The sequence below is a fragment of the Heptranchias perlo genome, chromosome 20 (assembly GCF_035084215.1).
Source record: "Heptranchias perlo isolate sHepPer1 chromosome 20, sHepPer1.hap1, whole genome shotgun sequence".
Lineage (NCBI taxonomy): Eukaryota > Metazoa > Chordata > Chondrichthyes > Hexanchiformes > Hexanchidae > Heptranchias > Heptranchias perlo.
Genome location: NC_090344.1, coordinates 23,351,511 through 23,495,689, shown reverse-complemented (window position 1 = coordinate 23,495,689; position 144,179 = coordinate 23,351,511). Strand labels below are relative to the sequence as shown.

The 144,179-nt window shown below is 44.3% G+C and overlaps 3 protein-coding genes and 5 non-coding genes across 10 annotated transcripts; 4 read left to right on the top strand and 4 right to left on the bottom strand.

The window, feature by feature from the left end:
* The first annotated feature begins 3,455 nt into the window (after window positions 1-3,455).
* Window positions 3,456-3,529, top strand: trnat-cgu (transfer RNA threonine (anticodon CGU)). The gene has a single exon. It is a non-coding gene; the product is annotated as a tRNA-Thr (tRNA).
* A 4,115-nt stretch (window positions 3,530-7,644) lies between these two features.
* Window positions 7,645-7,726, bottom strand: trnas-uga (transfer RNA serine (anticodon UGA)). Its single transcript has one exon. It is a non-coding gene; the product is annotated as a tRNA-Ser (tRNA).
* Window positions 7,727-13,851: 6,125 nt separating this feature from the next.
* trnan-guu (transfer RNA asparagine (anticodon GUU)) lies at window positions 13,852-13,925 on the top strand. The gene has a single exon. It is a non-coding gene; the product is annotated as a tRNA-Asn (tRNA).
* A 10,802-nt stretch (window positions 13,926-24,727) lies between these two features.
* Window positions 24,728-28,103, bottom strand: LOC137335979 (zona pellucida sperm-binding protein 4-like). The gene is made up of 9 exons (XM_068001483.1): window positions 27,870-28,103; window positions 27,112-27,290; window positions 26,945-27,042; window positions 26,736-26,869; window positions 26,468-26,657; window positions 26,113-26,260; window positions 25,886-25,958; window positions 24,986-25,099; window positions 24,728-24,911 (listed from the first exon to the last, which is right to left on the bottom strand). Exons 1-9 carry the CDS (start codon window positions 28,090-28,092, stop codon window positions 24,748-24,750), a joined length of 1,323 nt encoding a protein of 440 aa, XP_067857584.1. The 5' UTR covers window positions 28,093-28,103; the 3' UTR covers window positions 24,728-24,747.
* A 9,218-nt stretch (window positions 28,104-37,321) lies between these two features.
* On the top strand, window positions 37,322-37,395 carry trnat-ugu (transfer RNA threonine (anticodon UGU)). The gene has a single exon. It is a non-coding gene; the product is annotated as a tRNA-Thr (tRNA).
* A 24,553-nt stretch (window positions 37,396-61,948) lies between these two features.
* On the bottom strand, window positions 61,949-66,756 carry LOC137336088 (probable G-protein coupled receptor 139). Its single transcript, XM_068001578.1, has 4 exons — window positions 66,615-66,756; window positions 65,146-65,266; window positions 63,819-63,941; window positions 61,949-62,124 (listed from the first exon to the last, which is right to left on the bottom strand). Exons 1-3 carry the CDS (start codon window positions 66,682-66,684, stop codon window positions 63,860-63,862), a joined length of 273 nt encoding a protein of 90 aa, XP_067857679.1. The 5' UTR covers window positions 66,685-66,756; the 3' UTR covers window positions 61,949-62,124; window positions 63,819-63,859.
* A 5,284-nt stretch (window positions 66,757-72,040) lies between these two features.
* On the top strand, window positions 72,041-119,419 carry LOC137336087 (uncharacterized). 3 transcript variants are annotated; one of them, XM_068001577.1, is made up of 12 exons: window positions 72,041-72,219; window positions 91,171-91,282; window positions 96,508-96,601; window positions 98,474-98,528; window positions 103,676-103,816; window positions 106,738-106,898; window positions 109,201-109,299; window positions 111,365-111,510; window positions 114,698-114,881; window positions 115,426-115,538; window positions 118,636-118,720; window positions 118,949-119,419. In XM_068001577.1, the coding sequence occupies exons 1-12, from the start codon at window positions 72,105-72,107 to the stop codon at window positions 119,003-119,005; spliced, it is 1,362 nt and encodes a 453-aa protein (XP_067857678.1). In that variant the 5' UTR covers window positions 72,041-72,104; the 3' UTR covers window positions 119,006-119,419. The 3 variants fall into 3 exon arrangements, with proteins under 3 accessions (XP_067857678.1, XP_067857677.1, XP_067857676.1); XM_068001576.1 differs by having other exon boundaries at window positions 109,150-109,299; window positions 114,710-114,881; XM_068001575.1 differs by having other exon boundaries at window positions 109,150-109,299.
* A 15,488-nt stretch (window positions 119,420-134,907) lies between these two features.
* Window positions 134,908-134,980, bottom strand: trnaa-agc (transfer RNA alanine (anticodon AGC)). Its single transcript has one exon. It is a non-coding gene; the product is annotated as a tRNA-Ala (tRNA).
* Window positions 134,981-144,179: the final 9,199 nt, after the last annotated feature.

Genomic DNA, 144,179 nt, shown 5'->3' with positions numbered 1-144,179 from the left:
TTTTTTCTGCACCCCCTCGAAGGCCTTCACATCTTTCCTGAAGTGCGGTGTCCAGAACCCCACACAAAATTTCAGTTGTGTTCGAACCAGTGTGTTATAAAGTTTCATCCTGACTTCTATACTTTTGTACTCGATCCATCTATTTCTGAAGCCCAGGATCCTTTATGCTTTTTAACCACTTTCTCAACCTGCCCTGCAACATTCAACGATTTGTACACATAAACCCCTCTTTGTTCCTCTACCGCTTTTACATTTGTGCCCTGGAGTTTATTTTGCCTCTCCTCGTTGTTCCGACCGAAATGTATCACTTCGCATTATTTTTGCGTTAAATTTCATCTGCCCCGTCTCCGCCCATGCCACCAGCCTGTCTATATCCTTTGAAGTCTATTACTATCCTTATCACTGTTTACTACCCTTCCAAGTTTTGTTTCATCTGCAAATTTTGAAATTGTGCTCTGTGCACTCAAGTCCAAGTCATTAATATATATCAAGAAAAGCAGTGGTCCCAGCACTGATCCCTGGGGAACGCCACTGGACACCTCTCGCCAGTTCGAAAAACAACAGTTCACCAGTAATCTGATTCCTGCTGTTCGTCAATTCTGCATTTATGTTGCTTCTGCCCCGTTTATTCCATGGGCCGCAATCTTGATGAGAAGCCCACCATGCGGCACTTTAGCAAACACCTTTTGAAAGTCCTTATACACCACATCAACTGAATTGCCCTCATCTATCCTCTCTGTTACCTCATCAAAAAACTCTAACAGGTCAGTTAAGCACGATTTGCCTTTAACAAATCCGTGCTGCCTTTCCCTAATCAATCCACCCTCGTCCAAGTGACTGTTAATTCTGTCCCGGGTTATCGTTTCTAAACGTTTCTCCATCACTGACTGGCCGATATTTGCTGGGTTTAATCCTACACCCTTTTTTGGACAAGGGTGTAACCTTTGCAATTTTCCAGTCCTCTGGCATCACCCAAATATCTAAGGATGTTGGTAGATTATGGCCAGTACCTCTGCAATATGAAACCCTTACTTCCCTCAGCAACCTAGCATGCATCCCATCCGGACCTGGTGGCTTATCTACTTTAAGTACAGCCAGCCGTTCAAGTGCCTCTTCTTTATCATCCAGTATCTCAACGATAACTTCCTTTGCTGAGACTCTGTCTTCTTGGTAAAGACAGATGCAAAGTACTCATTTGGTACCAAGGCCATCCCCTCTGCCTCCATAAGTAGATCTCCTTTATCGTGCCTAATCGGCCTCACCCCTCCTCTGACTACCCGTTTACTGTTTGCATGCCTGTCGAAGTCTTTTGGATTCCCTTTTATGTTGGCCGTCATTCAATAGTCATATTTCTCTTTGCCTCTCATTTCCTTTTTCACTTCCCCTCTGAACTCCCTAAATTCGGCCTGGTGAATTAACGCATAAAAAAGTTAGCATTTCTTTCAGCCGGAAACAGAAAGTTACTGGTTGATCCATGGCGATTTGAACAAGTATTCGTCTTTTTTAGAGAGTTGAATGAGTTTTGCGAAATTAATACAGTGAACTAATACAGTAAAGTTGAATTCCTGATCGGGAACCGCCTCAGACGGCGCATTACTGCACACCCCTAGGAAAACAAGATACTATCGAAACTTTGAGAACACATCGCAGGTCCCACTACAAAGTCAGAGCTTGCCAGCTGTTCCGAAATTTGGAGCCTGGACAGGGAGTTAAACGCTGGACCTTCAGCTCACTGCCCACTTTAAAAGTCTGATACTCTACCGACTGAGCTACCCAGGCTCGATGCGACATAAGCTCCCATCGTACATATTCATGGGAGATCTCTGAATTATCCCTGCAGCCGTCGAACGAGCGTGAGGTCCGTTTGATAAAATTCTCAGCAACGTGTTGAGGAGAATCCTTGTTTCTGTTGAACAAGAGGTAAGAAACATGAACAGTGAACTCGTGAGTTTACAATTCTTCTTGTTTGTGCCAAATGTCTTGTCATTCGTTAGCAGCAATTAAAATGACACTTTACCCACCCGGCTCAAAAGCTGAACTTGTCCCACACGGGAGTTGGAAAAGGCCTCCCGACCTTTCAGCGTATTAACATCTGTGAGCTGAATAATTTCACCCGTGACAAAGTGACACCAGGCAGCATATTTCTCTTCCAAATTTTCCCAACACGAAACTTCCAACCGATGAATATCGGCTTAAAGGAAAGAAGAATTGTTTGTTTGGTTCTTTAGATTTAAAGATCTTGTACCGGCCCCTTTGCCATATGAGCTGCCGCCAAAAGTCCCCCCTCCCCTTATGAACAAGTAAACTGGCACTTGCTATTGCAAGACGGTCGGCCAGAGGAACCCAAGTGCTCACATGGGAAAACTAAGAATTCGATTGTTGACCTCCATACGTTTGTCCCACAAGAGCGTATTGTAAAAACGACTGGTTGTTAACAAGATGCTTTATGGAAGATACCATTTGTACCTTGAACTCCGATCAAAATGTTCGGAGTAAAAGGTTTGATTGTTTTAGAAGACGCTCGAACTCACAACCTGGTCATTTCTGGAGCCCATACTGCTATAAATAAGTAACGCACGCTTAACAATTGTGCAACACGAGACCAGCGAACAAACGACAGCATCAGCGCTCCCGCCAAACAGCTTTGTTTGCGGTCTCTGAATTATCACTTCGAGATCTTTCTCAAACAGAAGCCTCCAATCAAGATGCTCTTCGTTAAATATCAATTCCTAAATCAAGAGAGTTTTGATCGATCATGACTAAAGCATGTACAATTTCCTCACCTGTTCCTTTAATCCCCTGGGGTGGAAACCATCAGGTCCTGGAGATTTGTCTATCTTTAGCCTAATTATTTTCTCCATTGCCATCATTTTATTGATACGAATCCCCTTGATTTATTAACAGTTTTCCTCGTGTCTCTGCTATGTTAGCCTCATCGTTTTCTGTGATGACCGATGCAAAGTAAAAATTTAGCAACTCTGCCATTTCCTGATTTTCAATTACAATATCACCACCATCTGTCTTTCAGTGGCCCACACTACTCTAAGCCTCCCTTCTTTCTCTTAATATACTTGTAAAAACCTTGAGAGTTGTCCTCATTTTCCCTCACAAGTTTTTCTCCTGTTCCTTTTTTGCTCCTCTCACGATTTTTTAGTTTCATCACCACAATAAACAACACTGCGCTGTAAAGTTCGGCTCAATAGTTCTCCAATGTCAGAGCGAGAATTGTCTGAAGCTCTGATTTATTTAATGTCACAAATACAATCACACATAATCATCCATGTATCAACGCACTGAAGGATACAAATATAAACACAGCGAGAAATGCAGTCAGTGTCGGGATGCACAGGGAAACGGACAAGCGAAATGGACAGAGACAAAACGGCCTGAACCCCCAACAGTGAAGTGTCGCTGATAGATATTAGTGAGGAGGTGGGGGCTGCATGTCATCAATTGGCGCTGTGGCTTAGTTGGTTAAAGCATCTGTCTCGTAAACAGGACATCCTGGGTCCAACTCCCAGCAGTGCCTTGTGCAGCTTATTATTTTACCTAATTGATGGAATAAAGCGACAAAATAACAATGTGGTGTTCGTATTTGTTCAGGTTTCAGGACGAAACGGATAACAGAATGACTGGTCAAAAACGCTCTTTCATTCCACAGACAGACCTCTCAGAGAATGTGTCTGTAACACGTTAATTTAAGGACACGTTCTTGTTTCTAGGCTCGTTGGGATCGGGGTATAATTCACGATTTGAGGTTCAAAGCCGGAAGACATCCTAATTTGGACCAAGACTTGTGATCTTGACCTGCGGGACAAACGTTTGCAAAGAGGAAAAGGAAGTCCTCAAATCGCTCGATCTGAATCTCCAGGCCCAGATGAAATATATCCCAGGATGTGAACAGAAGCAAGGAAGGAAATAGCGGAGGCTCTGGCCATTATTTTCCAATCCACCCTGGCAAAAGACGTCGTGCAGGAGGATTTGAGGATTGCTAAAGTTGTACCATTGTTTAAAAAGGGAGAAAGGGAAAGATCGAGTAAATACAGGCCAGTCAGCATAAACTCGATGGGGAGGATGAATCGTCATTTCGAAAGGCACGGATTAATCAAGGACAGTCAGCGTGGATTTGTTAAGGGATGGTCGTTTGAATTGAATTATTTGAGGAGGTATCAAGGAGGATCGATGAGGGTATCGCGATTGATGTAGTCCACATGGATTTTAACGAGGCTTTTGACAAAGTCCTACAGGGCAGATTTGTCAAAAATGTAAAAGCCCATTGGATCCAAGGGACATTGGCAAGTTGAATCCAAAATTGGCTGAGTAGCAGGAAGCAAGCGGTTGTGGTCGACGGGTGCTTTTGTGACTGGAAGGCTGTTTCGAGTGGGGTTCCATGCGGCTTCGTACTAGGTCCCTGCTTTTCATGGTACAGATCATCGATTTAGACTTAAATGTAGGGGGCATGATGAAGAAATTTGCAGATGATACAAAGTGGAAAGAAAAGTGGCAAATGCAATTCAATCTGAAGAAGTGTGAGGTAATGCATTTAGTGGGGGGGGGGCAAAAAGGCAAGGGAGTATATAATAAATATTGCAATTAATTTGCCATTTACACGCCCATTCTGCAAATTTACTAATGTCTTCCTTTATTATTCGCATTTTCCTTTGTATTAACTACAGCTCGCAATTAGGTATCGTCCCTAAATTTTGAAATTGTACTTCCGATTCCCGTGTCCAAATCATGAATGTAAATTTTGAACAAAAGTGGTCCCAGCACCGATAAATTGTGAACAACAGTGGTCCCACCACTGATAAAGTGTTAACAACAGTGGTCCCAGCACCGATAAATTGTGAACAGCAGTGATCCCAGCACCGATAAATTGTGAACAGCAGTGGTCCCAGCACCGATAAATTGTGAACAACTGTCGTCCCAGGAATTTTGATCTTGAACTGCAGTTGAAACTTTTGCACAAAAGAAAATAAAGTCCCCAAATCGTCCCACGTGAATCTCAAATGCTTTGGGAAGAACTTCAATAGAAACAATCAGGACTTTAAAGGCACCTCAACGACCTGAACTTTCGTTGAATGAATTGTGTTAGCCATTGCATTCGACCGTGAAATCGCTCTTGACTTTCATCTCACTGAAGCAGAGTGTGGCCGCTTTGCATCTGTGATCATGTCGGTGGCGTGTTTAGCTTTGATATTGATCGCTTCCAATTTGTAAAATTTCATCAATCGTCAGGAAAAAGAAACGGAGAATCGAAATGTCCCTCTAAGTGATGAACTGAAGGGATTGGTGATCCAAGCAGATCTGGAAAATGCGTGGTGCAATCGGTCAGGAGTTCCAAATCCACCCTCCAGCCACTCGGCAATTATATTGAATGAACTTTACTCTGGCCCAGTGTCGCCGCACTGAAATCGAGTATTTCTCCGGCATGTTTTTCTTCATAGTTGCTGGTTTAAGAGTGAAGACTGGCTGGTTGGATTTTCACTCCTACAAGCTTTAATCATTCATTTTTCACTGACTGTAGACAGTTGTTATATTGGTCGCTGCAATCTCAAAGTTTAGCCCAGTGAATTATTGGTTTAGCAAGTGATCTCTTCACCTGTTCTCGGCGGTGTTATCCGTTAGCGTGAAAGTTTGATGGTTCGAGCCCTTATTATATTTTTCCTCAGGATTCATCGCCTCAAAGTTCCAGGGTTTCAACGCATGTTTTGGAATCAAGAAAATGTACCGGAATCATTGCCAGCTGAGCAGGGCTGATATTCCACCATTTACCCTGCGGTCGGGAATCAGGCACATGAATCATATAAAGGAATGGAACATTGGCTTCACGGTAATTACAATTCTCCTTGACAGACAAACCCCGAAAGGCCCGAAGGGAGGCCGCATTCGCAGCAGGAGAGCTGGTTCGCTGTGACATGGAGATTTCTGTAGTGAGCGAGACCAGACTGTTTCTATGTTCAGAGAATAAATTTCACACCCTTTATTTTGGAAAAGCAAAACGGTGGGGATTTTTGTCATCGCACGATGCCTTTCGTGTTGTATCAGATGTTCCTCGTTGCGTTACTTTCATCTTGATCGGAGAACCAGTTCGGGCGCTCCTGTGATAAACAGCGACAATTGCCAGTTAATGTTAAATTTAACAACGACTCCACTGCGTTTTTAATCCCACTCTTAAGATGCAGTCTATAAAATGAAAAAAAATCATCACATTCAAAGCATAAAAATCTTATTAAAGTTTTGACTGTGTCTCGGTAACCACGTCAACATCGCCATCAGTCTGAAATAGAAAGTTATCGATTGATTCATGGTGATTAAAACAGGGATTTAACTACGAACAGGATTTAATTAGCTTCATGTAATTAATTTAATAAGTTCATAACTCTTTTTAAAGTTAATTCCCTGACTGGGAATCGAACCTCGCGGCGGTGAGAGTACCGAATTCTCACCACCAGGCCATTGAGGAGTTCCCAAGATTGCGCACGAGACAAAGTGGAACTGATGACATTATTTTTTCTTTCGCTCTTTCATGATTCATTCAGCTCTGTGTTTATTCTCAGGCCTCTTATCTCTCCTTCTTTTCAGCTTCTGACCGCGGATATTCCTGTGGCGAAATATCAATAATATAGAACATCTCACAGCCCCGGTATATTTGCTGTTTCTCTGTGCAGTTCTGTGCAAAATCAAACGGCACGCAAATACCGACAGTGCCTCTCTCTCACTCCCCACAGAAGCAGCAGGAGATGCCACTTTAAACTGCCAGTTGCTTCAAACGATTCATGATGGACCTGCGTGGCCTTGCAGCTTTCCCAGGAGCTGCATTCAGTGCGTGAATTTTGGAAATGGAAACATGTCCATTAGCAGCTTGTGGGAGTATTTTGCCTCACTTTCTATTTCATGTACATGCCTACTTGCACTTGGTGATGTCATTGCCTGAACATCACCTCTGTCGCGATATTATTTCGAACAGAAAATGCCATTTTGTGCAAGCAGTTTGTCTGGCAGGAAAATGACCTGAATTACAAAGGGGCAAGTGGGAAAGGCTGCGTTGCTCTGCTTGTTCGCAGCAAAGAATTTTCCGCGTTTCCTTGGGGTTTAGTGTTTAGGATTCGGCGCTTTCATCACCACGGCAAAGGTTCGATTGTCGGTCTCAACATACGCAGATTATACACTCTACCATAAGTGTACTGTACTCAAATTGCTGATTTTTTCATTGTGAGGGGAAGAAACATAAATGTGTGGACATTAATTACGAATTCATCAGCTGGGTTGCACCTTTTCTTTTCCTACCGTCTCAGTCTTTCCATCTTTACCCTTCTCTGCTGGTGTTGCAGGTTCCATCATTCTTCGCTGTTCACGATGCCTGAGAAGTCCATCAGGAGAAAACAGGCTTAGTCAAGAGACAGAGACAGGGAGAGATTAAAACACAGAAATAAATTGTATAAATGTCAAGTTCTGCGAACGAGCAGAATTTAGAATGGAGCTTGGGAGAGATTCCTTCACGTGTCTTGCAATTTTGCAAGAGATCATTGGGCTCCGAGTTAAAAGCGTCGTTGGCGATGGAGCACCTCTCTGAGGGAGCGAACAAGGTCCGTTCGTTCAAGTTCATGTTAATTTGAACACTGAACAAACTTTAAAAAGTAGCGCTGCGAACAGGATTCGAACCTGTGCAGGAAAACCCCATTGGATTTCAAGTCCAACGCCTTAACCACTCGGCCATCGCAGCTGCCAACATCGATGATGCACAGCTATAAATCAGAATGCGTCGGGTTATCACACGAGAGCTGTGACACTTTGTTCTCTCAGACAGGTTTCCAACTGGAAACTTGCAGCTTGTTGATGTGCTGACTTTGCTGTCTCGGTGATAGAATTCTCATTTATCACGTGAGAAACCGGGGTTCGATTTCCGGTTCGTTTTGGATTATTTTCATTCTCCATTCATAAGATCGCGTGAATTGTGCGACATTCGCCCCCAGCTTCAATCTGCGCACCATTTCGAGACATTTTCCATTCTCCACGTGTGTTGCGTCGAAGCTGGGTTGGAAAATCACATTGCAAGTCCTACTTCTTAATCATTGGGTCATCGCAGCTGCAAGCGACAAATCCGACACGGCTGCAGAAGAGAACGAAGAAGGTTGTGACAGGAGAACTCTGAGACTGTATGTTCTTTTCGACAGGTTTCGAACTGAACACATGCCGCCGGATGCTCTGCGGACTTTGTGATTTCAGTGATAAAATTCTTGCTTTCTGCGCGGGAGGCGCGGGTTCGATCACCACCCAATAGAGGAGCATTTTTCATTCTCCATTCATGAGTTCACGTGAATTGGGATACATTTACATTCAGCTTCAATTTGAACACCATCTTGTGATATTTTCCTTTCTCCATGTGTGTTGTCGTCGACAGAACCTCTGCATTCTGTCCTCCATGCACTGGAATTAAGACAATCCTGCCGACTACACAGCTGACAAGACGTGAGAAGCCAATTAGTGATTTTGAACTAAAAATGGTAACACCGCAGGGCTCGTCCGGGATCTCTCACATAACAATCAGCAAATCCCCAAAGCTAGATATCATACCCGAAGACCAACGAGCCACTGATAACAGAGGGGTGCAACCAATGCAGAATTCTGTGCCACCCACAGCCGATCGGCCACCATTCTCTGCATCCTATCACTTTTTCTATTCCGATGTACGGCAATGTGAAGACGTACATTAACTATTTCATATCAACAATATTAGCCTCTCTTTACCACATTCGTTTCGCATGTGCGAGTTGTATTATCAAGTGAGACTTTGCAGAATTAATTGCTCTAAAGCTACATTGTTGTCTGTCTCGGCATCCGCAGGTAATCCACTCTCCCACAAGTATAACAGTGACTACACTTGAAAAATACTTCATTGGCTGTAAAGCGCTTTGGGAAGCCTTGAGCTCGTGAAAAGCGCTTTATAAATACAAGACTTTGTTTTTATACTGGGCTAAAAGTACTGATGTTTTCACTATGAGGACGAAGAGACATCAATATATGGACATTGGCTACGAATTCATCATCTGGGTTGGTCCTTTACTTTTCCGACCGTCTCAGTCTTTCGATCTTTACCGTTCTCTGCTGGTGTCGCAGGTTCGATGAGCTTTGGCCGTTCAACGAAGCCTGAGAAGTCCATCAGGGGAAAATACAGAGGGACAGAGACAGGGAGAGATAGAGAGATCTAAGTATAGAAAAAAAGCTTGATTATCAATTAGCAGAATTTGAAATGAAGCTTGAGAGAGATGGAATCATACATTCATAGAATCGTTCCTGCACAGAAGGAGGCCATTCGGCCAATTGAGCCTTCCCCGGCTCTCTTTAAGAGCAATCCAGTTCGTCCCATTCCCCCGTTCTTTCCCTGGAGACCCGCTAATATTTTTCCTTCAAATACTTATCCAATTCCTTTTAGAGAGTCACGATTAAATCTGCTTCCACCACCCTTTCAGGCGATGCATTCCAGATTATAACTACTCGCTGATTTAAAACGTTTTTCCTTATATCGCCTTTGGTTCTTTTGTCAACCACCGTAAATCTGTGCCCTCTCGTTCTCGACCATTCCGCCAACGGGAGCAGTTTCTCTTTATTTACTTTATCTAAACCCGTCATGATTTTGAACACTTCTATCAAATCTCCTCTCAACCTTCCTGCCCTAAGGAGAATAAGCCCAGCTTCTCCAGTCGATAAACGTAACTGAAGTCCTTCATCCCTGAAACCATTCCAGTAAATCTTTTCTGCGCCACCTCTAAGGCCTTCACATCCTTCCAAAAGTGCGGTGCCCAGAATTGGACACAATTCTCCAGTTGTGGATTATTGTCAAGTTCCCTTCAAGCACCTTGAAGTTTTGCAAGAGACCATTGGGCTCCCAATTAGAAGGTCTGCCGCGGTCGAGGATCTCTCTGAGGGAAGGAAATGCGGCCCGTTATCTCCAGTTCATATTTATTTGAGCATTGAACAAAACTGTAAAAAATGGCGCCGTGAGCAGGAATCCAATGATTCACCGAAAGACCCTTTCGAGTTTTAGATGTAACGGCTTAACCACTCGGCCATCACAAGCAGTGAGTGCTCGTAATGCAGGGCTGTAAATCAGAATGCGCAAGGTACTCAGAGGAGATTTGTGAAATTATATGTTGTTTCAAACAGGTTTCCAACTGGACACAGAGAGCCCGATACCATGCAAACGTTGCTGTTTCACTGGTAGAATTTGCACTTACCACGCGAGGGAACAGGGTTCATATTCCCGACCAATTAAGTCGCATTTTTATTCTGCACCTCTGAGATCGCCTGAATTGGGATAAATTCACCTTCAGTTTCAATCTGCACACCGCCGTGAGGCATTTTACTCTCTCCGTGTGTGTTGCGTCGACAAACCGGCTGCATTCCGGCCTCTGGACCTCAAACATGCTCGAGAATTAAATCAATCCTGCTTTCTGCAACGCTGAAAAGATGTGAGAAAGAAATGAGTGAATCTTCACTGGAAATAGTGAAACAGGAGAGTTCTGGGATTTGAACTGGGGACCTCTCACATATCAAACATTGAAACGCCCAAAATGAAAACCATAATCCGAGAACAAGGAGCCGTCAGTAACACAACCGGACAACCAGTTAAAATTTCCCTGCTCCCCACAACCGATCGCCCATTCATTCAGACCGCTTCTGTCCATCGAATCATAGAATGGTTACAGCACAGAAGGAGGCTGTTCGGCTCATCGAGCCCGTGGCGGCTTTGTCGAGGAGCAATCCAATTAGTCCCATTCCCCTGCCCTTTCCCGGTGCTCTGTATTTTTCCCCTTCAAATTCCTTTTTAAAGTCACGATTGAATCTGCTTCCACCATCCTTTCAAGCAGCGAATTCCAGATCAGAACTACTCGCTGCGCAATTAAGTTTTTCCTCATATCGCCTTTGGTTCTTTTGCAATCACCTCAAATTTGTGACCTCTGGTTTCCGACCATTTCGACAATTAAAACACCTTCTCTTTATTAACTTTAAACCTTTCATGACTTTGAACACTTCTATCAAATCTCCTCTGAACCTTCTCTGCTCTAAGGGGAACAACCCATCACCCGGCAAATACGGTCAATTAGCTTCAATTAATTTATATTATCATTAAACAGACCTTTAAAGACATGCCTTGTTTTGTGGAAGTGTGAGCTGGTGGTTTAAATCGCTGGTTTCAATGTATGGGGAGTTTCTCGATTCGAATTTTACCACTGACAGAATTTCTGCCAATGTTTATTTTGACCTGTTCACAGAAAACCCGATTGCAGTGCGATGGAGCAGAGGATGTGAAAGAAGCTGAAAGTGAAAGTGCAGATATTAGTTTCATCACGGGGACAGGACACGTTTCCACAGGTAAGGATCTCTCACCTTAAGATTCTTTCCAGCAGAGTGGGACAGGTGATCAGAGTTACCGGGCTCTAACGGCGCAATCGGTCCTTATATGAGTTCCAGGCTCGATAAATGCCGGGGTTGTTAATTCGAGTCTCACCGAGATCAAGCAATCCTTTTGTTTGTGAACATTTCGACCGCAGTTGAAGGTAGAATTGATGTTTTCGAAAATGCATCTACTTATCTGAATTGCCATGTGGTTCCTCTGGACCACGCTGTTGAAATATCAGAAGAGATGTTGAGTATTACTTGTTTACAGGAGGGAGGCTGCGGTTTTGTAGACACAAACAATGATTTTGATCCATCTCCACACTGTGGGATTCAACTGGAGCTTTAAACCAGCGCCTCCGACCGCTCAGCCAGGATACTTTCCATCCTACACTTCAGGAATTAGTTTTACAGGAATAGAATTACTGCAAGCAAGAATTCTACCCCTCAAGCACCAATGCTGCCACGGCAGCAGGATGCATGTGTCCAGTTAGAAACCTGTCTGAAGGAACATGCAGACTGACAGAGCCGGAAGTCCAGCAGATTGACTTTCGGTCTGAGCAGGTGTTGAGTCTCCTTCTTGAGAGTGTTTCGCCAATCCAGCTCAGAATGGTTTAAGAATCATGAATTCGGGTGTGACTGGAGCCACTTGTGTAAGATGAAGTGTCGGGGACAGTTTCACATCCTTGACGGACATTAATGATCCTGTTGCGGTTTTGCTGCAAAATTTCACTTCCCAGCTCCCGAACTAAAATCCAACGCCGTTGCAACTCGAATCCACAACCTTTGAATGGCTTATCAAACAAAACAAGTAGAAGTCCAACACACTCGCCATTGCGTCACAGGGTCAGTTGCCAAAAAAACCCGAATAAAAAGAAAGACGTGTTTCTCCGGTCCAGGGGCAAAGTGACAATGGATGTTATTCAAAAAACTGTCCCCTCGAATCTGTCTTTATATTTTTTTTGTATAGCTTCGATTTTAAAAGTTATAAAAAGCCGAAATAAATTATAAGAATCGAATCCGTGATTAAGGCGTTACAATACACTCTAATCAACAGTTAACCGGCCGTACTGACTGTCCATTAGACATTTTAATTAATTTCTGTACTGTACGCTAGTTGGTAGCGCTTTCTGTACTTGGACCCCGAAATCTCTCTGCTCCTCCACAGTTCCTAGTTTCTCACCATTTAGAAAACATTCTGATTTATCTTTCTTAGATTTAAATCGGATGATCTCGCTCACCCCCCATTGAACTATATTTGCCGCAGTTTTGCCCACTCACTGAATCTATCAATTCCCACTTTTCAACTTCCTGCTTCAATCTTCATGACTTATTGCGTCACCAGAAGGCTGCGTGTTCAAATCACGGGGTAACCGTTACTTTTCGAGCTAATCAGATTCTGGATCCTTCCGGGATGAATATTGTATCTGCTTTTTCTCAATAAACAGAACCTTGCTCCAAAGTCTGCTTCCCTGGTTCTCAAATTTCAGGAAGGCGTCTCATTCCGCCCTCGACTTTTGATTTTGACCTGCGGTTGAAACTTTTGCAAAGATGGAAAATAAGTCCCCAAATCGCTCCACGTGAATCTTAAACGCTTTGGGAAGAAGTTCAGTGCAAACAGTTCGGAATTTAAAGGCACCTCAATGACCTGCACTTTCTTGGAATGAGTTTTGTTCGCCATTGCATTGGACCCTGAAATCGCTCCCGGCTTTCATCTCACTGAAGTGAAGAGTGTGACCGCGTTACATCTGTCAGAGTGCAAGTGACGAGTTTGGGGTCGGTATGGGTCGTTTCCAACTTTTGAAATCTCACCAAGCAGCAGAGAAAAAGAATCTTGGAATCAAATTGTCCCTGTCAGTGATGAATTGAAGTGAATATCGCTCCAAGCAGATCTGGACAACTCGCAGTGCAGCCGCACAGGAGTTCCAAATCCACCTTCTCGCCACTCGGCAATCGCATGAACTGAACTTTACTGTGACCCAGTGTCACCGCGCTGAAATCGAGTATGTCTCGGCCACAGTTTTTCTGAACATCATGGTTACTGCTTTAAGAGTGAAAACTGCCGTCCGCTTCACTGTAAGTGCAAGAGACATCTTTGTAAACACCGAGTCGTGTCACAGACTCGGTGTCACAGACCTGCTCGTCGGACCTGCTCATTTCATCTCATCTCATTTTCAGCAAACCTGAATATTACTGGAATAGAGAATGGCGAATCACAGCTCGAGAAATCAATCCTCTCGACCACGAGGGGACGGAGTCTTCCAACACACAGGTGTTTAATGACAAGGTGAGTTTAATGTTCAGGAATAATAGAGCACAGATTTTCGGTCGTGCAAACTTCACACACTTTATTTTGAAAAAGTAAACTGATAGCAGAGAGAATTTATTTTGATCGCTGCAACCTGAATTTTTAGTTCGTTGAATCAGTAGTTCCAACAGCAAATGTGTGCTGTCTCTGTGGCGCAATCGGTTAGCGCGTTCGGCTGTTGACCGAAAGGTTGGTGGTTCGAGCCCACCCAGAGACGGTCGGGAAACTTTGATCTTCATGGTCTCGCATTTCCTGGTTCTGATGTTTGTTTTGGCTGCAAAACAAATGCCCGCTTTCGATGGCCAGCTGAGCACGGCCGATCTTCCATCATTTCACCTGTGATTGGCTTCGCCGAAATCTGAATTCTTCTTGACAGACAAGGTCTGACATCGATATTTCTGCAGTGACCGACACCAGACTGTTTCCACAATGAATGTCACTCCCTTTTATTTTGGAAACGCAAAATTGTATTCACATTCCGAACGGTTTCAGTTGATTTGTGAGAGATCATGAAAGGATCCTGCAGCGCTGCCTTGGATAATAACCACAGTTCGAAGCCGCATTTCAGTCGCGGCAACAAATCCTCACATCCGAGTATCTGCACCCTCAAATCGGAGCATCTGCACCTTTGCAGCAGAGTATCTGCACCCTCACACTGGAGTATCTGCACCGTTGCACCGGAGTATCTGCGCCCTTACAACCATTAACTCATCAACTGTCCCCAATCATCTTTATCAGAGTCAGGAACCCTAAACAAAACCCAACAGTGAAGAAATTGGCTTCATGTTTCTTCACTAATGTACGGACACATTTTTATTAACGGAACTTTGAAGGAGATTTGGGGATAGTGGCCGCTGATACTCAGAAACTACTGCTTGTTTTTTTTGTTCAGCGGGCTCGTTGGTCCAGGGGTATGATTCTCGCTTCGGGTTTGTTGTTTGAAATATGTGAGAGATCCCGGACAAACCCTCATTTTTTTCCACCCCGACTTTTGATCTTGACCTGCTGTTCAAACTGGCAGGGTGTTTGTCGGTATCTCAATAATCTCGCGTCCTCTGAATGCATTCTGCTTGCAATTGCAATTGACCTTGAAACCGCTCTCGGATTTCATCTCACTGAAGCAAAATGTGGCCCCTTTTTGTTTCAGCGTGGAAGTGACGAGGTTGTGGTTGATAACCGCGGGCACACCTGTCCGGACATTGGTATTCAGAATGTACAAAATGCTGTCTCAAATATTCTGTTGTCATCCAGGGAGCTCTAGTTTTGCATGCCCAACCTTTCCCCTAGTAAGAATGTGTCCAGTCTGTACCCGAACTATCTCCTCACTCAAAGCCTCCCATTGCTCATTTACTGTTTTACCTGCCGATCTTTGATTCCAATCCACCTGGACCCGATCACTTTTCAACTCGCTGAAATTCGCTCTTCCCAGTTCAGTATTTTCATGCTTGATATTTCCTTGCATTTTCCATAACTATACTAAACCTGCTGCAAATGCTCCCCCACTGAATCATGCTCCACTTGCCCCACTTCTTTCCCCTAAATAAATCCAGCACTGCTTCCTTCCTCGTTGGGCTGAAAACATGCAGATTAAGAAAGTTCTCTTGGACACATTTCAGGAATTGCTCGCCCTCTTTGACTTTTGCACTGCTCTTTTCCAGTCTATATTCGGATAAATGAAGTTCCCTTTTATCAATGCTCTAAAATTATTGCATCTTTCTGCAATTTGCTGCCAATTTGCTCCTCCATCTCCTTCCCACCAGTTGGCCCCCTATAGTTTGCATCCAGCAGCGTAATAGCTCCTCAATTGTTCCTTAATTCTAAACAAATAGATTCTGCCTTTGAACCCTTAAGCATGGCGACCCTTTCTACCGCTGTAACAGTATTTTTGATCAATCGTGCCTGGCCCACCCCCCAACTTTTATTCCCTGCCTTTCCTGAATACGTTGTAGCCAGGAATATGTAAGTGGCCACTCCTCCGCTTATTTGAGCCAGGTCTCCATTATTGACACTATAACATAATCCCATGTTACCACTTGTGTCTGCAGCTCACCAACCTTATTTACCAAGTATGTTAAACACAACATCAGGGCATAAGGGTAGGACAAGTTCTAATGCCCAATTAAATGTTCTATACACTAATGTCCGTAGCATAAGAAATAAAACAAGGGAATTAGAAGCGTAAATTGAGCTTATAGTGCATGACTTAGTGCTCATCACTGAGACCTGGCTACAAACTGGGCATGACTGGGAGATAAATATTTCAAGTTATAAGACGTTTAGAAAGGATAGGGACATTGGAAAAGGCGGTGGAGTAGCGATATTGAGGAGGGATACTATTACTGCATGAGAAAGAAGAAATATCAGTAAAGGTGAGCATGCAGTAGAAAGGCTTTGCGTGGAAATGAGTAACAGAATAGAATGCAAGACTTTGGTGGGAGTTGTTCATAGACTTCCGGACAGCAGTGAAAAAGTAACAGGATACACAGAAGCGGACAGGATGTTAGGGGTCTGGAACTCACTGTCTGAAAGGGTGGTCGAAGCAGAAAACCTCAACTCATTTAGAAAGTACTTAGATGTGCATTTGAAGTGCCGTAACCTACAGGGCTATGACCAAGTGTTGGAAAGTGCGATTAAGTTGGATAGCTCTTTTTCGGCCGTCATAGACACGATAGGCCGAATGGCTTCCTTCTGTTCTGTAACTTTCTATGATTCTATGTGTGTGAAGGGATTCGTTCAGTCATCACACGTGCTGAGACACCAGCGAGTTCACAAGTGACTGCAGGGGTTGGATTCTGCTTTTAATCCCATCCAGGACTGAACCATATTCATTCTGACATTTGGGGTTTGTTTCTGCTGATGTTAATAACCGCTATAACTGGGCTGGAGTTTAAGATTCTGGATATGTTAAATAAATCAGCTATGTTTTAAACACCTTGTTGTAGATTTTGGTCTTTCCCACCTGAGTGTTTAGCATCACCTGACTGGAGCTCAGAAAGCACAATCTGCGGGGAGGATCGTCCGGTGGGAACAGAACTTCAGCCTGGACACAGTCCTTCACGGCCACAGTGAGAGGGGCAAACGGCACTTTGGTCTTTCCCGTCGCTCTTCACTGACAGCAAAGTCACCGTGCGGCGTCCAGTCTAATAATGACTGTGGTAATTATTCTATGTTTGTTTGACAGTCCTGAGTCTACCATTTAAAGCAGGCGTTAACTGATTTAAAGTAAACCCGCTGAAAAGAAATGGGTTATCAGTTGTGATATCCGTGAAGCCAATGTTCCATTCCTTTATATGATTGATGTGCCTGATTTCCGACCGCAGTTTAAGTGGTGGAATATCAGCACTGCTCAGCCGGCTATGATCACGATACATTTTCTTGCAAACCAAACACAGATTGAAACCCTGGAACTTTGAGGCGATGAATCCTTAGAGAAAAAATAAATAAGGGTTCGAACCATCAAACTTTCTCGCTAAATGAGAGCACCACCGAAACATACAAAGAGGTCACCTGCTAAACCAGCAATTCACTGAGCGAAACTATGAGATTGCAGCCACCATTATAACAGTTGTCTACTGTCAGTTTACTTCTCCAAAATGACTGGATTTTTACTCCTGCAAGCTTCAACCAACGAGCTGGTCTTCACTCCGGAAACAGCAACTGTGAAGTTCAGAGAAACGTGTTCGATTTCAGCGCGGTGACACAAGACCAGTGTAAAGCTCAGTTAATGAGATCGCCGAGTGGCGAGAGGGTGGATTTGGAATGCCTGAGCGCCTGCACTGCGCACTTTTCAGATCTGCTTGGAGCACCAATCCCTTCAATTCATCACTTACAGGGACAGGTCGATTCTCTGTTTCTTTTCCTTGAGGCTTGGTGAAATTTTAAAAATTGATAGAGACCAATGTTAAAGCGAACCTCGTCAGTGACATGCTCACAGATACAAAGCGGCCAGACTCTGCTTCAGTGAGATGAAAGCCCAGAGCGGTTTCAAGGTCGAATGCAATTGCAAGCAAAGCTCGTTCAATGAAAGTGGAAGTCATTGAGGTGCCTTTAACGTCCTGATTGTTTGAAATGAACTTCTTCTGAAAGCGTTTGAGATTGAGGTGGAGTGATTTGGGGATTTCTTTTCTTTTCCCTATTTGCAAAAGTCTGAACCGCCACTAAAGATAAAAAGTCAAGGGCTAAATTGGGGATTCTACGGGATATGGACCTCGAATCGAGAATTATACCCCGACCTCAACGAGCCCAGAAACAAGAACGTGTCCTTACATTAACGTGTTACGCTCACATTCTCTGAGGGGTCTGTCTGCAAAATAAAAGGGCATTTTGAAGAGATATTCTGAGCAGTTCCGTATTGGACCCCGAACAAAGTACAAACACCGCACGATGCTGGCTCTGCTGCACAGGAGGGCAGGAAAAAGAGTGGCAGAGCTATAGTGATAGGGGACTCGATTGTAAGGGGAATAGACAGGCGTTTCTGCGGACGCAACCGAGACTCCAGGATGGTATGTTGCCTCCCTGGTGCAAGGGTCAAGGATGTCTCGGAGCGGCTGCAGGACATTCTGGAGGGGGAGGGTGAACAGCCAGTTGTCGTGGTGCATATAGGCACCAACGATATAGGTAAAAAACAGGATGAGGTCCTACAAGCTGAATTTAGGGAGTTAGGAGTTAAACTAAAGAGTAGGACCTCAAAGGTAGTAATCTCAGGATTGCTACCAGTGCCACGGGCTAGTCAGAGTAGGAATGACAGGATAGCTAAGATGAATACGTGGCTTGAGAGATGGTGCAAGAGGGAGGGATTCAAATTCCTGGGCCATTGGAACCGGTTCTGGGGGAGGTGGGACCAGTACAAATTGGACGGTCTGCATCTGGGCAGGACTGGAACCAATGTCCTAGGGGGAGTGTTTGCTAGTGCTGTTGGGGAGGGTTTAAACTAATGTGGCAGGGGGATGGGAACCGATGCAGGAAGTCAGTGGGAAATAAAGTGGTGACAGAAACAAAAGGCAGTAAGGGAGAGTGTACAGAACATGACCGGACAGATGGTCTGAGAAAGCAGGGCAAAGACCAAGGGAAGACTAGATTAAACTGCATTTATTTCAATGCAAGAAGTCTGATGGGCAAGGCAGATGAACTCAGGGCATGGATGGGTACATGGGACTGGGATGTTATAGCTATTACTGAAACATGGCTAAGGGAGGGGCAGGACTGGCAGCTCAATGTTCCAGGGTACAGATGCTATAGGAAAGATAGAGCAGGAGGTAAGAGAGGAGGGGGAGTTGCGTTCTTGATTAGGGAGAACATCACGGCAGTAGTGAGAGGGGATATATCCGAGGGTTCGCCCACTGAGTCCATATGGGTAGAACTGAAAAATAAGAAGGGAGAGATCACTGATAGGATTGTACTACAGACCCCCAAAGAGTCAACGGGAAATTGAGGAGCAAATATGTAAGGAGATTACAGACAGCTGCAAGAAAAATAGGGTGGTAATAGTAGGGGACTTTAACTTTCCCAACATTGACTGGGACAGCCATAGCATTAGGGGCTTGGATGGAGAGAAATTTGTTGAGTGTATTCAGGAGGAATTTCTCATTCAGTATGTGGATGGCCCGACTAGAGAGGGGGCAAAACTTGACCTCCTCTTGGGAAATAAGGAAGGGCAGGTGACAGAAGTGTTAGTGAGGGATCACTTTGGGACCAGTGATCATAATTCCATTAGTTTTAAGATAGCTATGGAGAAGGATAGGTCTGGCCCAAAAGTTAAAATTCTAAATTGGGGAAAGGCCAATTTTGATGGTATTAGACAGGAACTTTCAGAAGTTGATTGGGAGAGTCTGTTGGCAGGCAAAGGGACGTCTGGTAAGTGGGAGGCTTTCAAAAGTGTGTTAACCAGGGTTCAGTGTAAGCACATTCCTTATAAAGTGAAGGGCAAGGCTGGTAGAAGTAGGGAACCTTGGATGACTCGGGAGATTGAGGCACTAGTCAAAAATAAGAAGGAGGCATATGACATGCATAGGCAGCTGGGATCAAGTGGATCCCTTGAAGAGTATAGAGATTGCCGGAGTAGAGTTAAGAGAGAAATCAGGAGGGCAAAAAGGGGATATGAGGTTGCTTTGGCAGATCAGGCAAAGGTGAATCCAAAGAGCTTCTACAAATACATAAAGGGCAAAAGGGTAACTAGGGAGAGAGTAGGGCGTCTTAAGGATCAACAAGGTCATCTATGTGCGGAACCACAAGAGATGGGTGAGATCCTGAATGAATATTTCACATCGGTATTTACGGTTGAGAAAGGCATGGATGTTAGGGAACTTGGGGAAATAAATAGTGATGTCTTGAGGAGTGTACATATTACAGAGAGGGAGGTGCTGGAAGTCTTAACGCGCATCAAGGTAGATAAATCTCCGGGACCTGATGAAATGTATCCCAGGACGTTATGGGAGGTTAGGGAGGAAATTGCGGGTCCCCTAGCAGAGATATTTGAATCATCCACCGCTACAGGTGAGGTGCCTGAAGATTGGAGGGTAGCAAATGTTGTGCCTTTGTTTAAGAAGGGCGGCAGGGAAAAGCCTGGGAACTACAGACCAGTGAGCCTGACATCTGTAGTGGGTAAGTTGTTAGAGGGTATTCTGAGGGACAGAATCTACAGGCATTTGGAGAGGCAGGGACTAATTAGGAACAGTCAGCATGGTTTTGTGAGAGGAAAATCATGTCTCACGAATTTGATTGAGTTTTTTGAAGGGGTAACCAAGAAGATAGATGAGGGCTGTGCAGTAGACGTGGTCTACATGGACTTCAGCAAAGCATTTGACAAGGTACCGCATGGTAGGTTGTTACATAAGGTTAAATCTCATGGGATCCAAAGTGAGGTAGCCAATTGGATACAAAATTGGCTTGACGACAGAAGACAGAGGGTGGTTGTCGAGGGTTGTTTTTCAAACTGGATGCCTGTGTCCAGCGGTGTGCCTCAGGGATCGGTGCTGGGTCCGCTGTTATTTGTTATTTATATTAATGATTTGGATGAGAATTTAGGAGGCATGGTTAGTAAGTTTGCAGATGACACCAAGATTGGTGGCATTGTGGACAGTGAAGAAGGTTATCTAGGATTGCAACGGGATCTTGATAAATTGGGCCAGTGGGCCGATGAATGGCAGATGGAGTTTAATTTAGATAAATGTGAGGTGATGCATTTTGGTAGATCGAATCGGGCCAGGACCTACTCCGTTAATGGTAGGGCGTTGGGGAGAGTTATAGGACAAAGAGATCTAGGAGTACAGATTCATAGCTCCTTGAAAGTGGAGTCACAGGTGGATAGGGTGGTGAAGAAGGCATTCAGCATGCTTGGTTTCATTGGTCAGAACATTGAATGCAGGAGTTGGGATGTCTTGTTGAAGTTGTACAGGACATTGGTGAAGCCACACTTGGAGTACTGTGTACAGTTCTGGTCACCCTATTATAGAAAGGATATTATTAAACTAGAAAGAGTGCAGAAAAGATTTACTAGGATGCTACCGGGACTTGATGGTTTGACTTACAGGGAGAGGTTAGACAGACTGGGACTTTATTCCCTGGAGAGTAGGAGATTAAGGGGTGATCTTATAGAAGTCTATAAAATAATGAGGGGCACAGATAAGGTCGATAGTCAAAATCTTTTCCCAAAGGTAGGGGAGTCTATAACGAGGGGGCACAGATTTAAGGTGAGAGGGGAGAGATACAAAAGGATCCAGAGGGGCAATTTTTTCACTCAAAGGGTGGTGAGTGTCTGGAACGAGCTGCCAGAGGCAGTAGTAGAGGCGGGTATAATTTTGTCTTTTAAAAAGCATTTGGACAGTTACATGGGGAAGATGGGTATCGAGGGATATGGGCCAAGTGCAGGCAATTGGGACTAGCTTAGTGGTATAAACTGGGCGACATGGACATGTTGGGCCGAAGGGCCTGTTTCCATGTTGTAACTTCTATGATTCTATGATTCTATGATTCATACGTCAGTCCTGCCATCCTCGGAACAAGTCTGCAAAACCTTCGTTGCACTCCCTCCATGGCAATGACATCTTTCCTCAGATAAGGAGACCAAAACTGCACACAATACTCCAGATGGCGTCTCACCAAGGCCCCGTACAACTGCAGTAAGACATTCCCTGTTCCTGTACTCAAATCCTCTTGCATTGAACGCCAACATACCATTCGCCTTCCTAACTGCTTGCTGCATCTGAATGCTCGCTTTCAGCGACTGGTGTACAAGGACACCCAGGTCTCGTTGCACCTCCCCATTTTCCCAATCTATCACCATTCAGATAATAAACTGCCTTTCTGTTTTGACAAAAAAAGTAGATAACCTCACATTTATCCACGTTATACTGCATCTGCCATGTTCTTGCCCACTCACCCAACTTGTCGAAATCACATTGGACCCTCTTTGCATCCTCCTCACAGCTCGCATTCCACCCCAGCTTTGCGTCGTCTGCAAACTTGGAAATGTTACATTCCGTTCCGTTCCCTCATCCAAATCATTGACATATATTGTGAATAGCTGGTGTCCCAAGCACTGATCCCTGCCGTTCCCCATTAGTCACTGCCTGCCACCCGGGAAAAGACCAGTTTATTCCCACTCTTTCCAGTCTGTCAACCAATTCTCAATCCAGGCCAGTCTATTCCCCGAATCCCATGTGCTTTAATTTTGCACACTGTCCTCTTCTGTGGGACCATATCAAAGGCCTTCTGAAAATCCATGTATACCACATCCACTGGTTCTCACCTATCTAATCTACTAGTTACATCCTCAAAAAACTCCAGTAGATTTGTTAAGCATGATTTCCCTTTCATAAACCTATGCTGACTTTATCAAATCCCATTAATGCCTTCTAATTGTTCTGTTATCACATCTTTTAAAATAGACTCGAGCATTTTCCCCACTACTGATGTGAGGCTAACTGGTCTTTAATTCCCTGTTTTTTCTCCCCCTCCTTTTTTTAAAAAAAAAGTGCGGTTACATTTGCAACCCTCCAATCTGTAGGAATTGTGCCAGAGTATAGAATTTTGGAAGATGATCACCAATGCATGCACTCTTTCCAGGGCCACTTCGTTTGGTACTCTGGGATGTAGATTATCAGGCCCTGGGGATTTGTCAGCCTTCAACTCCATTAATTTCCCAAGCATTTTTTCTTTAAAAGTAATACTGGTTTCCTTCAGTAGAAACTTGGTTCCTCACATTTCTGGAAGGTTGTTTGTGTCCTACTTTGAGAACAGAACCAAAGTATGTTTTTAATTGTCTTCACTAATCTTTTTCTCTTGACATTTAGAGAAACTTTTACAGTCAGTTTTTATGTTCCTGCTTGTTTACTCTCATACTCTAATTTTTTCCCTCTCAGTCAATCTCTGTCCTCCTTTGCTGAATTTTAAACTGCTTCCAATCCTCAGGCTTGTTGCTTTTTCTAGCAATTTTATATGTCTCCTCTTTGGATAAATACTATCCCTAATTTCTTTTGTAAGCCACCATTCCTGTTTTATTTTTGTGCCAGAAAGGAATCAATAATTGTTGTAATTCCTGCATATGTTCATTAAATATTAGCCATTGCGTATCCACCGTCATCCCTTTGTGAAGTTCCCCAATCCATCCTAGCCAACTCACACTTTCATAATTTCCTTCATTTAGATTCAGGACCCCAGTTTCGGATTCAACTACTTCACTCTCCATCTGAAATATCGAATTCTAGCATGTTATGGTCGCTCTTCTCTAAGGGAGCCCTCAAAAGATTGTTAATCAATCCTTTCTCATCGCACAATACCCAATCTCGGATCGCCTGTTCTCTAGTTGGTTCCTCAAAGTATTGGTCTAGAAATCAATCATGTGCACTCCAGGAATTCCTTCCCCACAGTATTATTGCTAATTTGGTTTGACCAAACTACATGTTAAATTCAGTCAGTGTGATTACAGTTGTACCCTACTTGCATGCGTCTCCTATTTCCTGTTTAATGCCGTCTCCTACATCACTACTGTTTGGGGGGCAATAGACAACCCCCACCGTTTTCTGCCCCTTGGTATTTTAGCTCCACCCATACAGATTCCACATCGTGATTTTCTGAGCCAATATCCTTCCTCACTATTGCGTTGATTTCATCCTTTACTAACAACGCTACCTCACATCATTTCACTTTTTGCCTGTCCTTCCTAAATATTGACTACCCCTGGATGTTCAGTTCCTATCCTTGGTCACCCTGCAGCCATGTCTCCATAATCGTAACTTTTTCATACCCATTAATCTCTGTGCTGTTAATTCATCGACCTGATTGCAAATGCTCCACACATTAAGACAATGCCTTCAGACTGGTCTTGAAGATTGCTAGTTATCCAGTATTTTTTTTGTACTATGGCCCTATTTGTTTTTTGCTCTTGTTTTCTACGCCTGCCACTATTGCTTCCTCGCTTTGTCTTGTTTCTATCCTTGTTTTTTCCCTCCTGTCTCCCTGCTCAGGTTCCCATCCCCCTGCCATTCCAGTTTAAACCTTCCCCAACAGCACGAGCAAACTCCCCTGCGAGGACATCAGTCCTGGTCCGGCTCCGGTGTAACCCGTCCCACTTGTACAGGTCCCACCTTCTGCAGAACGGTCCCAATGTCCCATGAATTTAAATCCCTCCCTCCGACACCATCCCTGCAGCCACACATTCATCTGGTCTATTCTCCTGTTCCGATAGCTGGAGAGACCAGCAGCCAGTGGTCATGCGAGGAGAGCCCAACACTCGCCAGGCTTGGCAAATTGGTCAATCGATGCAGTCAGGGAAGAGCCAATTCCGGAGACATGTGCCCAGGACCAGTGTTAGAGGCAAGTGAACCAGTCATTCCTGACCGACACTATTTTGCTACAAACCCACCACAGCTTTGCCCTGGATCTCAATGCGAATCGTTGGGGGCTGGAATTGTTTGCTGCAGCCGTGGGATGCTGCAAAAACAATTATCAAACCAGGTACCAAATTAACTCACTGCAAACAGTACAATCCAGCGAGCATTTGAAAGATAACGAGACCAGCAATCGTCTATAACAGGAGTTTATTATCCAACAGACATCGACAGTTCCATAGAGCTGCATTCGGAGCCCACCCTGCGGCCCTGCTCCATTTTCCACATAGCAGCAGTCCCGACCAACAGGGCCACGGAGAGCAGCGCTACCCCAACCGCTAATCCAGGAACAAGGGAGGTGGAACCAACAGCAGTATCTGTGGGGAGAAGCCAGGGTTAGATGGGCACCAGTTACTCCATCACGAGAGACAGGTGGAAGCTCCCTGTTTACCTTTCTCATCCTGGTGGATCCGAGCAGCCAATCTCTCCTCACCTTCCAGGAAAAGGATGGGTCCATCAGCGGTCACCAAGGCCCCAGACCGGTTATCGGCGCTTCTTCGCCTCTCTGGGGGCGAAGGAGAACAAGAGACAAGAGTTGATGGTGAATAATTAAATCTTCAGGTGTCTGCAAATCCTGAATCAGATGGCCTCATGCAAAAAACATCAGGTCCCTGGGTACCGGACAGAGTTTGGAGTTCCGACTATAATTTCAACTGGTTCTCACCAAACCGATTCTCAGAAGGACGCACCAACTGAGCAGAGTTTGCAATTGCTGCTGCAACAATGGCCAGTCTGGTCTCCTGTGAAGGAGACACTGTTTGATGCATTACTTTGACCCGCAGTTTCATGAGACCTTCAAATTGGCCAGGTGTCCGGCCCCGGGACATCCTTTCAGTTGCACCCTGAATTCCCGGTGTCAGAAAGAGGACAATTAGATGCTGGTTAAATGTTCTCCAATGCCAAGGGTGGACTACTCCGAACCGGATACGGAACACACCCGTGCGAACCATTGGAGGATTCTGCTCTTCAGCGGTCGGCAAGTAGGGCAGCTCAGCATCCGGGCAATTAGCAAGGAACCAGAAATACTTCATTCATCCCATTTCAAGGATCAGAGCGTCCTTCACAATTACTGACCTGGTGCAAGATGTGCTCAGACCCGCTGCCCTAGATTGCCATTCTAAATGGAAACCTGCACCGAATGCAACTGGGAAAGTTCCCAGAACCGCCAGATTCAGGACACTCCTCCTGTGCCCAGTGTTCGGCCTCTTGCTGAGGGAGCCCCGTGTTCAGATGTCCCACACCCACCCCTCCCCATCAGGGTTTAGTTTCTAGTTAGATTACAGGTACTTACTGGGGCTGCAGGGAGCCGTGCAGTTCTCTCGAGTGGAAGGGTAGCAAACCTCAGCACTGCAGTGGAAATAAACCTGCAAAGCGACAGTGCAGTATGGTCAATCCCACAGCTCCCAGTCCGGAGATTAATGCTTCTACAGTCAACCGACCAACAGGGGCCTGCTCACTTAACACCCAGGGAACAAGTGATACCAAGTGACCGGGAAAGAAGCACTGAAGGAAACTCACCTCCCCGGACAGAGCCCGGCCCGAAACTCGGTCCCAGAAAGCGAACGTGCTGACTACAAAACGATTATGGTGAGTTGGGAACCGCAAATGGGAATCAGCGTTTACCGGAAGGAGGCGGGTTTTGTAGTTATCACCAGCAAAGGGGCACCTGGAACAGAGACAGAGAGTGAGTCACACGATTATAGGTTTACATGAAACCAATTATACCAGCGTCTGGAACAAAATATCAACTTCGAAGGAATATTTCCCCAATCACTAACCCGGACTGAAGTAACGATTTCTGTATTAATCCCCGCCCATGTCGCCCCCTCCCCAATCCCCACACTGCCACAAGCTCCCTCACTCGCTCCCTCACCTCTCCACCAGGAGGTCCCATCGGATCCCCGAATACGGCTCGGGGGTGGGGGTCGCCCAGCAGTCATTGAGCACCAGCACAAGGGACGGATCGTTCCGGTTCAGGACACGAACCTCCACAAACACGGGGTCCCGGAGCACACTCAGGATCGGGTAGTCACTGGCCACATACCAGCTCCGGTAGCCACCATCTGGAAAGAGAAAGATGAAGGGCGGGCACTATGGAGAGAGCCTGAAGTTGGACACTACTATCAGCGAGCACTCGTTACCTCTCGCTATTCTCAGCTCCAGAAGCAGGATCCCGGCCTCAGTGGCAGGCAGTGGTGGAGAAAGGGTGTAAACTCTGGGCTTCACCTGCAGATCAGACTCCTGGCTTCCCTTGTAACTGCACTGGACATGGAGCCTGCAAGAGAACGGACGCGGCTGGAGAATTCAGCTCCTCACTGTCTCTACCCGCTGAATGTGCTCCTATTCTCACCTGAACGGGCTGTCCCGAGTCACCGATCCCAAAGCGCCATCCAAGAACTCAAACTCACCCAACACATCCGTTTCATACAGGATGTTCACCCCGTCCAGCTGCAAGAGACAGAAGACCATCAGTCCCGAACTGAGCCATCGATGGGACTCCCAGCCCGCAATACCTACCCGCTGAGTAGCGCCACATTCAGTGACTGCGAACTGAAAGAGCACAGTGTCTGCAGAGGCCACGGTCGGACTGCACTCAGCTCCGTCTGCATCCTTCAGATGGAGGGTTGTTAGGTTTACAGGAGGCAGCGTCAAATCCTTGGAGATCGCGATCAGGACCCGCCCATCCTTGGTGCAGACTGCAAGAGAGGCAATGAAAGGCGGTTAGTTGCCCCACGGGGTGGGTCAAGGGAAACGTTACCGAGATGGGGACAAACCCCACCCATGTTTAAATTTCTATCCCACCCCATTATCTGTCTAATGGAAACCAGTGGACGAACTACAGCTCATCACCGCGCTGCTTGGAATTAAATTGCCCGCATCTCCGATAGAAATCAAATATCAAATCCAAATGGTCAGTGGCAGCAGGGGCCGGAGCTCGTTCACTCTGCCCTTCCACAGTGTGACTCCCAAGTCATCGAGCAACAGTAGAATGATTCGAACTCCAGATACTGGGTCAAAGGGCGATTAACTATTGCCCTTTCTATATCTGATTAACAGCCACCCCCCAATCCCACCATCAAATCTACTCTGCGGGATTGGAAGCTCCCAATCCCACCACCGGTTCTGCTCTCCAGACTGGAAACGTTTGAATTTCGAACTGGCGTTGTAGGACAAGGAGAGAGATGAAACTGTCCAGGGAAACCGCGTGCAGCTGGATTGCGGGTGACACAGGAAAGTCCTGGCCCAGAACAGAGACGGACCAAGAATACACCCACCTGGCAAATTGTCCAGTGAATAGAAACACGGCGGCGCATCTCGATTCCCCGCATCGAAGCAGCAGCCTCTCTGCAAACACTCACTAGCTTTCATGCCCGGAAATCCGCAGTCTTTGCGGTTTTTAGGAGACAACCAACATTTATCGGCGGGGGAAAGAAGAGAGGGCGGCTGAGCTGAACAGATTACAACAAATAACAAAACAAGACTCCCCAACCCCTCCATTATAACAAGCGAACTCTCCTAAGTAAGTGATAAGGGAAAGCCGACTTCCCCTTTTTATAGCAGCGCTGTTTAACCCGCAGTAACGGAATGTCCCAATCAGCCTGAGGCAGAGTCCGTGGCCCACGAGCTCCCGAACATCAACCCGCATTCGCACGGCTCACACGGATGGGCCTGTTTTTAATGGCAGAATAAAGGTGAGACTGGGTCCAACGACAACTTTATTTCTTCATCACAACCAAACTGGAACCAAATCGCATTATTTGTTTTTTTTTTGCTTTTTCTTTTTTTTTTAGAACCAACGTCACCTTTAATAGTTTATTAAAAATAGGCCCCATCTCCGTGTGACCGGTGGGAATGCGGGTTTTTTTTAATACTAATTAATAAACAGAGTGAAATCAATATGTTATTGTCCAGATACGGTACGGTAGCAGAGTGGTGATGTTACTGAAATAGTAATCCAGCAGGCCTGGCTGAATAATTCTCCAAATCATAAGTTCAAATCCCGCCACGGCAGCTGAGGAATTTAATTTCAATTAATTAAATAAAATCTGGAATTAAAATACTGGTATCAGTAATGGGTTGCTATGAAACTACCGGATTGTCGTGAAAACACATCTGCTTCACGAATATCCTTCAAAGAAGGAAACCTGCCGTCCTGACCCGGTCTGGCCGATATGTGACTCCAGACCCACAGCAATGTGGTTGATTCTTAATTGCCCTCTGAAATGGCCGAGCAAGCAACTCAGCTGTGTAAATCCAGCTGAAAAAAAATTCATAATAAGAATTAAACCGGACGGACCACTCGGCACGGGACACGACAAAGGTCAAAACAAGCCCAGCAACCCCGCAAAGCCCTCCTCACTAACATCTGGAGACTTGTGCCAAAATTGGGGGAGCTGTCCCACAGACGAGTCAAGCAAGAGCCTGACACAGCCATGCTCACAGAATCATGCTTTTCAGCCAACGTCCCAGATTCTTCCATCACCATCCCTGGGTATGTCCTGTCCCACCGGCAGGACAGATCCGACCAGAGGTGGCGGTACAGTGATATACAGTCAGGAGGGAGTGGCCCTGGGTAGTCCTCAACATTGACTCTGGACCCCATGAAAACTCATGGCATTTGGTCAAACATGGGCAAGGAAACCTCCTGCTGATTACCAGCTACCGTCCTCCCTCAGCTGATGATATCAGTTATCCTCCATGTTGAGCACCACTTGGAGGAAGCAATTAGGGGAGCAGGGGCACAGGTTGTACTTTGGGTGAGAGACTTCAATGTCCACTACTGACCGAGCTGGTCGAGTCCTGAAGAATACAGCTGCGAGAGTGGGCCTGCATTAGGTGTTGAGCGAACCAACACGATGGAAAAACTTACTTGACCTCGTCCTCACCAATCTACCTGTCGCAAATGCATCTGTTCCATGACACCACTGCACAGTCGTCATGGTGACGAAGTCCCGTCTTCGCACTGAGGATACCATCCAACGTGTTGTGTGACACGACCATTGTGCTAAATGGGATAGATGCAGAACAGATCCAGCAGCTCAAAACTGGGCATCCATGAGTTGCTGTGGGCCATCAGCAGCAGCACAATCTGTAATCTCATGGATCGGCATATCCCTCACTCTACCATTACCAACAAGCCAGTGGATCAACCCTGGTTCAATGAGGAGTGTAGAAGAGCATGCCAGGAGCAACACCAGGCGTCCAAATAATGAGGTTTCAACCTGGTGAAGCGACAACTCAGGGCTACATGCAAGCGAAACAGCGGAAGCAACATGCTATAGAAAGAGCTAAGCGATTACACAAACAACGGATCAGATCAAAGCTCTGCAGTCCTGCCACATCCAGTCGTGAATGGTGGTGGATAATTAAACAAGTAATGGGAGGAGGAGGCTCTGTAAACCTCCCCATCCTCAATGATGGCAGACCCCAGCACGTGAGTGCAAAAGACAAGGCTGAAGCGTTTGCAACCATCTTCGGCCAGAAGTGCCGTGTGGATGATCCATCTGGGCCTCCTTCCGATATCTCCAAAATCACAGAAGCCAATCTTCAGCCAGCTCGATTCACTCCACGTGATATCAAGGAACGGCTGGAGTGCACTGGATACAGCAAAGGCGATGGGCCCGGACAACATCCCGGCTGTCGTGCTGATGTCTTGTGCTCCAGAACTAACCGCCCCTCTCGCCAAGCTGTTCCAGTACAGCTACAACACTGGCATCTACCCGACAATGTGGAAAATTGCCCAGGTATGTCCTGTCCAAAAAAGCAGGACAAATCCAATCCGGCCAATTAGAGCCCCATTAGTCTACTCTCGATCATCAGCAAAGTGATGGAAGGTGTCGTCGACAATGCTATTAAGCGGCACTTACTCACCAATAAACTGCTCACCGATGCTCGTTTGGGTTCCGCCAGGACCACTCAGCTCCAGACCTCATTCCAGCCTTGGTCCAAACATGGACAAAAGAGCTGAATTCCAGAGGTGAGGCGAGAGGTACAGACCCTTGATATCAAGGCAGCATTTGACCGAGTGTGGCACCAAGGAACCCTAGTAAAATTGAAGTCAATGGGAATCAGGGGAAAACTCTCGAGTGGCTGGATTTATACCAAGCACAAAGGAAGATGGGAGTGGTTGTTGGAGGTCAATCATCTCACCCCCAAGGCATTGTTGCAGGAGTTCTTCAGGGCAGTGCATTAGGCCCAACCATCTTCAGCTGCTTCATCAATGACCTTCCTTCCATCATAAGGTCAGAAATGGTGACGTTCGCTGATGATTGCACAGTGTTCAGTTCCATTCGCAATCCCTCAAATAATGAAGCAGTCCGAGCCCGCATTCAGCAAGACCTCGACAACATCCAGGCTTGGGCTGATAAGTTCCAAGTAACATTGGCGCCAGACAAGTGCCAGGCAATGACCATCTCCAACAAGAGAGAGTCGAACCACCTCCCCTTGACATTAAACGGCATTAACATCGCCGAATCCCCCATCATCAACATCCTGGGTTCACCATTGATCAGAAACATAACTGGACCATCCATATAAATAGTGCGGCTACAAGAGCAGGTCAGAGGCTGAGTATTCTGCGGCGAGCGACTCACCTCCTGACTCCCAAAGCCTTTCCCCATATACAAGGCACAAGTCAGGAGTGTGATGGAATACTGTCCATTGGCCTGCATGAGTGGAGCTCCAACAACACTCAAGAAGCTCGACACCATCCAGGACAAAGACGCCCGCTTAATTGGCACCCATCCACCACCCTAAACATTCACTCCCTTCACCACCGACCCACAGTGGCTGCAGTGTGTACAATCTTTGGGATGCACTGCAGCAATTCGCCAAGGCTTCTTCGACAGCACCTCCCAAACCTACGACCTTTTCCTCCAAGAATGACAATGGCAGCAGGCTCATGGGAACAATACCACCTGCACGTTCCCCTCCAAGTCACACACCATCCCGACTTCGAAATATATCGCCGTTCCTTCATCACTGCTGGGTGAAAATACTGGAACTCCCTGCCTAACAGCACTGTGGGAGAACCTTCACCACACGGACTGCAGCGGTTCAAGAAAGCGGCTCACCACCACCACTCAAGGGTGATTAGGGATGGGCAATAAATGCTGGCCTCGCCAGCGACGCCCACATCCCATGAACGAATATATATAAAAAAAACTTAAATACTGTGGCTACAATAGCAGGTCAGAGGCTGGGCATTCTACGGCGAGTGACTCTGCTCATGACTCTCCAAAATCTTTCTACCATCTACAGGTCACAAGTCAGGAGTGTGATGGAATAGCCTCCACATGCCTGGACGAATGCATCTTCAACAACAATCAAGAAGCTAGGCACCATCCAGGACAAAGCAGCCCGATTAATTGGCACCCTATCCACCATCTTTAACATTCACTCCCTCCAGCGCACCGTGGCTGCAGTGTGTACCATCTACAAGATGCACTGTAGCAATGCAATTCGCCAAGGCTTCTTCGACAGCACCACCCAAACCCGCGACCTCTACTAGCTAGAAGGACAAGAGCAGCAGGCGCATGGGAACAACACCACCTGCACGTTCCCCTCCAAGTCACACACCATGCTCACTTGGCGCTGGGTCAAAATCCTAGAACTACCTGCCTAACTGCACTGTGGGAGAACCTTCACCACACGGACTTCAGCGGTTCATGAAGACGGCTCACCGTCACCTTCTCAAGGCCAATTAGGGATACACAATAAATGCTGGCATTGCCAGCGACGGTCACTTCCCATGAAATCACAGATTTCGGAGAAAGGTTGCAGCACGGAAGGAGGCCATTCGGCTCTATATAACAGCAATCCAGATCGTCCCACTCCCCCACCGTTTCCCCGTAGCTGTGCAATTCTTTTCCTTTCAAGTAATTATCCAGTTCCTTTTTGAAGGCAATGTTTGAATCTGCCTCCACCACCCCCTCGGGCAGTGCATTCCAGGTCCTAACCATTCGCTGTGTAAATAACTTTTTTCTCATGTCACCTTTGGTTCTTTTGCCAGTCACCTGAAATCTATGTCCTCTGTTTCTTGACCCTTCTGCCAATGAGAACAGTTTCTCTCCATCTATTCTGTCGAGACCCATCATCATTTTGAATACCTTAATTAATTCTACTCGCAACCGTCTCTGTTCCAAGGAGAACAACGCAACTTCTCCAGTCTATCCAAGTAACTAAAGTCTCTCATCCCTGGAATCATTCCAGTAATTCTTTTCTGCACCCTCTCGAAGGCCTTCACATTTTTCCGAAAGTGCGGTGCACAGAACTGGACACAATACTCCAGTTGTGGCCAAACCAGTGTTTGATAATGGTTCATCATAACGTCCATGCTTTTTTACTCTATGCCTCTATTTCTAAAGCCCAGGATCCCGTATGATTTTTAACGGCTTTCTCAACCTGCTCTGCCACCTTCAAAGAAGTGTGCACATAAACCCCCAGAACTCTCTGAACCTGTGCCCCTTTTAGATTTGTGCCCTCTAGTTTATATTGCCTCTCCTCGTTCTTCCTACCGAAATGTATCACTATGCATGTTTCTGCGTTAAATTTCATCTGCCATGTGTCCGCCATGCAGCCAGTCTGTCTATCGCCTCTTGAGGTGTATCGCTATCCTTCACAGTGTTTACCGCCATTCCAAATTTTGTGTCATCTGCAAATTTTGAAGTTGTGCCCAGTACACCCAAGTCCAAGTCATTAATATATATCAAGAAAAGCAGTGGTCCCATCACTAACCCCTGGGGAACAACACTGTACACCTCCCTCCAGTCCACAAAACAACCGCTCACCACTACTTTCTGTTTCCTGTCCCTTAGCCAATTCTGTATCCATGTTTCTATTGCCCCTTTTATCCATGGGCCGCAATCTTACTGTTAAGCCTACAGTGGGGCACTTTATTAAATGCCTTTTCAAAGTCCATATACACCGTATCAACTGCATTGCCTTCACCGACCCTCTCTGTTATCTCATCAAAATATTCCATCAGGTTAGTTAAACTCGTTTTGCCTTTAACTAATCCGTGCCGGCTTTCCCTAATCAATCCACACTCGTCCAAGTGATTGTGAATTCTGTCCCGGATTATGTTTTCAAAAAGTTTCCCCAACACTGATGTTACCTGACTGGCCTCTTGTTGCTGGGTTCACCCTTGCACTCTTTCTTGAACAAGGGTGTAACATTTGCAATTCTCCGCTCCTCTGCACCACTGCCGTATCTTTGGATATTTGGATGATTATGGCCAGTACCTCTGCAATTTCCCCTCTTACTTATATCAGCAACCTAAGATGCATCCCATCCGGATCGGGTGACTTATCCACTTTAAGTGCAGATAGCCTTTCAAGTACCTCTTTTTTAATCAATGTTTCGCCCATCTGGTATCTCAGCTATATCTTCCTATACTGTAACTCTGGCAGCATCTTCATCTTTGGTAAAGACAAATGCAAAGTATTCATTTAGTCCCTGAGCCACCCACTCTGCCTCCATGAGTAGATCTCCTTTATGGTCACTAATCAGAGTAGGGCTCTTACGACCCGTTTAATGTTTACATGCCTGTGGAAGACTTTTGGATTCCCTTTTATGTTGGCCTCCAGTCTATTCTTGTACTCTCTCTTTGACCCTCTTATTTCCTCTTTCACATCCCCTCTGAACTTTCTACATTCTGCCTGGTGAATGAAAACATGAAAAAAAAAGTTAGGATTTCCGTCAGCCTGAAACAAATAGTTATTAGTTGATTAATGGCGATTTGAACAACTATTCGTCTTTTTTCAGAGTTTAATGAGTATTGCGAAATTAATACAGTAAACTATTTTGTAGAAGTTAATCCCCTGAACGGGACAGGGAGCCGTCTCCCACACTGAGAGCATTTGCAGACGGCAGCTATCATCTGAGGGTTTCCTATAAGATTGTGTGTAACAGCGTTTCTGTAGTGTCGTGGTTATCACGTTCGCCGAACACGCGAAAGGTCCCCGGTTCGAAACCAGGCAGAAACATTTTGAAAACGTTACCCACTAAAATTCAATTCGTGTGAAAAAAGCAAGAATTCAGTCTGTGGTCAAATGTGAATAAAATACCACACCTCACAGAACAGGTATATTTTCCATTCTCTGTATAGTTCAAAACAAACTCAAACACTACACATATACAGACAGTGTTTAACACTCACTCACGTTTCCTGCACTGACGGTGCAGAAAGCCCCTCTCAAAGCTGCACATTGCGAATAATTTCAGCTGATTTGTGAGAGATCATTGAAGGCTCCTGAAGTGCAGCTTCGGTTAATAACCACAGTTAAAGACAGCATTGCGGCCGCGGCAACAAACATCAGTTTTTCGATGTTTGATGTTCCCCAGCTCCCGGATTGATTGAGGCCACGACAGAAACAACATTAAGCCCCTCTTTCGGCCCCGCTCTCTCCAATCACACGTTGCTGGCGGGAAGCTGCAATTTCCGCTACAGACAGCGCATTACTGCCCATCCCTGGGAAAGAAGACACCACCGAAGCTTTGACAACACATCACAGGCATCGTCTGTCCCGGAGCTGTTGCTCCGCAACAAAGGCAGAACTTACCAGCTGTTTCAAAATTTATAGCTTGAACACTGGACTCTGATATCACTACCCGCTTTAAAAGTTTAATGCTTTAACGACTGAGCTACCCAGGCTCGCTCGTCGTTAAGTTCCCATCTTAAATATTCATAAGAGGACTCTGAATCATCCCTCGAAGACGTCGAACGGGGGTGAGGGTCCCTGTTATAAAATTCTCAGTCACGTGTTGAGGGGTATCCTTGATTTTATTGAACATTATCTAAGAAACATGGACAGTGAACTCGTGAGTTTAAAATCCTTCGTGTTTGTGCCAAATGTCTTGTCAGTCGTTAGCTCCAATTAAAATAACGCTTTACCCAGTGGCCCAAAAGCTAAACTTGTCCCACACGGGAGCTGGAATAAACCTCTCGACCTTTCAGCGTATTAACATCTGTAAGCTGAATAGTTTCAACCGTTACACAGTGACACCAGGCAGCAGATTTCCCTTCCAAATTTTCCTCACACGAAACTTCCAATCGACGAATATCCACTCAACGAAAAGAAGATTTGTGTGTTTGGTTCTTTAGATTTAAGGACCTCGTCTAGGCCGCTTTGCTTTCTCAGCTGTCGCTAATCGCCCCCTCTTCCCTTATAAACAAGTAAACTCGCACCTGCTAATGCAAGACGGTCGGCCAGAGGAACTCAAGTACCCACAAGTGCCTACATCGGAACACTAAGAAGTAGATGTCTTATGGAACATGCCAGTTGCACCTTGAACTCCGGTCAAATGCTCGGATTGGAAGGTTTGTCTATCCAAGGTGCGACTCGAATTCATAACCTGGGTATTTCTAGAACCCTCTAATTACCGCAGGCTGACCGATTGCACCACAACCTTATACACCCAGAAACGCTACTCACTGTGCTATCTAATTTGATGCTAGCGACAAACGTGGCGATACGGCTTCCTATTCCTTCACCTACGTTATTTATACATATAGTCAAAAGCTAATGCCCCAGCACTGATCACATCCTGCCAATTTGAGTACATACCTTATTATTCTGGCTCTCTGTCTTCCACCTTCTAACCAACTCCGAACCCATTTCATTAGGTTGCCTTAAATTCTACGCACTCTCATTGTTGTTCACAGCTTCTTATGTGGTACCTTATCGAATGCATCTGGAAGTGAATATTATATAACACCCAAGGAAACTCCATTATCTACCACGTTAGTTACACCTTCAAAAAGTTCAACTAGTTTTGTTAGACTTGACTTACCCTTTACAAATCCATGCTGGCTCTCGCTGATGACTTCATATTTATCCAAGTGTTCAGTCATTATTTCCCTAATAACAGATACTGGTAACTCCCCCACAACAGACTTCAGACTAATGGGTCTTTAATTTCTAACTTTATCTCTCCTACCCATCCTAAATAATGGAGTGAGAGTGACAATGTTTCAATCAAAGGAACAATTCCTGAATCAAGAGGCTTTTGAACGATCATGACTAAAACATGTACAATTTCCTCGCCTATTCCTCTTCGTCCCCTGGGATGGTAACCATCAGGTCCTGGAGATTTGTCTATCTTTCGTCTCATTATTTTCTCCATTACCATTATTTTACTTATACGAATCCCCTTGATTTATTTTCAGTTTTCCTCGTGTCTCTGGTATGTTAGCTCCATCCATTTCTGTGAAGACCGATGAAAAGTAAATATTTAGCAACTCTGGCATTTCCTGATTTTCAATTACAATATCACCTCCATCTGTCTTTAAGGGGCCCACATTACTCTTAGTCACCCTTCTTTCTCTTAATATACGTGTAAAAACCTTGATTGTTGTCAATATTTTCCCTCACAAGTTTATCTCCTTTTCCCTTTTTGGACCTCTTCCGATTTTTTTAGTTTCGGCACCATAATAAACAACACTTCGCTGTAAAGTTTGGGTCAATAGTTGTCCAATGTCAGAGCGAGAATTGTCTGAACCCCTAATTTATTTAATGTAACAAACACAAGCACACATAATCATCCGTGTATCAACGCACTGAGGGATACACAAAGTTGAACAGAGAGAAATGCAGGCGAAATTGGGATGCACAGGTAAACGGACAAGCGAAAAAGACAAAGATGAAACGGTCTGAACCCCAAACAAACAGTAACGTGTCGCTGATAGATATTAGTGAGAGGAGGTGGGCCAGCAGTGGTATCAAGTGGCGCTGTGGCTTAGTTGGTTAAAGCATTTGTCTTGTAAATAGGAGATTCTGGGTTCAACTCCCAGCAGTGCCTTCCGTAATTTATTCTTTTCACCTAATTTGTGGAATTAAACGACAAAATAAGAGTGTGGAATTTGTATTTGTTCAAGTTTCAGGAGGAAACGGATATCAGAATGACTGATCAAAAACACCCTTTCATTGCACTGACAGACCTCTCATAGAATGTGTCCGTAACACGTTAATTTATTTGTTTTTGGGCTCGTTGGGGTTGTGGTATAATTCACGATTTGAGGTTTAAACCTGGAAGTGGTCCTAATTTTGACCGAGACTTGTGATCTTGACCTGCGGTGCAAACTTTTGCAAACAGAAAATAGAAAGTACCCAAATCATTCCGCCTGAATCCACAGGCCCGGATGAAATATATCCCAGGTTGTTAATAGAAGCAAGAAAGGAAATAACGGATGCTCTGACCATCATTTTCCAATCATCTCTGGTTGCAGGTGTGATGCCGGAGGATTGGAGGACTGCTAAAGATGTACCGTTGTTTAAAAAGGGAGAAAGGGGTAGATCGAGTAATTACTGGCCAGTCAGAATAACCTCGGTCAGGCTGAAGGTATTCCATTAAATCTACACTGTACTTCCTCCACAGCCAATACTGGGAGGAGGGGACTCTTGACTGACAAGCCTCAGCTACATCAGGAGGGGGAAACTGACCTTCGGTCTCTAATATTCCTGGGATGTGCTACTTTTGAACAACAAGGTGAGTGTCTCTATACCTTTAGACTCGCTGTCTCACTGCACATGTATTGAAAGTGTATCGTAGGACTGTGTGTGAATGACTCTGTACCTTTAAACTCTTTGTCTCTCTGCACAGGTATTGAAAGTGTATCGTAGGACGGTGTGTGAGTGCCTCTATACCTTTAAACTCGCTGTCTCACTGCACAGGTATTGAAAGTGTATCGTAGGACGGTGTGTGAGTGTCTCTATACCTTGAAACTCGCTGTCTCACTGCACAGGTATTGAAAGTGTATCGTAGGACGGTGTGTGAGTGTCTCTATACCTTGAAACTCGCTGTCTCACTGCACAGGTATTGAAAGTGTATCGTAGGACGGTGTGTGAGTGTCTCCATACCTTTAAACTCGCTGTCTCACTGCACATGTATTGAAAGTGTATCGTAGGACGGTGTGTGAGTGTCTCGAAACCTTGAAACTCGCTGTCTCACTGCACAGGTATTGAAAGTCTATTATAGGACGGTGTGAGTGTCTTTATACCTTTAAATTCTCTGTTTCACTGCACAGCATTGACAGTATATTGTAGGATGTTGTGAATGGGACGAGGGTCAGTGGGGCGAAGTGCAGCCGATTGGGAGCAGCGCCCGTTTGCCGGGTGAGTATTGCACGGTTGTCTTTCTCTCTCCCCTCTTTCTTTCTTTCTTTCATCGCCTTCTATCCCATCCTTTCTTTCACTCTCTTTTCATTCCTCTTAATTCGTTCTTTTTCTTTCTGCCTCCAACACCTTTGTCTGTATCCTGTCTTTGTTCTCTCATGTGTCTCTGCTGAAAGATCCAAAATTCAGACCCGCCGCTTCTTCCAGATTTTTTTCCTTCCACAATCATGGTCCATTTCATTGAGACTTTACTGCGGCCTTACCGACTCTAACACTCACTTTCACATTCTTATGTCTTTAAGTTTGCTCCACATCGACCGCTGTTTCTTGGGTGCACATGTCCCGTTCGCACCAATGTTCATTTGTGCCTTGAAACATTCCCACCTGCGAGACTGCTCCAGAGACAAGAACGAAGAAAGCAGGGCTGGCAATCGGAAGGACAGAGGCATACTTCTCGTGAAATTTCCATGGGGTATCTTGTGACACGGGGGATGTTAACTGAAGAACTGGGTTTTGTTTCCATGGTCGTTGGCGCTTTTCCCCGAGTAGTTGATGTGTGGGAGAGACGGGCTGCGCGACATAGCTGCGAATGACGGCTGAAATGTGCACTTTTGGCAATCTGGGCGGTGCAGGAAGATCGGGAATGTTCCACTTGATTTTAACAGGTCTGTGGAAATGTATGATTGAAAAGGAATGAGTAGAAATGCAAAGAGCGGCAGTGGCGAAAAAGTGTGGATTACAGGAGGTTGGCCGTGAGCGAAAGGTCCTTTGAATGTCCGGCGCGGAGGGGATTTTGTTCCGAAACGGCAGACTTTAAAGCGTGCGGGGAAAGTGAAGTGCGAGCTGCGTCCTTGAGTCAAATTGGGTGTTTTCAGGAAAACAGCCATTGTGAAATCACAAAAATGAAAACAGAAAATGCTGGAAACACTCAGCAGGTCAGACAGCACCTGTGGAGAAAGAACCAGAGGTAACGTTTCAGCTCTATGACATCTTTCATCCGAAATGAATCGACTGCCATGTGGGAGAGCAGCTTAGTTTTCGAAAATGTTGGATTTTCATCTCTGCATTATATTGGTTCAAATCCCACCGCTGTAAGAATTAATGGCGCTGCTTATTTTGGCCTCATCACCAAAAACCCTTCTTTCTTCAGAAGTGCCTTTCCGCATTGCTGGCTTACATCTGTTTGCTCAAATCAGCAAAGTCTTGATTACCACCCAAACTGTTTCTTGCACGGAGGTTTTGGGAGTGTAAGGTGTGATCTCGGTGAAGTATCAATCAAAGTGCACAATGGCCCCCTGGTAAAGCGGGTATCTCTTATGGTGAGCATAAGATAAAAAATATGTACCATAATTATGTATTTCTTCTTTGCCTCATACTCGGATTTATTATCAGGGAAAGTACATGAGCTGGTCGATATACGTCACGCTCCTGTCGCTTTGCATCGCCTCCCACAAATAGAACAGAATCATATAAAGGTTACAGCAAGGAAAGAGGCCAATCAGCACATCGAGTCTGTGCCGGCTCTCTGCAAGAGCAATCCATCTAGACCCATTCCTGCGCCCATTCCATGCAGCCCTGCATTTATTTTCGTTTCAAGTAGTTATCCACTTCCCTGTTGAAGCCCATGATTGAATCTGCCTCCACCACCCCCTCGGGCGGTGCATTCCACATCCCAACCTCTCGCTGTGTAAAAAAGTTTTTCCTCATGTCACCGTATAATTTTTTTTGCCAAGCACCTTAAAAATCTTTGTCCTCTGGTCCTTGACCCTTCCACCAATGGAAACAGTTTCTCTCTATGTGCTCTGTCTAGACCATTCATGATTTCGATCACCTCTATCTAATCTCCTCGCAACCGTTTCTGTTTCAAAAAGAACAGACCGAGCTTCTCCATTCTATCCATGTAACTAAAGCCCCTCATCCCTGGAATCTTTCCAGTAAATCTCTTCTGTGAGTGATTCGGCATCACCATCGCCGAATCCCCCACCATCAACATCCTGGGTGTCACCATTCACCAGAAACTTAACTGGACCAGCCATATAAATATTAAGGATACAAGAGCAGGTCAGAGGCTGGATATTCTCCGGCGAGTGACTCACCTCCTGACTCCCCCAAGGCCTTTCCACCATCGACAAGGCACAAGTCAGGAGTGTGATGGAATACTCTCCACTTGCCTGGATGAGTTCAGCTCCAACAATACTCAAGAAGCTCAACACCATCCAGGACAAAGCAGCCCGCTTGATTGGCACCCCATCCACCACCCTAAACATTCACTCCCTTCACCACCGGCGCACAGTGGCTGCAGTGTGCACCATCCATAGGATGCACTGCAGCACCTCCCAAACCCGCGACCTCTACCACCTTGAAAGACAAGGGCAGCAGGCACATGGGAACAACACCACCTGTACGTCCACCTCCAAGTCACACACCATTCCGACTTGGAAATATATCCCCGTTCCTTCATTGTCGCTGGGTCAAAATCCTGGAGTTCCCTACCTAACAGCACTGTAGGAGAACCGTCACCACACGGACTGCAGCGGTTGAAGAAGGCGGCTCACCGCCACCTTCTCAAGGGCAATTAGGGATGGGCATTAAATGATGGCCTTGCCAGCGACGCCCACATCCCATGGACGAATAAACAAACAAACCATTTGGATCGGTTCACTAATTGGGAATCGGATTTAACTGCTGTGGTTCGGCACACGGTTCCACACTGCTGAACTCCCTGCCCCTTCCATCAGCACTCGCTTTCTTTCACACACCCACTGGATTTCAGCATGTTGCTGTTCCATCTAAAATTCATCAACGGCCTCTCCGCCAAAATATCGAGTGAATCGTTTTGCTTGGTATCCTGGCAATTCTCCACGCTCTCCATTACAGTCTTAGGTCCTTCTAACATCGCTGCATCCAGTGGCAAAAGCTGTTCTTCCACCGAAGTTTGCTTTCAGCAGCTGACTGGACATTTTCAACATTCTCGATTTAGGTGCGTGGGCAGGTCATATTGTACGGTCAGACTTTCTTGTCCTCGGAGTCCAGGGCTTTACATTCAAAAAAGAAAATAAAAGCGCTTTTATTCTGATTCAGCTCAGACGAAAGGTCATCGACCTGAAACATTAACTCTGTTTCAATATCTGAAGATTCTGCCTGACCTGCTGAGGATTTCCAGCATTTACTATTATTGTTTCAGATTGGCAACATAGCCAATATTTTCATTTTGAATAAAAGGGTTTTCCATTAGTTGCTTATGTGACGAAGTGGTCGAGAGTTTAAGGCGATGGATTATTAATGTATTGTGCTTTACACGCGTGGCTTCGGATCCCATCTTCGTCTATTTTTGTGTTCAATTCTTGTTTCTCTCATTCAGTCCATCCAGAAGTTGTGGTTGTCAGTCCCATGCTACTCGAAACGGCAGAGAGAGGTTTTTGGGTTGTTTGCTGGAATCAGCAACAGTTCCTTCCACGAAGGTGTTGAGATTGTCAGATCACGAAGTATCAAAGTGTACAGTGGTTTCTTTGTAAAAAGAGTCTATCTTATGGTCAACGTAAGAGAAACTTATCGGTCATAATTATGATTTATGTCCGGATCATTCCGTGTCTGTGTCTGTTTAAAAGGGATGTGCTGTAAGTCCCGGATCATTCCGTGTCTGTGTCTGTTTAAAAGGGATGTGCTGTAAGTCCCGGATCATTCCGTGTCTGCCTGTTTAAAAGGGATGTGCTGTAAGTCCCGGATCATTCCGTGTCTGTGTCTGTTTAAAGGGGATGTGCTGTAAGTCCCGGATCATTCCGTGTCTGTGTCTGTTCAAAAGGGATGTGCTGTAAGTCCCGGATCATTCCGTGTCTGTGTCTGTTCAAAAGGGATGTGCTGTAAGTCCGGGATCATTCCGTGTCTGTGTCTGTTTAAAAGGGATGTGCTGTAAGTCCCGGATCATTCCGTGTCTGTCTGTTTAAAAGGGATGTGCTGTAAGACCCGGATCATTTCGTGCCTGTGTCACCCGATTTTCTCGATACCTTTTTCCTTCTGAACTGAAATGACCATCCTCTCTCGCGAAGAAGGTTCACCGCCTGCTTCGGGCAACTGGTCGGAAAAATAACAAAAACTGATGAGACCAAGTTCATTCTGCTGGGCTTCCATTCCAATCTCCGCACTCTATCCCCCATTCAGACCCACCCCCGCCTGGACATTATAATCTGCGATATCCATAAGGGAATGGAGAAGCCGAATATCACAGTTATAACTTTCTTGTTTCGTCAACACTGAATAGATTCAATTGCAATGATTCAGAAGATAATCATAGAATCATAGAATCTTACCGCACAGAAGGAGGCCATTCGGCCGTCGTACCTGTGCTGGCTCTTTCGAATCCCTGTCCAAATTGGACCCACACCCCAGATTTTTCCCCATAACCCTGCAAATTAGTCCTCTTCAAGTACATGTCCAATTGCTTTTTGAATGATCCTGTGGAATCTGCTTCCACCACCGTTTCAGGAAGTGCGTTCCTGATCTTAACAAAACCTCTGTGTGAAAAAAATTCTCCTCAATTCCCCTCTCGTTCTTTTAGCAATTATTTTAAATCTATGACCTCTGGTTACCGACCAACTTACCAGAGAAAACAGTTTCTCCCTACTTGCTCTTTCAAAACCCCTCATTATTTTGAATACCTCTATTAGGTCTGCAGTTAACCATCTCTGCTGTCAGGAGAATAATCCCAGCTTCTCCAATCTCTCCACAAAACTGAAGTCCTCATCCCTGGTATCATCCAGGTCAACCTTCTCTGAATCCCGTTCTATGCCTCTCCATCCTTCCTAAGGTGTACTGCCCAGAACTGTATACAAGATACTCCAGCTGACACCTAACCAGTGATTTGTAAAGGTTTAGTGTGACTTCATTGCTTTTGTATTCGATGCCCCTATTTACGAAACCAATTATCCAATACGCTTTCTTAACCACTCTATCAACTTGCACTGTTTTGCGTATATGCACCCCCCACACACAGCCTCAACCCCACCCCCCACCTCCCCCAGCTCCCCCAGGTCCCTCTGCTCTTGCAAACCCCCATTAATTGTTCCATTTGGATTATACTGCCTCCCCATGTCCTTCTCCCAAATGTGCGTCACTTCACACTGATCTGCATTAAATTTGTCACGTGACTGCCCATTTCACCAGTCTGTCCATGTCCTCCAGAAATCTGCCACTACCTTCCTCGCTATTTGCTACGTTGTCAAGTTTTGTATCATCCGCAAACCTCGAAATTGTATCCCTATTCCCACATCCAAGTCATTTTTATATAACAAGAAAAGCAATAGTCTTAAAGCTACCCCTGGGCGATTCAACTGCATATTTCTCACCAGTCAGAAAAAACATCCCTTCACTGCTACTCTCTGCCTCCTATCCCTTAGCCAATTACGTGCCCACGTTACCAGCGTTCATTTAATCTCACGTGCTTCTAGTTTTCGAATTAGTCTGTAACGTGTTAATTTCTAAAATGTGTCCTGAAAATTGCTGTAACCCCATAATTTTATTCTTAAGCAATGAGAATGCACATATTTAGACCGAGTGCTAGATCGGGTTCATTTCCATTACCCAGAGGTGACAGGACCCAAGGAGGGGAAATCCCATCTAGGTTTATAATTTCCGACAACGGTGACGGACGACAGCAAAGCTCATTCCGTCGAAATCCAACAATTGGACTGAAGGCCCGACAGTCTTGTCCCTTCCCGGGTTTCCAGACCTGGTCCTTCAAGGAAGCCTGATAAGTCCATCAGAGGAAACACAGAGAGAGAAGAAATCCAGACAGAGATAGAGAGATACATGCAAAGAAGAAAATAGTACAAACCTCCAAATTCTGTGATTAAGCAGAATTTAAGGTGCAGCTGAAAGGAAATTCCGCCTCATGTCGTGAAATCCTACAGGTTAACATTGGGCTGGATTATCCCTTAAGCTCCGAGAGAAGTAAACACTGCCTGGTAACAACAGTTCTTATTTATTTGAACATTTCACAATAGCGGTGTGAGCTGATTTCGAACACCCAGTGAATTTCAAAACCATGCTTGACCCACTCGTTCGGTAACCCACAGGTACTATACGGCTGGAGTGCAGACTGCGTAGCGTTAGCACAGTAAGTCTCTCGGACTACATGCTCTAGACATGTATCCACCGCTACACATGCAGCATGTGGCGGTATGTGCATTGGTGGTTCAATGGTAGAATCCTCGCCTACTGGCGGGAAACCAGGGGATTGATTCCAGATCAATGCAGCATCCTTTACCTTTTGTATTCTGTACCTATGAGATTGCCTGAATTGGGATAAATTCATGTGCCGGGTTCAATCTGTAAAACTTCTTGAAAGATTATCTTAATTTCGTCTCCGTTTGCTGCGTGAAAAAACCCTCTGCATTCTGTCCTCTGGTGCTCAAACATGCTCTGCCGGAGAGAAGTCAAACTTGTCTTCTGCACCGCCGAAGCCAATAGTAGATTTTTGACTAAAAATGGGGAGACAACGGGGCTCATCCGGGATTTGAACCAGTGAAATTCCCTGAGCGAGAATCAGATCCAAAGACCAACTGGCAACAGAGCCGTGCAGCCAATGTAAAATTTCGCTGCCACGCAGCCGATCCGCCATCCTTTCAGAACACCATGTCCATCCAATCTCGCTTGCTTGTCCGATGTATGAGGTGGAGCAATATCAGGTTCTACACTAATTATTTCATATCAACAATATTAATTTCTCTTTATCAAATTTTGAATGTACGACTTGTAACACTTTGCAGGATGAATTGCTCTGAAACGACATTGTCGTCGGTCTCAGCATCGTCATGGTTTACAATCTACCATAAGTACACTTTAGTCAAATTAGTGCTTTCATTCACTATGAGAGTGAAGTGGAGTAAATGGACATATGAAAATTTTAGGAGTGCTAGCATTGGTGGTTCAGGGGTAGAATGCTGCCATGCGTGTGATTTGGTTTTGATTCCTGTCCAAAGCAAGATCGTTTTGCATTCTGCACCAATAAGCAACTTAAGAACTGGAGAAGGCCATTTATCCCGTCGAGACTTTTCCGCAATTCAATGAGATCATGGCTCATCTGTGACCTAACTCCAAATAACCGCCTGAGGCCCTTGTCCCTTAATACCTTTGTTTAATAAAAAACTATCAATCTCAGGTTTAAGATTAACAATCAACTGCCGTTTGCGGAAGAGAGTTCCAAACTTCAATCTCCCTTTGCTTGTCGAAGTGTTTCCTGACTTCACTACTGAATGTCTTGACTCTAATGTCTAGGCTATGTCCCCTAGTCCTAGACACCCCAACGAGCGGGAATAGTTTATCTCTGCCTGCCCCTTAATACCTTGAAAACTTCGATCAAATTAGCCCTTTATCCGCTAAATTCCAGTGAATATAACGGTAATTTGTGTAATCTCTCGTCGTAATTTAAACCTTGGAGTCCAGGTATCATTCTAATAAATTTAAACTGCACTCCCTCCACGGCCAATGTATCCTTCCTAAGGTGCTGTGCCCAGAACTGAACACAGTACTTCAGGTGTAGTCTAACCAGAGCTTTGTATAGTTGTAGCTTAAATCTATCCCCTGGTATTCTAGTCCTCTAGATAGAAAGGCCAGCATTCCATTAACCATTTTGATTATTTTCTGTACCTGTCCATGACATTTTAATGATTTATGTACATGGACCCCTAAGTCCCTTTGGAACACCACAGTTTCGTGCTTTTCACCATTTAGAACATATTCTGATCCATCCTTTTAGGTCCAAAGTTGATGGCCTAACATTTGTTTAAATTGAAATCCATTTGCCACAGTTTTGCCCATTCATTGATTATATTAATGTCTCACTGTAATTTTGCGCTTCCATCTACACTGCTTGCAATGCTGCCCATCCTGCTGTCACGGGCGAACTTGGATATGTCGCTCTCTATCCCATCATCTAATATCAATGAGACCTCCTGGATTGGGGCAAATTCACATTCAACTTCAATCTCCTCATCATCTTGAAGGATTTGATTTATTTCACGTGTGTTGCTCCTTGGAAACTTCCGCACTCTGTCCTCTGGAGATCAAACATGCTCTGGAGATAATGTAATTCTACCAGCAGCAACACCGAAATGATGTCAGAAGCCAATTGGTGACTTTTCACGAAAAGCAGTAAGACAGCAGGGCTCATCGGGGATTGGAATCCTGGGCCTCTCGCATATTAATCAATGCAGCCCTCGAAGCGAGAATCATACCCCGAGACCGTGTCAATGGTGGTGGCCGCAGTGGAAATACCATATCAAGGCCCACCTTATTAATTGCCTCCCTGTGCACAATACAATCCTCCCTTCCGAAAGAAGCGGGCCTTGCTTCTGACCGAACTCCCTAAGTGACCTTGGGAACGATTGCAAATTGACTACACAGGCGAGCAGCCTCAGATGGCAAAGGCAAATAAATACCCTTTAGTAATTGTTGGTTCCGACACGACGTGGGTCCATGCTATTCTTTCTCGTCCCTGCACTGCTTTGGCGACTGTGAAAATACTTTTAGAGCCTGCAGAACTAACCTGCAAACTGTGAACTGCGATACTAGAGAGAAGGCAAGCTAAGTGCCCCAGTCTTCTGGAAGGACCTGTGAACGGACTTGTCGTGATACTTGATATAGTGAATTTCAATTCCCAGTTCTAGTTACTCTGTTAAGTTTGTCTTATGTATCTGTGACTTCCGATTTATGCAATCAAGCGTATGTAGACTTTTAACATGTAATGTTAGAGAAATGCTACACGATTATACGAAGCACAATTCGGGACGATGTTCAGATTGATTAATATAGAGACGATGTGGGAACATGAAGAAGTAGTGCACAAAAACTAAAGGGATCGCTTAGAGGAATAAAGAGGCAGACAGGGGATGGTATGTCAGAAAAAGGAGAGTCCATGGTTTGAATACAAGATCTGACATAAGGGTTGGGGATGAACTTAATATGGTAATCATTCAGAACAACAAAGTTTACAACGAACAGCTGATCACAAAAGCAATCACTTATAATATGTGTGGAGGATATGCGCTGAAACAGCTTCAAAAGTAGTTAACTTCCATTGAAAACAAGGGGATCCCAAATTTTATATTACATAGGCAACTGAAAATTTGGAAATCAGGTGGGAATATGGATTGGTATAAGGTGCGAAGATTTGGATCGGTGTATTACACCAGGAAGCCTGCAAGCAGAGAGGCATTATTTGGGGACCGATTCTTGTGATAGTGGTAATACCATTGCTCGTTCCCTTCACAGAAGAAGACGCAAAAAGCTTATCAGAAATAGTGGGGAACCAGGGGGCTAATGAGAGTGAGGAACCTGAAGTAATTATTATCAGTAGAGAAAAAATATTTGAGAAACTAATGGGACTAAAAAACAAGAAAGCTCCTGGACCTGATGGCTTACATTCGAGGGTTCTAAAAGAGGTGGCTGCAGAGATAGTGGATTAATTGGTTATGATCTTCCAAAATTCCCTAGATTCTAGAACGGTCCCAATGGATTGGAAGGCAGCAAATGGAACCCCGCTCTTCAAGAAAGGAGGGAGAGAGATAACAGGGAGATATAGACCAGTTAGCCTGACACCAGTCGTCGGGAAAATGCTGGAATCCATTATTAAGGAAGTGGTAATGGGCACTTAGAATATCATAATATGATCAAGCAAAGTCAACATGGTTTTATGAATGGGAAATCATGATTGACAAATTTATGATCGTTTTTTGAGGACATAAATAGCAGGCAGTTAAAGGGGAACCAGTGGGTGCAGTATATTTGGATTTTCAAAAGGCTAATGGGCTTCGTGGTAACACATTAGCATGGATAGAGGACTGGTTAACGGACAAATAGCGGAGTCGCGATAAACGGGTCATTTTCATGTTGGCAGGTTATAACTGGTGGGGTACCATAAGGATCGGTGCTTGGGCCTCAGCTGTTTACAATCTATATTAACGACTTGGAAGAAGGGGCCGACTGTAATGTATCCAAGTTTGATGATGATACAAAGCTAATTGGGAAAGTAAGTTTTGAGGAGGACACAAAGAGGTTACAAAGGGATATAGACAGGTTAAGTGAGTGGGCAAGAAGTTGGCAGATGGAGTGTAATTTGGCAGGAAGAATAGAAAACCAGAACATTTTTTAAATGCTGAGAAACTATTAGATGTTGGTGTCCAGAGAGATTTGGGTGTCTTGGTACAAGAAACACAAAAAAAATTAGCATGCAGGTACGGCAAGCATTTAAGAACGCAAATAACACGTTGGCCTTTATTGCAAGGGGGTCGGACTGCAAGAGTAAGGAAATATTACTATAATTGTACAGGGCTTTGGTGAGATCTCACCTGGAGTATCGTGTACAGTTTTGGTCTCCTTATCGAAGGAAAGATATACTTGCCTTAGAGGTGGTGCAACGAAGGTACACTAGATTAATTCCTGGGATGAGATGGTTTCAATAAAATCACCACCTGCGACTTGTGGGGTACCGCAGGAATCAGTGCTTGGGCCCCAACTATTCAAAATGTATATCAATGATTTGGATTAGCGAACCAAATATAATATTTCCAAGTTTGTTGACCACACAAAAATAGGTGGGATCGTAAGTTGTGAGGAGGATACAAAAAGGCTTCAAGGTGATTTAGACAAGTTGAATGAGTGGGCAAATACATGCAGATGCAGGATAATGTGGATAAATGTGAAGTTATGCACTTCGGAAGGAAAAACAGAAAGGCAGAATATTATTTAAATGGTGATAGATTGGGAAATGTTGATGTACAAAGGGTCCTGGGTGTCCTTGTACACCAGTCACTGAAAGCAAACATGCAGGTGCAGCAAGCGGTTAGGAAGGCAAATGGTATATTGGCCATAATTGCAAGAGGATTTGAGTATAGGAGCAAGGATGTCTTACAGCAGTTATACAGGGCCTTGGTGAGACCACACCTGGAATATTGTGTGCAGTTTTGGTCTCCTTAACTAAGAAAGAATATACTTGCCATAGAGGGAGTGCAGCGAACGTTCACCAGACTGATGCGTGGGATGGCAGGATTGTCTATGAGGAGAGATTGGGTGGACTCGGCCTGTATTCACTCGAGTTTAGAAGAATGAGAGGGAATCTCATTTAATGGTATCAAATTCTGAAAGGGCTAGACAGACTGGATGCAGGGAGGATGCTTCCCCTGTTTGGGAGGCCCGGAACGAGGCGTCACAGTCTCACGACACGGGGTAGGACATTTAGGACTGAGATGAGTTGAAATTTCTTCACTCAGGGGGTGGTGAACCTGTGGAATTCTCTACCACAGAGGGCTGCGGAGGCCAATCACTGAACATATTTAAGAGGGAGTTAGATAGATTTTTAGATACAAAAGGCATCAAGGGGTATGGGGAGAGCGCGAGAATATGGTATTGAGAAAGAGGATCAGCCATGATCATATTGAATGGCGGAGTAGGCTCGAAGGGCCGAATGGCCTACTCCTGCTCCTATTTTCTATGTTTCTATGTTCTGAGAGGGCTTGACAGGGTAGAGGCTGAGAGGTGGTTTCACCTGGCCGGGGAGTCTAGAACTAGGGGGCATAGTCTCAGGAAAAGGGACCGGCCATTTGAGACTGAAATGAGTGCTGGGACTGCTCGTATTGCCCATATGTAGAAATGCACAGTGGGTGGTGCTCCACAGTGCTGAATGTTGGGACTGCTCGTATTGCCCATATGTAGAAATTTACGGTTCGTGGTGTTCCACAGTGTTGTGCGCTGGAACTGCTCATAATGCCCATATGCAGAATGACCTGGTTGTCTGAATCGAGGGAGCAATATTACAATTTGCTGATGACACCAAATTGGACAATAAGTAAAATTGTTCTGAGAAATGTGAAAAACTGTTGGCAGAAGTAGATAGTCAGGTAGGATGGGTAGGGAGGTGGCAGATGCAGTTTAATGTGGAAAAATGTTATATTTCGGCAATTTGAGGACGGGAAGCATGGTTCAAGGGAGGTCCAAGATTTCCTTGTCGAGCACGAAGGAGCACTTTTGCTCCTCTTGGCCCACATAGAAACCAAAACAAACATTAACAAACTTACCTTGGGCCTCTTGGAGCCCTTGATCCAGCTGCCAGACGTTTGGCTTTGAAGAGAATCTTCCAATACTCCTCCATTTAGGCATTGGGTTAAAATTGCAGAACGGGCACCGATGACGTCATCAGAGCCTGTTCCGCATGTTTAAGTTGATCCCACTGGTTTGGAAAGGTTGTCCTTAAAATTTCAGGCAGTCAGATCGGGGCAGGAAAGGAGTCGGCAAGTCCCCCACTCGACTTAACTGCCCCCTGTCTGGTTTCCGCCAGGTGGGTGGGGAGTTATAATCGAGGTCCATGTTTCTCCAATTTAATTATTACGTGGTTCTGCGACGTTTTTATATTCGTTCATGGGATGTGGGCGTCGCTGGCAAGGCCAGCATTTATTACCGGTCCCTAATTACCCTTGAGAAGTTGGTGGTGAGCCGTCTTCTTGAACAGCTGCAGCCACGGTGCGCCGGTGGTTAATGGAATGAATGTTTCGGGTGGTGGATGTGGTACAAATCAACCCGCCTGCTTTCTCCTGGATGGTGCCGAGCTTCGAGTGTTGTTGGAGCTGCACTCATGAAAGCAAGTGGAGAGTATTCCATCACACTCCAGAATTGTGCCTTTTAGATGTTGTAAAGACTTTGGGGAGTCAGGAAGTGAGTCCCTCGCCGCAGAATACCGAGCCTCTGGCCTGCTCTTGTAACCACAGTATTTATGTGGCTGGTCCAGTTCAGTTTCTTGCCAATGGTGACCCCCAGGATGTTGATGGTGGGGGATTCGGTGATGGTAATGCCGCTGAATGTCAAGGGGAGGTGGTTAGACTCTCTCTTGTTGGAGATTTTCATTGCCTGGCACTTGATTGCCGTGAAAGATACTTGTCACTTATCATCCTAAGCCTGGATGTTGTCCTGATCTTACTGCATGCGGGCATCGACTGCTTCATTATCTGAGGGGTTGCGAATGGAACTGAACGCTGTGCAGTCATCAGCGAACATCCCCATTTCTGACCTTATGATGGAGTGAAGGTCATTGATGAAGTAGCTGAAGTTGGTTGGGCCTAGGACACTGCCCTGAGGAACTCCTGCAGCGGCATCCTGGGCTGAGTTGATTGGCCTCCAAAAACTACTACCATCTTCCTTTGCGATAGGTATGGCTCCACTGGAGGGTTTTCCCCCTGATTCCAATCAACTTCAATTTTACTGGGGCTCCTTGGTGCCACACTCGATCAAATGCTGCCTTGATGTCAAGGGCAGTCACTCTCACCTCATCTCTGGAATTCAGCTCTTTTGTCCACTTTTGGACCAAGGCTGTAATGAGGTCTGGAGGCGAGTGGTCCTGGCGGAACCCAAATTGAGCATCAGTGATTCGGATATTGGTGAGTAAGTGCCGCCTGATAGCACTGTCGACGAGACCTTCCATCACTGTGCTGATGATTGAGAGTAGATTGATGGTGTGGTAATTGGCCGGATTGGATTTGTCCTGTTTTTTGTGGACAGGACATACCTGGGCAATTTTCCACATTGTCGGGTAGATGCCAGTGTTGTAGCTGTACTGGAACAGCTTGGCTAAAGGCCCGGCTAGTTCTTTAGCACAAGTCTTCAGCACTGCAGCCGGGATTTTGTCGGGGCCTATAGCCTTTGCTGTATCCAGTGCATTCAGCCGTTTCTTGATATCACGTCGAGTGAATCGAATTGGCTGAAGACTGGTTCTGTGATGTTGGGGATGTCGGGAGGAGGCCGAGATGTATCAACTCGGCACTTCTGGCTGAAGATGGTTGCAAACGCTTCAGCCTTGTCTTTTTCACTCACATTTTGGACTCTGCTATCATCGAGGATGGGGATGTTCATGGAGCCTCCTCCTCCAGTTAGTTGTTTAATTGTCCACCACCATTCACGACTGGATGTGGCAGGACTGCAGAGCTTGATCTGATCCGTTGGTTGTGGAATCGCTTAGCTCTGTCCATGGCATGTTGCTTCCGCTCTTCAGCATGCATGTAGTCCTGTATTATAGCTTCACCAGGTTGGCACCTCATTTTTAGATATGCTTGATGCTGCTCCTGGCATGCTCTTCTGCAATCCTTATTGAACGAGGGTTGATCCCCTGTCTTGTTGGTAATGGTAGAGTGAGGGATATGCCGGGCCTTGAGGTTACAGATTGTGCTGGAATACAATTCTGCTGCTGCTGATGGTCCACAGCAGTTTTGAGCTGCTGGATATGTTCTGAATCTATCCCATTTAGCACGGTGGTGGTGCCACAAAACACGTTGGATGGTATGCTCAGTGTGAAGACGGGATTTCGTCTCCACAAGGACTGTGTGATGGTCACTTCGACAAATACTGTCTTGAAGAGATGCATTTATGACAGGTATATTTGTGAGGACGAGGGCAAATAGGTTTTCCCTCTTGTTGGTTGGCTCACCACTTGCCACATGGCCCAGTCTGTCAGCTGTGTCTTTCAGGACTCGGCCAGCTCGCTCAGTAGTGATGTTACCGAGCCACTCTTGGTTATGGACATTGAAGTCCCCCACCCAGAGTACATTCTGTGCCCTTGCTACCCTCAGTGTTTACCAACATGGAGCTGGTCTGATCCATGAGCTGAGGGAGGGCGGTAGGTGGCAATCAGCAGGAGGTTTCCTTGCCCATATTTGACCTGATGTCATGAAATTTCATGGGGTCGGGCGTCAATGTTGAGGACTCCCAGTGTCACTCCCTCCTGACTGTATATCACTGTACCGGCACCTCTGGTGGGTCTGTGCTGCCGGTGGGACAGGACATACCCTGGGATCGTGATGGAACAGTCTGGGACGGAGGCTGAAAAGTATGATTCTGTGAGTATGGCTATGTCAGGCTGTTGCTTGACTAATCTGTGGGCAGCTCTGCCAATTTTGCACAAGTCCCCAGATGTCAGTGAGGAGGAATTTGCAGGGTTGACTGGGCTTGGTTGGTCTTTGTCGTGTGCGGTGGTCCATCTGGTTTTATTCTTATGGTGATTCTCTGTACGGAGATTGTACAACTGAGTGGCTGGCTTGGCCATTTCAGAGGGCGATTAAGAATCAATCACATTGCTGTGGGTCTGGAATCACATATTGACCAGGCCGGGTAAGGACGGCAGTTTTCCTTCCCTAAAGGACATTAGTGAACCAGATTGGTTTTTAACACGCATCTGGTAGGTTCATAGCCCCCATTACTGATACTACTTTTTTAATGCTGGATTTTATTTAATTAATGGAATTTAAATTCCCCACCTGCCGTGGCAGGATTTGAACTCATAATTCACGGATTATTAGTCTGGGCTTCTGGATTGCTTGTGCCAGGAACATAACCATTATTTTACCATACCCGGATAGTTGAAGTCCCCAGTTATCGCTACTCTATGGCTTTTGCAGCTTTCTGCCATTTCCCTACAAATTTGCTCCTCTATATCCTTCCCACTAGTTGGTGGCCTGTAGAATACACCCAGTAGTGTAATGGCACCTCTTTTATTTCTTAACTCTAAACAAATAAATTCGATCTTTGACCCCTACATGACATCCTCTTTCTCTGGTACTGCAATATTCTCCTTTTATTTCCTTTTTCCATTCCGTTCTGAACTTTCGATATTCGGCCTGGTAGTCCAAAAGTCTTCTATAATGTGATACTTCCTATCCACCATATATAGGCCCTTTATAATTTAGTGCACCACAATTAAATCACCACTCAGCCTCCTCTGTTCCAAAGAAAACAAACCCAGCCTATCCAATCTTTCCTCATAGTTAAAATTCTCCAGTGCTGGGAGCGTCGTCGTAATCCTCCCTGTACCCTCTCTAGTGCAATTAGATCTTTCCTGTAATTTGGCGACCAGAACTGTACGCAGTACTCAAGCTGTGGCCTAACTAGTGTTTTATACAGTTCTTGCATAACCTCCCGACTCTTATATTCCATCCCTGGCTAAAAAAAGGAATATGTGAGTGAAGGAGGGAGGGACAGAGAGTGAGAAATTGTGTACGTGTCCATTTCCTTCTCTGTTTCCTTTCATATCTTTCTTAAAATTTTAAATACAGGGATCAGGAAAAGTTCCATATTATTTTAGGGAAATTTTTTCCTTATTCGTTCATGGGATATGGGCGTCACTGGCGAGGCTGGCATGTATTGCCCATCCCTAATTGCCCTTGAGAAGGTGGTGGTGAGCCGCCTTCTTGAACCGCTGCAGTCCGTGTGGTGACGGTTCTCTCACAGTGCTGTTCGGAAGGGAGTTCCATGATTTTGACCCAGCGACGATGAAGGAACGGCGATATATTTCCAAGTCGGTATGGTGTGTGACTTGGAGTGGAACGCGCAGGTGGTGTTGTTGCCATGTGCCTGCTGCTCTTGTCCTTCTTAGTGGTAGAGGTCGCGGGTTTAGGAGGTGCTGTCGAAGAAGCCTTGGCGAGTTACTGCAGTGCATCCCGTGGATGGTACACACTGCAGCCACAGTGCGCAGGTGGTGAAGGGAGCGAATGTTTAGCGTGGTGGATGGGGTGCCAATCAAGCGGGCTGCTTTGTCCTGGATAGTGTCGAGCTTCTTGAGTGTTGTTGGAGCTGCACTCATCCAAGCAAGTGGAGAGTATTCCATCACACTCCTGACTTGTGCCTTGTAGATGGTGAAAAGACTTTGGGGAGTCAGGAGGTGAGTCACTCGCCACACAATACCCAGCCTCTGACCTGCCCCTGTAGCCACAGTATTTATATGGCTGGTCCAGTTAAGTTTCTGGTCAATGGTGACCCTCAGGATGTTGATGGTGGGGGATTCAGCGATGGTAATGCCGTTGAATGTCAAGGGGAGGTGGTTAGACTCTCTCTTGTTGGAGATGGTCATTGCCTGGCACTTGTCCGGCACGAATGTTACTTGCCATTTATGAGCCCAAGCTTGGATGTTGTCCAGGTCTTGCTGCATGTGGGCTCGGATTGCTTCATTACTTGAGGGGTTGCGAATGGAACTGAACACTGTGCAATTATCAACGAACATCCCCATTTCTGACCTTATGATGGAGGGAAGGTCACTGATGTAGCAGCTGAAGATGGTTGGGCCTCGGAAACTGCCCTGAGGAACTCCTGCAGCAATGTCCTCGGGCTGAGATGATTGGCCTCCAAAAACCACGGCCATCTTCCTTTGCGCTTGGTATGACTCCAGCCACTGGAGAGTTTTCCCCCTGATTCCCATTGACTTTAATTTTACGAGGGCTCCTTGATGCCACACTCGGTCAAATGCTGCCTTGATATCAAGGGCAGTCACTCTCACCTCACCTCCGGAATTCAGCTCCTTTGTCCATGTTTGGACCAGGGCTGTAATGAGGTCTGGAGCCGAGTGGTCCTGGCGGAACCCAAACTGAGCATCGGTGAGCAGGTTATTGGTGAGTAATTGCCGCTTGACAGCACAAATATAAACCTAATTGTAAAAAGGTCGAATTGAAGCTGATAAATGCGGATTTCCCACCAGTAAATGCCCGAGCAGACGCGCGAGGTGCTTATCTGGTTGATAAAGCGGAAGAGAGGCGGGCAGTCGGAGAGAACCTCAACCACCACGGACCCCCCATATCCTGTCGATGGGGTTTTTGACCCACGAGGATCTCCTCCGATCTGCTCCATGTACCGGGTGTCCCAGGATCAGTAGTGTTGGGCTGAAGTGGAGCCAAGAATGTAGGAGCAGTCCCTTAAAATAACAGAATTGGGGCTGAAAACCTCTCACACTTCAGATATCTGTGATACACGGGTTCCTCCTGGCCGTAGAACTGACCGACGGGACGGTATCAATGAACTGACTCGAAACAGAAAATGGTCCAAGCAGCGCTCTCTACCCCAGTTCCTCACTGGGGTAGGGGAGGGTCCCAGGATACAGAACCGGCATAAGCAGATAGGAGGCGCATGTTCTGCAGCACTCGGTCGCATTTGGGTCTGATAGGCAATATACGAGCAGCAGAAGAGGGAGATATTTGGGCTGTGGGGGCACTTTTTGTGAGATTGCAGGGTCAAAGTGCCTGTGCAGGGTCATAAGAACATAAGAACATAAGAAATAGGAGCAGGAGTAGGCCAATCGGCCCCTCGAGCCTGCTCCGCCATTCAAGAAGATCATGGCTGATCTGGTCCTAACCTCAAATCTAAAATCATGTCCAATTTCCTGCCCGCTCCCCGTAACCCCTAATTCCCTTTACTTCTAGGAAACTTTCTATTTCTGTTTCAAATTTATTTAATGATGTCGCTTCCACAGCTTCCTGGGGCAGCAAATTCCGCAGACCTACTACCCTCTGAGTGAAGAAGTTTCTCCTCATCTCAGTTTCGAAAGAGCAGCCTTATTCTAAGATTATGCCCCCTCGTTCTAGTTTCACCCATCCTTGGGAACATCCTTACCGCATCCACCCGATCAAGCCCCTTCACAATCTTATATGTTTCAATAAGATCGCCTCTCATTCTTCTGAACTCCAATGAGTAGAGTCCCAATCTACTCAACCTCTCCTCATATGTCCGTCAGGGTGGGGAATCGTGGGTAAAGGAAGATGTTAGGCATTTGAGGTGAACTTTGTGGTGGAACTCTCTCCCCTTTGAGTCACGAGGCCAAGTGTTCAAGCCCCATTCCAAGGACCGAACACACAATCCTGGCTGGAACTCCAGTGGCGCGCTCTTCGGGGTGTCGTTTCTTCGGATGCAAAGTTGTACCGAGCCCAGTGGCACTGTTGCAAGAAGAGTAAGTCAGTTGTCGTTAGCAATGCTGGCATGTGATGCGGTAGCCAAGGGGTAAACCTTCTCAACCGAAAAGCTCGGGTTTGACCCCTTTATGGAACAACTTTACGAGCGCAAATCTTAAATGAAATGATTTTCCCGAAGCAACTTAAGAGCGCGTGTCCTTGTCTCTTGACGTTTCAGTTGCAATATCAAAATTCCCGTACAAACTTAGAATATATAACAATTCTGCAGGCCGTTTTCCCCGGGGTAGCAATTCCTTCATTTTGTGGTTTTGAAACAAGACAGAGGCACAAATCTATTCAGAACTGTTTAGAAGAATGAGAGGTGATCTCATTGAAACGTATAAAATTCTTAGAGAGCTTAACAGGGTTAATGCTGAGAGGCTGCTTCCCTCTGGCTGAAGAGTCCAGAACCAGGGGTCATAGTCTCAGGATAGGAGATCGGCTATTTAGGACCGAAATTAGGAGGAATTTCTTCACTCAGTGGGTTGTGAATCTTTGGAATTCTTTACTCCAGAGGACTATGGATGCTGAGTCGTTGAGTATATTCAAGACTGAGATCGATAGATTTTTGGACACTATGCGAATGAAGGGATATGGGGATCGGGCAGGAGAGTGGACTTGAGGTTTAAGATCAGCCATAAACTTATTGAATGGCGGAGCAGGCTCGAGGGGCCGTATGGTCTACTCCTGCTCCTTTTCCTTGTGTTCTTATGCTCTTATGACATTCTGACTCGCAAATGTGCTGGTATTAGAGAGATAGAGACAGTGTGTGTCTTAAGTTCACTCGGAGACCACGTGTCTCTTGATCCTCAACCTATAGTCTCATCTCCTGCATCGGCGTCACGGAAAGAGGGGTCAAAGGACCCAGACTTTGCAACAGACAAACGAGACTGAAACAGATGGATACAGAGGCAGGCAGAGATAGTGGCAGACACAATGACAGAGGCAGAGTACGTTAAAATCAGCGATTGATTTACCTAAATAGTGATAATTTGCAAACCCTTGGCATTGCCAGTTCATTGACATCACTCCATCCTTTTATATATCTCCGTCAATTGACATTCTCCATCCGTTGCTGTTTCTGAAACTGGTGTTTGCAATCCCTGATTTTCCTAATCCATATATCTGTCCCAGTTAATTGATTTTCCCAATCCATTGATATATCCCAGTCCACTGATTTGCCCAAACCATTGATATATCCCAGTCCACTGAGTTTCCCAAACCATTGATATATCCCAGTCCATTGAGTTTCCAAATCTTTTAATATTAACTGACCATTAGCTTTCCCAAACTACTGCCATGTCCTAATCCACTGACTCTCCCAATGCATTGAACTTTCCAAAGGACTTTGATAAGATATCTCGTAGTAGACTCGTGACTCACGTCATGTGGAGTCACAGGGCAAGTAATAGCATGGATAGCAAACTGGCTACAAAACAGAAAGCAGAGTAGGGGTTAAAGGTCGTTACTCAAACTGGCGGAAGATGGAAAATGATGTTCCACAAGGATCCGTACTTGGACCACTGTTGTTCACCATTTACACAAATTATTTGGGCTCGACAATCAGAAGTACAATATCAAAAGTTGTGGCTGACACCAAATTGTAGGATAATTAATACTAAGGAAGACTGCCATAAAATACAAGAAGACGTTAACAAACTTGCAGAATGGTAATGAAAATGGACAATGAATTTCAACATAAATAAGTGCGAGTTGTTGTATTTTGGTAGGAGGAATAAGGAGGACACCTACTCCTAAATAGAAATGACGATAAACTTGTATAGAACATTGGTTAGACCATACTTAGAATACTGCGCAGAGTTCTGATCTCCATGTTACAAAAATGATGTAGAGACACTGGATAAGGTGCTAAAAATATTTAGGTGGATGCTACCAGAAATGAGAGGATATAACTATCAGGAAAGACTGAACAGGCTGAGGCGCTTTACACTGGAAAAGAGAAGGCTGAGGGGTGACCTAATAGAGGTCTTTAAAATCATGAAGGGGTTCGATCGGGTAATCAAAAAGTAAATCTTTCCGATTAGTGGGCATCCAAAACTAGGGGCCATAAATATAAGATAGTCACTAATAAATACAACATGGAATTCAGGAGGAACTTCTTCAGAAGTCTGAATATGGAACGTTCCACCACATGGCGTAGTTCAGGCGAATAGCATAGATACATTTGAGGAGAAGCTGGAAAGTAAGGTCAATTCAGATATTAACATTGAAGAATGATGGACAGCTGGTGTGAGACATCTGGAGAATCATGTCCAGAGTCACGAAGGGTGCATGGAAGCAGCGCAGTAGCCAATCAGGGAAGCCGAAGTTTTATGAAACAAAGAGCGCGGGTTCAACTCCTCGTAGTCCCTCTGTTAGCCTTGAATATTTAAGGCGATGATCACACTTCACCCCCTCTGAGGCCAATGTATCCTTTCTGAGTGCAATGCCCAAAACCGAATGAAGTACTCCTGATGGGGTCTGACCCAGGCTTTGTATAACTGAAGCATAACTGCTTCCCATTGTATTCCAGACCGCTTGAGATAAAGGCCAACTTTCCATTAGCTTATCTGAATGGGCCACAAGCAAGTTACTCAACAAACATTAAATCGAATGGGATCCTGCAGCATTGCATTTATTTTTAGTGACTTGTAGTGAAGTAGAGTGGGTTAGTGAGTGAGATTTCCATGTTGAGATTTCACCAACAGGACAAGTCTGTTTTTTATGATATACAGGTCTAAGCTAGTGACTGAAAGTTTCTGAATTAAAATGTTATCCAAAACACTGAAACTATTGAATTGTAGCTGGCCTTAGCACCAGCAGTTTAATTCCCCTTTTCGTGTTAACAATCCTCTAACCAACATACAGAGACCCCAGGAACAGCCAGGACCTGAGTGTGTGCGAGACAGGACGGTTACTCCACCAGAAAATGTACAAAATGACAAGCTGTTTCATCTTATCTTGAACAGTGGAACCAGGGGACACGGTCTGGGCTTGAAGGGGTTAAATTAAAAACTAATCTGCAGAAATACTATTTCAGTGAACGAGTGATCGGTCTATGGAACAGGCTCCTTTCCCAATCAGTGTAATTAAAATTAGAGGATATGGGAATTTAGATAGGCACAGTAACTGCTTAATTAGAAATCGAGGACGGAGTAAATTAGGAGAACATGAGCTGCTTAATTAGAAATAAAATAAAGGTGAATTCAGGCGGTTCGGGTAACGTTAAATATGAATGGAAAAGGGGGAATTTAGGGGAACACTAACTGATTAATTAGAAATAACATTCATGGGAATTTAGAGGAATAGAATAACTGTTAAATTAGTAATGGACAGCAAGGGAATTTAGGGGACTACAGTGACCATTTAATTAGATGTGGAGATGCCGGTGATGGACTGGGGTGGACAAATGTAAGGAATCTTACAACACCAGGTTATAGTCCAACAATTGACGAAGGGGATAATCTCCGAAAGCTTGTGATTTTAAAATAAAATTGTTGAACCAGAACCTGGTGTTGTAAGATTCCTTACATTTAATTAGAAATAGAGGACTGTGGAATTTCAGTGATTAGCAACTGTTCAATTAGAATTGGAGGAAAGAGGAATTTAGGGGAAGACAGTAATTGTTCAATTAGAAACAGAGCAAAGTGGAATATAAGGGGAAATGAGTAACTGTTCAATTAAAGTTTGAGAACTGGGAAAATTAGGTGAATATTTAATTAACGATTGAGAATACAGCAACTCTTCCATTAGCAATGGGGGCCAGCGGAACACAACCACCACTTAGATAGAAATAGGCGACACGGGAAAACTGAAGCTTTTGAATTAGATATAAAGGATACAAGAATGTCGGTGATACACAGTCTCTGTTCAATTAGAAATAGGGGAACTCAAGGGAAAAGAAGTTTCTAAGTAAACAACAGTTCGTGATTCAATGCCATAAGGTTGTGATTCCCCGTTCCCCGCCCCGGCGAATCGCAGCCATGTGGGATTGAATTTGACACTGTAATGCAATGGTTTACTTGATCATGACTTTGCTTTCTATTTAACCTGTTGATTTTGGATGATGTGGTTGATTACACATCGGTCTCTCCCGATTGTAGCTGGGTGCAGATACATCGCTGACCGATTAAATTAAAACATCTGCCTGCTGCTGGACTCGTGCCGTCAATACAGTTGGTCGTCTGAATGAAGTTAAATGGGAATGTGCGTATTATACGGAACTGCCCATAACCCACCACCATTTCCCCAGAAGATCGATGCCAACCGGATAGGCACAGCCTGTGATCCACGGAGACCTGCACCCATTTGGAGTTTGATTTTTTAGAGAACGTCATGATTAAGTGGAACGTTAAAGACGGGCAAAGGGGCCACTTAATCACAATTAATACATGAAGGCCATTCACAATTAAAGTACGAAGGGTATTGTTAGCGAAAGGTTTTCAATAAGGTTCTTGAACATTGAAGTGAGTTGTCATAAGTTTATTAAGCAGTCAATACATACAATAGTACTTAAACATAAACTGAAAAGGTTGTACTTACAACCACACCTGATGATGGTCAGTTGGGTAATGAACCGTTTAACAGTTCTGAGCTCAGTATCTTAGCACTTTACGAATCAGAATACTTATTTCAAATAGACAGTTTTTATTCATTTTTCTCACTCTCTGTACCTGGAAATAAACACAATTATAGATCACATAATTATATGGAAGTTAAAATAAAACTCCACATAAGGAGAATGGAATTGAATTATCCTTTATCAATAAGGATAAGTTTCTTTACAAACCGAGCTCTTTTTCTTTTGGGCTAAGACGGTTAATTCCCTTGCTTCGTTATTTCATCGAAAGTTTCACCCTTGATCCATACACTTGCAATTCTACCTCGAACAATAAGTCCATTCTTGTTTCTGTATCACTCGTACCAATTAAATTGGTTATATAAGCTCAAATGTTTTCTTTTGAAGAACTACCTGTTTTCCCACACTGTTGACAAATCATTAAAGTTCTCTGAAATTTATGAATCAGCATATAATGGTCCGTCTTTAATTAAGTTTCTTATTACTTCATCCTGTAATTGATCATTGCTGAAAGGTCAGCCCTGACCCAACAGCCCAGTGGGACTTCAAATTGACGTATACTTCCCTGTTTAATAGGCAAAGGCTAAATGTTATCATTACTACAATGTAAGGAGAAACCAATACAGTATCACATTGGCACTCTTCAGGACAGTATGATTTACCATTTCCTTACAGTGCCCCTTTTGTTGGCGTTTGAATATTTAAGGCCAGCACTGAACAATATCTCATCAGCATTATATATCTGTCTCGGTCTATTCTATTGCACAGATCTCTACACATTGGATTTACATACTGTCCAGTGCCACATTAACCATTTCATGTAGTGGTGTTGTCAGCGTGACTGACTTTGACTTGGGCCGATTGTTCAGCGCAGCTTCATCACAGAATTATATAGAATATACAGCACAGAAACAGGCCATTCGACCCAAATGGCACATGCCGCTCTTTATGCTTCGCAAGACACTCCTTCCACCCTCTTCATCTACCACTATCAGCATTACTTTCTATTCTTTCTCCCTGACGTGTTTATCCAGCACCCCCTTAAATGCATCCATGCATATCGCATGCTGGTTGCTTCAAGGGCAAAACGTCACTTCTGCAAACACAGCGATATCCCAAGATCATGCAGCACGAGACATTCGATACAAGCCATTCCTGCCCTTTCTGGATCTCTCTCAAATGATCGTGAGCTCGGGAGGTGTTTGATTAGAGTCTCCCCCTGCACGGTCCCGATGTTTCGGGTAGTGGCCAAGCATCAAATACATTCTTCCCATTGCTCAGTATAAGCAAGGACTCAACCATCCAGAATAGAAAGATATCAATTAACTATCTTAACTGCACTTTCCTGACTTTCACTAGATTGTGTACTGATACCAGATTGATATCTTTTAGTTAGTCGTGTCTGGGTGATTTAAGATAAGAAGGGACGGGACAGGATAGATAGAAGCAGACTGCTTCCTTTATTTGATGGATCAAGAAATAACGGCCATAGATTATAGAATAAATGTAAGAAGTTTAGAACGGAGAGTAGGAGAAACATCTTTACATGGAGTGTTGTGAACATATAGAGGCAGAAATCATGTCAATATTCAAGATGAAACTGTACAGATGTGTGAATAAAAATAGTTTCAAGGGATTTTGAGACTGCTCGGGTTAAGTGATTGGAACTATTGTTTCTAGTGGAGGGAAAACGCCGACAACGACTGGTTGGGCCGAATGGTCTGTTATAACATACCGACATTTTGATGATCACTTGATATTTTAATAAATATTTGATAACAGGGATACCTAACATCACATCGACGGTCAAGTTCCTACGGTCTCCATCATTAGTCACTTATCAGGAGACAGAGCCTCGTTCTATTAGGCCAGGAGACAATGGGGAGCGGTGTCTGATGGGGAGACCAGCGCCTGCAACATTCACACCAAGAATACAGAATAATTACAAATAGCCATGATTGTAACACACTTCATTGTTTCTACACTAAAGAAAACGTTATCCATTAATTCAACTAGCGCGTCTCATTCCAGTAACTACGGTATAAAACAGTTAACGCTGAAGCCACATGTTCTCCTCCACTGCTGAAACTCAATCATGACTGTTGGCTTTGAATTTTGAGCGGGAAGTGCGCTGTTTTAGCAGGAAACGATTCTGTTCAGCTGGGAAAGCAGCAGACATCAACCACGGGGCACGCAATGGAAGAAATATTTTCTGATCCCTGTTCATTTCCCATAATAACAATCCATTTTCGTCGTAACAGAAAGACGGCCATTTTTTAATGGAACACGGACTGTAATTGAGCTCTGGTTAGGACAGGAAGCTTTGGTTTGATTTTTCATTTCTTTAACCAAAATCAGAATAAATATCCAAGGAGATTTCACCACCTTCTTCAGCTCGTTCCTGAATTTCGTTTGGGTAACTGCATAAATACATGTGTTTGTACAGGAACTCAAATACATAAGCATATTTCCAATTTCATAGGCGATAAATGCAGGAGCTGTATAATTGGGTCGGTAATACACGGTCAGACTGCTAGCTAAAGAATTCACGGCAGCTGTCAGCCACAAGATTATAAAACAGCCCGATACAGTGAACAGTAAAATAATAGATTTCCTTCGGTTTGCTATCTCTGGATCGCTCTGATTCTCACGGCTGTGACGACAGAGGTCACTGCGGGCTCTGCTGGCCATTAAAATGCGTCTGACTGTCAAACAATTAAACAGTAATGTTAAAGCAAAAGGAATCCATGTAATTAAAATACTTTCTAACCATGTGTACAGTATACCTGCAGGCGATGAAAAAAAGGCCAATCTGGGGCGGGAACCCCACTGAACATTGTTAATTATTTGTTTATGTTCAAATGCAAACCAATAGGGGATGTTTTCCAAATAGATCAGCACAGAAACCGCAATTATAACCGCGGCCGCAGTTCTCAATGTGCAATATCTTGTTTTAAACTTCTGACAACATATCGATACAAATCGGTCAAATGTGAACGAGACTGTAAACCACACCGACATATCCAGGTTGGTACAATTAATGTACATTTTGAACTTACAAACGGCAGTGTAGGACAAGAATGAAAGTGGAAAGAGTTTACTGAAAATTTCATACTCTATTACATTGAAGATGATGACAAGCAGATCTGCTGTTGCCATGGCCACCATATAGATAGAGATACATTTGGAAAGGCCGCATTTTCCTCTGAAGAGAATCACAATTGTCACGAGGTTCGCTGTAAGAAAGAGGGACAAGAGGTAATTAACCGGGATACTCAGATAAAGCTCACAGCATATTGTGGGGAAATGTTCCATTATTTTCCGACTTAGGGTTCTTATTTAATATAGGCAAGCGATGACGACGCTTCATTTAAAAGAAACAAAACATTAAACACTCAAAACAGAGGGACTGAAAATCCGCCGTCCTTCCTGCTTACTTCAGTCAGACAGGTCAATGCAGCGGGGGTAGGGTCGCTCGGAATCAGTCTTGGGAATGGTAACGGAGAGCGACCCCATGACTACCGACACCCCAGGTACTTATGAGTCAACGGGGGATTTTGACTTTGGGCGATAATGCGAAACAGGCGACATCGGACCATCCGTCCGTCATACATCTGTCCCGAATTTCATTTCCATCTCTATCGCCACTAACTCTAGATTGAGGTTCCACTCACACTATAACTGTGCGGTCCAGGCTCAGCTGGAGCACCTCGCAGGGACGGTACAGGTGCAGATAAAAGCGCCTAAAAGGGAAACATTGAATGGTTCTATAAACCGATTTCCTTACATACGTCCAAACATATATTTCAATGCAGTGTTGAGCGCTAAAACCATCCGGCCATGAGGTTTGTCCCCATGTGATGCACCGACTAAATTTTATACTTTACTGCTGCGGCCCCATGTGACAATTGATCGAAATTTACATTTCGTTCCTTCAGTTTCTTTGGCGAGCGGGGTCTCGGGAGCTGCATCAGATGTCAGCAGTACTAAATATAATTTCTGGAAAGATATGAATTCAAATAAAATATTCAGCTGAGACAGAAGCTTCAATTTAGGTGGAAACTCTGGGCTTTTTCGATTTATAATCGCCCCGAGGGAGCTGCTCGGTAAGAAAGAGGCTATTGGTGGAACCGCGAAAGTTATTTGCAGCTGAGGGGAGGGGAGCACTTCGCTGAACAGCAATTGATTCTCAAATTATCGTTCAAAGCCTTCTGTTGGGTGGAGGTGGCTGCAGACCGAGGAATTATCAACTGAAAGTAGACAGCGAACATCGGTACAATTAAAAGGATTACCAGGGACACTGGGCAATACATCCTTTAGTGATCTATGTACTATTAATTGGGTTGGGGAATTAGTCTCGCCCTCCCTCAGTATAGGGAGGAAAATTGATCGCCCGGTGCCCACGATCTACCGATCAGAGCAGCGCCTCACCGACGGCTCAGACTGCGAGGATTCCCGCTGATATTAACCAAATTATTCCGGTGGATAAGTGACTCGGTAATGAGAATATTCTCGGAATCTGTTACATAATCATTAACAATGAGATCGTGAACAGCTATTAAATAACAGGATTAACTGACTTACCAGGAAAACCAAAGGATGCGAGGACAGGGTAATAAATGTCCTTTATCCGGAGAATTGTTGGCCGTTCCATTTTTTCGAAGAATGTGTGAATTCTGTCCGGCCTCAGGGTTCCGACTGGAGAACATCTGAGATCCGTAAATACTCCCCCTTTATAGAACAATGGGCGCCCCGGTGAGAAAATAATTGGCGTTAGTTACAGTCGCTTAACAAACAATGAGATATTTTTCGCTTGAGTGCGCCCGGGACGTCAATGGGGAAATTCTACAGCTCAGTCGATGAAACTCCGTCCATTAACATCAATGAACGGAAAGTAATCCCCGAGTGAATGTGCTCTGTGCACGCCCCGTGAATTGTGAAGGGAACATCCCTCCTGGACACCGCGTTATGTTATTGATGGCTCATATTAATTCAGTAAAATCGTCACTCATCGATTCCACAATTGAAATGTGTTTTGTATCGTGATGATCACTGATGATGACTCGGCTCGAACATTAGGTGACCTTACTACAACATTGCAATTGGCAATTATAATCAAACATTACAGGTGGCGACCCTACACTATCATTATTGGTGGTGACCCTACTCTAACATTATTGGTGGTGACCCTACTCTAACATTATTGGTGGTGACTCGACTCTAACATTATTGGTGGTGACCTTACTCTAACATTATTGGTGGTGACCTTACTCTAACATTATTGGTGGTGACCTTACTCTAACATTATTGGTGGTGACCCTACTCTAATATTATTGGTGGTGACTCTACTCTAACATTATTGGTGGTGACCCTACTCTAACATTATTGGTGGTGACTCTACTCTAATATTACTGGTGGTGACCTTACTCTAACATTATTGGTGGTGACCCTACTCTAACATTATTGGTGGTGACCTTACTCTAACATTATTGGTGGTGACCTTACTCTAACATTATTGGTGGTGACCCTACTCTAATATTATTGGTGGTGACTCTACTCTAACATTATTGGTGGTGACCCTACTCTAACATTATTGGTGGTGACCTTACTCTAACATTATTGGTGGTGACCTTACTCTAACATTATTGGTGGTGACCCTACTCTAATATTATTGGTGGTGACTCTACTCTAACATTATTGGTGGTGACTCTACTCTAACATTATTGGTGGTGACTCTACTCTAATATTACTGGTGGTGACCCTACTCTAACATTATTGGTGGTGACCCTGCTCTAACATTATTGGTGGTGACTCTACTCTAATATTACTGGTGGTGATCCTACTCTAACATTATTGGTGGTGACCCTGCTCTAACATTATTGGTGGTGACTCTACTCTAATATTACTGGTGGTGACCTTACTCTAACATTATTGGTGGTGACCCTACTCTAATATTATTGGTGGTGACTCTACTCTAACATTACTGGTGGTGACCCTACTCTAACATTACTGGTGATGACAAAACTCTGACATTACTGGTAGTGACTCCGATCTAACATTACGGGTGATGATCCTAATCGAACATTACAGGTGGTGACCCTACTCTAACATTAATGATGGTGACCCTGCTCGAACCTTAATGGTGGTGACTCTACTGTTTCGTTACAGGAGGTGAATCTACTCTAACATTACTGGTGGTGACCCTACTCTAACATTACTGGCGGTGAAACTTATCGAACATTACTGGTGGTGAAACTGATCTAATCTTCCGTGTGTCGACTCTACATTATTGGTGGTGAATCCACGCTAACATTACTCGTGGTGCTCCTATTATAACATTAATGGTGCTGACCCTACACTAATATTACTGGTGTTGACCGTACTCTAACATTATTGGTGGTGATCCTACTCTATCATTACTGGCGCTGACCCTACTCTAATATTACTGGTGTTGACCCTACTCTAACATTATTGGTGGTGACCCTACTCTAACATTACTGGTGGTGACCCTACTCTAACATTACTGCCGTTGACCCTACTCTCATATTACTGGTGTTGACCGTGCTCTAACATTATTGGTGGTGACCCTACTCTAACATTACTGGCGTTGACCCTACTCTAATATTACTGGTGTTGACCGTGCTCTAACATTATTGGTGGTGACCCTACTCTAATATTACTGGCGTTGACCCTACTCTAATATTACTGGCGTTGACCCTACTCTAATATTACTGGCGTTGACCCTACTCTAATATTACTGGTGTTGACCGTACTCTAATATTACTGGTGTTGACCCTACTCTAATATTACTGGTGTTGACCGTACTCTAATATTACTGGCGTTGACCCTACTCTAATATTACTGGTGTTGACCCTACTCTAATATTACTGGTGTTGACCGTACTCTAACATCACTGGTGGTGACCCTGTTCTAACATTACCGGTGGTGATCCGACTCTGACATTACTGGTGGTTACCCTACTCTAACATTGCTTTTGGTGATACTACTCTAAAATCACTGGTGGTGAACCTAATCTAATATTACTGCTGGTGACAATATTCTAACATTAGTGGTGGTGATCTACTCTAAAATTACTTGTGCAGATTCCACACTGACATTACTGGTGGTGATCCTACTCCAACATTAATGGTGGTGATCCCACTCTAACATGACTGGCGGTGACCCTACTCTAACATTACTTGTGGTAACCTTACTCTAACATTTCTGGTGATGACCCGACTCCAACATTATTGGTGGTGATCCTAGTCTAAAATTTCTCACGGTGAACCTAATCTAACATTACTGATGGTGACCGCGATGATAGGAGTAAATACAGTGTCAGTCCTGGCTCAGTGTAGCCCTTTCACACTGTGATGATAGGAGTAAATACAGTGTCAGTCCTGGCTCAGTGTCGCCCTTTCACACCGTGATGATTGGAGTAAATGCAGTGTCAGTCCTGGCTCAGTGTCGCCCTTTCACACTGTGATGATAGGAGTAAATACAGTGTCAGCCCTGGCTCAGTGTAACCCTTTCACACTGTGATGATAGGAGTAAATACAGTGTCAGGCTTGGCTCAGTGTAACCCTTTCACACCGTGCTGATAGCAGTACATACAGTGTCAGCCCTGGCTCAGTGTAGCCCTTTCACACCGTGATGATAGGAGTAAGTACAGTGTCAGCCCTGGCTCAGTGTAGCCCTTTCACACCGTGATGATTGGAGTAAATGCAGTGTCAGGCTTGGCTCAGTGTAGCCCTTTCGCCTCTAACTCAGAAAGTTGTGGATTTAAGTCCCACTCCAGAGACTTGAGCACAGAATCTAGGCTGTTGGAGGTGCCGTATCTTGGAAAGCTCTTAAACCGACGTTAAGACGTCTGACCTCCCGGAAGGATCTAAAAGATCCCATAGCACTATGTGGAAGAAGGCAAAGGGTGTTCTCACCTACATCCCGGCCAATATTTATCCCTCAACGAACATCATTAAAACAGATTATCCGGTCATTATCACATTGCAGTTTGTGGGAGTTTACTGTGTGCAAATTGGTAGCCACGTTTCCCACATTATAACAGTGACCACACTTCAAAAGTACTTAAATGGCTGTAAAACGCTTTGGACGTCTGGAGGTCGTAAACGGCGCTATAATGGAAGTTTTTTTAGATAAGCATAAAATACAGAACTGCTGTAGAAATGTGCAGGACGGTCACCCCTTACAGTGAGCATTTAATGAATGGTGATGTGAATGAGGAGACCTGGTACACTGAGCACTGTGGAGGAGCAACCAAACAAACAGAGGACTGATCTACATCACCCAATCAATATGATGTTTCAGGCTCTCATACTGCAGCTGTGAAGTGCTCCAGTCAGGACTGACCCTGGGTACTGAACTTACTTCTGGTCACGCTTGTACAAGGGTAGAGTCCACCGTTGATAGCGGGGTCGAAAGGAACCACTAGACCGAGGTCCAGTGCAAGAGATCTCGTCCACCAGGGAAGTGAAGGGAAATGTCACATTTGTTCAACCGTGAGAGGCGGCGCAAGAACATATAAGAACAGGAAAATTCTGACAGGAAAAGTCCAGCTGGTTCATCAAGCCTGCTCCACATTCATGTTATCAGGAGCATCGCGACTAAACACTTTCTACCTCTCCGCAGCTTTGTCATTTCCTGGGACAGCTAAATACCAGAAAAAATATAGGGCCACTAAGGGGAAAACGCTGCAAAATTCCTCCCATACCCCCTCAAGCAATGGAAAACAGTCCAATAGATGACATGGACCAAGCGTACATCAACTCTTCATCTACTTACCTTCTAAATGATGCAATCTCTGTCCAGGTCAAGAACCAGTCCAGCTCCCTATTGAAGGCGTGCAGAGAATCAACACACACCGCACAAGCTGGCAACACATTCCACAGGCTCACTACCCTCCGGGAAAAGTAGAGCTCCCTAACATGTAGCCTATTCCTACTTAAGCATAATTTCAATCCAAGTCCCCTGATCCACCCCCATCTGTCAAACTGAAATAATCTCTCAACAGACACACTCTTCATTGTTTTATATACCTCATTAAGGTGGCCTCTAAGAGCGTGGAACCTGTGGACCTAGGCAAGGCACTGCGGGGGGGGGGGGGGGGGGGGGCGGCGGGGGGGAGTAAACAAGGTTGATCGGAAGTAGGATAAAGGGTAAAGAGGAGTAAAGGGCCAGATTTAGACCAGGAGGCAATTCATACTTGGTTGACTGAAACTTCAAGTTCTATTTTGGTCGGGGGTAGGGGGAGACTGTTCAATCATTGAAGGAACAGTTACAGACGGTGATGGAATTGTGGATCCAAGTGAATTTATGCGCTCGATGGACCGAATGTCCTGCCTCATCTTTACTTACCTGAGTGAACTCGGGCATCACCAGAGCTCGGAGCACACAAGGAAGAGTTGGAACATTAAACAGAGGATCACTAGTTATTGCACTGAACATAGCATTAAGTGGCAAACAAGGGACTTGATTAAAACTAGTAAATGAATAAACCAGCACATCTAAGGATTATCCATAATTTTGATTGTAGTTTGATCATAACTAGTTACTGTTTTAGACAGAGGACTGAGCTACATTAAGGGATTAGTAAGATATTTGTTATAGTTAGTGAGACTGGGAAATTAAGGGTTAATCCTGGAATTTATTTTAGCTATTTCATCAGACACCGAGAAATTAACAAAGCCTTCAAATGTACCTAATTACCGAATTCTACATGACAGTAAGGGGTTAATAAATGTTTGGTTACAACAAGTATTAAACAGAACATTGAGAGCTCAGCCACAGCTTTCGTTTTACCAAATTCAATTAAACAGAAAACCAACGCTGTTGACCCCAGTCAGCTGCTGGATTGGAGCGCGGGGGTTAATGATCCTGTTGGACAGATGCCCTGAGCGATTAAACAGATGATGTGATCAGGCTCGCACACATGCTCTGTCACTCACACATGGACTTAAAGCTCCTCCTGCTTCACCAAACGTGTCAGTATTTTGGTCTGGTCAGCTCTGAGCTTGCCCTTCTCAGGTCAGGCTGATTGAATATGTGGTGCCCCCAGCAATGTCCGGAAGCCTGAAGGTGCGATCCTCTACGAATCCCTTGGAAAGTCTGAGCCTCTCCATTAATGAGAAGATCCTCAGGGAATGTCACTTGCTCTACACGGACTCGAAGCACGGTAAGCGTTTTAGGGATGGTAAAGAGCTGTATTTTCTACACATGTTTACAGCACACAGCCCAGTCCCTCCCCGCGTATGTGAAAGGCAGCAACTGACAAGTTTATTTCGGTGCTTCTGAGTCATTTGACTCTCGGGTTTCACTCAGCCTGAGTTGGCACCGATTTCACTTTGTGATGTTACTTTCAGCGTGACTTTGTCAGATCTATCTCTCAGAGATCTGTTTGGGTGAAACATTTTTCTTTCAAACATATTTAAAATATCTATAATGCTTTAGTTTTATATATATTTATATCTATAGATGTGTGTGTATATATATATACATCAAGTTTTAAATATATCCATAATATATATTGGAAACGCAAGCTCAGTGGTTTACTCCAGCTTTAAGGATTATTTTTGCTTACAATGCGCTGGCTCCTATGGTAAAGGTACTGCAGGGCAGTAGAAAGAGGAAGGATCGGAGTGAAATTTATATTGCGAGGGAATGGGAGTGAGATTTACAAGGTGAGGGAATTGGAGTGAGATTTGCAGAGTGAGGAAATGGGGGTGTGATTGACAGAGTGAGAGAATGGGAGTGAGATTTGCAGAGTGAGATTTTCAGAGTGAGAGGATGGGAGGGAGATTTACATTGTGAAGGAATGGGAGTGAGATTTGCAGAGTGAGATTTTCAGAGTGAGAGAAAGGGAATGCGATTTACAGTGTGACTGAATGGGAGCGAGATTTGCAGAGTGAGATTTACAGAGTGAGAGAAAGGGAATGCGATTTACAGTGTGACTGAATGGGAGCGAGATTTACAGAGTGAGATTTACAGAGTGATGGAATGGGATTGAGATTTACAGAGTGAGAGAATGGGAGTGCGATTTACAGTGTGAGTGAATGGGAGTGAGATTTGCAGAGTGAGAGAATGGGAGTGAGATTGACAGAGTGAGGGAATGGGAGTGCGATTTAGACTAAGCAGGAATAGAAGTGAGATTTGCAGACCGTGAGAATGGGAGTGAGGTTTGCAGAGCAAGAGAATGGGTATGGGATTTGCATAGTGAGATTTGAAAAATGAGGGAGTGGGAGTGAGATTTGCAGAGTGAGAAAATAGGAGTGAGATTTACAGAGTGAGAGAATGGGAATGAGATTTACAGTGTGCAGGAATGGGAATGAAATTTGCAGAGTGAGATAATAAGAGTGAGATTTACATAATGCGGGAATAGGAGCGAGATTTAAACAGAGTGCAGGAATGGGAGAGCGATTTACAGAGTGCGGGAATGGGAGTGAGATTTACAGAGTGAGGAAATGGGAGTGAGAATAGAGAGAGAGAGAATGGGAGTGAGATTTAAATTGTGCCGGAATGGGAGTGTGATTTACAGTGCGCAGGATTGGGAGTGACATTTGCAGAATGAGATAATTGGAGTGAAATTAGCATTGTGCGGGAATGGGAGTGAGATTTACAGTGTGAGATAATGGGAGTGACGTTTACAGAGGGCGGGAATGGGAGCGTAATTTACAGAATGTGGGGATGGGAGTGAGATTCACAGAGTGAGATAATGGGAGGGAGATTTACAGTGTGTGGGAATGGGAGTGTGATTTGCAGACTGATATAATGGGTGTCAGATTGATAGATTGCGGGAATGGGAGTGAGATTTACAGAGTTCAGGAATTGGAGCGAGATTTACAGATTGCAAGAATGCCAGTGAGATGTGCAGATTCAGATAATGGGAGCGAGATTGAAAGCTTGCAGGAATGGGAATAACATTAGAAAATTGAGATAATGAGAGCGACATTTACAGAATGTGGGAATGGGAGTGAGGTTTGCAGTGTGCAGGAATGGGAGTGAGATTTACAGTGTGCAGGAATGGGTGTGAGATTTACAGAGTGCGGGAATGGGCGTGAGATTTACAGAGTGAGATAATGGAAGTGAGGTTTACAGAGTGAGGGAATGGGAGTGAGATTTACAGAGTGTAGGAATGGGAGTGAAATTTGCATTGTGGAGGAATTCGACTGAGATTTAAAGAGTGAGAGGATGGGAGTAAGATTTTCCGAATAATATATGTAGAGTGTGGGAATGGGAGAGCGATTTAAAGTGTGGGGAATGGGAATGCGATTTACAGTGTGAGATATTGGGAGTGAGATTTACAGAGTGCGGGAATGGGTGTGAGATTGATAGAGAGCGGCAATAGGAGTGAGGTTTGCAGAGTGCGGGAATGGGAGTGAGTTTACAGAGTGCGGGAATGGGAGTGAGATTTATAGAGAGCGGGAATGGGAGTGAGATTTACAGGCTGCGAGAATGGGAGTGAGATTTACAGAGTGAGGAGATGGGAGTGAGATTTACAGAGTGAGGGAATGGGAATGTGATTTACAGAATGATGGAATGGGTGTGAGATTGACAGAGTGAGGGAAAGGGAGTGAGACTTGGAATGTGCAGGAATAGGAGTGAGATTTACAGACCGTCAGAATTGGAGTGAGGTTTGCATAGTGAGATTTGCACAGTGAGGGAATGGGAGTGGGATTTTCACAGTGAGAGAATAGGAGTGAGATTTAGAGAGTGAGAGAAGGGGAGTGAGATTTACAGTGTGCAGGAATGGGATTGAGATTTACAGAGTGAGGGAATGTGAGTGAGATTTACAGAGTCAGGGAATGGGAGTGAGATTTGCAGAGTGAGGGAATGGGAGCGAGTTTTACAGAGTGCAGGAATGGGAGTGAGATTTACAGAGTGCTGAAATGTGAGTGAGATTTACAGTGTGTGGGAATGGGAGTGTGATTTGCAGACTGATATAATGGGTGTGAGATTGATAGATTGCGGGAATGGGAGTGAGATTTACAGAGTTCAGGAATTGGAGTGAGATTTACAGATTGCAAGAATGTCAGTGAGATGTGCAGATTCAGATAATGGGAGCGAGATTGAAAGCTTGCAGGAATGGGAATAACATTTAAAAATTGAGATAATGAGAGCGACATTTACAGAATGTGGGAATGGGAGTGAGGTTTGCAGTGTGCAGGAATGGGAGTGAGATTTACAGTGTGCAGGAATGGGAGTGAGATTTACAGAGTGCGGGAATGGGCGTGAGATTTACAGAGTTGCATAATGGAAGTGAGATTTACAGAGTCAGGGAATGGGAGTGAGATTTACAGAATGTAGGAATGGGAGTGAGATTTGCATTGTGGAGGAATTAGAATGAGATTTAAAGAGTGAGAGAATGGGAGTGAGATTTGCCGAATAAGATATGTAGAGTGTGGGAATGGGAGAGCGATTTAATGTGTGGGAATGGGAATGCGATTTACAATGTGAGATATTGGGAGTGAGGTGTACAGAATGCAGGAAAGGGAATGAAATTTACAGAGTGAGATAATGGGAGTGAGATTTATAGAGTGCGGGAATAGGAGTGAGATTTACAGATTGCAGGAATGGGTGTGAAGTTGATAGAGAGCGGCAATAGGAGTGAGATTTACAGAGTGCGGGAATGGGAGTGAGTTTACAGAGTGCGGGAATGGGAGTGAGATTTATAGAGAGCAGGAATGGGAGTGAGATTTACAGGCTGCGAGAATGGGAGTGAGATTTACAGAGTGAGGGGATGGGATTGAGATTTACAGAGTGAGGGAATGGGAATGTGATTTACAGAATGATGGAATGGGTGTGAGATTGACAGAGTGAGGGAAAGGGAGTGAGATTTGGAATGTGCAGGAATTGGAGTGAGATTGACAGACCGTCAGAATGGGAGTGAGGTTTGCATAGTGAGATTTGCAAAGTTAGGGAATGGGAGTGGGATTTTCACAGTGAGAGAATAGGAGTGAGATTTACAGAGTGAGAGAAGGGGAGTGAGATTTACAGTGTGTAGGAATGGGATTGAGATTTACAGAGTGAGGGAATGTGAGTGAGATTTACAGAGTCAGGGAATGGGAGTGAGATTTGCAGAGTGAGGGAATGGGAGCGAGTTTTACAGAGTGCAGTAATGGGAGTGAGATTTACAGACTGCGGGAATGGGAGTGAGATTTACAGAGTGAGGGAATGGGATTGAGATTTCCAGAACGAGGGTGTGTGAGTGAGTTTTGGAGAGTAAGAGAATAGTTGTGAGATTTGCATAGTGTGATTTGCAGAGTGAGGGAATGTGAGTGAGATTTACAGAGTGAGCGAATGTGAGTGAAATTTACAGAGTGAGAGAATGTGAGTGTGATTTACAGAGTGCGGGAATGGCAGCGAGGTTTACAGAGTGCAGGAATGGTACTGAGATTTACAGAGTGAGCGAATGTGAGTGTGATTTACAGAGTGTGAAATGGGAGTGTAATTTACAGAGTGAGGGGATAGGAGTGAGATTTGCAGAGTGAGATTAGGTGAATGAGATTTACAGTGTGCGGGAATTGGAATGTGATTTGCAGACTGAGAGAATTGGGAGTGAGATATACAGAGTGGGAGAATGGAAATGAGATTTGCAGAGTGAGAGAATGGGTGTGAGAATTGCGGAGTGAGATTTGAAGATTGATGGAATGGGAGTGACATTGACAGAGTGAGGGAATGGGAGTGAGATTCACAGTGTGCAGGAATAGGAGTGAGATTCAGAGAGTCGGAGAATGGAAATGAGATTTGCAGAGTGAGGGAATGGGAGTGAGATTTACAGAGTGCGGGAATGTGAGTGAGATTTACAGACTGCGGGAATGGGAGTGAGATTCGCAGTGAGGGAATGGGTTTGAGATTTCCAGAACGAGGCAGGGTGAGTGAGTTTGGAGAGAAAGAAAATGGGTGTGAGATTTGCATCGTGTGATTTGCAGAGTGAAGGAATGGGAGTGAGAATTGCAGAGTGAGAGACTACCAGTTAGATTTAAAAAGTGTGGGAATGGGCCTGAGACTTACTGTGTGCAGGAATGGGAATGACATTTAAAGAGTGAAACGATGTGAGTGAGATTTATAGTGTGTGTTAACGGGAGTGAGACTTGCAGAGTGAGAGAATGGGAAGGGAAATGGACAGAGTGAGGGAATGTGAGTGAGATTTACAGTCTGCAGGAATAGGATTGAGATTTACAGACTGTGAGAATGGGGTTGAGGTTTACAATGTAAGAGAATGGTTGTGAGATTTCCATGGTGAGATTTTCATATTGCGGGAATGGGAGTGAGATTTGCAGAGTGAGAGAATTGGAGTGAGATTTCCAGAGTGAGAGAATGGGAGAGTGATTTACAGTGCACAGAAATGGGAATGACATTTTCAGAGTGAGATAATGGGAGTGAGATTTACAGAGTGCGGGAATGGAAGTGAGATTTACAGACTGCAGAATGGGAGTGAGATTTCCAGAGGGAGGGGATGGGAGTGAGATTAACACACTGTGAGAAAGGGATTGAGGCTTGCAGATTAAGAGAATGGTTGTTAGATTTCCATAGTGAGATTTGCAGAGTGAGGGAAAGGGAGTGAGATTTGCAGAGTGAGAGAATAGGAATGAGAATTACAAATTCAAGGAATGGGAGTGAGCTTAGCAGAGTGAGGGAATGGGAGCGAGTTTTACAGAGTGCAGGAATGAGAGTGTGATTGACAGACTGCGGGAATGGTAGTGAGATTTAGAGTGTGCGGGAATCCGAATGAGATTGACGGACTGTGAGAATGGGAGTGAGTTTTGCAGAGTAATAGAATGGGTGATAGATTTGCATGGTGAGATTTGCAGAGTGAGGGAATGGGAGTAAGAATTGCAAAGTGAGAGAATAGGAGTGAGATTTACAGAGTGAGGGAATGGGAGTGAGATTTACAGTGTGCAGGAATGGGAATGACATTTACAGAGTGAGATAATGGGAGTGAGATTTACAGAGTGCAGGAATGGGAGTGAGATTTACAGAGCGTGGGAAAGTGAGTGAGATTTACCGACTGCGGCAATGGGAGTGTGATTTACAGAGTGAGGGAATGGGAGTGAGATTTCCAGAATGAGGGAATGTTAGTGAGGTTTGCAGAGGAAGAGCATGGGTGTGAGATTTGCACAGTGAGATTTACAGAGTTCAGGAATGGGAGTGAGATTTACAGATTGCTTTTCGCCGACTGTGAGTTGCAGAGTGAGGAAATGGGAGTGAGATTTCCAGAGTGTGTGAATGGAAGTTAGATTTACAGTGTGCAGGAATGTGAGTGATATTTACAATGTGCAGGAATGTGAGTGAGATTGACAGTGTGGACGAATAGAAGTTGGATTTAAAGAGTGAGAACACGGGTGTGAGATTTGCAGAGTGAGATTTGCAGACTGAGGGAATTGGCGTGAGAATTGCAGAGTGAGATAATGGGAGTGAGATTTACAGAGTGAGAGAATGGGAGTGAGATTTACATTGTGCTGGAATAGGAGTGAGAATTGCAGAGTGAGATAATGGGAGTGAGATTTACAGTGTGCCGGAATGGGATTGAGATTTACAGGGTGAGGGAAGGGGAGTGAGATTTACAGAGCGAGAGAATAGGAGTGAGATTTGAATTGTGCCGGATTTAAAGTGCGCAGGAATGAGAGTGACATTTGCAGAGTAAGAAAATTGGAGTGGAATTAGCATTGTGCAGGAATGGGAGTGAGATTTACAGTGTGTGATAATGGGAGTGAGGTTTGCAGAGTGCGGGAATGGGAGTGAGAATTGCAGATTGCGGAAATGGGAGCGTATTTTACAGAATGTGGGGATGGGAGTGAGATTTACAGAGTGAGATAATAATGAGGGAGATTTACAGTGTGTGGGAATGGGAGTGTGATTTCCAGACTGAGAGAATGGGTTTGAGATTGTTAGATTGCGGGAATGGGAGTGAGATTTATAAAGTTCAGGAATGGGAGCGAGATTTACAGATTGCAAAAATGTCAGTGAGATGTGCAGCTTCAGATAATGGGAGTGAGATTGAAAGCTTGTAGGAATGGGAATGACATTTAAAGAATGAGATAATGGGAGCGACATTTACAGAGTGAGATAACGGGAGTGATATTTACAGAGTGAGGGGATGGGAGTGAGATTTATATAACGACGGAATGGTTGTGAGATTAACAGACTGCGGGAATGGGAGTGAGATTTACAGTGTGGGAGAAAGGAGTGAGATACACGGACTGTGAGAATGGGAGTGAGGTTTGCAGAGTAAGTGAATGGGTGTGAGATTAGCATAGTGAGAATTTCAGAGTGAGGGAATGGGAGTAAGATTTACAGTGTGCAGGAATGGGAATGACATTTACAGAGTGAGATAATGAGAGCGAGATTTACAGAGTGCAGGAATGGGATTGAGACTTATAGAATGCGGACACGTAAGTGATATTTACAGAGACAGGGAATGGGAGTGAGGTTTGCAGAGTGAGGGAATGGGAGCGAGATTTACAGATTGCAGGAATGGGAGTGAGCTTTAGAGAGTGTGGGAATGTGAGTGAGATTTACAGACTGCGGCAATGGGAGTGAGATTTACAGAGTTGAGAAATGGAAGTGTGATTTATAGAGTGCGCGAATGGGAGTAAGTTTTACAGATTGCAAGAATTTCAGTGAGATGTGCAGATTCAGATAATGGGAGTGAGATTGAAAGTGTGCAGGAATGGGAATGACATTTCAAGAATGAGATAATGGGAGTGAGATTTGCAGTGTGCAGGAATGTCAGTGAGATTTAGAGATTGCGGGAATGAGCGTGAGATTTACAGAGTGAGATAATGGGAGTGAGATTTACATAATGAGGGAATGGGAGTGAGATTTACATTGTGCCGGAATGGGAGTGCGATTTGCAATGTGACAGAATGGGAGTGAGATTTGCAGATTCAGTTAATGGGAGTTAGATTTACAGCGTGATGGAATGGGAGTGAGATTTATAGAGTGCGGGAATGGGAGTGAGATTTACAGAGTTCAGGAATGGGAGTGATATTTACAGATTGCTTTTTGCCGACTGTGAGTTGCAGAGTGAGGAAATGGGAGTGAGATTTACAGAGTGTGTGAATGGAAGTTAGATTTACAGTGTGCAGGAATGTGAGTGATATTTACAATGTGCAGGAATGTGAGTGAGATTGACAGTGTGGACGAATAGAAGTTGGATTTAAAGAGTGAGAACACGGGTGTGAGATTTGCAGAGTGAGATTTGCAGACTGAGGGAATTGGCGTGAGAATTGCAGAGTGAGATAATGGGAGTGAGATTTACAGAGTGAGAGAATGGGAGTGAGATTTACATTGTGCTGGAATAGGAGTGAGAATTGCAGAGTGAGATAATGGGAGTGAGATTTACAGTGTGCCGGAGTGGGATTGAGGTTTACAGGGTGAGGGAAGGGGAGTGAGATTTACAGAGCGAGAGAATAGGAGTGAGATTTAAATTGTGCCGGATTTACAGTGCGCAGGAATCAGAGTGACATTTGCAGAGTGAGATAATTGGAGTGGAATTAGCATTGTGCAGGAATGGGAGTGAGATTTACAGTGTGTGATAATAGGAGTGAGATTTGCAGAGTGCGGGAATGGGAGTGAGAATTGCAGATTGCGGAAATGGGAGCGTATTTTACAGAATGTGGGGATGGGAGTGAGATTTGCAGAGTGAGATAATAATGAGGGAGATTTACAGTGTGTGGGAATGGGAGTGTGATTTCCAGACTGAGAGAATGGGTTTGAGATTGTTAGATTGCGGGAATGGGAGTGAGATTTATAAAGTTCAGGAATGGGAGTGAGATTTACAGATTGCAAGAATGTCAGTGAGATGTGCAGCTTCAGATAATGGGAGTGAGATTGAAAGCTTGTAGGAATGGGAATGACATTTAAAGAATGAGATAATGGGAGCGACATTTACAGAGTGAGATAACGGGAGTGATATTTACAGACTGCGGGAATGGGAGTGAGATTTACAGTGTGGGAGAAAGGAGTGAGATTCACGGACTGTGAGAATGGGAGTGAGGTTTGCAGAGTAAGTGAATGGGTGTGAGATTAGCATCGTGAGAATTTCAGAGTGAGGGAATGGGAGTAAGATTTACAGTGTGCAGGAATGGGAATGACATTTACAGAGTGAGATAATGAGAGCGAGATTTACAGAGTGCAGGAATGGGATTGAGACTTATAGAATGCGGACACGTAAGTGATATTTACAGAGACAGGGAATGGGAGTGAGGTTTGCAGAGTGAGGGAATGGGAGCGAGATTTACAGAGTGCAGGAATGGGAGTGAGCTTTAGAGAGTGTGGGAATGTGAGTGAGATTTACAGACTGCGGCAATGGGAGTGAGATTTACAGAGTTGAGAAATGGAAGTGTGATTTATAGAGTGCGCGAATGGGAGTAAGTTTTACAGATTGCAAGAATTTCAGTGAGATGTGCAGATTCAGATAATGGGAGTGAGATTGAAAGTGTGCAGGAATGGGAATGACATTTCAAGAATGAGATAATGGGAGTGAGATTTGCAGTGTGCAGGAATGTCAGTGAGATTTAGAGATTGCGGGAATGGGCGTGAGATTTACAGAGTGAGATAATGGGAGTGAGATTTACATAATGAGGGAATGGGAGTGAGATTTACATTGTGCCGGAATGGGAGTGCGATTTGCAATGTGACAGAATGGGAGTGAGATTTGCAGATTCAGTTAATGGGAGTTAGATTTACAGCGTGATGGAATGGGAGTGAGATTTATAGAGTGCGGGAATGGGAGTGAGATTTACAGAGTTCAGGAATGGGAGTGATATTTACAGATTGCTTTTTGCCGACTGTGAGTTGCAGAGTGAGGAAATGGGAGTGAGATTTACAGAGTGTGTGAATGGAAGTTAGATTTACAGTGTGCAGGAATGTGAGTGATATTTACAATGTGCAGGAATGTGAGTGAGATTGACAGTGTGGACGAATAGAAGTTGGATTTAAAGAGTGAGAACACGGGTGTGAGATTTGCAGAGTGAGATTTGCAGACTGAGGGAATTGGCGTGAGAATTGCAGAGTGAGATAATGGGAGTGAGATTTACAGAGTGAGAGAATGGGAGTGAGATTTACATTGTGCTGGAATAGGAGTGAGAATTGCAGAGTGAGATAATGGGAGTGAGATTTACAGTGTGCCGGAGTGGGATTGAGGTTTACAGGGTGAGGGAAGGGGAGTGAGATTTACAGAGCGAGAGAATAGGAGTGAGATTTAAATTGTGCCGGATTTACAGTGCGCAGGAATCAGAGTGACATTTGCAGAGTGAGATAATTGGAGTGGAATTAGCATTGTGCAGGAATGGGAGTGAGATTTACAGTGTGTGATAATAGGAGTGAGATTTGCAGAGTGCGGGAATGGGAGTGAGAATTGCAGATTGCGGAAATGGGAGCGTATTTTACAGAATGTGGGGATGGGAGTGAGATTTGCAGAGTGAGATAATAATGAGGGAGATTTACAGTGTGTGGGAATGGGAGTGTGATTTCCAGACTGAGAGAATGGGTTTGAGATTGTTAGATTGCGGGAATGGGAGTGAGATTTATAAAGTTCAGGAATGGGAGTGAGATTTACAGATTGCAAGAATGTCAGTGAGATGTGCAGCTTCAGATAATGGGAGTGAGATTGAAAGCTTGTAGGAATGGGAATGACATTTAAAGAATGAGATAATGGGAGCGACATTTACAGAATGAGATAACGGGAGTGATATTTACAGAGTGAGGGGATGGGAGTGAGATTTATATAACGACGGAATGGTTGTGAGATTAACAGACTGCGGGAATGGGAGTGAGATTTACAGTGTGGGAGAAAGGAATGAGATTCACGGACTGTGAGAATGGGTGTGAGGTTTGCAGAGCAAGTGAATGGGTGTGAGATTAGTATAGTGAGAATTTCAGAGTGAGGGAATTGGAGTAAGATTTACAGTGTGCAGGAATCGGAATGACATTTACAGAGTGAGATAATGAGAGCGAGATTTACAGAGTGCAGGAATGGGATTGAGACATATAGAATGCGGACACGTAAGTGATATTTACAAAGACAGGGAATGGGAGTGAGGTTTGCATAGTGAGGGAATGGGAGCGAGATTTACAGAGTGCAGGAATGGGAGTGAGCTTTAGAGCGTGTGGGAATGTGAGTGAGATTTACAGACTGCGGCAATGGAAGTGAGATTTACAGAGTTGAGCAATGGAAGCGTGATTTATAGAGTGCGCGAATGGGAGTAAGTTTTACAGATTGCAAGATTGTCAGTGAGATGTGCAGATTCAGATAATGGGAGTGAGATTGAAAGTGTGCAGGAATGGGAATGACATTTCAAGAATGAGATAATGGGAGTGAGATTTGCAGTGTGCAGGAATGTCAGTGAGATTTACAGATTGCGGGAATGGGCGTGAGATTTACAGAGTGAGATAATGGGAGTGAGATTTACATAATGAGGGAATGGGAGTGAGATTTACAGAGTTCAGGATTGGGAGTGAGATATGCATTGTGGAGGAATTGGACTGAGATTTAAAGATGAGAGAATGGGAGTGAGATTTACATTGCGCCGGAATGGGAGTGCGATTTACACTGCGCATGAATGGGAGCGATATTTGCAGAGTGAGAATAATTGGAGTGAAATTTGCATTGTGCAGGAATGGGAGTGAGATTTACAGAGTGAGATAATGAGAGTGAGATTTTCAGTGTGCAGGAATGGGAGTGAGATTTTCAGGGTGAGAGAATGGGAGTTAGAGTTCTAGAGTGCGGGAATGGGAGTGAGATTTACAGAGTTCACGAATGGGAATGAGATTTACACATTGCAAGAATGTCAGTGAGATGTGCAGTTTGAGATAATGGTAGTGAGAATGCAAGTGTGGAGGAATGGGATTGACATTTACAGAATGAGATAATGGGAGTGACATTTGCAGAGTGTGGGAATGGGAGTGAGATTTGTAGTGTGCAGAAGTGGGAGTGAGGTTAACATAGTGCAGGAATGGGCGTGAGATTTACAGAATGAGATGATGGGAGTGTGATTTATAGAGTGAGGGAATGGGAGTGAGATTTCCGGAGTGAGATAATGGGAATGAGAATGACAGAGTAGGAAAGGGGGAATGAGATTTGCAGAGCGAGAGAATGGGATTGGCATTTATAGATTGTTGGAGTATCGGTGAGATTTGCAGATTCAGATAATTTGATTGAGATTTACAGAGAGCAGGGATGGGAGTGAGATTGAAAGTGTGCAGGAATGGGAATGACATTTACAGAATGAAATAATGGGAGTGAGATTTACAGAGATGGGAATGGGATTTTGATTTCCAGACTGAGAGAATGGGAGTGAGATTTATTGAGTGCGTGAATGGGAGTGACATTAATAGGGTGACGGAATGGGAGTGATATTTACAAATTGCAAGAATGTGAGTGAGATTTGCAGATTCAGATAATGGGAGTGAGAGTTACAGAGTGCAGGGATGGGAGTGAGATTGAAAGTATGCAGGAATGGGAATGACATTTGTAGAATTAGATAATGTGTGTGAGATTTACTGAGCGTGGGAATAGGAGTGAGATTTGCAGTGTGCAGGAATGGGAGTGAGATTCACACAATGAGGGAATGGGAGTGAGATTTAAAGAGTGAGATAATGGTAGTGAGATTTACAGTTTGCGGGAATGGGAGTGTGACTTGCATAATGAGATAATGGGAGTGAGATTTACAGAGCGCTGGTGTGGGAGTGAGATTGAAAGTGTACAGGAAATGAATGACATTTACAGAATGAGTTAATGGGAGTGAGATTTACAGTGTGTGAATGGGAGTGAGATTTGCAGTGTGCAGGAATGTGAGTGAGATTTACAGAGTGCGGGAATGGGCGTGAGATTTACGGAGTGAGATAATGGGAGTGAGATTTACATAATGAGGGAATGGGAGTGAGATTTACAGAGTTCAGGATTGGGAGTGAGGTATGCATTGTGGAAGAATTGGACTGAGATTTAAAGATGAGAGAATGGGAGTGAGATTTACATTGTGCCGGAATGGGAGTGTGATTTACAGTGTGCATGAATGGAAGTGATATTTGCAGAGTGAGAATAATTGGAGTGAAATTTGCATTGTGCAGGAATGGGTGTGAGATTTACAGAGTGAGATAATGAGAGTGAGATTTTCAGTTTGCAGGAATGGGAGTGAGATTTACAGAGTTCACGAATGGGAATGAGATTTACAGATTGCAAGAATGTCAGTGAGATGTGCAGTTTGAGATAATGGTGGTGAGATTTACAGTGCGTGATTTCAATTGTGCACGAATGGGAGTGAGATTTACGGAGTGAGATAATGGGAGTTAGAGTAACAGTGTGCGGGAATGTGAGTGAGATTTACATATATGGGAATGGGATTTTGATTTCCAGAATGAGAGAATGGGAGGGAGATTTATAGATTGCTGGAGTATGAGTGAGATTTGCAGATTCGGATATTTTGAGTGAGATTTACAGAGTGCAGGGATGGGAGTGAGACTGAAAGTGTGCAGGAATGTGAATGACATTTACAGAATGAGATAATGGGAGTGAGATTTGCAGTGTGCAGGAATGTGAGTGAGAGTTACAGAGGTGGGAATGGGATTTTGATTTCCAGACTGAGAGAATGGGAGTGAGATTTATAGAGTGCGGGAATGGGAGTGACATTAATAGGGTGGCGGAATGGGAGTGATATTTACAAATTGCAGGAATGTGAGTGAGATTTGCAGATTCAGATAATGGGAGTGAGAATTACAGAGTGCAGGGATGGGAGTGAGGTTGAAAGTATGCAGGAATGGGAATGACATTTGCAGAATGAGATAATGTGTGTGAGATTTACTGAGCGTGAGAATAGGAGTGAGATTTGCAGTGTGCAGGAATGGGAGTGAGATTTATAGTGCGGGAATGGGGGTGAGATTTACAGAGTGAGGGAATGGGAGTGAGATTTACAGAGTGCAGGAATGGGAGTGAGATTTAGAGATTGAGAGAATGGGAATGAGATTTACAGTTTGCGGGAATGGGAATGTGACTTGCAGACTGAGAGAATGGGAGTGAGATTTATAGATTGCAGTAATGTGAGTTAGATTTGCAGATTCAGATAACGGGAGTGAGATTTACAGAGCGCTGGTATGGGAGTGATATTCAAAGTGTGCAGGAAAGGAATGACATTTACAGAATGAGTGAATGGGAGTGTGATTTACAGTGTGTGAATGGGAGTGAGATTTGCATTGCGCAGGAATGGGATTGAGATTTAAAGAGTGAGATAATGGGAGTAAGATGTACAGAGTGGTAATAGTAGGGGACTTTAACTTTCCCAACATTGACTGGGACAGCGATAGCATTAGGGGCTTGGATGGAGAGAAATTTGTTGAGTGTATTCAGGAGGAATTTCTCATTTAGTATGTGGATGGCGGACTAGAGAGGGGGCAAAACTTGACCTCCTCTTGGGAAATAAGGAAGGGCAGGTGACAGAAGTGTTAGTGAGGGATCACTTTGGGATCAGTGATCATAATTCCATTAGTTTTAAGATAGCTATGGAGAATGATAGGTCTGGCCCAAAAGTTAAAAATCTAAATTGGGGAAAGGCCAATTTTGATGGCATTAGACAGGAACTTTCAGAAGTTGATTGGGAGAGTCTGTTGGCAGGCAAAGGGACGTCTGGTAAGTGCGAGGCTTTCAAAAGTGTGTTAACCAGGGTTCAGTGTAAGCACATTCCTTATAAAGTGACGGACAAGGCTGTTAGAAGTAGGGAACCTTGGATGACTCAGGGGATCGAGGCCCTAGTCAAAAAGAAGAAGGAGGCATATGACATGCATCGGCAGCTGGGATCAAGTGGATCCCTTGAAGAGTATAGAGATTGCCGGAGTAGAGTTAAGAGAGAAATCAGGAGGGCAAAAAAGGGACATGAGATTGCTTTGGCAGATAAGGCAAAGGAGAATCCAAAGAGCTTCTCCAAATAAATAAAGGGCAAAAGAGTAACTAGGGAGAGAGTAGGGCCTCTTAAGGATCAATAAGGTCATCTATGTGCGGAACCACAAGAGATGGGTGAGATCCTAAATGAATATTTCACATCGGTATTTACGGTTGAGAAAGGCATGGATGTTAGGGAACTTGGGGAAATAAATAGTGATGTCTTGAGGAGTGTACATATTACAGAGAGGGAGGTGCTGGAAGTCTTAATGCGTATCAAGGTAGATAAATCTCCGGGACCTGATGAAATGTATCCCAGGACGTTATGGGAGGTTAGGGAGGAAATTGCGGGTCCCCTAGCAGAGACATTTGAATCATCGACAGCTACAGGTGAGGTGCCTGAAGATTGGAGGGTAGCAAATGTTGTTCCTTTGTTTAAGACGGGCGGCAGGGAAAAGCCTGGGAACTACAGACCGGTGAGCCTGACATCTGTAGTGGGTAAGTTGTTAGAGGGTATTCTGAGAGACAGGTTTTACAGGCATTTGGAGAGGCAGGGACTGATTAGGAACAGTCAGCATGGTTTTGTGAGTGGAAAATCATGTCTCACAAATTTGATTGAGTTTTTTGAAGGGGTAACCAAGAAGATAGATGAGGGCTGTGCAGTAGACGTGGTCTACATGGACTTTAGCAAAGCCTTTGACAAGGTACCACATGGTAGGTTGTTACATAAGGTGAAATCTCACGGGATCCAAGGTGAGGTAACCAATTGGATACAAAATTGGATTGACGACAGAAGACAGAGTGTGGTTGTAGAGGGTTGTTTTTCAAACTGGAGGCCTGTGACCAGCGGTGTGCCTCAGGGATCGGTGCTGGGTCCGCTGTTATTTGTTATTTATATTAATGATTTGGATGAGAATTTAGGAGGCATGGTTAGTAAGTTTGCAGATGAAACCAAGATTGGTGGCATTGTGGACAGTGAAGAAGGTTTTCTAGGATTGCAACGGGATCTTGATAAATTGGGCCAGTGGGCCGATGAATGGCAGATGGAGTTTAATTTAGATAAATGTGAGGTGATGCATTTTGGGAGATCGAATCGGGCCAGGACCTACTCCGTTAATGGTAGGGCGTTGGGGAGAGTTATAGAACAAAGAGATCTAGAAGTACAGGTTCGTAGCTCCTTGAAAGTGGAGTCACAGGTGGATAGGGTAGTGAAGAAGGCATTCAGCATGCTTGGTTTCATTGTTCAGAACATTGAATACAGGAGTTGGGATGTCTTGTTGAAGTTGTACAAGACATTAGTAAGGCCACACTTGGAATACTGTGTACAGTTCTGGTCACCCTATTATAGAAAGGATATTATTAAACTAGAAAGAGTGCAGAAAAGGTTTACTCGGATGCTACCGGGACTTGATGGTTTGACTTATAGGGAGAGGTTGGATAGACTGAGACTTTTTTCCCTGGAGAGTAGGAGGTTGAGGGGTGGTCTTATAGAAGTCTATAAAATAATGAGGGGCATAGATAAGGTAGATAGTCAAAATCTTTTCCCAAAGGTAGGGGAGTCTATAACGAGGGGACATAGATTTAAGTTGAGAGGGGAGAGATACAAAAGGGTCCAGAAGGGCATTTTTTTCACTCAAAGGGTGGTGAGTGTCTGGAACGAGCTGCCAGAGGCAGTAGTAGAGGCGGGTCCAATTTTGTCTTTTAAAAAGCATTTCGACAGTTACATGGGTAAGATGGGTATCGAGGGATATGGGCCAAGTGCAGGCAATTGGGACTAGCTTAGTGGTATAAACTGGGCGACATGGACATGTTGGGCCGAAGGGCCTGTTTCCATGTTGTAAACTTCCATGATTCTATGATTCTAGAGTGCGGGAATGGGAGTGAGATTTAAAGAGTGCGTGAATGATAGTGAAATTTGTAGAGTGCGGGAATGGGAGTGAGATTTACAGAGTGCGGGAATGGGAGTGAGATTTAAAGAGTGCAGAAATGTGAGTGAAATTTACAGAGTGCGGGAATGGGATTAAGATTTACAGAATGAGGGAATGGGAATGAGATTTACGGAGTGCGGGAATTGGAGTGAGATTTGCAGAGTGCAGGATTGTGAATGAAATTTACAGAGTCCCGGAATGGGAGTGAGATTTACAGAGTACGGAAATGAGGGTGAGATTTACAGAGTGCGGGAATGGGAGTGAGATTTTCAAAGTGAGATAATGGGAGTGAGAATTACAGTGTCCGGGAATGGGAGGGTGATTTGCAGACTGGGAGATTGGGAGTGAGATTGATAGATTGCGGCGAATGGGAGTGAGATTTACGGAGTGAGGGAATGGGAGTGAGATTTACAGATTGCAGGAATGTGAGTGAGATTTGCAGATTCAGTCAATGGAAATGAGATTTACACAGTGCAGGGATGGGAGTGAACTTGAAAGTGTGCAGGAATGGGAATGACATTTACAAAATGAGATAATGGGAGTGAGATTTACAGAGTGTGGGAATAGGAGTGAGATTTGCAGTGTGCAGGAATGGGAGTGAGATTTAACGAGTGCGTGAATGTGAGTGAAATTTGTAGAGTGCGGGAATGGGAGTGAGATTTACAGAGTGCGGGAATGGGAGTGAGATTTAAAGAGTGCAGAAATGTGAATGAAATTTACAGAGTGCGGGAATGGGATTAAGATTTACAGAATGAGGGAATGGGAATGAGATTTACGGAGTGCGGGAATTGGAGTGAGATTTGTAGAGTGCAGGATTGTGAATGAAATTTAGAGAGTCCCGGAATGGGAGTGAGATTTACAGAGTGCGGAAATGAGGGTGAGATTTACAGTGTGCGGGAATGGGAGTGAGATTTCCAGAGTGAGATAATGGGAGTGAGAATTACAGTGTCCGGGAATGGGTGGGTGATTTGCAGACTGGGAGATTTGGAGTGAGATTGATAGATTGCGGGAATGGGAGTGAGATTTACAGATTGCAGGAATGTGAGTGAGATTTGCAGAATCAGTCAATGGAAATGAGATTTACACCGTGCAGGGATGGGAGTGAACTTGAAAGTGTGCAGGAATGGGAATGACATTTACAGAATGAGATAATGGGAGTGAGATTTACAGAGTGTGGGAATAGGAGTGAGATTTGCAGTGTGCAGGAATGGGAGTGAGATTTACAGAGTGCGGGAATGAGAGTGAAATTTACAGGGTGAGATCATGGGAGTGAGATTTGCAGAGTGAGCGAATGGGAGTGTGATTTACAGAGTCTGGGAATAGGAGTGCGATGGACAGAGTGAGCGAATGGGAGTGAGATTTACAGAGTGAGGGAATGGGAGTGAGATTTACAGAGTGAAGGGTTGGGAGTGACATTTACAGAGAGAGGGAATGAGAGTGAGATTTACACAGTAAGGGAATGGGAATGAGATTTACGTGGTGAATTAACGGGAGTGAGATTTACAGAGTGATAGGATGGGAGTGTGATTTACAGAGTGATAGGATGGGTATCGGACTGAGATGGACAGAATTTGAGAATGGAAATTACATTTATAAGTTTGTGGTCCTGAAGGGTAGCCTTTGTGCAAGAAGTGTGAGAGGGATAAACCATTTAACAATAGACCAGTCCACCTATCGTCTCCTTAGTTCAAAATTAACTTGAATGGAATGGTAAATCGGATGGAGAGCGAAGCGTGCTGTCAATTCACTATCGCTGCCGAAGATAAATCCATATAACCCCACTTCCGCTCCCCTTCTCTCTCTGGGAGTAATTATAATTTTGGGCGATGGTGTAGAACGAGTGATATTGAATTAGACGCCCATTATGCAATACGCCCGAATTTCCTTTGTACTGAAGTCAATAGAAAGGGAAATCGGTGGGTGTACTTTGGGCGGTCAATGATACATCGTCCATTTTACACCATTGCCCAGAGTTAAAATTACCGCCTCTGTGTTTTTCTTACAAACAATTTGCATGTACATTAAACAGGCATTAACATCCTCTATTTAACGTAGTTACTTTCTCCATCCGGCTATCGTTCTCTGGGGGGGGGGGAGCTTTAACTTCTGTTAATAATGTAAAATTGAGAATATATAATTGGCCTTCCATTGACTTCAGTCGAAAGGAAAATGAGGTCACGTATAAAATAGGCGGCTAATTCGATCTCGCCCGTTTTACACCATCGCCCACAGTTAAATTCGCCCCTCTGTGTGATTTCGACACACACCGAACCGACAACTTTGCTGTTTTGAATGAGATGACGAAAGACCATTTTGTTGTTGACAGGCCTGTTGGGCATTGCCAACCGGTTGGGTCTCGGCCTCTTGGCTCCAAGGAAGAAGGTCACGGTGATGCTGATGGGAAACCATTCGGCTCGCAAGAGCTCCTTTATCAACTGGTGAGTATGTCGTTTTGTTCTTTTCTCCCTGGACGTTGACAACGCTAGAAAGGCCACACTTATTCCCATCTCTGGTTGCCCAGCTGGCATTAACACTCACGGGGCGTGGGACTGGAATCATGTTTAGGCCAGAACAGGCATCGGTTAATCAAAGACAAGCAGCACGGATTTGTTAAAGGAAAATTATATTTAAAAATGTAGCCTTTTTTATCAAAAAAGAAGTGAACAATTCGATTGATAAAAGGTCATTCTGTAAAGGTAATATACATGAATTTTCCGAAGGCGTTTGATAAGTTGTGTGACAGGAAACTCGTTAGAAAATAAAGGAAAACGATATTCGAGGAAATATCGCACGACAGTGAGACAGTTGGTTGCCGCAGGGGAAACAAGGAGTCAAGGCAAATGGGGATTGATTGGCTTGGAGAAGGATTGTAAATCTTGGACCTCCCTTGAATCGGGCTCCCTCTCCCCCGATTGCCAAAATTTTGCATTTTGCTACAATAGGCTTTATCTGGCACCTCCCTACCCACCCGATCTGACTATCTATTTCTGCCTGCAGCTTTTCACAGTTCTCAGAACAATTTTACTTCCAGCCAATTTTGCCGTCATCATCAAATTGTAATATTGTTCCCTCGATTCAGACAGCCAGGTCATTCTGCATATGGGCAATACGAGAAGTCCCACCACACTGCACTATGTAGCGCCTCTCAACGTGCATTTCTACATATGGACAATACGAGCAGTCCCAGCACACAGCCCTGTGGAGCAATACTCAATGTGCATTTCAATTTGTTTTGCCAATACCCTTGTCTTTCCCTGTGGTCACAGTGTCCCAGTGTGGAAACTTTTCAAATGCCCTTTCAATAATGGCACGATTATCAACATGGATTGAAGAACAAAGGGAATGAATAAAAGATGAACGTTTGGGACAGTCATATTTCGGTTTTATTTGATCATGTTATCCACCTGAAATGACTTGAAAAAGAAGTTACGTCTTGGGCTTGGGGCTTTAAAAGCATTGCATATTCTGACGAGATTTTTGTTAAGAAGAGAAAGGCTTGACGAAAGATGGTTAATGTGCTCATTGGAACTTATTTCCAACGTGGAAAATTGCCCAGGTATGTCCTGTCCAGAAAAAGCAGGACAAATCCAATCCGGCCAATTACCGCCCCATCAGACTACTCTCAAACATCAGCAAAGTAATGGAACGTGTCGTCGACAGTGCTAGCAAGCGGCATTTACTCACCAATAACCTGCTTACCGATGCTCAGTTTGTGTTCCGCCAGGACCACTCGGCTCCAGAACTCATCACAGCCTTGGTCCAAACATGCACAAAAGAGCTGAATTCCAGAGATGAGGTGAGAGTGACTGCCCTTGACATCAAGGCAACATTTGACCGAGCGTGGCACCAAGGAGCCCTAATAAAATTGAAGTCAATGGGAATCAGGGGGATCACTCTGCAGTGGCTGGAGTAATACCTAGCACAAATGAAGATGGTCGTGGTTGTTGGAGGCCAATCATCTCAGCCCCAGGACATTGCTGCAGGAGTTCCTCCGGGCAGTGTCCGAGGCCCAACCATCTTCAGCTGCTTCATCAATGACCTTCCCTCCATCATAAGGTCAGAAATGTGGATGTTCGCTGATGATTGCACAGTGTTCAGTTCCATTCGCAAACCCTCAAATAATGAAGCAGTCCGAGCCCGCATGCAGCAAGACCTGGACAACATCCAGGCTTGGGCTCATAAGTGGCAAGTAACATTCGCTCCAGACAAGTGCCAGGCAATGACCATCTCCAACAAGAGAGTGTCTAACCACCTCCCCTTGACATTCAACGGCATTACCATCGCCGAATCCCCCACCATCAAAATCCTGGGGGTCACCATTGACCAGAAACTGAACTGGACCAGCCACATAAATACTGTGGCTACAAGAGCAGGTCATTGGCTGGGTATTCTGCGATGAGTGACTCACTTCCTGACTCCCCAAAGCCTTTCCACCACCAACAAGGCACAAGTCAGGAGTATGATGGAATACTCTCCACTTGCCTGGATGAGTGCAGCTCCAACAACACTCCAGAAGCTCGACACCATCCAGGACAAAGCAGCCCGCTTGATTGGCACCCCATCCACCACCCTAAACATTCACTCCCTTCAGCACCGGCGCACTGTGGCTGCAGTGTGTACCATCCACAGGATGCACTGCAGCAACTCGCCAAAGCTTCTTCGACAGCACCTCCCAAACCCACGACCTCTACCAACTAGAAGGAAAGAGCAGCAGGTACATGGGAAACAACACCACCTGCACGTTCCCCTCCAAGTCACACACCATCCCGACTTGGAAATATGTCGCGGTTCCTTCATCGTCGCTGGGTCAAAATCCTGGAACTCCCTTCCTAACAGCACTGTGGGAGAACCTTCACCACACGGACTGCAGCGGTTCAAGAAGGCGGCTCACCACCACCTTCTCAAGGGCAGTTAGGGATGGGCAATAAATGCCGGCCTCGCCTGTGACGCCACATCCCATGAACGAATAAAAAAGACTTCTCCCATAAACCAAACAATAAGCAAATCTCTAGTTTGTCTGGGTATTTGGAAAGCGGCCTCTCACCCAATGTGTTAGAAAACCCTTTGATCACCATCAGAAACGGACGGGCTTTTTACACAATGAGATTGGCTTTTAAAAATCAGAATACGGAGAACAAAAAGACAGTCCGTTTTTTGGAAAGAAGACGCTGAGTGGATAGTAAAGCAAGAGAAGGCTGGGAATGGAGACAGGCGGAATGGAGAGGGCTTATTCTGTACATTATGTAAGACAACCCACCAAAGTGGGATAGTTTGGTTTATTCTTTATTTTGCATTGTTCCATGAAGTTGTATCGATTGAGCTAAAGGGCTCTGAACATCCTCGTTGCTCTGTATGCTTCACCTTGCTTTGGAGTAAAACAGTTTACAATTCGAACCAACCAAATCACACGATTACTCAGCTCATATCGTGGTTGGGTTCTATTGTTACTCCCATGGGTTCTGGTATCGTACAAGTAGATATCGAACAGTGTGAGTCAACACCCATCAAAGTGAAACATTCGGCCCACTGATGGCACTGAGCCTGGGAAGGATCTACCAATGGCCCGAATCTGCTGCATGGATTGAAAACACCAAATGACACCGGCATTAGAAGTTTGAAGCATTCCATGACTAAATTATCAGAGAGCTTCTATTTTCAATAAATTACCAATCCTGATATATCTGATTTATGCGGCATCACAGCGCACATAACTCAGCATTCCTGCATTGCGGCTCTTCCACGGCTCACATTTCAGAATGAGTTGTGAGATTCCTATTTGTGTTGCTATGGGAATTCATTCAAACACTGAGTCAATCAAACCAAAATGGTCTCAGTTTGGATTCATCGGCTGTTTGTGCTCACGTACATGATCTCAGCTCGGTCCATAACCAGTAGGTCCGCGTCGACTAGACAAGGGAAAATGAACCGGGTCTCTGTTCCTGGTCCAGAGACTCCTGATCTAAAGGTGCGCTTACATACACATTGCATGGAGATAGGATGGGGATTCATTATGATGCCCCCCATGACTGAATGGCTTGCCGACAGTTCCTGTGATCAGACATGAAGCAGTAATGAGACACTAGGAAGTTAAATAATCCCACAGTGTGTGGCAAAACTGAACCATAGTGAATCAGGATCCAGTATATACACCGCCCGATTTACCTTTCCGAAACTGACCCATAGTGAATCAGGATCCAATTAATACACCGCCCGATTTACCTTTCCCAAACTGACCCATAGTGAATCATGAGCCCAATTTATACACCGCCCGATTTCCTTTTCCAAAACTGACCCATAATGAATCAGAATCCAATTTATACACCGCCCGATTTACCTTTCCGAAACTGACCCATAGTGAATCAGGAGCCCAATTTACACATCGCCCGATTTACCTTTCTGAAACTGACCCACAGTGAATCAGGATCCAATTTATACTCCGCCCGATTTACCTTTCTGAAACTGACCCATAGTGAATCATGAGCCCAATTTATACACCGCCCGATTTCCTTTTCCAAAACTGACCCATAATGAATCAGAATCCAATTTACACATCGCCCGATTTACCTTTCTGAAACTGACCCATAGTGAATCAGGATCCAATTCATACACCGCCCGATTTACCTTTCTGAAACTGACCCATAGTGAATCATGAGCCCAATTTATACACCGCCCGATTTACCTTTCTGAAACTGACCCATAGTGAATCATGAGCCCAATTTATACACCGCCCGATTTACCTTTCTGAAACTGACCCATAGTGAATCAAGAGCCCAATTTATACACCGCCCGATTTACCTTTCTGAAACTGACCCACAGTGAATCAGGATCCAATTTATACAACGCCCGATTTCCCTTTCTGAAACTGACCCACAGTGAATCATGAGCCCAATTTATACACCGCCCGATTTACCTTTCTGAAACTGACCCATAGTGAATCAAGAGCCCAATTTATACACCGCCCGATTTACTTTTCTGAAACTGACCCACAGTGAATCAGGATCCAATTTATACACCGCCCGATTTACCTTTCTGAAACTGACCCATAGTGAATCAAGAGCCCAATTTATACACCGCCCGATTTACCTTTCTGAAACTGACCCATAGTGAATCAGGATCCAATTTATACACCGCCCGATTTACCTTTCTGAAACGGACCCATGATGAATCAGGATCCAATTCATACACCGCCCGATTTACCTTTTTAAAACTGACCCATATTGAATCAAGAGCCCAATTTACTCACCGCCCGATTTAGCTTTCTGAAGCTGACTCATAGTGAATCACGAGCCCAATTTTTCAAAGCCCAATTTTCCTTTCTGAAACTGACCCATAGTGAGTCAGGCGCCCAATATATACACTGCCCGATTTGCCATTCCAACTGAATTTAATGGAAAAGAAAAGAGCCAAAGGAAGATACAAGGGCTTGGAATGTTGTTGTGGGATAATAGGTACAAATGCCTTCAGCCTTCCTTTTCATTTCACCTCCCTGTTATTTTAGGAGAAGCATTTCTTACTCGTTTCTCTGTCCTTAAGAAGCTATCTGTCTCTTTATCTGTCCACTCAGACGCCTTGTCGCCCATCCGGCTATCTGTTGGGAGTTTTTGAGAGCATCAAGTCAGACAGAACCTCTAAGTTTTATTCCACTGTTCATTGCGTTTTGTAGGTACGTTAAAGAACATGTACAGAAAACAGGAGTTGCAACAGAAACACAAGGATTTACCTTCGTCACCAGTGGCAAGAGAAGGGAATCCCTCACGGTGAGTAATTCCACAAATTAACCCCGAACTCCGACTCATTCTGTGCTTCTGATTGACTGAGAAGGAACTTCAGTAAACACGACAGCACCCTCGGTACAACACAGTGGGACTCTCAGCAAACACTAGAGTAGAGGATATCTACTCCCGCGCCAAAGTGTGAGGGCTCGGACATCCTCCCGCTCCCCAAACGCTCCGAATCGCTGGAAATCCCATGGGAATTCCAAAAGGGTGTGTAAACCCGGTGCGATGGGAACCTAAACCTTTATCGCAGTTTTATAACTAGGAGAGGAAACCATCCCTCAGAGAGCATTACAGAGGGTTAGAAGTGATGCGTCAGTTGGCGAATCGGTAACATGAAGGCAGACACAGAGCATTGTCACTCGATGGGGGAGTTAGACGCTTTTGTTTTCACAGAGAGGAATCACTCCGGTAGAGTTTCCTCCGTAACTTCGGAGAATACCCAGCAACAACAATTTGCATTTATATATCACCTCTCTCAACCCCTCCACTGCCTCTGATTTGTCACGCTGCTTCTCCGGATTGAGGATTGCAGGAAACAATCTGCCCTGGGATCTTTTAGTTGAATAAACTGTAACATCTTATAAAAGGGAATTGGGTTCGTATTTGAAATGGAAGAACATAAAAGCACGCAGGGCGGAAGTGGACCAATGGAATTACATTAAGCACCTCCAGTTGAAGAGACAACAGTGACACCGGTGTGATGGCTGAAAGACCTCGTACTTCGCTGCGTTTCCTATGCCTTTTTTCCAATCCAACACTGCAAGATAATTCATACTATTGTGGTGACCTCTGAACAAGTAACCGCATTAAATGAATTAACTTTTATTTAATAAATATGTCAGCTCTTATCGACCTGTCATTTATGACCAATTGATTCATTTAATGACTAAGAAAGGGGAAGATATTTTCGCCTTGACAGCCTAGGCTTTAAGGATCAATTGAAAGGAAACTCAGGCGGGATCTGTTTGACGTGTGATCCTTCGCGCCCGATTTTCCTCTCTGCGCTACGTCCAGGCGAGGCTTAACGCTCAGGCAGTGCAGAGGAACATCTACTCCATGAGGCTCCTCACCCATGAACTGGCGCTTCTAGAGACACGTAGCATTATTCTGCATTTAATTGCTATTATCCTACCGTCGAATTTTATATGGAATCAGCGTGAGTCCATTTCATCTTTTACTTTATCCAAGAACGTTTGATGTTGACTCTTGGTCCAAAAGTAGTTTCCACTCTGCAGCAATGTACATTCAATGACTCATTTGGCCTGTCAAACCCAGGACATCCACAGTGCCCTCTCTACCGCCACCTGCTGACCTCTCCTTCAAGGAACATGAAGTTAGTGCACTCCCTCCCCTCGAAAAGAAAGTGACGCTAATATCTATTTAATCACCACTCATGCTTTACAGTGGGTTTCACTCCAGTCCCCAGCACTTGTGTTCTGTAGTAAACTGTATTACAAATACTTTTATTCACGTCTATGTTTTTGGGAAGATTATCCAAAAGAGGGATGTCACCCGCTTAGTGCCAAGGTGCTATTATACCTTGTGAGGCATCACCTTTATGGTGCCCCATCCAACGTCCGCACTCATGGATTTTCCAGCATAGCTGAATGGATAGGAAACCTGGACAGTGTATACCTGTCGAGCGCAAATGGATTTGGTTAGTCTGCTGTGATCACTGGTTGAGATGAGCAAACGTCGCACGGACCAGTGAGGGAAACTGGCGCGTTACTTGTATATCTCGGTACCACACTGTGAAATACTCGTCTAATAGGTGCTCTAAAATGAAAAAAAATAAACAAGTTACGAGGATTGAGCGTTTTTTGCCTCTAATCTTTTTTTAAATTTTCACAGGGCAATGCTACACTCTACCTTTACCCGCACTTCCAAGCCCTCGAACAGATCGAAGGTAAATACACAGTGACTCTCAGAGTTAGAGACAACAGGAAGGGAAATGCTCACTTTGTCAGTCACCGTAATCCAATAAAGTTTCAACTGTTGAACTGTGAGCCTTCCACAAGCAGCATGCCTCCGAGAATAATCGATGCTTCCTATATGTTACGAGGAGGGATTGGGAATTGAAAATAGGAGGTGACGTGTTAAAGCAACGCAGCATTAAACAGTGAGAACGTGCTCCATTGGCCGGGAAACCGTTCGAATACATCCTCGGGAGTTGATCGTCATTTTGTGTGGGCTGCGTCATGTTGGAAATTGTGGGTTGATAGGCAGGTTATCCAATTGCGCTTCCCAGAGTAAGTTTTGATATTGGTCTTTTGGCAGTGATGAAGAGATAAGCGAGTGAGAAAGAGAGATAGAGAGGAAGCAAGAGAGATAGTAAGAAGTGAGAGAGAGAAAGATAGAAGCAGACATATGAGACATATTTTCCATTAGAACAAAGAAGGTTAACAGACGATCTGATAGCGGCTCAGAATTATGAGGGGTTTTGAGAAGGAGAATCGAGAACATTGCCACTGATCGCTGAATCGATAACTAAAGGGAATAAGTTTCAAATTATCACCTAAATAGAGAGGTTAGGAGAGTTTTTTCATGCGGTTGGTTGTTGGAATATGGAAAGTCCTGCTGGTGGGGGACACAGATCCAGAATAGCTTTTAAAAGGGACGGGGATCAATAATTAACAAAGGAACAAAAAAATTAAAGATTACGGGGAAAAGGAAGAAATGGGATAATTCTGTCAGAGAGCTAGCACAAGAGCAATGCGCCGAATGGCCTCCTCCTGCTTTGTAAAATTCTGCAATTCTCTTTATTTGTTGTCAGGATGTATCTATTTCCACGTACATGGGATGCTGAGGATTTTATTTGTAGTTTAACCTTTATTATGTTAGTGTTCATGAGACAAGTAATACAAAGGCATTGGAAGGCTTGGAGCACGCATCAAAAAGGTGGGTTTGAATAAAAGAGCCGATTGTGTCAGCCGTAGCTCAGTGGTAGCATTCTCACCTGAGTCAGAATACAGGAGGTTAAAGGTTTCCAGAACTCGAGCACATATTCCAGGCTGACACTTCAGTGCAGTATTCAGGGAGGTGCCATATTTTGAATGGTTAAAGCGAGGGAGAGAAAAAACAGGGAAATACAGGCCAGTTAGCCTAACGAGTGGGGAAAATGCTAGAGTCTATTATCAAAGATGTGATAACAGAACACTTGGAGCGCATTAACGGGATTGGACAAAGTCAGAATGGATTTAAAAATGGTAATCAGGCTTAACAAATCTACTGGAGTTTTTTGAGGAGGTAACTAGTAGAATAATTAGGGGAGAACCAGTGGATATGGTGTATTTGGATTTTCAGAAGGCTTTTGATAAGGTCCCACACAAGAGGTTAGTGTGCAAAATTTAAGCACATGGGATTGGGATTGAATGGATTGAGAATTGGTTGACAGACAGGAAACAGAGAGTAGGAATAAACGGGTCTTTTTGCGGGTGGCAGGCACTGACTGGTGGGTACCGCAGGGATCAGTGCTTGGGCCCCAGCCATTCACAATATATATCAATGATTTGGATGAGGAACTAAATGTAACATTTCCAAGTTTGCAGACGACACAAAACTGGGGTGGAATGTGAGATGTGAGGAGGATGCAAAGAGGCTCGAATTTGATTTAGACAAGTTGAGTGAGTGGGCAGGAACATGGCAGATGCAGTACAACGTGGATAAATGTGTTTGTTGTAAAAACAGAAAAGCAGATTTTTATCTGAATGTTGATAGATTGGGAAAAGGGAAGGTGCAACGAGACCTGGGTGTCCTTGTACACCAGTCGCTGAAAGCGAGCATTCAGGTGCAGCAAGCAGTTGGAAAGGCGAATGGTATGTTGGTCTTCATTGCAAGAGGATTTGAGTACAGGAACAGGGATGTCCTACTGCACTTATACAGGGCCTTTTTGAGACCACATCTGGAGTATTGTGTGCAGTTTCGGTCTCCTTATCTGAGGAAGGATTTCCTTGCCATGGATGGAATGCAACGAAGGTTTACCAGACTGATTCCTGGGATGGCAGGACTGACGTGTGGGGAGAGTTTGGGTCGACTATGCCTATATTCACTAGAGTTTAGAAGAATGAGAGGTGATCTCATCGAAACATATAAAATTCTAACAGGACTAAACAGACTAGATGCAGGGAGGATGTTCCCGATGGCTGGGGAGTCCAGAACCAGGGGTCACAGTTTCAGGATACGGAGTATGCCATTTAGAACCGAGATGAGGAGAAATTTCTTCACTCAGAGGGTGGTGAACCTGTGCAGTTCTCTACCACAGAAGGCACTGGAGGCCAATTCATTAGATGTATTCAAGAAGGAGATAGATATATTTCTTAATGCTAAAGGGATCAAGGGATATGGGGTAAAAGCGATAACGGGATACTGAGCTAAACGATCAGCCATGATCTTTTTGAATGGCCGAGCAGGCCCGAAGGGCCGAATGGCCTACTCTTGCTCCTATTTTCTATGTTTCTATGTTTCTATATTGCTCCCTCAACCAACACCAACAACACAGATTATCTGGTCATTTATCTCATTGCTTTTTTTCATTCGCTAATGGGATGTGGGCGTCGCTGGCGAGGCCGGCATTTATTACCCATCCCTAATTGCCCTTGGGAAGGACCTTGCTGTGCATAATGACTGATCCTTCTTGGCCGTGAAACACTTTGGGACAATGTGAGGAAGTGAATGGCTTTCTATAAATGGGAGTTATTTCTATGTATCAACTATTAAACCGACCACTAGCTGTCTCTTCCTGAAGGTTTTTCTGTTCTCCCCATCTATACACGTGGATCTCCTCGTTCTGATGAAGTATCCCAGCTGAAACCTTAACCTCCCTTTTCTATTCTAAACGGTGACTGATCTGCTCGGTATTTCCGCTGTTTTCTGTTTTCCATTTAACCACCCAATCTGTTGATGTTTCTCTTTTATTCTCTGGTGATGCGAATTTCGCCGTCTCTAAAAATTTCACAGTAGAACATCGTTTTCAAGGATACATGTTTTGAGATTAGTGATTGGAATTTTTTTACTTGCAATTATTTTGATTTGAACCAGGATTGTGATCCTATAACACACAAGAGATTATTCCACAAGACAGGAAGGGATGGAAATAGAAGGGAGGTTTCTGTAGGAGATTGAAAACTGTCCGCTCTAAAGAAAGCAAAGCACGGTTGTGATGGGATATTTGTGGACAAGGTGAGAGTTCACTAGCGGGTGTTACATAGCTCAGTGCCAGTACAATTTCTGTTTACGGGCCATGGAATAATTATGAATGGGAGTCAGATAGGTCTGAGTTTGACGATGATGCCAAATCTGATGGAGTGGTGTGAAATAGCAGAGACAAGACAAACCAAATAAAATGGGTCTGTGTGGGTTGGGAAGGTGGGCTGAAGAATGACAAATGGCATTTAATGTGGGCAGTTTCAAGGTAATGAAAGCGGAAAAGTGAAATGAATAGTGGGGATTTGGACTGAATGGTGAATAAAGAACCGGGATTGAAATTAAATGGGAAATCAGCAAGTGAAATATAAACTAAATGGGGAATAAAACGGGAATATAAATTAAATTGGGAATAAACAGGGGGAATAGAAGTTAAATTGGAAATTAACAGGGAGATTAGGAACTAAGTGGGGAATACACGGGGAATAGAAACTAAATGGGAAATAAACAGGGGAATAGAAACTAAATGGGAAATAAACGAGGAATATAAACTAAATGGAGAACAAACAAGGGAATAGAAACTAAATGGATAATACACTGGGAACAGAAACTAAATGGGGAACAAGCAGGGGAATAGAAAGTAAATGGGGAATAAACGGGGAATAGAAATTAAATGGGCTATAAACAGAAGGAATAGAAATTAAACGTGGAATATACAGGGAGAATGGAAATTATATCGGGAATATACAGGGAGGATAGAGACTAAATGGGGAATATACAGGGAGGATAGAGACTAAATGGGGAATATACAGGGAGAATAGAAATTAAATGGGGAATATACAGGGAGAATGGAAACTAAACGGGGAATATACAGGGAGAATAGAAACTAAATGGGGAATATACAGGGAGAATAGAATCTAAATGGGGAATATACAAGGAGAATAGAAACTAAATGGCGAATATACAAGGAGAATAGAAATTAAATTGGGAATATACAGGGAGAATAGAAATTAAATGGCGAATATACAGGGAGAATAGAAACTAAATGGGGAATACACAGGGAGAATAGAAACTAAATCGTTAATATACAAGGAGAACAGAAACTAAATGGGGAATATACAGTGACAATAGAAACTAAATGGGGAATATGCAGGGAGAATAGAAATTAAATGGGGAATATACAAGGAGAATAGAAACTAAATGTGGAATATACAGGGAGAATAGAAACTAAATGGGCAATATACAGGGAAAATAGAAACTAAATGGGAGATAAACGGGGAATAAAAGTTAAATGGTGAATAAATAGGGGGATTAGAAAGTAAATGGGAAATACACAAGGGAATAGAAACTAAATGGGGAATAAACAAGGGGAATAAAAACCAAATGAAATATAAATAGCGAGAATAGAAACTAGTAGAATCGAAACTTAGAGCAATTTGCAAAGCAGAGAATTAGAGTTGGGTGGAGCATGGACGTTTCTGTGCAATGAAGGTTGAGGAGCTGGGTGATAGGAAACTGAGGTACTACAGCACCGCCACTGACAGAAGATGCAATTACAGTGTGATGTTTACAAAGACAGTTTCTGTTATGAAAATGAATATCGGAATTTATAATGCAGAAAAAGTTGACAAAAATGTGTGACAGAAACCTGACTTGGGGAAAAAATTCAGGCAGGAACTGTGTACAGACATGAGAATTATTTTTCCTATATTTATATAATATAGCTAGCCCTTATTTTCTATGCAGGATATTATAGTGGGATCACTTTTGATTTAAAACAATCTAATATAAAAGGAGTCTGATCTACAACGAAAGCATTTCGCAATTTAAAAGACATGAAATGAAAGTCCCATTCCGGCAGCTGAACCTTTACTTCTGCTTCTGCTCACTGCTCGTTCTGTGCTCCCACAGGAATAGCAGACTACTTGGCCACCGAGATCAGCAGCTCCAAACAGAAGAAGTTTAGCCTGGTGACCTTTATCGATACCCCAGGGCTTGTGGATGGAGATATGACCTATGAATTTGATGTGGATAAAGCGCTGATCTGGATGGGTAAGAGATCAACCCGCACCGTGAGACACACACCAGTGCTCCACTATCACTTGGAAATTGCCGTCAGCACATTTTAATATTCAGATGTGGCAGATTGCTATAATTTTGTTTTATATTCATTCTTGGGATCTGGGCGTCGCTGGGAACCTTGGCATTTATCGCCAATCCCTCGTTGCCCTGAGAAGGTGATAGGGGATGTTGTTCTTGAACTGCTGATTCCTTTCCTTTGACTGAGTGGCTTGCTAGCTTGCTAGGCTACTTCAGAGGGGAGTTGTTAACCATGTTGTTGTGGGGCTGGAGTCACATATATGCTAGACAGAGTAAGGATGGCAGTTTCCCTTCCCGAAAAGACCATTAATAAACCAATTATTTTGTTAAATGAAAATCCGACAGCTTCATGGTCACGTTTACTGATAACAACGTTTTATTTCCAGATTATACTTTATCTCGCGTATTAGCATAGGCCTCTGGATTACTAGTTCAGTCACAGACTCAACATTAGCGTACCGTCGATTACTAGTCCAGTAACATAACCACTGCATTTCTGTGTCCTGTATTACTAGCTCTATAACATAACCAGTACATGATCGTACCCTGGATTACTAGTCTTGTAACATAACCACTACACTATCGTGTACTGGATTATTAGCCCCGTAACATATCCACTACACTACCGTATCTAATCCAAGATATCGGGAAATCAGGTGCCAAAGGAAACAGGGAGACCTGAGGGAGACCTGGGAGCTGTTCAAAAATGAGCAAGGGATTCTCTTGCTCTAAATTATTACCTTGCATCAGTTTTTAGAAATTAATCTAAGTTCAGATCTAAGTACAGCCTTCGGAGCCATGGTTTTAGGGTTCAGAAACTGAATGAAGGCTTGGTTGAAAAACTGAATTAAATTCGCTGTTTAAATGTGGAAAGAAAAGTGATAGGTTTAAGGAAAGAGTTTGAGCGAGTGAGAATGAAGTTGGTGATAGGACTGAGGAAGTGGAATGCACAGATAGTCAAAGTCAGAGGGCAGAAGTGTGTGGAGTAAAAGTGAATGGTATGGGAGGGGAAGTGAAGGATATGGGAGGGGAAGTGAAGGATATGGGAGGGGAAGTGAAGGATATGGGAGGGGAAGTGAAGGATATGGGAGGGGTGAAGGATAAGGGAGGGGTTGAAAGGTATGGGAGGGGATGAATGATTTGGGAGGATAAATGAACGGTATGGGAGGAAAAGTGAAGGATATGGGAGGGGGTGAACAGTATTGGTGGGGAAGTGAAGAGTATGGGAGGGGGTGGAGCTTTATAGAAGGGGAAGTAAAGGGATTGGGAGTTGAAGTGTGGGTTATGGGAGGGGCTGAAGTGAATGAAAGTGGAAGTGATGGATATGGGAGGGGAATTTATGAGTATGGAAGAAGAAGTGAAGTGTATGGGAGGAGGTGAATGCTATGGAAGGGGATGTGAAGAATATGGGAGGGGGTGAAGGGTGTGGAAGGGGAAGGTAAGAGAATGGGAGGGGGTGACGTGTATTGGAGGGGAAGTGAAGAGTATGGGAGGGGGTGAAGGGAATTGGAGGGGAAGTGAAGAGTGTGGGAGGGGGTGAAGGGAATTGGAGGGGAAGCGAAGAGTATGGGGGAATGTGAAGTGTATGGGAGGGGAAGTGAAGAGTATGGGAGGGGGTGAAGGGTATTGGAGGGGAAGCGAAGAGTATGGGGGAATGTGAAATGTATGGGAGGGTGTGAAGAGTATGGGAGGGGAAGTGAAGAGTATGGGGGAATGTGAAGTCTATGGGAGGGGAAGTGAAGAGTATGGGAGGGGGTGAAGAGTATGGGAGGGTGTTAAGAGTATGGGAGGGGGTGAAGTATACGGAAGGGGAAGTGAATAGTACGTGGCGGGGGTGGAATTTGAGACTGGAGGAGGTTCCCGAAATAGGGTGGGGTAAGAGCTGCAAAGAAAACTGAAGGCTGGATGAGGGTTTTCAATTCAAGGAACCTGGAGAATAAGGATACAACGTAGGGAGTGAGGATGGGAGTGATGGGCGACCAGGACACAGTGTGACGGGATATGGGAGGCTGCGGAAGGAATTTAAAATGAATGTGTTAAACGAGTGTTGGCAGCGTTACATTTCATCATTTCAGGAATTGAAATTCCACTCAGGTAGAGTTTCAGTTTGCCTGTTGTACAATCAGATTCACTCTCCATTGTTCACATCCACTAAGAAAGTCCACACATGCTGGGGTAAAACCAACACCAATCACTGGTAAACGTCCCACTGATTGTTCACCCGGTGGTAAGGTTGTGTTGTCCTGCAGGGCCCTCTGAAATGAAGTAGGAGAAATACCGCCCAACAGCGACAGTCTACCCCATATCTTCCAATTAAAGAATGAGATGGCTGGTCACTCAGCGTATCCTAGAGTGGAACGGAACTTGCTTGGCTCAGGAATTAGATTTACTCAGTCTGTCGTAGAGTTTGGTTGAGTTCCAATCCAGAATTTCATGTGTAAAATGATCAATTGTTTCAATTATTCTGAGGATGAGGGCCGTACTACATTTGTCGACCATCCGTAGTTGCCCGAAGAAAGTGGATCTCTTTGAAGCAATTGTACAACTGGGTGTCTTTCTACATCACTGCAGATGACATTAAGTAACAATCACATAGTACGGGAGTGGAGTCACATATAGGGCAGACCGGGTTGGGCTGGCAGGTTCCTTTCTCCGAAGGGATGCGAGTGAATGTTAGTTGATGTTTTTTATGACAATCCAGCAGTTTTCATAGTCATTTTTCTGGTGCCTCAGTCCGACACCTTTCAGTGTACATACCCACCCGGTGTGTTACGTCATTGTACAATATTAAGATACACTTTGGACATATTACTTCGAACGTGGAGATACCTCTTCGTGCATAATCGAAATTTTCAATTGTTTTCTGTCTGCAGGTGAGCAGGCCGATCTGATCTTTGTTTTCTTTGACCCGATGGGCCAGGCCCTGTGCAAGCGGACACTGAACGTGGTGGAAAAGCTCAACGAAAAACACGGCGATAAACTCAAGTTCTATCTGAGCAAAGCCGATGAAGCTGGTCTTGAGAGTGACAGACAGGTACAGACACAATTCACTTTATTGCATCCGAGAATCCCCTTCCTGGATGAATTTCCAAATTCTGAGATTTTATCACGGTGCTCTATGAAAAGAATGACCAATTAAGGACAATAAAAGGTAGATGCAATGTGGAATCCATGTGCACAATGAGATTCTGTATTCACACCGCCTTCAATTTGTCCTCGCACACATATAGTAAGGTACTCCATTTGAATGAGAGCGTTATGCCATTAAAAGTCCCAAGCCAACTCATTAATTAAATAAGAGGGTGTGCAAATGGATTCCCATTTAAAAGTCATATATTCTGTCCTTGTTTTTATATGCTACTTTGATTTCATATTGTTACTTATAATTAAGTAGCAAAGCTCACTGCAATTTGGGAAGTCGATTTTGTTGAAGCTTGTTGGACTTTCTCTGCTCAGGAGTGGGGAGACGTAAACCTGATTACGGTCCAGCGCCACCACACTGGCGGGATATAGTTACAGGATAGTTAAGTAGTTTCCATTATAAACGTGATAAAGGAATTCATAACAGGAAAAAGATTGACACGGAAATGTGACAACAGGATGTTAGGCGTTGTACACACGACGTACGCGCAGACATTAGATTTTAGTATACTGTAGGTAATAAAATGATTAACAGTTGACAATTGCAGTCTGTTGCAATAGCAGACAAAGTGCTCCATATTGCGAACTGTACTCCAATCCTGACTCTGTGCATCGGGTCTATATTGACGACATCAGCAGCATCTGTCGAGTGGCACAAACACAAAGTAACGTAAAAGAGATCTGGGATCAGATTAACAGCACAGTAAATCCATTTAAAATAATGTTTTGATGGTACTAGAGGAATGTCGCGCAAAACAGATACCAGGCTGGACTCCATGTGTGGTCGGGTATTCAAAGGTTCGCACCCCAGATGTCGTGAGTTCAAAACCCACCACAGGAAAGTGTGAAATTTAATTCAATAAAATCTGATAATTTGTGGACTTGCACCAGAAGAAATGACCGAGAATGTTACTGAAGTTCAAGAGGACATATATGATCCCCAGGCAGGGTTCAGGGTTTGAAGAGGATAGCGGAATCGGCTAACATTCATTCCTTAACCAACAGCACCAAAGGAGAGATTAACTAGTCATTTATCTCAATGCGGCGTTTGTCCTGAAATTCCAACATATTTCCTAATGTCCTTCAGGAAAGGGAGCTTGCCACTACTACCTGGTGTGTTCCAACACATAACTCCAGTTCCACACGACGAGTTGAACCCTTACTGCTCCCAAGGTAACTAACGATGGCCAATAATTCCAGCTACGTCCCAAGAGCAAATTTAATAAAATGCTTGTAAGGGCAGTACAAAAACGTGAAAAGAGGGTGGGGAATTGATGTGATACAAGCTATTAATGCCACTTCGTTGCATTCATGCTCCTTCTCCGGCAGTTTGATCATCCATTCATCCCTCCATCTCATCACAATAAAGCAGCAGATAATCTCATTCCCAGCAGGATCTAAAAGAGAAAAGTGAAAAACTATTTTGGATTCAGTGCCTAAATATCTAAAACAGTAAACTGTCTTCCCTTAATTCAGGTACGTACTGAGCTGCAGTGAATCTCCAGAGTCCTCTGCTGTGTTTCAGGTTTCAAGTGCAGTCTTTGTAAACCATATTAATTCAGATATAATTGATATTTTGCAGATCAACACTAACGTTACAAGATATATAAGAGGATGCAGCACTGATTGGCTTTCACCAGCTTCACACTGATTGCACAGATGGCTCCCATTTATTCCTAATGTAAATAGTAGCACACTCGCCTCTGAATCAGGAGGTCATAGGTTCATGCCCCATTCTATAACTTGGACCCATAATCTAGGCTGACACTGCAGTGCAGTGCTGGGGGAGTGCGGCACTGTCGGAGGTACCGCCTTTTGGATCAGAAGTTAAACTGACGCCTCGCCCGCCTGTTCAGGTGGATGTAACAGATCCCCTGGCACTATTTGAAGAAGAGGGAAATGTTGGCCAACATTAATTCCTTAACCAGAACGACGATAAGACAAAATAACTGTCATTTTTTCTCAATACTGTTTACAGGACCTTGCTGTGCGCAAATACTCCACCGCATTAGCCTGTAAAATAAAAGTGACTGTACATTAGATATGTTTCATTGGTTGTGAAGCACATTGGGACATTTTGATGATAGGAAAAGCTCTATAAAAATGGCAATTCTTTATTTCTAATCCAATGTTGTTTCCTATAGGCCGGACGTGTGCTCAAATTTACAGTGGGATATGTTTGTGTTCTTCTTCAGAGAGTGATGATGCAGATAGTACAAGAGCTGTGCAAGAGACCCGGGCTGAACAAGTGTGGCTTTGATATGCCGACCATCTACATCCCAGATCCAAATAGGGTAGGGCCGTCTTTTCTGAATGTTAATCAGAAATAGACTGACCTAACAGACGCAACGGTCTATGAAGGTTAACCGTGTGTTTGCAATGTGCATGCTGGATAAGAAACTGATTGCAATCTCGTAGGCAGAGGTAGGGGTTGATCCACATAAAGCCAGATCACAATTTCAGTCATGTAGGGCACGATGTTGGTTGACTGCTGTAAACCAAATTCATAAATGATTTGAAAGAGAGACCTGATGGAGTGTTAACAAGGTTCCATATCACACATTTGCGCGTGGGAGTTGGGAATTTAAATCATTTTCCTTTAGTTATTCTCTACATGGAGGTAGTGCTGCCTAGGTCGTATTCATTGTCCCTCCCAAGCTAACCTGAAAGGTGATGGTGGGCCATCTCTTTGATTCTTTGAAGTCTTGTGATACTGGTGCTCCCAAGATGGCTTCAGGTGAGCCATTACGGGATAATGACCCAATAAGATGAAGGAATCGTGATGTAGGTCCCTGTGAGCCTGATGTGTGACATGAACGGGAACTTGGAGGTGATGGAGTTCCCATGATTTTGCTGTGCTTGTCCTTCTTGGTGGTAGAGTTCGCAGAGGAGAAACGTGTTGATGAAGTTCCTGGTTGAGTTGCTGCAATACATCCTGCAGATCATACAGTAGCCGCATTGTGCCGAAAGTGGAGGGGTGGGTATTAGGTCGAATACAGGCCGATTGAGGGGTTGGGTCCAGTTGTCGCTGATATTCTTGATTTTGGATAAGTGTGGGGTGAGGCATTTGGGCCTCGGAAACTCTAGAGATGTGCATACAATGCAAGATTACGTGAACGGTTAAGAAGTTGGGAGGAAACGTGGGGATCGTAATAAATCATTGAACGTCCAAAAGCAGTGTTGCAAGGACATTGTGAAGGTAAATAGAGATTTAGGTTATATTGCTACAACAGTGCAATATAGAACTAAGGACACTATACCGAGGCATTGATACCTGGAATATTGTGCCCAGTTTTTTTCGCCACACATGGTGAGGGATATCGAGGCCGGGAGAAGTTACAGAGGAGAGCGATAAAAGCAATACCCATTCTTGGGCTTCTTTTTTATTGGGGTAGGCTAGATAAGTTTGAGAGACTTTCATAAGAGGAATGTTAGCTCGGTAGAGATACAACTGAGGGTATTAAAACGATGAAGAGATTCAATTCTGCTCAGTTGTATGGATCGTGAGTATAAAAAACGTCAGCAAAGTGTTTATTTTAGATATTCGGGCTCAGAGTTCTCAATCCCTGGAGTATTTACGGGGTCGCATTGATTGTTGTGGTCTCCTGGAGCTTTCCTCGATTACCTTAGAGGGTCAGAGAAGAATTTCACTGAGTTTTCCGAAATTGATCTCAGTTCTTTTTCTGTGTTTTGCCTTTCCCAGGAGACTATGACTCGGAGGAGGTCGATATTGTCCGTTGGCTGCACTGTCTCTGCTGGGTGGGCTTTATCAATCTAAGGACCTTTAAACAACTTTTACGTATATTCGTATGTGTATCCTAATTGAGAATGTCAAATAACTCCGCTTTTATTGAAAAGCCTAGGCGAGGGCACAAGGATTATACGGAGGTTGAAAAGAGCGGTAGAGCAGAATAAGGAATGGTCAAACATCGTCAAATTTGGGTTTGAAAAAACAGTGGATACTGGGACGAAAGGGATGGTCATGTCGGCCGGGAACCTTTGTATTCTGGCGTCCATAGAAAGATTGGGGTAATTTTAAATTTGAGCGTTAGTGTCGAACGGGCGATGTCTGATCGGCAGCTCGTTGCACAACTCTCCTGACTTTCCTTTCCATGGCAGCCATCCAATATCTAACCAATGTCGCCATTTTCACACAATTGCCAAAAGTTCAAATTACCCCCATTCAGTTAGAGTAGAAAACAATGCCATTAATCATCAGTTCAATACAGTCAGGAGGCAGGGAGCTCGCCGAATTATCAGTTCAATCATCAACGTGGATAAGAGAATGCTCAGAGTAGCTTTGGGTATGAGATGCCACTAATGAATCAGTTGATTCTCTTATGTCCATTGGATTGGCAGCCAACACGTTGTGTGAATCAGATCCAAGAGGTGTGCACGACAATAGAAAAGGCGATAAACCAGAGAGTTCAGAACACGCTGAACCAGCTGGAGAAGGACTGCGAGCTGATCATCCACTCAAGCAGGTGCAAACTCGAAGAGAGCAGGTGAGGCTTTAGTGTGTGTTGTGTTCAGGACAATTGCAGTCAGACTGGGGAAACAATGATGGGGATAAACAACATTGTCAGGAACAGTTACAGAAAAATGATATTATAATTGAGGACGGCATGGGGTTCTTTATCATGTTCGGAAAGTTGGGTTTGTTTTCTTCAGAAAATATGATACTTCAAGGTGATTTAATCGAAGATTTCAAGTTTATGTGGGGAGGTGACAGAAATTATTGTGAACTGTTCATTTACCAAGGCACACGAGGTAGAATCGGGGAATTAGGAGCAAGAAGAGCAATCGGATGACACTTTTTATCCAAAATGTATTGAGAACGTAACTCAGTTACCAAGGAAGAGAATTGAAGCATGGAGGACGTAAAACCTGGAGTCAGGTTTGAGTTATGTGTAAGTGGATGTACAAAGCTTTCAAAGCAAAATTGGACTTTGAAGCATTAATAACTATGGAGGGATTGGATGTAAATGTTACGCGAGCATATCTTCGATTTGGACCGGACAGATTGCTGAATATTCCAGGTTGCGCCCCTGAGTCACCCATCTACTGCTTAAATCTTCATCCGTGCTTTTCTTACCTCCAGGTTCGACGATTCGAACGCTCTCCTGGCCGGTCTCTGATCATCCACAGTCTATGCACTTCAGCTCAGGCAAAACGCTGCTGCCCATATCCTAACTCGTAACAAGTTCCGTTAACCCATTATACCTGTGCTCGCTCCCGGTCCAGCAATACTTCGATTTTAATATTATCATCCTCATGTTCAAATCCCTCCATGGCCTCGCTCATCCTTATCTCTGTAACCTCGTTCAGCCCTATAACCCCCCGAGATCTCTGTGTTCCTCCTTCTGGCCCCTTTTTTTTATTCTTTCTTGGGATGTGGGCGTCGCTGGCGAGGCCGGCATTTATTGCCCATCCCTAATTGCCCTTGAGAAGGTGGTGGTGAGCCGCCTTCTTGAATCGCTGCAGTCCGTGTGGTGAAGGTTCTCCCACAGTGCTGTTAGGAAGGGAGTTCCAGGATTTTGACCCAGCGACGATGAAGGAACCGCGATATATTTCCAAGTCGGGATGGTGTGTGACTTGGAGGGGAACGTCCAGGTGGTGTTGTTCCCATGTGCCTGCTGCTCTTGTCCTTCAAGCTAGTAGAGGTCGCGGGTTTGGGAGGTGCTGTCGAAGAAGCCTTGGCGAGTTGCTGCATCGCATCCTGTGGATGGTACACACTGCAGCCACGGTGCGCCGGTGGTGAAGGAAGTGAATGCTTCGGGTGGTGGATGGGGTGCCAATCAAGCAGGCTGCTTTGTCCTGGGTGGTGTCGACCTTCTTGAGTGTTGTTGGAGCTGCACTCATCCAGGCAAGTGGAGAGTATTCCATCACACTCCTGACTTGTGCCTTGTTAATGGTGGAAAGGCTTTGGGGAGTGAGGAGGTGAGTCACTCTCCGCAGAATACCCAGCCTTTGGCATGCTCTTGTGGTCACAGTGTTTATATGGCTGGTCCAGTTAAGTTTCTGGTCAATGGTGACCCCTGGGATGTTGATGGTGTGGGATTCAGCGATGGTAATGCCGTTGAATGTCAAGGGGACGTGGTTAGACTCTCTCTTGTTGGAGATGGTCATTGCCTGGCACTTTTCTGGCGTGAATGTTACTTGCCACTTTTGCGCATGTCCCACCTCCTTCGCCGCACCATTGTCGGCCGTGTCTTCAGCTGTGAAGATCCTAAGCTCTGGAATTCCCTCCCTAATCCTCGCCGCCTCTCCACCTCTCTCTTCCTTTAAGCCACTCCTTAAAAGCTACCACTTTGGATCAGCTATCCTAATATTTCCTTCTTTGGCTCGTTGCCAATTTTTGTCTGATTACGCTCCTGTGCAGCGCCCTGGGACATTTCACTGGGTTAAAGGCGCTATATGGTTAAAGTTTGAGAAATGGAGGGGGAAAGGTGGTGGTGAGGCAGTGCTAGCGGAGGATTCTGTAATAACGATAGAACGTAGTGATATCCTAGACGATGCAATGAGACAGAATTTAAGTGGATAAATTTAAGGAATATGAAGGGCTATGGTACAAAACTCGATGTGAATTACAAAACATCAAACCTATGAGATAGAGCGGGGGGGGGGGGGGGGAACAGCAACCAGTTCAGAGCGATAATGTAAGAACAACCAGTCATTAATATTGGGACGTTTTAGCAATCCCAAGGTAGACGGGAATAAACGTAATACACCTGGTCAAAGTAGAGAAAACTTCTTGGTACTGCAGCAACAGATCAATAAAAATGGATCTGTCCAAAACTACCTGAGCAAGAAAGTTGGCAAAAGGGTAAATAGGTCAGCAGTGAGAATATTGATATATGAGGTAGAGAGTTCAAATAAATACATTACTAAAAGGAGAAAGGAGTGCATCAAGATAGGGAGTAATTTTACCGTGAGCATTAGTGTAAACTGGTGAGTTTGTTTCGGCCGCCTGTTTTACGCCCCGCCCTATTTCCATTCCTATTGAAGTCAATCAGGAGAGATGGAAAACGGGCGGTCGCTTCGTTAGCCCCCATTTTGCACTATTGGCCAAAATTAAAATTATCCCCCATTAAAAGTCAACTGAAACTTAAAACAGAGATATCCGATAAAGTTTGGGCTAACGATATTAAAAATAAGGAATTATAGAAAGGCTAGTGGGGGATTTTAAAGGGAGATTGGAAAGGCGAAAATGGAATATTACAAAAAGGATAGCAGATAATTGGAACGCAAATAGTAAGGGGTTTTATGTATATATAAAGTATAAACAAATAGTTAGAGAGGGTAGGACTGCTAAGGAATTAAGAATTCAGGGTGGGTGTGGCGTTGGATAATTTTAACTCTGGCGATGGCGTAAAATGAACGATATTGAATTAGCCGTCTATTAAACACCAGGAAGTCAATGAAAGGCAAAATCGCGCGGGGAATATAATGGGCGGAAAATTCGTTTCCACCTGTTTTGTATCCCTGCCCATGTCCAATTCCACTTCCATTGAGTGTAAATGAGATGAAGGTGTAGTGTAGGCAGATGAACTCAGATATTAAGAAATGCTCCAGTTTCGGATCACTGGTGTTGATTTCTGGTGTCATGCGGTGCTAAGTGACCATTATTACAGTAATTTGGTGGAGGTTAGGAAGCTGTTTGCCGCCAGTTACTTAATACAGTGATTCCAGCTTTCATTTCAGTGAACAAGCATCTAAGAACAGGTCAGCCTGGATCAAGCGAATGTTCTTCAGCTCCTTGGCATACCTCGTACCACTCTCACTGCTGACAAGTTTCATCATTTCCAACACATCAAGAGAAAGCCTCAACGATATTATGGGAGAGGACATGGCCAACATTTCGCAGATCTGGGCGGTATGGCTCTCTTTTAATATCCTGAGTATAAACAGTCAGAGTCCGTCAGTGCTAGCGGCCTATCTGTTTGATGGGACAGTGTGGAAGGTGCACTACCCTTTACCTGACCAGTGTTGTACCTGTCCTCTGACTGTTTGATGGGACAATATAGGAGCTTTACTTTATATCTAATGTGTGCTGCACCTGTCCTCTCAGTATTTGATGGGACAGTGTAGAGGGGGTTTTACTCTCTATCTAAACCGTGCCGTAGATGCCCTTGGACTGTTTGATGGGACAGTGTGGAGGTCGCTTTACTCTGTACCTAACCCGTACTGTACCTACCCTGGGAGTGTTTGATGGGACAGTGAAGAGGGAGCTTAACTCTGAATTTAACGGTGCTGTACTTGCCCAGGGTGTGCTTGATAGGACAGTTTAGAGGGAGCTTTACTCTGTATCTAACCCGTAGTGTACCTGTCCTGGGACTTTTAGATGGCACACTGGAGATGGAGCTTTACTCTGTATGCAACCCGGTCAATATACTTTTTTTTTCTTCTCTTCTGGCTAGTGGTGCGTATCTACAACCTGGAACTGGCTAACTGGGGACAGCTACCTTCTGGCCCTGATCATGCTGATTGCATTCACGTTCGTTTCGCTCTTCCTTTCAAAATCCTACTCCAGGTAATATGAACATTATTCTTACTCCTGACTCCTGACAACTGATACACACTTAGGAATGAGATTTCCACCCTGTGAGAAACATACCGTGTCACTCAAACATAAACTATGTAAGCTAGGAGAGAAAAACAGAAAGAGAGAGACAGGTATAGAATCAGAGACACTCAGAGAGAGATGGGGAGTCAGAGGCAGGGGTAGAAACAGAAAGACAGAAAAGACACAGAGAAAGATAAAGAGATATATTTAAAGAGACCGAAGGAGACAGAGACATCCTTCATGACCTCTCAACACCTGACCAACAAGGTTAAGTCTGAACACTATCTAGTCTCATTTGCCGTACTCACCCCTGATCCGCTGTCAACATTACCATTCTCACCATCCATCCATGAGGAAAAAGAAACTCTTGCCTAGTTTCCTCACAAACTTCCTGACAATTTTCCGACTCCCTCGCCTTTAGATTAACATCTCCCCTCTCCAAATTCTGCCTTGCTCCGTACATCAGTTGTTCTCACAAGTCGAACCTTCGCTCCTCATGCCACAGAGGGGCAGATTTCTGTGTATCCTTGCAAACAACTCGGCCACTCATCACTTTTCATATATGGCCTCTAGATACACTGTACAGTTCATATATAACTCTATATACACTGTACAGATTATGGGTAACTCTATATACACTTTCCAGTTGACGGGTAAATCTATTTACACTCTACAGTTCCTGGGTAACTCTATACACATTGTACACTTTATGGGTAAATCTATAAACACTACTCCTTTGGCTAACTCTGTACATTGTGCACTTAAGGGGTAACTCTATACGTACTGTACAGTTTATGGGTAACTCTATACAGACTGTAGAGTTTATGGGTAACTATATATACATTGTACTATTGATGGGTTACTCTACATACACGATACAGTTTATGGGTAACTCTATATGTATTGTACAGTTCATGGGTAACTTTATAAACACTGTACCGTTTATGGGTATATCTATATATACTCTGTACAGTTGATGGGCAACTCTACATACACTGTACAGTTTATGGGTAAGCTTATGATATATTCATTGTGAAGTTTAGAGATCACTCCCAGGTATATATATATTACAGTTTAAGGTTGCTTCTAAGTAAATACATTGCAGCGTTTGGAGATTATATTATGGCATAACTGTATACAGTTTAATGCTCAGTATAAGAATTTACATTGTACGCTTTATGGATCAATCTACCATATGTACATTGGACAGGTTAAGATTCACAGTGCGGTAAAACATTCTACATTTTAAGTGTCGTTTTATGTAAATGCAAAACACAGTTTAAGGATCACTCAAAGGTATATATATTTAACGTTTAAGGGTCACTGTAAGTATAAGAGACTGTTAGCTAAGATAGAAGCTCATGGAATCGAGGGAAAAGTACGGACTTGGTTAGGAAGTTGGCTGAGCGAAAGGACACAGAGAGTAGGGATAATGGGAAGGTACTCACAGTGGCAGGATGTGACTAGTGGAGTCCCGCAGGGATCTATCTTGGGGCCAAAATTATTCACAATATTTATTAACGACTTAGATTAAGGCATAGAAAGTCTCATATCTAAGTTTGCCGATGACACAAAGATTGGTGGCATTGTAAGCAGTGTAGATGAAAACATAAAATTACAAAGCGATATTGATAGATTAGGTGAATGGGCAAAACTGTGGCAAATGGAATTCAGTGTCGACAAATATGAGGTCATCCACTTTGGATCAAAAAAGTATAGAACAGGGTACTTTCTAAATGGTAAAAAGTTAAAAACAGTGGATGTCCAAAGGGACTTAGGGGTCGTGTACATAGATCATTGAAGTGTCATGAACAGGTGCAGAAAATAATCAAGAAGGCTAATGGAATGCTGGCCTTTATATCTGGAGGACTGGAGTACAAGGGGGCAGAAGTTATGCTGCAGCTATACAAAACCCTGGTTAGACCGCACCTGGAGTACTGTGAGCAATTCTGGGCACCGCACCTTCGGAAGGACATAGTGGCCTTGGAGGGAGTGCAGCGTAGGTTTACTAGAATGATACCCGGACTTCAAGGGTTAAGTTACGAGGAGAGATTACACAAATTGTGGTTGTATTCTCTGGAGTTTCGAATGTTAAGGGGTGATCTGATCGAAGTTTATAAGATATTAAGGGGAACAGATAGGGTGGATAGAGAGAAACTATTTCCGCTGGTTGGGGATTCTAGGAGTAGGGGGCACAGTCTAAAAATTAGGGCCAGACCTTCCAGGAGCGAGATTAGAAAACATTTCTACACACATTGATACTAGCTCAATTGCTAAATTTAAATGTGAGATGGATAGCTTTTTGGCAACCAAAGGTATGAAGGGATATGGGCCAAAGGCAGGTATATGGAGTTAGATCACAGATCAGCCATGATCTTATCAAATGGCGGAGCAAGCACGAGGGGTTGAATGGCCTATTCCTGTTCCTTTGTTCCTATGTATATTATACATTTTATTGGTGACTCTAAATATACATATTGTTGATTTTTAGAGGACAGTTATCATAAACCGAACAGTTTTATGGGCCTCACGTGAAAGGAAAGCCTTTATACTCAGCCAGTGTGGTTCCGTTGGAAATAACCTCAGCTCCAAACCAGATGGCCTTTGTTGAAGTCCTATTGCTCAAGCCCATAATCTCAGCTGAGAAATTCGGGCCTTCAGCGAGAACCATCTACCTGTTCCAGTGGATTCAGGTGGACGTTGAAGACCCCATGACCCTATTCGAAGATGACCAGCGGGTTCTCCCGTCATTGCCAACATTGCACAGTCACCCAACACCACTGCAAACATACCAATTGGTGATTGTTATTTCTGGGATCTAATCACAAAAAAAATCTCACTTCTAATGTTCTGCCGAGAGATGGGATATAAATACAAGTATTTGCTTAAGGTGATTACACAAGATTATGAGACCAATTATACCTCTGATGTTTTCTTAGGAAGAATTCTGTAGTTGCAGTTTGCACATGTAAAAAAAAGGTAGTTTACAATTGAGGAGAAATGGAAACTGCTATTCCACAAATTGCATCTTGGGCTCTGCTGAATTGTTGTCTCTATTTTTCAGCACCAAAACTACCCTATCGAGGAAGGATAAAAAGAAACTAGAGGCAAAACTTGATTACGTCCAACGTGTTGTGGTTCAGAAAAAGGTAAAATTAATCTGTCTCCCCGCCCGTTAACTGATTTAAAAACTCGATCAGCGTTTATTTGTACATCTACATTTGCATTGCATTGGCCTTTGCAGGTCCTGTATTTACCTTCTGTATGTACATCTCTGTATCTCGACAATGATTGCAACTAGGCAGTCCAGTGTTTGATATAAATTCACTACTGGATCTCCTTTATTAAAACGGAGGGCTCTCTTTTCCCTGTTGCAGACACAGCTCTATGAGATGTATCTCCATCAGTGCGTCTCCGAACAGGACATGAGCTAAAACTGATCAGCAGTAGAACTTTGGAAAGAGCCTCCCTTGAGATAATAATATGGTGAGATTTCTAACGTTCCGTTCCCGTGACTACCTGTGACTAATTAAGCTTCCAGCAGGACTGAAGCAGCTACTTGCAGCTGCCTAGGACAACCTATTGAGCAAGTTCCCACATATCTACCTATCTGTTGTATGTGTTACACCCAGCCTTCCCTTAGTGTGCTGCTAATGCTCCATCCGACACACTCTTCCTCCTCCCTGTATCCCCATTGCTTTGGACTCATGAATCGTCGTACTGTCTCCAAGTTCTAATTCATTGGTCTCAGATACTGAAAACTGTGGGACTCTTTACCGCGTTCGCTCAATCCCTGCCTCCAACAATCTATATATGTAAAATAAAACTTTGGCCTCATCCAATTACTACATCTTGATTCATGGTCTCATTTTCTCACCTTTTGATAGCTATGTAGTGTCTTGCTTTATATCGGTCAGAAATGTCATCTCAGGATCCTCAGCAGATTACTTGGGCCTTGTGTTGCAAAACCCCCGTATCGACAGCTAAGCACATGTTTCAGTCACGTAATCTCAAACCCTGGGAATTATTCATCTCGGATTCCCTGGTCATTGTCCACACATTAATGTGGACCATTTGTTTTGTTGGTTCTGAAAGGAAGATCATTATTCTGATTAATTATAATTTCTCATTCAGTCGCCTAAACTCGCTGAATTAAATCGGGAGTCAAACAGTCTTTCTGAGAAAGTATAATGATGAGATGTGCTTTTAACTGTGGCAAATTGAATTCAATGTACACAAATGTGAGATCATCCACTTTAGATCAAAAAATAATAGAACAGGGTACTTTCTAAATGGCAAAAAGTTAAAAACAGTGGATGTCCAAAGGGACTTGGGGTTCAGGTACATAGATCATTGACGTGTCATGAACAGGTGCAGAAAATAATCAAGAAAGCTAATGGAATGCTGGCCTATAAATCTAAAGGACTGGAGTATAAGCGGGCAGAAGTTATGGTGCAGCTATACAAAACCCTGGTTAGACCGCACCTGGAGTACTGTGAGCAGTTCTGGGCACCGCACCTTTGGAAGGACATATTGGCTTTGGAGGGAGTGAACCGTAGGTTTACTAGAATGATACCTGGACTTCAAGGGTTAAGTTACGAGGAGAGATTACACAAATTGGGGTTGTATTCTCTGGAGTTTCGAATGTTAAGGGGTGATCTGATCGAAGTTTATAAGATATTAAGGGGAACAGATAGGGTGGATAGAGAGAAACTATTTCCGCTGGTTGCGGATTCTAGGAGTAGGGGGCACAGTCTAAAAATTAGAGCCAGGCCTTTCAGGAGCGAGATTAGAAAACATTTCTGCACCCAAAGGGTGGTTTAAGTTTGGAACTATCTTCCACAATCGGCAATTGATACTAGCTCAATTGCTAAATTTAAATCTGAGATCGATAGCTTTTTGGCAACCAAAGGTATTAAGGGATATGGGCCAAAGGCAGGTATATGGAGTTAGATCACAGATCAGCCATGATCTTCTCAAATGGCGGAGCAGGCACGAGGGGCTGAATGGCCTACTCCTGTTCCTATGTTCCCATGTTGCCAGATAATAACACCTGCACCACATGTATTCAGACATGAAGAGGCGCCTATTTCCAAAAAAATGCATTTTATAACTGCGTGCTGCTTAGTTCTGGTAACAAAGTGTGGTTAGTTCTGGTAACAGTTTGGTTCGGTTCTGATAAGAGTATGACACAGTTCTGGGGAAAAAAAACTAATGCTATATTCTGGAAACAAAGCGTGGTTAGTACTAGTAACAGAATACAGTTCGATTCTCTTCACAGTGCAGCGTAGTTCTTTAATAGTGGATGGCTCAGGTCTGGTAAGACGGCTGCAACTCGCCGCAGGTAATAGAATATGATTCAATTCTGGTGATAGTGATTGGTTTACTTCTGGTAATAGCGTGGCTCAATTCTGCAACAAACTACAGTACAGTTCTGTAACAGAGAGCAGTTTTGGTTACAAAATGCAGTTTAGTTTCTATTATTCATGGTGATAAAATAGGAACATAGGAATTGCTGGACGAAAAAAAGACCAAAGTCCATCTAGTTCGTCTTCTGCCATCCTGGTCGCCGTATCATACATCGATAATGCAGTTGTTTACGAATCATGGCAATCATTCTCTATCAATGAGTTTACAACAGACCCAGACATGAGGCGAGGAAAACCCCAGCGGTGAAAAACATTGGGAACCATCGGTCGAACGTCACCTCTCCCTCCCAAGCATGCTACACTTACCACATGTCCTGTCTCAAAAAATTCATATACTCTATCCCGAAATATTATTTTTCTGTATAACGACTTGCCTTAGGCATGATAAATGGCAGAGGGTTTACTCTCATTTTTCAGAACCAAGGGTCTGCCCAGGTTTAAACGTGCAATGCTTCTGCCTCTGGGTGTGGGGATAGAGGATCAGCAATGATTGGTGTCTGGCCACCAGCAATGCAAATGTACATCCCACTAGAATGGATGCAAACTACATTGAGCTTACTGAGTTTTACAATGATTCACAGTCATTTCAGAACTCGGTTAGAACAGTTTCCATCTCGAAGGTGATGGGACAATGGGAGCGCCATTTAATTCAATCCTCACACCGAATATAGTTCTCCATTTAGCAGTCAATGAAGTTTGATTTTCATTATATTATATGTAAGTGCCTGATTTTTGCAGGAATATATTATTAACAGATCAGATGATGAAGGCGACTGCAAACTCAGCCACGTGAACTCTAAACTCTTGGCTCTGTTCCACCGCTGTGCTGAATTAATTGATCTCAGCCATGGATGTGAGCAGGGACTGATGCTATTGGCCTTGGAGCCCAAAACTGTGGAGAATTGCCCAGGAGTTCATGTTGCTCACGGGTATCCGATGATTGCCGCCAGGTGTATTTCGGTTAACGAGAGGATCAGATCAAATGATGTTGACACTAATTGCCTGAAATCTCACCCCGAGAATGGGCAGTTGGGCGCAGTACTGGGAGGGCAACCTGTCAAGAGGGTAGGACAAAACTGGTCACAAACTTCAAGGGAATCTGTTTAATCTCCTATATTTAACTACCTTATACTGCGGTCGGTGAGTGTATGGAATGGAGGGCGGCAGGTGGGCGCTTTATGAACAAATTCAACAGTTGGATAAATCTCTGGGTAGAAATTGAATACAGGAGAATGATGGGTGAGGAGGGAGATGGGATTTTACAGACACAATTTCCTATCAGATGGGACCACATGGGGTTATTTACTGACCTGTACCATTCAATGCTCCTGCGGGGAATAATCTGTCCACAGCAAAATGAAAAAGGATGCAGCAGGTGAGGAGATCACAAAGATATGGAGAAGCGGGAAGCTAACAGAAAGGAGAGAGGCGGGAGCGAAAGGAGAGGAGAGGGGCGGGGAGCTAACAGAGAGGAGAGGGGCAGGGAGATAATGGAGCGAAGAGGGGCAGGGAGATAATAGAGAGGAGTGGGGCGGGGAATAACAGAGAGGAGAGGGGCGGGGAGCTAACAAAGAGGAGAGGGGCGGGGAGCTAACAGAGAGGAGAGGGGCGAGGAGATAACAGAGAGGAGAGGGGCAGGGAGGAGAGGGGCGGGGAGCTAACAGAGAGGAGAGTGGCAGGGAGATAATAGAGAGGAGAGGGGCGAGGAGATAACAGAGAGGAGAGGGGCGAGGAGATAACAGAGAGGAGAGGGGCAGGGAGATAAGAGAGGGGAGAGGGGCGGGGAGCTAACAGGGAGGAGAGGGGCGGGGAGATAACTGAGAGTAGAGGTGCGTGGAGCTGGCAAAGAATGTGGGGTACTCGGGGAGCTAGCAGAGAATGCGGGGACTGGGAGCTGGCAGGAAACGAGAGGGGTCCAGTGAGATCGAAGGGAACCGGGGAGCTGGTAGAGAATGAGCGGAACTCGGGAATGTGGCAGTGAATAAGGGGGTATCAGGGAGCTGGCAAAAAATAAGGGAGACCATGGTAGCTAGTGGAGAATTAGGTGGATTCGGGGAGTTGGAAGAGAATAAGTCGGCGTGGTGGTGGGGTGGAGGGACCTGGCAGAGAATGAGAGGGAGTCGCGGAGCAGGCAAAGTTAATGAGGATTTCGGGAAGAGGACTGGTAAAAATTGATAGCAAGGGTTGGGGGAGGGTTAGAGAGTTTGTAGCAGGAGATTCGAGAACTGTCCCCGTGGATTGACATATAGCAAATGTAGCCTTGCTTTCAAGAAAGAGGGGAGAGAGAAAATAGAGAACGATAGGCCAGTTAGCCTGACATCGGTGGTAGGAAAAATACTAGAATCCATTATTAAAGGCGGAGTAACAGGGCACTTAGAAAATCATAATATGATTACGCAGAGTCAACGCGGTTTTATGAAAGGGGAATCGTGTTTGACATATCTATTAGTTTTTTGACGGTGTAACTACTCGGGTTGGTAAGGGGAACCAGTGGAATTCGATTTTCAAAATGCATTTGATCAGGTGCTACACAAGAGGCTGTTACACAAGATTAAGGTACATGGGATTCAGGGTACTATATTAGCATGGATTGAGGATTGGATAACGGAGAGAAAACAGAGCGTGTAAACAAACGGGTCATTTTCGGGTTGGCAGGCTGTAACCAGTGGGGTGCCGCAAGGAACAGTGCTTGGTCCTCAGCTGTTTACAGTCTATATTAATGACTTAGATGAGGGGACCGAGCGTAATGTATCCAAGTTTGCTGACGATACAAATCTCGGTGAGAAAGTAAGCTATGAGGAAGATGCAATGGGGTTGCAGAAGCACATAGACAGGTTAAGTGAGTGGGCAAGGTGGTAGATGGATTATAATGTGGGGAAATGTGAAATTATCCATTTTGGTAGGAAGAATACAAAAACAGAAGATTTGTTAAAAGGCGAGAGATTAAGAAATGTTGGTCGTCAGGGGGATTTGGGTGTTCTTGTCCACGAATCACAGAAAATTAACATGCAGGCACAGCACGCAATTAGGAAAGCAAATTGTATTTTATTGCAAGGGGTTTGGAGTATAATAATAAGGGGGTCTTGCTGCAATTATATAGGACTCTGGTGAGACGAAACCTGGAGTACTGTGTACAGTTTTGGTATCTTTCCCTAAGGAAGCATGTACTTGCCTTCGAGGGGGTGCAACGAAGGTTCACCAGATTGATTCCTGGTTGTCCTGTGAGGAGAGATTGAGAAGAGTGGTCCAATATTCTCTGGAGTTTAGAAGAATTGGAGGTGATCTCACTGAAACGCATAAAAATCTAAAAGGGCTTGACAGGGTGTATGCTGAGACGCTGTTTCGCCTGGTTGGAGAGTCTAGAACTAGAGGTCCTAGTCTCAGCATAAGATGTCAGGTACTTAGGACCGAGATGAGGAAACATTTCGTCACTCAGAGGGTTGTGAAACTTTGAAATTATCTATTCCAGAGGGCTGTGGATGCTCCGTCATTGAGTATATTCAAGATTGAGATCGATAGATTTTGAGACGCAGGGGATATGAGGATCGGGCGGGAAATTGGAGTCGAGGTAGATCAGCTATGAGGTTATTGAATGGCGGAGCAGGCTCGCGGCGCCGTATGAGCTACTCCTGCTCCGACTTCGTATGCTCTTATGTTTCTACCAAAATCTATCACTTCACACTTCACTGCATTAAATTTCATCTGCCATGTTACTGTTCATTTCACCAGTCTGCCTAGGTCCTCCTGTTACCATCCTCCTCATTTATAACTATATTTCCGAGTTTCGTGTCATCTGCAAACTTTGAAATTATAATCTGTATACCCAAGTCCAGGTCATTAATATATATCAAAAAGAGCAGTGGTCCTAATTCTGGCCCTTGGGGAACACCACTGTATAATTCCCTCCAGTCTGAAAAACAACCGTTCACTACGCTCTGCTTTCTGTTCCTCAGCCAATTTTGTAACCACGCTGCCAGTTTCCCTTTAATACCGTGGCTTTAATTTTGTTAACAAGTCTATTATGTGGCACTTTATCAAATGCCTTTTACGAGTCCATATACACAACATCAGCCGCACCATCCTCATCAACACTCTCCATTTCTTCATAAAAGGGAACTACTTGTACCAGAGAAGGACTGTCACCTCTTGCTTAAGTGTAGAGGATCCTGTTGACCGGAAGTCACCGGTTAACGGTTTTGGCTTAGGACACAGAGGAAGAGTCAATTCTCTCTTAATTCTCAATTCGCTTTATTGACGTTATTAGATCATGTACATACCGCTTATACGTCTATTTAGATATAGGCATGTAGTTTACAGCAGGTTATACAGGTTTATACTCAAACTAGGATTTAAACGCACACCCACTAAGTTTCCTGAGTAATACTCCCCGAGTATTAGGCTTTAAACGCAAACCCACTAGGTTTCTCTATTAATACTCCCCGAGTATTAGGCTTTAAACGCACACGCACTAGGTTTTCCTGACAACATTCCCAGAGTGGTCCCAGAATAGAAAGGATATTATATTGCCCGGAAAGGAGAGACGCTGCTGGCCAGGCAATTCTCCCTCTTACTCCCGACGTCGTCTCCACGTCCTTGACGCAGTATTTACGTCCCTGACGTAAGGTATTCACTTCCACGAGGGTTAGCCTCCAGAGTCTCCCAGAGTCTCCTTCACAAACAAAGACACACCAACAAACACACACACACACACACACACACACACACTCTCTCTCTTGCTCACAAACAAACAAAGACACACACTGAGCCCAAGCCAGCAACTCTTCAGTTTTTATTCCCCAAGTCTGTCTTTTCGAATGATGCTGTCTTCTCCGGTTGGCTCAAAGTTGCTGGAGTGACCGATGTCATCCCCTGATTGGCTCTGTTCCAAGGGGTCAGGTAGCATCACCGTCCCTTTGTCTCTGTCAGAAGCGGAACGAATTCAAACCGGTTCTGGCCAGTTCAGACCAGTGACTGAACTCCAGGTCACCTCAGTTCAAAAGGTCAGTGTCTTTGTTAGCACTTTGAATCCAGCTCAGCAGTCTTCTGCAGCCTCTGGCCAACATCTCCCCCCTTTTGATCCAAAGATGCCTATCTTAGCATCATTATTCTCCCTTTCTGTGTACTACTCCTGAGGCCGTCATTGTCCCCCAGTGGGCATGTTACATCCGCGATTTCATATGATTATAGAAAAAACAATATAAATGGTTATATAAACAATACAAAAAGGAAGCGTATAAAATATACTTCACACACTGTCCTTATGTTGATAATCGCTTCTCCTGTTTCATTATAGCACTAACACTCAATTGTTGCAACATTTCATTTTCCACCTTCTAAGCTGATATACATTGAATATGACAAGTATTAATGCACATAAAATCACAATTACAGCAGCATGTGATAAAATCCTGACCCATGGATGTTCAAACATTAGATCCCCAATTCCAAAACTTATTCCAGAACCCAGGGTCCCGTAACAGTTCATCTGCTTTATCAGCATGCGTTTTAATTATTTTAGTGTGTTTAGTCCATTGATGAATTATCTCATTGGCTTCCTCCGCTATTTGCATCCAATCTGCAGTCAGGTGCGGAATGGGTGGTAGTTCGGTAGGAACATATTTCCACAGATCTTGGTCTATATCGGTACGTTGGACTATGAGGTTTTCGTTTATTACCATCCTCATTATTGGCTTAGGCAGAACATGTCCACCGACAACCAAGTCTGAGGTCACATTGTTAATGGCCACATTGTGTCCTTCCAGAGGGCACTGTTTCCATCCTTTGTTATAGCTCATAGCCGCTGTGGCTATGTAATAAGTTTGTCCCACAAGGGCGTATTGTAAAAAGGACTGGTTGTTAACTGGCAAAATGGACAATGAACAATTTTCATAAGTACTGAACCCACAATTAGTAAGTCTCTGTCTCGTTATCTCTTCTGGACAGGCCCAGTGATTCCCTCCTTGGTGACACTTTGATAAATCTACCCCTTTCTCAGCACCGTCCATTACAATAGCATGAGATGGTGGATTGCTCAAAGAGATCCAAGTACCCTCATGATACTTGCCCACGTTATGAACTCTTTTTAACGGATAGGTCAAATTGCTTCCGTGCTTGGGAATATGAAACACCGCCCCAACGTAATATGTCCCTTTATGAGTCACTACTCCAGTCAATATTTACATAAGTATGGTCCCAGTGGACCATAATTTTACCTCGACCGTCGCTCGCCGATGGTCGCTCCATAAATGGACCCACAAATTGATTAATAATATTTCCCTCTGGGATTACCGATAATGTCACCTCGAGAACTGTGTTACATGAAAACCGTACTCCCGCTCCCTCCGGTATACCCAAAGTCTTTCCTACACACGCTAACCCATTCACTCCCGTATAATACAAATTTAAATCCTCCCTTTTCCCTTTGTTGGTTCGGACTGTCTTATTCTGCAGAGCAAAGTTGTCCCTGGTCTCGGGATATCCCTCCGTCGTCGACACTGCTTCAGGCACGTTCATTCGTCGTGACGGCTCCGAGGCAGGTTCAACCACAGTTCTGATGACGATCAATCCGATAGCAACAAAATGCATCATCCCCTTCATTCTAGGCTGGACCTGGAATAAACAAGCGTAATTTCTGCCCTTATGTACAGTTTCTTTTAGGTACTATCATAAGTCCAGTCTCTCCATATACTGAGCCAGACCGTCCAAATCCTGTTCCCAATTTGTTTCAGATTCTAACCGTCCGTTTCTTCGAACCCACTTACTCCCCCTTTTTGTTTTATGTTCCTTTCGTTTTTTTCCTGGATTCGCCTCTGCATGCGAACGGACAGTATCAAATTTGTGTTCAATCACCTCCTCTTGGACCAGTAGCTGGTCCTGTTCTTGATCTCCCTGACCTTCAGAATTCAGAACATCGTTAGCATCGAGCAGCACATGCCAGTGATGGTTATCTTGTTTTTCTCCGACCAACTTTAGCTGATTAATGTGGTACCAGCCACTCTTATCTGGTGCCGTTAATATCCTGTATACAGATGGGCGAGCTTTGTCTACTATCTCATAGGGACCGGCAAACTTTGGACTCAAGAATGAGGTGGGCTGGTATATGTATATCCCACAGCCAGTTCTCCTTTCCCCATCCTGTACTGATGAAGAGCCATCCACAAAAATTTTAAAAGAGGGTTCTTCCTTTCCTGTTTCCTTTGTCTTTCTGCTTTCAGGCCCCGTCTTACCCCCTCCTTTTTGTTTTGATACAAATGGGCCCTTGGGGTCATTTGCTATCATCAATTGGCACTCATGTTTTTCTCCCTGATAAACTAAGTTGTCTGCTAACATAGTGGTGTTTTTTACCCCCTTTACGGTGATATTTCTCCCTTGCAGCAACAATGTCCATCTAGCAATTCTATTTTGGCTAACTGAACCATCCTTAATCCTTCCATCTAACAGTAACTGTACTGGGGTGTGTTCTGTTAATATTGTAAGTAGATTTAGTCCCACTATATAAGTAAAATGCGGCACTGCCCAAAAGACAGCTAGCAAGTGTCTTCAGCATACCGTATACCCCTGCTCTACCGGTGAGAGCATACGTGAGGCGTACGCTACTGGTCGTAATTTCCCGTGTGTCTCCTGTAACAGAACTGCCGAGAGGGTGGTGTCTGTGATAGCCACCTCCAATGCAAATGGTTCCGTTGGATTTGGGGTTTTTAAAGCAGGCGCGGCAGCTAGTGCTTGCTTTAAATCAGTCATGGCCTGGCTGTGTTCTGTTTTCCACTCCCAGGCCACATTCTTTTTTAATAATTCCATCAGTGGGGCCGCCTTTGTGGCGAATCCATCAATATGGTCCCTGCAATATCCCACCAACCCTAAGTAGGACCTTAACCCTTTTACATCCCCCGGAACAGGGAGTCTGCCGACTGTCTCTACCCTTCGTTTGTCAATGTCCCTTTGTCCCGGCGTCAGAATCATTCCCAAGTAAGTAACTTTTTGTTTCATGGTCTGCGCTTTTTTAGGGTTAATCTTTAATCCCAAGTCATGTAACAACTGCAGTAATTCACTTAGCAGTTGATAATGTTCCTTCTTGGTTTCAGTTTGTAGGAGTAAGTCGTCTACATACTGCACTAGACATTCAGGCCTTGAGAATCCTTTTAACCCTTCCCTCAGCCGTTGGTGAAATATGGACGGGGAATTGTGAAACCCCTGCGGCAGGGCGGTCCATGTATATTGCTGTCCTTGGAACGTAAATGCGAATTTAAATTGACATTCTTTCTCCAGTGGAATAGACCAAAAACCGTTACTTACGTCCAAAACCGTAAACCACTGCGCATCCTCATTTTGTCGAACTACTATCTCTGGGCTCGTTGCTACTGTCGATGCTGTTAGCGGGGTGACTTTATTTAATTCTCTGTAGTCTATCGTTAGTCGCCACCTACCGTCGGGTTTCCTTACTTGCAAAATAGGTGCGTTATTAGTGGAAGCTATTGTTCTTAATATCCCTTGCTGCAGCAGACTCTGTATCACCTTCTCTATCTCTTCTTCTGCTTGTTTTGGGAAACCATACTGTTTCTGTGGTTTGGGGTCTGGACCTTGTATACACACACTCCCGGTCATTTTCCCACAATCATGTTTATGTCGGGCAAATACGATTGAGTTTTGTACAATAATCTGTTGTACTTCACGATCGTTACTCATTTCTCCTGGTTCTATCCACATTTCCCCGATCGTGCATATCCTATCCTGATATTCCCCCACCGGGACGACTGTGTGATTTATACTGCCCATGCCCAAAGGCATTTGCCAAATCATACAATTAACAGGGTCGAAGCAGAATCCCGCTTTGGCCATATAGTCACTCCGTAATATATGTTCTTGTTCTCTAGGTAATTTAATAAGGACCACTGAATGCTCTATCATTATGTCTCCCACACCGACTTCCAACGGTACACTCACATATCCCACTTGTGAATGCCCTGTGAATCCACTGAGAATAATTTTATTTTGAATTTTCCAATCTGTGTCATTGATCTGAGTGGTGTTAACGGTGGTTCGGGATCCCCCTGTGTCCCAAAGGAATGTAAGAGGGCGGCTTCTGACCCTACCATTCACTTGGGGTCTCCCCATGTCATCCAACCGCGCGTCACACACCCATAACGGAGAGGCCTGAGACCGTCGTTGCAGTTCGGGGTACAACCCGGAACTCGGTGATATTTCTATCGTATCACACTGAGGACTTGGTCTATTCGGCTCTTCCACGGGTCGGCTCTGATTTCTTCCCTGACCTGCATTCTCTCGTCTCGTATTCAGGCAGTCCCTTGCGAAGTGTCCCTCTTGGCCACAGTTATAGCATTTGGACACCTCGCCTGGAGTTCTCCCCGTTCCTGAGAAGTTTCCTCTGCCTCTACCTCTACCTCTTCCCACTATCTGATAAGCTAGAGGGGGTTCCCCCTGAGTCGGTCCCCTCCCTTCATTTCTCCAAATTATCACCTGATCTTTAACAGGCATTGCTCTGTCCCCGGATGCCTTGGATTGTTTTGGTATTTCCCTTTCCCATACTCTAACCATCTTCCTAATTATCCAGGGTTCCGTATGTGTGTCATCAGCGGGGTCAAACTGATCTCGTGCCTTCCTCGAATCCTCAGTGCCATGCGACACTAGTGTTCTCAGCCATCGGTTCCTAACCTCCCGCTGTAAATTATCCCTATCTAATTCTGTACCATAGACACCTTGAAACACCGCCCAAATGCGGGCCGAAAATACAGCGTGGTGTTCACCTTTCCTTTGATAGCATCTCATCAGCGCCTCCACTGGATCCCCTCTGTTATCACCCATGACAGATAATACCTGGTCCTTTAAGGCCACATTCGTGCCTCTACCAAGTTTTTGTTCCTCCGGTAGGGCGGAGTGTATATGTGGGTATAGGCACATTAGGATTAATTTCCTTTCCTCAGCATCGTCTAAGCCGTGTATCGCTCTCTGTTGCCTGACCGCTGGGAACAACTCCCTGGGATCATCCCCGGGCGCACACGTTCCAATATCTTTCGCAATAACCCTCAGTTCCTGTACCCCAAGTGGGGTGGAATATGTCATATCCTGGCCATCTTCCCCCATCTGTGCTCTGGTGGTTACAAGGGGGGCCATTGGGGCAGACGGTTCTTTCTGCTCTGGAGCATATGCTGGCGGTGGGTACCCTAGTGGAGGTTCCCTATCACCGCTGCTGTATCTATCCACCTTGTCTGCTCAATCATCCCAATCTACATCCCCCAGACCACTTTCTGCACCTCTTTCGGGTGCAAAAGCACATAATATGCCCCTCTGTGCGGCTAGCTGATCTTGCAGCCTCCCTATCAGTTTCTGACACGTTGTGTGATCGCGAGTACTACTCCTCTTCTCCTGAGCTGATCTGTGAATCACATTCATAGCAGTTTTTAAATCACTACATTGTTGTTTCCATCTCTCCACCTCAGCTTTAGCTGCTTGGGCTTCTCCCTCTCTCTTACTCTTTTCATTAGTTAATTTTTCGCACTGTAACTGATATTGGTTCATGTGCATCAAATCTGCACTTCTCTGTCCCTGTAGATCAGTTACTTTCTCACTAAGGCGGGCGATCTCCTCACGGAGTGTTTTATTCTCTACTTCTAATCCGCCTCGGATTTCCTGAGTCTCTTCTCTCTCTCTCCTAGCCTGCTGTCGGCATTCTATCCATTCCTCAAGTAAACATCCGATCGCTACGGACTTCTGTATCTTTTTAAATTTCCTATCTGACATCTTTGTTTGCGCAATTTTCCAAAGGACCCCCCCAACAGGCGTTGCCTTGTCTCCAATGTGACCCGCATACTCCCCGTATTGCGGCCACTTCCCTATTACGTCTTTTTGAAGGAGTCCCTTCCAATCAAAACAGTCCAAGTCCCCAGGGCTTGGTGACTTCCATTTATTCGTCATCTTGTGTTATTAACTATGAATTAACCCAAACTCCTGTTCTCTGTATACTTTGCCAAATTCGGTTCGCCTCGAGGCTCCCGCTGACGCAACGGAGAGATTTATCCTCGAGCCCACCCAGGGACGCCAAAGATGTTGACCGGAAGTCACTGGTTACAGTTATTGGCTTAGTACACAGAGGAAATGGTCAATTCTCTCTTAAATCTCAATTCGCTTTATTAACGTTATTAGATCATGTACATACCGCTTATACGCCTGGTTAGATATAGGCATGCAGTTTACAGCAGGTTATACAGTTTTATCGTCAAACTAGGATTTAAACGCACACCCACTCGGTTTCCCTGACTAACACCCCCTGAGTATTAAGATTTAAACGCACACCCACTAGGTTTCTCTGACTAACACTCCCTGAGTGGTCACAGAATAGAAAGGATATTATATTACCGGGAAAGGAGAGATAACGCTGGCCAGGCGATTCATTCTCTCTCTCCCAACGTCGTCTCTCCGTCCCTGACGTAGTCTCTACGTCCCTGACGTCGGGTTCCTACTTCCGCGATGGTTCGTCTCCGGAGTCTCCCTCACAAACACACTGGCACCAAGCCTGCAATTCTTCAGTTTTAAATTCAAGCCTGTCTTTTGGAATGATGCTGTCTTCTCCGGTTGGCTTTAAGTTCCTCGAGTTGTCGGTGTCATCCCCTGATTGGCTCTGTTCCAAGGGGCTAGGTCGCATCAGCTCACTACTCCTTTTCTAAATAAGGACTGGTGTCTCATCACATCTCCTTTGTCCCTCTAAGAAGCGGAAAGAATTCAAACCGGTTCTGGCCAGTTCAGACCAGTGACTGAACTCCAGGTCACTTCAGTTCAAAAGTTTGTGTCTTTGTTAGCAATTCGAATTAAACTCAGTAGTTTTCTGCAGCCCCTGGCCAACAGAGAGATCGCTCTGTCTGCTGCTGTTTGTCCGCCTCCCGCACTCTGGGGGAACCGCCGAGGTCGGTCTTCATTTTTCTCTTCTGGATCCGGCCTTATCCGTTTGTTGTTGACCGGAGTGCGTCAAATACCAAGTCAGTGAGAAGCGGGTGCAAATCACATCGGCAGAGCCGCTCGGGGAAGGCGACTGGTTTAATATTAAGTTTTTTAAAAGGAACAGACTGTACAATGATTGGATAATAATAATGATCAGAATTAAGTTTGATATGATGAAAGTTTTTTCAGATATTTTCAATTTCCACCTTCACCGGTTTTATATAGTAACAGGTAACAATGTTTAAGGGATGTGATGTACAGTGTTGGTGGAATCAGTGTAATATAACTTGATACATTGTAGAATCTCTTCTATATCCCAGGCTCTTACCTCAGGTTTAGACCCTCAGCTAGTTTAAAATCGGTCACTCACTGATATAAATTAACCAGTAACAACCCAGATTCCACGGCTTTTAAAGGTCACTGCGGATGTTCAACGAAGCGCATCTTGATTGGAGGCATCTGTTTGAGAACAATCACCAAGCGATAATTGAGAGATCGACAATGTTTGACGGGAGCACTGATTTTATCAATCAGGCGCCGATCTTGTTGCACAATTGGTCAGCGTGCGGTATTTTTATCGGCTCCAGAAATGCCCATGTTGTCAGGTCAAGCCTAATTTAAAATAGTCAAACCTTTTACTACGAACATTTTGACCGGAGTTGAAGGTACAACTGGTATGTTCCATAACGCATTTACTTCTTCGTGTTTCCATGTGGACACTAAGGTTCCTCTGGCCTACCGTCTTTCAATAGCAGGTGCGAGTTTACTTGTTTATAGGGGGAGAGGGGGCTATTGCGGCAGTCGTTAAGGCAAAGGGGCCGGTCCGATATCTTTAAATCTAATGAACCAAACACACAATTCTTCATTTCGTTAAGCGGATATTTATCGGTTGGAAGTTTCGTGTGTGGAAAATTTGGAAGGGAAATATTCTGCCTGTTGTCACTGTGCAACGGGAGAAATTATTCAGCTTACAGATGTTAATACGCTGAAAGGTCGAGAGGCCTTTTCCAACTCCCGTGTGGGACAAGTTTAGATTTTGAGACATTGGGTAAAGTGTTATTTTAATTGGTGCTAACGAATGACAAAACATTTGGCACAAACAAGAAGAATTGTAAACTCACGAGTTCACTGTCCATGTTTCTTTCATCATGTTCAACAGAAACAAGGATTCTCCTCAACACGTTACTGAGAATTTTATAACAGGGATCCTCACCATCTTTCGAGGTCGACGAGGGATAATTCAAAGTCCTACCCAGAATCTATACAATGGAAGTTTCTCTAAAGCGATCCTGTGTAGCTCAGTCGGCACAGCATCAGAATTTTAAAGCGGGGAGAGATCTGAGGTTCCAGGGTTGAAGTCTCTGTTCAGGCTGTAAATTTTGAAAGAGTTGGCAAGTTCTGTCTTTGCAGCGGAGCAAGAACCGCGGGACAGACGATGCCTGCGATGTGTGGTCAAAGCTTCGGTAGATTCTTGTTTCCCAGGGTTGGGCAGCAATGCACTGTCTGAAGCGGCATTCGCTGCTTTCCACCAGGAACGTGTGATTGGAGAGAGTGGAGCCGGATAGGCGGCCTGTCGTGGCCTCACTCAATCCGGGAGCTGGGGAACATCGAACATCGAAAAACCGATGTGTTTGTTGCCGCGGCTGCAATGTTGTTTAGAATTGTAATTATTAACCGAGGCATCGCTGCAGGATCCTTTAATGATCTCTCACAAATCAACAGAAATCAGTCGCAATGTATAGCTTTGAGAGGGGCTTTCTGCACCGTCGGGACAGGAAACGGGAGTGAGTGGGAGACACTGTCGGTATCTGTGTAGTGTTTGAGTGTGTGTAGAACTGGACAGAGAAAGGAAAATATACCGGTTCTGTGAGGTGTTGTATTTTATTCACATTTAAGCACAGAGTGAATTCTTGCTTTTTTATAAATTTATTGACTTTTGGTGGATAACTTTTAGAAAATGTTTCCGCCCAGTTTTGCACTGGGGACCGTTCGCGTGCTAGGCAAACGTGATAACCACTACACTACGGAAACTCTATTGCGATGGTTAGTATAGGAAAAACTTAGAAGATAGCTTCCGCCTACAAATGCTCTCAATGTGGGAGACGGGTCCGGTTCCAATCGCCATTAATCAATCTGTAACTCTCTGTTTCAGACTGAAGGCAATCCTAATATTTTTTTCAATCCATTTATGGGATGTAACTCGTCAGTCTGATCTACACTCGCCAGACTCATGCTCAGATCTATCTTGTGTTTAATTGACGAGATTTTAGTGGCCAAGGCCTGTAATTGAGGGGCATTCTATGGGATATTAGAGAATCCCAGCTCAGCTCCTGCCCCATCTGTTTTTGCTACTCGTATTGGTCTCATCACCGCTTGGGGAGTTTGGTATTTTTCATGAGGTCCTGATTCCAGACCCTGGTCCTCCTGCTCCCTGTCTCGGTCGTACTCTTACTGACGGGCAGCCTGTACTCGTTCTCTGAAGTCTATCCCTCCCCGGAAAGGTTTACTGTTGAACAGCCTGTACTAGCTCTCTAAAGTCTATCCCTCCTCGGAAAGGTTTACTGCTGAACGGCCTGTACTCGTTCTCTAAAGTCTATCCCTCCCGGGAAAGGTTTACTGATGGACAACCTCCACTAGCTCTCTAAAGTCTATCTCTCCGGGAAGGATTACTGACGGGCAGCCTGTACTCGCTCTCCAAAATCTATCTCTCCGGGAAGGATGACTGACCGGCAGCCTTCACCAGCTCTCTAAAGTCTATCTCTCCGGGAAGGATGACTGACGGGCAGCCTGTACTAGCTCTCTAAAGTCTATCTCCCCGGGAAGGATTACTGACGGGCAGCCTGTACTAGCTCTCTAAAGTCTATCTCCCCGGGAAGGATTACTGACGGGCAGCCTGTACGAGCTCTCTAAAGTCTATCTCTCCGGGAAGGATTACTGACGGGCAGCCTGTACTAGCTCTCCAAAGTCTATCTCTCCGGGAAGGATTACTGACGGGCAGCCTGTACTCGCTCTCCAAAGTCTATTTCCCCGGGAAGGATTACTGACGGGCAGCCTGTACTAGCTCTCTAAAGTCTATCTCTCCGGGAAGGATTACTGACGGGCAGCCTGTACTAGCTCTCTAAAGTCTATCTCTCCGGGAAGGATTACTGACGGGCAGTCTGTACTAGCTCTCTAAAGTCTATCTCTTCCCATGAAGGATTACTGATTTCTCTATCCCGTGAGAAATTTAAGTTGTCTGTTATGGCATACATCATGCTTTTCTTCTGCTTTAATCTTTCCTCCAGCTCCTGTATTTTTTTTGACAGTGGTTATGGTCTCCCCCTCCTCCTACTCTACATTGGTCGTCCTGTTACTGACTTAGGACACCCCGGAGGGCACTACTTAACTCATCTATCTTATTTTTAGTCATATAAAGTTGCCAGAAAAAGTAGTAATCCTGAGGATTGGGAGCAATTTAGAATTCAGCAGCTAAGGAACAAGAGTCTGATTAAGAGGGGAAAAATAGAGTATGATAGTAAATTTGCAAGGAATTTATAAGTGGACTGTAAAAGCTTCTACAAGTAAGTAAAAAGAAAAAGATTAGTGAAGACAAATGTAGGTCCCTTATAGTTAGAAACGGGAGAATTTGTAATGGGGAACAAGGAAATGGCAGAGCAATTAAACAAATACTTTGGTTCTTTCTTCACAGAAGAAGACACAAATAACTTCCCATAAATGCAGGGAAACCATGGGACTAGTGGGAAGGAGGAATTAAAAGAAATTAGTATTAGTAAAACATAGTGCTGGAGAAATTAACGGGACTGAGAGCCGATAAATGCCCAGGAACTGATAATCTGCATCCCAGAGTGTTAAAAGACGGAGCCGTGGAAATAGTGGATGTATTAGTTGCTGTCTTCCAAAATTCTATACATTATGTAACAGTTCCTGCACATTGGAGGGTGGCAAATGTAACCCCACTATTTAGGAAATGAGGGAGAGAGAATATGGGCCGGTTAGCCTAACATCAGTCGTAGGGAAAATGCTAGAGTCTATTATAAAGGATATGATAACAGGACACTTAGGAAATATCAACGTGATTAGAAAAATTCAACACGGATTTATGAAAGGGAAATCGTGTTTGATAAAACAACTGGAGTTTTTTGAGGATGTAACTGATAGAATAGATAAGGGACAACCAGTGGATTTGGTTTATTTGGATTTTCAGAAGGCCTTTGATAAAGTCCCATATAAGAAGTTGATGTGCAAAATTAAAGAACAGGGGATTGGCGGTAATATACTGGCATGGATTGAAAATTGGTGAACAGACAGGAAACAGAGAGTAGGAATAAATGGGTCCTTTTCGTGGTGACAGGCAGTGACTAGTGGGGCACCGCGTGGATCAGTGCTTGGGCCCCAGCGATTCCAATTTATATCAATGATTTGGATGAGGGAACCAAATGTAATGTTTCCAACTTTGCTGATGATACAAAACTAGGTGGGATCGTGAGTTGTGAGGAGGCTGCAAAGAGGCTTCAAGGCGATTTAGACAAGTTGAGTGAGTGGGCAAATATATGGCAGATGCAGTTATCAACTTCGGAAGGAAAAACAGAAAGGCAGAGTATTATTTAAATGGTGATATATAGGGAAATGTTAATATACAAAGCGACCTGGGTGTCCTTGTACACCAGTCACTGAAAGCAAACATGGAGGTGTAGCAAGCAGTTAGGAAGGCAAATGATATGTTGGCCTTCATTGCAAGAGGATTTGAATACAGGAGCAAGGATGTCTTACTGCAGTGATGATGTGGAAATGCCGGTGATGGACTGGGGTTAACAATTGTAAACAATTTTACAACACCAAGTTATAGTCCAACGATTTTATTTTTTAATCCCACAAGCTTTCGGGGGCTTTCCCCTTCCTCAGGCGGTGTGGAAGTGGATATCCTTTCCACTGTGAGCCGGCAGTTTGTGGTGTCGATGGTAGCCATGATGTGGAGATGCCGGTGATGGACTGGGGTTAACAATTGTAAACAATTTTACAACACCAAGTTATAGTCCAACGATTTTATTTTTAATCCCACAAGCTTTCGGGGGCTTTCCCCTTCCTCAGACTTCCACACCGCCTGAGGAAGGGGAAAACCCCCGAAAGCTTGTGGGATTATAAATAAAATCGTTGGACTATAACTTGGTGTTGTAAAATTGTTTACAATTACTGCAGTGAGACCACAGCTTGAGTACTGTGTGCAGATTTGGTCACGTTACCTAAGAAAGGATACACTTAGCATAGAGGGAGTGCAGCGAAGGTTCACCAGACTGATTCCTGGGATGGCAGGACTGTCGTACTTGGAGAGATTAGGTCGACTCGGCCTGTATTCACTCGAGTTATAGAAGAATGAGAGGGAATCTCATTGAAACATATAACATTCTGACAGGGCTAGACAGACTGGATGCCAGGAGGGTGTTTCCCCTGGCTGAGGGATCCAGAACGCGGGGTCACAGTCTCAGGGTACGGGGTAGGACATTTAGGACTTAGACGATGAGAAATTTATTCACTCAGAGGGTGGTGAACCTGTGGAATTTTCTACCTCAGAAGGCTTTGTAGGCCAAGTCACTGAATATATTAAGAAGGAGATAGATAGACTTCTGGACACAAAAGGCATCAAAGGATAGGGGAGAGCGCAGGAATATGTTGTTATGATAGAGGATCAGCCATGATCATATTGAATGGCGGAGCAGGCTCGAAGGGCCGAATGGCCTACTCGTGCTCCTATTTTCTATATTTCTATGTTACACAGACCACCTGCAACATGAAAAACCATCCCAAGGGGCTTCACAGAGGCTTGTGGACAAACAGGCACATAGGAATAAGAAGATATCAATAGTACTGGCGAAAACTTTGGTCAAAGAGTGGGTTTAAGGGTGGAGTAAAGGGCATACAAGTAAGCAGTGCAGACGGAACCATTTAATTACAGAGAGATATTGATAGATTAAGTCAATATGCGAACCTGTGGCAAATGGATTTCAATGTAAGCAAGTGTGAGGTCCTTCACTTTGGACCTAAAAAGGAGAGATCAGAGTATTTTCTAGGTGGTGAAATGTTTGAAACAGTGGAGGTCGAAAGAGACTTACGGGCCCATGTACATAGATCATTAAAATGTCATGGACAGGTAAAGGAAATAATCAAAATGCCGACTGGAATGCTGGTCTTTTTATCTAGAGGACTAGAATACAAGGGGATAGAAGTAATGCTACAGCTATACAATGGTTAGACCAAACCTGGAGTATTGTTTTCAGTTCTGGGCACCACACCTAAGGAAGGATATATTGACCTTGGAGAGAGTGCAGTGTAGATTTACTAAAATGACATATGGACTCCAATCGTTAAATTATGAGGAGAGATTATACGAACTAAGGTTATATTCCCTGGAATTTAGAAGATATGGGGTGATTTGATCGAAGTTTTCAAGATATTAACGGGGACTGAAAGGTTGGATAGAGATAAATTATCTCCGCTGGTTGAGGAGTCCAGGACTAGGGGACATAGCTTAAAAATTACAGCCAGGACTTTCGGGAGTGAAGTTAGGAAACAAAGGTTGGTAGAAGTTTGGAACTCTCTTCCGCAAGTTGATGCTAGATCAATTATTAATTTTAAATCTGAGATTGATAGATTTTTGTTAACCAAAGGGATATGGGGCTAAGGCGGGTCAAAGGAGTTAGGTCACAGATCAGCCATGATCTCATTGAATGTCTGAACAGGCGCAAGGGGCTAAATGGCCGACTATTGCTCCTATCTTTCTATATTCCTATTGTCCTAAGTGTTAAGGTGGAGGGGAAAAGATTGGTTTTCAAGAGTAGAATTTAGATTTCTGAAGGACAAAATAGGGCTCCGGCCACAGAAGGAGATATTAGTAGGGATGACAAAAGGTTGAAGCAAGAGCTGGGTTCCATGGAAGGACTGAAAGGCGGAAAGAACTTGCCTTTATATAGCGCCTTTCAAGACCTCAGGACATTCCAAAAGAGTCAATGAAGTACAGTTTGAAGTGTAGTCACTGTGGTAATGTAGGAATCGCAGCAACCAATGTGTACACAGCAAGGTCCCACACCTCAATGAGATGAATGACTGGAAAATCGGATTTAGTAATACTGCTTGAGGGTTAAATATTGGCCAGGGCACCGGAGAAAACTCACCTGCACTATTTTCGAATAGTGCAGGGGGATCGTTTACATGTACCTGAGAGACCCAATGGGGCCCTCGGTTTAACGTGTCCTTCGAAAGTCGCACTCCCGTCAGTGTAGCACTGCCACATTACTGACCCTCCGACAGTGCACCACTCCATCAGTACTGCGCTGCAATCTCAGCTGGATTATATGCTCAAGTGTCTGGAGTGGGACTTAACTCACAACCTTCTATCTCAGAGGTGAGACTGCTACCACTGAGCCACGGCTGACTGAAAGCAGGAGAGGGAGATCGAGTGGCTGAGGGAGGGCATTCTGGAGTGTAAATATGGCTGAAGGCACGACTGTCAAAAGTAGGGCAAATATACTGCGGATGCACAGGCGGCCAGAGGGTGAATAGCAGAACGCTTGGAACGGATTGTAGGGCTGGAGGAGGTTACAGAGATAGGGGTGGGGAGGCCCTGGTGGATTTAAGTGTAAGAAAGAATAAAAATAAACTGCAGGCTTAGGAGACAGCAATCCAATGCAGATCAGTGAGGGCTTGGCTGATTTGGGAGCTTCTCACCAATGAAAGTACAAGAGTAGGGATGGAATCCGTGCCAAGGGTATTGATATTATGGGGCCAAAGATCATGAGTTCCCAATTTTTATCTTGCGGAAATTGAGGCTAATCTATAACAGAATGTGGGTCTGACAACACAAAGACATTGGAAGGGTCAAGAGCGGTGGTGGTTTTGTCAGTGTATATTTGAAAGCTGGTCCTTATCTGTAGTCTACATCACCAAAGGGTAGGATGGAGATGAGAAAGAGGAGAGAGCCAAGGATTGAACCTTTTAAATCACCAAAGATAAGGATAATAGGGTGGGAAGAAAAGCTTCTCCTGGCTATGATGAGATAGGTGAGTGGAACCAAGCGAGGGTAGTCCCACCAAAAGAGGCCAGTGTCCATTGAATAAGGAGGTCATGGTAGGCCGGCCAGGAACGCATTGGAGGAAGGGAGTCTGGAGGGGACAGAGGCATCGTTGAGAGTGTCAATGGCAATGGGATGAGTATGGAATGAAGGCGAGTGAGGGAATCACGGCGCCTTTGCGATGGAGGTAAAATTGGGTCATGTGCTTAGCTGGGTGTTACACGGGACCAATTTCACTGCAGCCATTCACCAATGTAGAATATCTGCAGTAAAATAGCGGAGAGAGGAATCTCATTGGGGCACGTTCAGTGTCCGTCCCCTTTTATCATCTACAGTAAATTGTCGGCTGCAATCCGGAACGTGGCCTTCAACTGTCCTCCTGTCAGACACTCAAAATTTATATTTTAACTGGTAAACTGCCGGAACAGAGTGAAACAAGTCTGCTTGTGTCATTGGATTAAGTCCACACTGCAGGGAATTCGGTAAAATTTGGAAATGAATTGGCAGAATTGCACATGTTCAATACAACTATATGAAAACTGAGAATGAAGCCGTTCATTATTGTGGGATCAGTCCTGTATGTGTACAGCCTTTAGTCTTATTCCCAAGAGAACGCTGATTAAGATAATCTCCTAGGCTTTGAGATGTTTGTGTTATATGCACCACACAATTAATATTGGAGTCAAAGCTGCTGATGTAATGTGTTTGTTCAAGTGACTGTAACTAGCAGTAATGATCAGGGGCTTCACCTTGTGAGGGGAGACTTATGCCCTGTATAAATCAAGGCTTGTTGGAATGGATCAGCTCAGAGTGCCTGCCGGAGCTCTGGGTTTCAGGCCAACAGAAGTCAGTGCTTCTCACAGAAATGGAATACCCAGTAATCTATCAGATAGAAGACATTTACTATCCTGTTCTTGCAGCCATTGGAACTTCTGGTAAGCGATTATCTCCAGCTGTTAATGTTGTATATCGGTATCAACTCTGCTGCTGTACTTGGTATTTTATTTCTCCCTGCATCTTTTACACAGCCGCCTCTTCTGTCCTATCATTTGAATGATGAAATGCCCTAAGCGAGTGCTCTTTCTGTCTTGTAGCAATTGCATTATTATTTGTAATGATCTTTTTGACAGTTGTGATGAAAGGTCTTCGACTTGAAACAGTAACTCTGTTTCTTTCTCCACATATGCTGCCTGACCTGCTGAGCTACTCCAGCATTTTTTGTTTTTATTTCAGATTTCCAGCACCCGCAGTATTGTGCTTCTTTGCATCAAGCCTGGCATTGTTGCTGGAATATTATCTGTGCTGAATGTATAGGAATCATCTATCAGGGGTAAGAGCTGGTATCAGACCATTGGGAGCGGTTAACAGTTTCATATTTTGGATCTAAAGTGTCTTGGAATATTTTTTTCATTAATGTGTTTTCAGTGATTGATCATGAGACAGCTCACGGTCTCAGTGTTACAAGGAGGCGTCGCAACGTCAGCTCTCCCCAGAACATGCTTCAGTTTAACTGGGATTTCAATGTATTTATTGGTTATCACTATTATGAAGTATTATTCGATTATGTTTGTGTCTGACGTTGCCTCAGATGTCTGGCTACTGAACTGAGTTTGCTGCTGACTCTTTCACATCTCATTCTCTGCTTCACTTTTGATGGATTGATTGGCTGTCACTGGACTGCATTGTGAAATGAAATGTTTTGACGTTATGTTGTATCAGTTTGCACTGTATCTGTTCGAATCTGGAGTACTTCGATTTATCTGTAGATTATAAGTCGTAGTGATAACGTTGGCATTTTGTTCTTTGAACAATGCCGCCACCTATCACTGTATTTGATAATTACAGGAGAAGAAATTTCAATTATTGTGAGATCTGTCTTGAAGAGGCAATCCATTCTGTTTATTCCATGCAATATAGAGGAAGTGAACAGCGTAGGTGAACAGGTGGAGACTTGGGTGATCTGCAGCAGCATTAAACTATTCACAGAGGCTTCAGCATTTTATAAATTGACACTAAAAATCGGATCGTTGGAACAGGGGACTGGTGAGCAGAATGCAGGCGCAGGATGATAGGATTTCATCGGATATGAAAAGGGGCATTGAGAAAGAGAGTACAAACATTGCGGAGAGCTAGAGAGGAGCGATAGAGAAAGCGACTGAGAAGCAAAACGAGAGGGAGGGGAGATGGAACGCGAGGAAAGAGATTGAGAGACCAGGCAGAGAGAGAGAGAGAGAGCGGCAGCGGTGTAAACAATTCATGGAATGAACTGCTGAAATTTCCAGTACAATTATGAGGAGGAAATGTTACTTGAAGGTGTTGTTAGGATGTTGTCAGATTGTGAGAGTTTCAATGTACTCTCGCCGGCTGTGTTTATGGCTATCAGATCCTCAGTCTGTTTAAGTGAATGTTCCTTTTACTTATTTACTGAATGAATACACAAACATAATTGAAATGTATTTAAAGAATAGAATCAGTGATTTCTTGATCGTAATAAACTATTAGGTACTGTATTCTAAAAGCTATGTGTCAGCTTAATTCAATAAAGAACGAGGTGATTTAATCAATATATATGAATTTAATTTTAATTGAACGTGCAAAGTAAATTTATTGAACACATTATGTACCCCACTAGCTTTTCTTTGACAACAATAACCACAGACATGAACAGGTTAATTTATTAATTGCGTTGTGCTTCTGGGGCCTATAGATTAGAATACCTCCAACATTCTGCTGCAGTCTCTCCCTGTGAATCCCAGTCTCTCCGCCCACTGCACTGAATCCTCTGTCTCCACATCCGTTGCTTCAGTTGATCCACTTTAGTAAACCATCTGATCCTGATTCCCCTCCAGCTCCTCCTTTTCCTTGTCTCCCTCCCAATCTCACTCACTGGCTCCATCACCACCTGCCTTTCCCATTTAGTGCTAGCCCCTGTTAGCTCTCTTAATCCAAATCAACAAACCAGCTGCACCTCCACCTGTCCCCTCACCTTCGTTCTCGTTCCCGCCCATCTGAAGCCCAAATCCAGTCTTAATACGGTGAATTCCGGCTCGGTAAAACCCCTTCTCCCGTCCCCACCGGCACTGCGCCCTCACTCAGCCCTTCCAGTGGATCCGGTTCTCACTTTACTCACTTTCTGGATCGATCTTCCGATTCATTATTGATCATTGT

Excerpts from the sequence above, each read along its gene's own strand:
- LOC137335979 (XM_068001483.1), bottom strand. The coding sequence starts at position 28,092 with ATGGAGGGGTTGGGGAGTCTTGTTTTGTTATTTGTTGTAATCTGTTCA. Across the intron at positions 26,658-26,735 it reads GGAGCTGAGAATAGCGAGAG|ATGGTGGCTACCGGAGCTGG; the intron begins GTAACGAGTGCT and ends TTCTCTTTCCAG. Across the intron at positions 24,912-24,985 it reads GATCCACCAGGATGAGAAAG|ATACTGCTGTTGGTTCCACC; the intron begins GTAAACAGGGAG and ends TTCTCCCCACAG.
- LOC137336088 (XM_068001578.1), bottom strand. The coding sequence starts at position 66,684 with ATGGAACGGCCAACAATTCTCCGGATAAAGGACATTTATTACCCTGTC. Across the intron at positions 65,267-66,614 it reads CGCATCCTTTGGTTTTCCTG|CGAACCTCGTGACAATTGTG; the intron begins GTAAGTCAGTTA and ends TCTTTCTTACAG. Across the intron at positions 63,942-65,145 it reads ATCATCTTCAATGTAATAGA|GCGCTGGTCTCCCCATCAGA; the intron begins GTATGAAATTTT and ends TGAATGTTGCAG.
- LOC137336087 (XM_068001575.1), top strand. The coding sequence starts at position 72,105 with ATGTCCGGAAGCCTGAAGGTGCGATCCTCTACGAATCCCTTGGAAAGT. Across the intron at positions 109,300-111,364 it reads ACATCCCAGATCCAAATAGG|CCAACACGTTGTGTGAATCA; the intron begins GTAGGGCCGTCT and ends TTGGATTGGCAG. Across the intron at positions 115,539-118,635 it reads CTTTCAAAATCCTACTCCAG|CACCAAAACTACCCTATCGA; the intron begins GTAATATGAACA and ends TCTATTTTTCAG.